This window comes from Cryptomeria japonica, chromosome 10, assembly GCF_030272615.1.
Source record: "Cryptomeria japonica chromosome 10, Sugi_1.0, whole genome shotgun sequence".
Classification (NCBI taxonomy): domain Eukaryota; kingdom Viridiplantae; phylum Streptophyta; class Pinopsida; order Cupressales; family Cupressaceae; genus Cryptomeria; species Cryptomeria japonica.
The window spans coordinates 602,891,114-603,035,292 of record NC_081414.1 but is presented as its reverse complement, the minus strand read 5'-3'; positions in this window follow the sequence as shown (position 1 = coordinate 603,035,292).

Below are 144,179 nucleotides of genomic sequence, written 5' to 3'. Positions count from 1 at the left end.
TAACGAAGAACCTTGTGAGACACCTTTTTTGTTATTTGATCTGTTCGATATCTACTGATATGACATTTAGGGCATTCTATTCCAAATTCATGTTGTTTATGATATATAATATGATCATTGGGATAGGCATCTATTGTTTGATACTCCATTCCAATATCTTTCATTATGGCAGATAATTCTTAGTATGAGTGAGGTAGAATATTTGATGGTGGTAAGAAAAACTCACCTATCAATCTACAGCAAAAAAATAATTTTTGAGGTGTTAATATAAAGAATATTAATGGTACATGATTCACCATTTATTAATTGTAATGACATGTATGACACACCTTAACATACGTGAGATTGTTATGTTGGATAAACCATTCATAACCTTCAAGTTCACCAACAACAATATAGCAGAGAGATGAGTTGTTTGGGAGCCTTTGTAAAGGGGCTCATATGCCTTCTCAAGAAGAGGTAAATCATGAACATCAAGGTCATCCTAATCATCATGATCAACTGTGCCAGTACTAAATGTGTCATGGATCAATGTATTTGTACCATCATCTTCAATTGTGTTTTCTGGTGCATGATTGTCATCTTCCATGGGATCATTATCTTCAGCTTCGATATTCACACCTCCATGTTCCTCCACTTCGAAAACCATATTCTTCGGGTTGTGTTGGTCCATATCATCTGCCCTGGGGTTCTCAACCTATATAAAAATGATCAACATAAATAAACTATGATCATGATCTCATTATCAAGTGATTTCTTATGTATATAAATTGTTAAAATGATATAATGAACAACTTACCAGTGGATGATAATCATGTCCCCCTTCAATGTGACCATGCTGCCTACAATGTTTCTTAGCTATTTTGATTAGAAGTCTTCTGGTCTTTAAGCCCTTACAAATCTTTCAGGGACAATAACATTTCCCATCACCTTTTCTTTTCAAGTTAGACCATAATCTAGCAATTGTCTCCTTATTTTGTTCTTTGCTGATATTATCTGACATGGTCTTTCTTCACAAGCAAAAAAATCAGGCTATGGAAACTTTAGTGCAAAAGCTTCACAAAAATTGAAAATCAAACCAAAACCATTTAACTCTTCTTTTTCATCTTAAAACATTGAACTTAATAGAGAACGTATTTAATGTAGTTGATTGTGTGAATTTCTGAGCATTGTGTCTACAAATTCTTACTAAAAGTTTGCCTATTGCAGACTTTTTGAGAGACATTTTTGAGTATTCTAAGCCTTGGTTCTTGTATTTTCACTAGTGATAAGTTGGAAACTTTATGCCAGACCTATAGCCAATCGATCTCATTTTGACAAGTTATACACCAAGCAAACAGACATCTAGAACTAGCATTGTTTGCAGGTCACCCCTACCCTATGCCATGGGTATATGACTACACAGAACTCTAGTTTAAGAATCAATCCTGGAAATGATCAGTATATGACTACCCAGAACTCCAGTTTAAGCATTAAGTTACATCATTATTAACCTTACTTTGGGATGTTATGTATGAGATTGGAACCTTTTGTAAGGTGTGATCAATGTGATATCATAAATGCAAAGCCAAAACCATTTTGATGAGATCATGATCCCACTAATACTATTTTGCCTTGTTAATTTTGCACCCACAAAAATGATAGAACCGGATATAAGATGCCATCAATGCCCATATACTGACAGTGCTCAAGATGAGCCACTTAGAGGTAGAGTTTAACCACTTTCCATATAGGTAGATTATCTCTAACCTTATTTTCCCTATAGGTAACTGATTAGGTTCATTTTAGAGTCTTATTTCCAAATATGTACCTCTATGTTAGCTTTTTGCTTTATTATTTACCTGTTTATGCTTAATCTTGTCAATTTTGCATAATTTTACTTAGTTCTTGCATCTTCAATGAAATTATATCTAATCATATCCAATCAAATCAAAATGGAACAATTAATCATATTGCTGGTCTCCTAGAGGAATTAAATTGAACCAAATTGACTATTCCCCAATAAAAATTTTTGAAATGGTGAATGTATAAGTTTGTAGTTTACTTTCCTAGACTAGGACCCCATTTCGTCAACATTTCACTATGAAAGCATAAATATTTTTTCTTGAAGAGAACATCTTACAGATTATGCTTCAATGTATAACACATTTTCATAATCAATAATTCAACTTCACATGGATAAAAGAATTCACATATTCTAAATCATGATCTGATGATGTGAACAACTCATATGCAACTATATGGCATGCAAAGCATTTATTTTAACATACACTTATTCATCCACATTGCAAGGATAACAATACAAGGCTCACATATTGGTCTAAGAGGATGCCATGGTCTCACAAAGTAACCAAGAACCATATGAAATGATGGTCTTGAATCCACATAAAACTAGGGAGGATCCATACAATTATGTATGACTTCCCCCTTGTTTTTTAATGGGATTAGCCTCCAAGACATAGCCGTCAATAATCACTAAGAATGTACAAGTGGATCGTAGCTACCCATACAACAAACACTTACCCCTATCCTCAAATTTTCCCAATGTTTGATTCCTTATATACACTCATCCAAGGTTATCTACATCGATCTTGGTGAGGAATCACATCACAACAAAGAAGGCAACATTTAAAAATAGCAAGAGTTTCACTAAACTACCAAAGATCATAAATATTGAAATAAAGAAAAAATAGTACCAATAATAGGTCAAATAAATGTGTTCAATTCCAATAGCAAATCAAACATAGCCACAATAACTACACAATAGAGACAACTCACAATAGTGATTAAACTAATTCAAACAAGATAAAATAAAATTGTTGGCCCATGCAACAAAGATGAGAGATCATCAATAATTGAAGGAAACTTCACAATCCTTAAAAGTGCACATTACATAACTATACGACTAGAAATTGTGGCTAAATAGAGTGAAGATTCATCATGACTCCAATAATAGTCCCTCATGTGTGCATTTGTGGCATGAACACAAAAACTCCCACATGGCATGGCCATGTACCTAATGGAGAAGACATGCCTGGGCTACATGCCCAAAAAACATGACTATAATAATAGTCCCTCATGCATGCATTTGTGGCCTGCACACTACAAATCCTAACATATCATGCAATACACCTCATAGAGAAGACACACCTAGGGCCACATTGTACATAGCAACGTGCCTCACAAAGAAGACATGCATAGGGCACATGCCACATAGCAATGTGTCTTATGGAAAAATGTGCATGCATGTCACACACCAAAGCTATATGTATACATTATGAGGCACATTCATATGTTATCAAACACAACCTATTGTATCTAACATGAGTTCCTCTCTACATGTGTGCAAATCTTCCAACACTAATTGCCACTAAGAAGGAATAATATAAAATGCATCTTCAAATATTTGTATGTGTGTGTGGAATTGTGTCTTTGAACCCAAATCGCTACCATCAACAACATGTAACCATCACCTGCACTATATAAAAACATAAGTATGGTGTGACATCATATCTATTTGCATAATGTCAAAACACATGCAAACATGAAAATCATCATAGCATGACAAAAATCAATCTCCACATGTTGGAACAAAGATATAAATAAGATAATAGGGTAAGAGGAAACCCATACCAAGAACCACATACCAACTATCAGCAATGCCATCAAGATAAATGTAGGATAGGATACCACTATGAGCCATCCAATGGTCCATTCTATGAGGAGAACTAGGGGATAATATCCTTGAAAGGTGTGGTCAATAGAGATAATCCCTACTAATGCCACAATATGTCACCATAGGTTCTTGAGTTTTCCATTCTTCTATTTAACACCACATTTATTGTGTTCCTCAATAGTGAGGTTGGTTCTCAATAGGATGCACAAACATGTAAACACACAAGCATGGTTTCATCATACTTGTACAACAATACAAATTCATTTTTCTAGTTAATTACTTAGTGTAAAAATAACTCCATTACATAACATAGGGCAATAATAACCATAAGTTTTCAAATAAACTACCCAAACATCAATTGGAGTTACCCTTTCTAAGGTACAAACATAATTTATTTATAACTTCAAAATTAAAATAATCACAATACATCCAAATAAGTTCAATAGTGCATGGAAATAGACAACATGATCCATAATTAAACCCATAAATTACCATAATTGGATATGCTAATAAAATGGTGTCTCAAATAATAGAGATTATGTTGGACCTATAATAGAGATCTGGACTTTGTTTCATCATACACAAGCATGGTTTCATCATACTTGTATCCAAATACACCATCCATAGATAGGTACTCAGTACCACAATCTCATGGGTACCCTTTTAGCTGAATTTACCCTATATTTAGGTGAATCTACCCTTGTATCATTCCTTGATCTAGTATGTCATTCCACCAATCAATAATTTTTCCATATTCTTGGGAGAATACACTATCCCTTAGGTGAATATGCCATATCCTTAAATGAATCCTCCTTGTCATCATCCTAAGTCCTCTTTTTGTTAAGTCTTATCCCTTCATCTTTAGGAAAATCCACCTATCCTTATGTGAATCTACTTTCTCTTAGGTGAATCTATTTCACATAAATCATTTATCTTATCCATCTTTCTTACGCAAATGGTGAATTTTTCCTATCCTTAGATGACTACACTCACAGACAAGAATAAGCTATATTTTATCAATGAATGCAAATAAAAATGAGATTACAAAGGAAACCCCTTGGTTATATAGGCCAAGATGAGGAGTGAGATATCATAAGATTATGACAAGTGTACTAATCTTATGATATGAGAAATAAAGTGATAAGATAAGATCACATGTAAAGTGATAAGTATCCCATGTGAAACCTAAGTAAACTTAAGTGATAAGGCATAAATAGGACCTAATCATCAAACTAGTTAGGTAATGGCCCCTATTAACTTGAATAGGAAGCCTAAATTTAGTATGATCACATTTGATAATTCTATAAAGTTGTTATAATTTCAAAAGACTATCTAGATTTTGTAATATGAGGAAGCTTGCAATATTAATCATTCATGATTGGCCTAGGATCAACCTTGAGAAGCTATGAAGGTTTAATTAAAAAATTAATTGCAATATATATTATTTAGAGAAAACAACATGTTGTCTACACCTTTTAGTTTTACTGTTTGGCCATATTAGTCATCCTTGTCTCCATTCATTCTACTGTATTTTCTTCTTTCTTTGTACAAGTGAAGTCTATTATAGCATCAAAAGCATGCAAGGGTAGATATCCTACTAAAAATTATAAAATTTAATTTATAATATTTTTACCATTATAAGGGCCATTTGAATTATATCCATGTCGAGGAATGAAATTTGTAGTTGAAGTAATTATATATGTGAAATAGATAATATTAATCAAAGAGATCACTGAGAAATATAAAAAGTTGTAGCATTGACTGTAAAGAATGTTGCTAAATCCAAAAAAATTGTAGCTCGATCACATAGATCGGTGGTAAATCTAAAAAAATATTGTGTTGGTTGTAGGGATCATTGTTAAATCTAAAAACTTGTAGCATTGATCATAAAGATTATTGTTAAATCTATGATTTTTTATTACACTAATCATTCCAAATGGTGAATAGTATATTGATTGTTATCACTACAAAGTTGATTGGTGGTGACAACTTTGAAGAAAGCCATCATTGGATGAAAAGTACTTTTCTCTTGTCAAATATCATGTCCTTTATTGATGAAACTATGAAAGACATATTTTTATGAATAATTGACAAAGAAAAAGAAAGGCTTTATAGTATTATAGTTATTTTAGTCATTTTGAAAGACAATGTTCTGAAAGGAAAGATATGAAAACACATAATCAAGGGTGTTAAAACAAGATTATGTTTGTATACTTTGGAGAAAGTTTTTTTTCTTAATTGTTCTCCATTTATACATGGGAATCTAATAAAACTATTTTTCATAGATGGCATCCATCATCTAGTTAAGTTGTGTAATAAAATAAAGTTTATGGGAGAGCGTTAACAAATGTAAACTACTTTTAATCACACACCCTAAATAATTTGTCATATAAAATCATGTCTCATATAAGAGACATGTTTGTCCATGCATACATTATTCATTTAAATATCTTTGGATCCATAAACTTGAAATAGAGAAAATCTATTCAATTAAGCTCTCCAATTTCAACAAATCTAAGCATGATCAATCTAAAATCTATTCAAGCTCTCCAATTTCAACAAATCTCTACCCTAAACCTCATACTACTAATCTCCCTCATTCCCCTCACATACACATCCTCTCCTCCCTCCTCAACCCTCACCCTAACTCTGAGGCACAGACCCAACTCAAACACCACACACAATCCCCACAACAACCAATTCCAATCCCAAATCCACTCCACCATCAAACGAGCCTGATATCTGGCCTCAACATCCACAGCCCAAACACCCATACACCTAGAATTCAATGACCTATCCTTCATAGAAGTCCAAGCATCAAAGCATAATCGAAGGGGGTTTTTTATGAGAGTTATCACAAGGACAAGACAACTCTTGGCTATTGCTTATCCTACTCTATTGGGAGGGAAAGGACCATTCATTATACTACTGTTACCATCCTCCTCTTCCCATGTGAAATGAAGGTAGGCTTCAGCCTCATTAATTAGGGGAGGGGATTTTATTGGACTCAAACCAAGGGTGCTCCATTGGGGTTAATTGCTTTCTTTCTCATTGAAACCCCATGAGCGAGAACATAAGCCCCTTCGGATGTGGCTGGAAACCCTCTATGAGTGAGAACAGAAGCCCTCCCTACTATCAACTATACTAGTCAGTGTGGGTCAATCCATCCCAACCACATTACTCCTTGATCGGTCATCCACGGGTGAGGACAGGTAATGTCAGGTGGGAGCAGACAAAACAATATACTGGGAAAGAAAGAAAATGAAATTGCAAAAAAATTAGTTAAGAATGAAATTGAAAAACAAAGAGTTCTTACCTTGCTTGTGCAGAGATCGCTCTGGTGGGGGGGGCAGGGAGGCAATATTTTCTTTCAAAATGAAAATGCATTGTTTTTTTTTTTTTTTTTAAATGCCCGAGATTGTCAGAATTTTGATGAACATGGGCATTTTTAAAAAAAAAAATCAAATTTTCACACAATGCTCCTTGTCCATCAAAAACCTCCATTGGAATTTGACCCCAAATGTATTAGTGGTAACACAACAAAAACCTAATTCTCATCATTGAGATTACAAACAAGTCAGTTCAATCTTGACTGTTAGAAATCATGACAATCTCTTCACATTCTTCAAGACAATTCTAACCACTCCATGATCACCGCTCCACTGGACTTTGTAACTCATCACACAATGTGCATTAAATGCAATCCACTTTGCTTCTTCCCTAGACAATAAGAAAATGTGCCAAACCAATTTAAATTTATCCTTATACAATGATCACATGTGTCTCCATCATTACCGCTCAACTGACAAACTTTACATACTAGTTACAACATCATCTACAACTCTCTTCTTACTGGTTACTAGCCAATATAAAAAACAACAATATCAACAATAACATGAATACCTTTCACCGGTTCAATTGACATCAATGGAAACATATCATTAATGCAGTCTCTATACAAAATGCCAATAAACTCAAAATGCCAACAAGAATTACAAAGGAGTCCTTATCTTGGAAGAACTGTAGGGAAAGCAAAGAGAAACACAGGATAAGTAGCGGTTGAAGGAAAGAAGCAGTAAAGTCTTATCTCATAGGATTTCCAATTTGCTAGAATTGCATTGTGAGGCAATGTAAGATAAGCTAACAAAGAAGCATGCAGTGCTTTTCTTATCCCACAAATCCCTGCAGGGATAAGAAAAGAGTCCCAGGATAAGAAAATACTTAAGCAAAAGGTAAAAGGGCTTATCCCGCAGGGCACCAAAGATCTAGAACAATGGTAAAACTCAAAGGTGTGTCACAGGATAATAATTGTGAAGGGGAAATAAGAGAAAGCCTTATCCCGTGAATCCCTGTGGGGATAAGAAAGATGCTCTGGAATAAGAATAGGTTAGTTAAAAAGCTTATCCCATAGATGATAAAAAAACAAAGAATGGGGCTTGTAGATGAAAGGCAAAAGGAAGGGTTAAGATGAACATCAAATAAGATCTCCAAAGAAAGCAAATAGAAGCTTATCTCACAAAGATAGAAGGAACGACTAGTGACACCACAGGATAAGTAAAACAAAGGAAAATTACAATAGAAGCTTATCTAGTAGGAAAGTTAAGATGGCTAATTTGACATGAGAAACTTTAAGAGAATGTCATGTCATTATTCAGGGAAGGCCAACGAGCAATCCTGATTGTCAACTACTAGATCAATGGATGAAATTCAAAGATGGTGCCAATGATTACCTCTGTCCAACATGAATGAATTAATGGCATCATAATAAATTTGAAATTCAGTGGCATTCTTTCTTACCTTGCATATAGAGAGATTTTAGAGTAGCATAGAGTGAGGAAAGGGCAAATTTCAGTATTCTAGCATGCTTCCCAATATTTTTCAGTTCAAGAGCAAACCGGTAAGTGTTTTTTTCTTGCTTGTGTACATTATGAGACTATTATAGTAATATATTGAGTTGCCTGCATGTGTGTCCTAGAAGTCAATAGATTTTACTCTTGCATTTTGTTTCCAAGTTTTTAATCAGTCCAAATTGTTAAGATGACATCCCCTGCTAAGCAATCTACTACCCCTAGTGCCAAGAAATCTCGTGTAACTGAGGCAAGCTCCTTAATTCCAATCACTGAGGATATACCTCTAGATATAGTTCCCTTGTGCAAGAAATTGTAGGTGCTCCTTCTGTGCAACCAAGCCCTAGAACCGCCCCACAAGTATCAGAGGAGGCTGAAGCTAGCTCCCCTCTGAAAGAGAAGGCCATAAAGAGAAAAATAAAAACCATCCAAAAGATCATCAATATCATTTTTGATAGTGAATCTTTAGATGAGCCCTCTCCTACTCCTAAAACAAGAAATCCCACTCCAAAGAAGATGAAGAGCACCAAGAAGGAAATAAGGAAGCCCACTCCAAAGAAGAGGAAGAGCACCAAGAAGTCTTCAACTAAAGCCACCTCTGCTAAAACCCCATCCCTTGCACATGATGCTCCTACTCTAGTTAATACATTTATTGAGGAAGCCCCAATTCCTCAAAACCCAACCCCACAAGGAGAAAACCCTTAGGAGCCAGCCAAAGAGGCTGCTCAAATAAAAGAAAAGACTCCCAAGCCTGCAAAGAGCTCTAGGAAGCCGTCCAAAGGGGAGTCATCAACTTAGTTGGAGTACCAAACAACACAAACTATTTCTTCTCTTACTCCTGCCATGACCCCTAAAGAGTTGCAACAAGAGGTTTAAAAGAGATTGGACGAAATTGCACAGAGAGAAACCGGACAGACTACGAGCCTATCCCAAGACCTACTGGAATTATTTGAGAGATCCACAATGCAGGATCATCTGAAGAATATTTTCAATGACAAAGAGGTAGGGTGTAGGGTTGCCTTCACCAAGAAAAGGGGTTGGGACATTTTTCATTCATTCTATGGAAACATAGATAAGGCCATCCCAATGTGCAACACCTCGACACTGAACCTTGGCAAATTGGTATTGCCCAATGTTTTTGTAGAGCCTATTCTCATAAGGGAGCTGGCAAAGGCATATGATGTTACAAGACAGATGGTTAGGACTACTGAATGATATGTCCTACTAGACATCTCTCTCAAGTCTATCATTAAATTTTTTGATTTAGATAAGACTACCCTCACAATTATAAACAGGGATATTTTTACGAGAAACTATGAGAACACAAATGATAGGTACAAGAAGGATCTTGTTCCTCATTTCAGGAGGAAACTTTACAAAGATTCACATAATTATGTAGTGCCATCTGAAAGGGAGCCCTTCAAGCTTGACTATTTTGAGCCCTATTTTTTTAAAACCTATTATGCACTAGGGTAGGTCTTTGGAGTTGATTGTGGGCTCACAAAATTTCCTATTGATTTTAAGGTGATGGCCATCAAAATTCAGCACCCCTTAATAACTAAATTGTATGATTTTGCAAGTGCTATTCATGAGAAGATTCATGAGGGATTGGTGAGAGCTGAAAATAAGGATAAAAAATTGAAATTCTTGCATTATTCTTTGGTATGCCACTTAATTATTTATCAAAATAGAGCATATTGGGGCCTAGAGTTGAGAATAAAGACAAATAATCCCTACACAGGTTTCCCTTGGCCAGTGCAAAGATGGACCCAAGTTTGGGACAAGGGATCTAATTTTGGTGATTTTTGTGTATTCTTCGACCATTTTGTGATGAACATTTTGTTGGTATTGTGTTGTCATTGATGTCAATTGGTATAAAAGGACAACTAGTATGGGAGCATTGTTGAAATGTAGTCATTGATGTCAACTAGTGTTGCAGGTCACCGGAAAGGAAGAGAATGTCATTCAGAGGAATGACCATTGGAGTCACTGGTAAGGAAAGGATGTCAACCGGTAAGAGTTGTGTTGATAGTGAATAGTTGCCAATCGAAAAGCATATGACCAATGTACAAGAAGGATGAGAGATGTGCTTGAGCTGTTGTTTGTGATGAAGACATGTAATATTACCTAAATCACATCAAAATTGGAGGAGAAGGATGTACAAGGCACTGGTATGTTGTGTGGATGCAAAATAGTAGGACTCCCAATGAATAAAGATGCAGTCACCATGTGAAGAGATGACTCACAATGAATGTGCCCACATTGGTTCACATATTCCTATTTGAAGATATGTTGCACAAACAGGGAAGCCACATGAGTGCATTGCAGGATGTAGATGACAAGGATCCACTCCCACTAGTAACTGGAGCTCATTTTCTATTATCCAAAGTATGCATCTTAGTTCTATGAGATAAGACAAAAGTACAAGGTAGGCGATTGAAGGATCACACTAGATCTACCGGTGAAACAAAATGATTCCTTAGGTGCATGTAATCAAAGATGTGCATCGAATTAAAAAGGGTTGGCATATTGTGCAACCGAGACATAAAAGGAAGAGTAAAGAAGTGATGGGTTTGTCACCTTGACAAACCAACTGAGATGATGTCTAGTCTGATAATGAAGAAGGTAAAGTGGAGAAGCTATAGATAAAGAGTGCAATCGGTATGCAGATGCCTTAGATGGAAACAGGTCAAGGTTGATGACATGATGCCATCAAGGCGCCTAGCGATAAGTATGAGAACTGGTAAGAGATCAAAGAGGCTAAGTAATATGCTCCTACCTGATGACAATGAGCATGCTATGGATAGGCATGTCTGGTGACCAGTTAAGGTGTTCCACTGGCAAATCAACAAAGTGCAAACATCATGGTTAACCAGTAAAGTGTAAGATACAGACAAGGTTAGAGAACCAACAGAAAAGAAGGACCAGTTGTGCATTGATTGTCAATGATCGAGTCTAGAAGACACAAAGATCTTTACTGAGGTAGATATTGAAAAGGATTCCATGTGGAGTTGAAGTGGAAAGATCACAAAGGTCGGTGAAATGTCATGTTAGGGTGATAGCTAGGGGTTGGTCAACATTGGGGTTGGTTGACATTGAATGTTGTCTGTGAGGCTTGAGGAAGAAAAGCAGAGGATTATGGCTCAAGATGAAGGAAACGATAGAGATCTAGAAATGACTAATCTTGTAGATCAAAGAGGATGAAGGTAACTACATCACTTAGGTGATTGATCAGACAAAAGGCCAAAAACATGCTACAGATGGATAAAGAGAGAAGACGTGTTTTGTAGAGTAGATAGATGGGCGATGCTCATTGATTGAGTGTTGAACATCGATAAAGGACATGATATCAAATTGGATTTGATATGTCACAATGAGCAAAGATCAAATTTAATGTAGATTCAGTGTATGGTAGAAATATTGAGTGGTCAAATTCAGACTCATGTCTTGGCAAGAAAATCTAGCTATAAGTATGTGAACTAGAGATATTGTTCGTGTTGTTGAATGATAGAGTGATGTTGTTGTATGGTCGAGAAAATCAATCAAGTACTTGACAAGAATCAGAAAGGAGACTAAGTGTGTGAGTGAAAAATGGGTTGAAGAGTTCAATCGGCAACAATGAGGCAACTGGTAGACAAGAGTTGTAAAAGATTGCAGAGAAGGCAAGTTGAGGACCAACAAGAATTAGATGGTAGACATTTGACTAAGTTACCAAGACCGGTGGTGGATAGAATCTATGTGGTAGAAAGAAAAGAGAACCAATAGAAAGAAGAACTGATAGAGAAGGAGAAGAGGGTGGATAGGCAAGAGTGTAACAGAAAGTAATATTTGAAGAAGTGTGTGGGCTAGCAGAGAACTGACAGTGAACTGGATAGAAGATCTAGTAGAGAGATTTGCAGAAGTGTTACAAAATTCATTTGTAACAAGGTTATTAATTTGTAAATGATTATGTTTTCTATTCACTGAGTTGTAGCTCAGTGCAGGGGTTGTAGCTCCTTGGGTTGGTGCCCTAAACATTGTAATCATATATTCATTGTGAGGTTAGATTGGAGCAGTAGACTCCAACAACATTTCTCACCAATGTTTTTCCCATCTTGGGTTTTCCTCATATATGCTGGTGTTATGTGATGTCTCCTTTGTGTGTGATTGCATTTATGTTGGTTTCCCCTCTAACCAGTAAGTCTTTATTGAGTTAGATCTGATAACCGATATACTCATATAGGATAGTCAAAGGAAAAAGTTTGAGAACCACTAATTCACCCCCATCTCAGTGGTACATTGTGTCTAACAATTGGTATCAAATCCCTAGGTTCCCAGATGATAAGCTTTCTTAAGTTTGGGTAGATTCTAGCTTAAGGATACAATGGTTTGTTTAGTGTCAATCTCTGCTCTAGTTTTTAATGGCTCAAACTATTCCATTTGGAGTTGTAGAATGGAAGTTTACCTATCCTCTCTAAGGTTTGATGTGTGGATGTCTGTTGTAAATGACTTCTCTAGTAAAGTCAGTCCTCCCATCAATTTTGATGTAGAAAGAAGAAACTAGTGCATTGATGTAGCAATGAAGGTTATACTCTATGGGTTATAAGATGATGTTTCCTCATAGGTGGATAGATGCAGATCGGCAAAAAGCTTATGGGACATATTAAGAAGCTCTATGGAAATGAACCTACCAATGCATAACAAATTTATGAAGATAGGATGAGAAATGTATCTCATGTATCTACAGATGATGAAGGAAGATATGCTAGCAGTCATAATATTGATGAAGAAGGAACCCACCTCTTCATGGCTCAAGAATCAAAAGATGAGAGGCACACATCTGAGAATGATCATGCGAACCACTCCTACTGGCAAGATGTGTTTGGTAGTGAGAGTGAAGGTGAAGAAGAAGAACAAGAAAAAGTTGATATTGAAGGAGAGCTTGTAAATGCTCTTGAAGAACTCAAAAGAGTAAGAAATGAATACAAGCTATTCAAGAATGTTTCTATTGTGGAGTAGAACTGGTTGATCATATGCCTTGAAGAATTTGATAAATGCATCTTGGAGTTGAAGACTCAATGCAAAGATACCAAGGAGTGCTAGTGTAATAGTCTAGCATCTAATCTTGAACCCAAGGATAAAGAATATTAGCAACTGGTAGGAGAAATGGAGATTCTCTAAAATGACCTTGAGAAATGTCAGGGTGAGCTCAAGGTAAGAATCCAGTTTGATGGAAACAATGATGCCTTGGACAAGATTTTGAAGAAGCAAAAGCATTACAAGGATACTAGAGGATTAAGAAGTTGTGTTGGTGAATGCTCCACCAGCAAGAATGTCCCTCACAATGACATCCTAGTTGTCTCCTCAAATGGAGATAACAAGGGACAAACCTTCACTATCTGGAATACTCCCTGGAAGAAGGTAGATCTAACCACAATAGGTGAAGAAATGTAGACAAGGATGAAGACTAGTGCTACAAGGAGGGACAATATAGATCCTAAAGAAAAAGGGAAGATGGGAGAAGGCAGCTTCACCAAATGCAAGAACCTAGGAAGACAATAAAGAGGACCTCCTACTGGTAGAGGACAAAGAAATGATACTGCCCAGATGTCAAGATAAGTGTGGAAGATGAAAGGACTAGATGAAGGAAATGCAAAGAATGGACAACCCAGGATCCATGCTAAGAGAAGGATAAATGGGGATGCTAGACCGGTAAGATCTCCCCATGCATGGAAAAATAAGTTTGTAAGTTATAAACCCTCCTTCTCCAGTTATTGCTTTGCATGTAATGGTCATGGCCATAGGGTAGAAGAATGTAGAAAGGGATCTATAAGGAACAATCTAGGATCTCATAGATATCAATAAAATGAGAAAAATGTATCAAGGAGTAGATACATGCATATCCCCTCTCCCTGTTATGCAAATAATATTTGTTATAACTATAATGAAATTGGCCATAGAAGTTATAAATGTAGGAAGAAGGACTTGCGATCACATGGAAGTCGGTATAATAGGGATTGTAAACTTAGAAATGGATATAGAGCATATGGAAGTCAAAGACTTGCATAGAATGAAAGGAGATATGTCCTTGCAAGATGAAGAGGCCCACTGGTTTTGGTTGCTAGTCACAACAACATGACCAGAAGAAGATGGCAAAACTGATATGTGAGAAGGTTCGCCAATCATGACATTGGGATGGATGTTATGTGCTACTATAGCACTGCTTCTGACCATGTGGCAGAATCCTGAAATACAAGGACTCATCAGTAGAAGAAGGAAAGACCTGCTCCCAAGACTGAAAATGGGAAGAAGGATGTGACCAAACAAGTATGGAGAAAGAAGCATGAAGATGCTACCATGGATTGAAACTATTCATTCAATGTACTGGTGATATCTCCTAAGGCCTAAAGAAGATGTAGGACCTAAGGGGGAGTAACATATTGATTAGATCATTCACCCCCTCAGTGGAAGAGAGCACATGGAAGAACAAGCTCCTCCCGATGTGAAGGAAGTAAATGAGATGATAAGTATGTGTAGTGGTGGCCTTGGTTACACATATATAGATTAGAGTTGGATCACTACTGCATGTGTCAATAGATGAAGTTTAACAATTGGAATCAAATACAAAGTGATACAAAATGTCAGGAGTTACAAGAAGGTACTCTGGTAGTGACGATGGACCAGTACAAGAAACCGGTATGTGCAAGATGTTATCGGTATGAATGAAATATGTACTTGCAGGTTATGTAAAACAACGAGGTTAGAGATCATTGCATTAGCCTCAGTAGCATGGAATGAGGAGTTGATGACTCAGGTTGTGTTGATGAAGACCTGAAAGACATATGTTGGTCTGATTGTTGATCATGCAGGCATGCATGTTTTTTGGGCTAATAGGTTTAATTTATGACATGATGATGACATTGTGTGGCATTGTGTATATTTAGGATCATGTCATAGGTTGTGGTGAATGTAATGAGGCTGAAAGATCATCAGATGATCACATATGCATAGCTCAACTGGTTTAAAAGGAAAGATGACCCTAGTATTGGACCTAACAAGCAATGAGGACCTAAGATGTATGGCTCAGGGGAGTTAAAGTGCTTATGAAGCAGAGCCAATATGCTTGAACTTGTAAGTGTACTGACTTCCTAAACTACAGATGATGGAAATGCCTATAGGAATACCCAAGAGAATTTCATGGTTAAGGGTATCTATGTTTCATTTGGTTGGTTGTATTCATAGTACAATCACACTTGATTCTAAAGAAATTTAGGATCAAATGAGAGATGATGTAGTCTAACCAATAGGTAAGTAGTGTTCACTGACACATCCTTCTACAATTGAGTGCTTTATCAATTAATATCAACTTTGCATACTTAATTGGTGTTAGTTGATGGTTGAGTCCTTCATCTCAAAAGTTGTAACTTGAGAAATTGTACCAATTGGTATCAAAAGAGGAGATGCATCCGATAAAGAGAAAAGGGGAGAAAAATATCTGATAGTGACCGGTAAATACAAGGAGGTGAGAGGTGATGAATAATGATGAATAGTAAATACCCAATACATACTGAGAGGGGGGGGTGAATTAGTATAGACAAAAACTTCTTTAACAATTTAAACTACAAAGACTGCACTAACTGGTAAACAACATCATTGATCTAAATCAAGACAATACCGGTAAAACATAGTGACTGTAAAATTCATAAACTAGTAACACCTAGATCTTCAAAAAATCTAATATAAACCATTTCCACTTCACCCATTTGCTTAAACAAGTAATACATCAAAAATATAATGACCACTAGATCAGCATACATTACCGCTTAACAGAAAACACTAAAACATCACATGAAAAAACATCACACATGACCACTGATTTTTCACGTGGAAACCCAACTCGAAAAAACCATGGTGGGGATGATTATCCACAAGTTATTCTTGAACTCTTTTGAAGTTTTCTATGTTAGGAGCCTATTTTGGTTAAATACTTTACAATAGGTTCTGCTAGGAACCAATCCTACTAGGGATCACCCAGTTAAGGGATGGCTAAATACCCAATTAGAGGTTAAAACCCTATTAAAGGTTACCTTGTCAAAGGATTTTTAGAACTCAATGATTTTGAATCACCCTGTTAAAGCTACTCAGTAAAGGGATTTTCCAAATACTGAAATGGTTAGAAGTCAAGAGGTAATACACTGATTTGATAACAACACTTAATGCCAAGGTAGATCCACTTTAGCTCCTTTACATCTTCAATTACACTCTGTAGGTATATAATCACTTCTCTGGTTTGGAAAGAATCACCTCACATACAATCATTTGCCAACAACTTGAAATGAGAATCATCATTGACCTTATAGACAACAATTAGGTAGGTGAAAAAAACCTAAAACCCAAAGCATCTAGGTTAACAATACAGTCGGTTCAATCCTGACCATTCAAACACATTACATAGAGTAAAACAATCTTGAACAAATCTCAAGACGTTCTCCATCATTCATTCTTCACCACTTCTAGAAGCTGATAACCCATCACATGCTCTCCACCGTTTACTAGGATTTTGCACATTCCCGAGGTAGATAGAATAAATCTTTGTCATGCAAGATTCTCAAGGAGGTTCTTCATGTGCATAAAGTTGATGTGGTAACATGATCTAATATTCATCTCAATGCTAACTCATCATAGGATGTCATCGGTTGAATCACACAGACCTAGAATGCATCAACCAGAAACCCTGAAGCTGGGACTACCAACCGATAGTCATATCAAATGAAACCTTGATACAAACTTTGCATATACTGGTTCACCTTTTCGCATATACTGTTTGAAATCATCATACTGGTTCACTTCATACCATCATACTAGTTGTCTTGCCAGTTTTCTTTCTTCAATATACCAGCTCATACTTCAACATATTGACATCAATAACGACATACACCATCATGTCATCAAACTCTACACATATGCCAACAATCCCTAACAGTGCACTTTGACATTGTTGTCAAAGGGGTAGAAAGATTATGTAGTATACCACATACTATATGTGTGATAATCCATGGATTATCCAAACGGGGAGAGTTGGACCACACAAAAGGGGAGAAAGATCATATAATATGCTAGATACTATATGTGTTGCCATCAATGCCAAAGGGGGAGATTGTTGGCATTGTGTTGTCATTCTTGTCAACCGATATAGAAGGACAACTGGTATGGGAGTATTGTTGACATGTAGTCATTAATGTCAACTAGTGTTGCAGGTCACCGGAAAGGAAGAGAATGTCATTTAAAGGAATGACCACTAGAGTCACCAGTAAGGAAAGGATATCAACTAGTAAGAGTTGTGTTGACAGTGAGTAGTTGCCAATTGGAAAGCATATGACCAGTGTACAAGTAGGATGAGCGAGGTGCTTAAGCTGTTGTTTGCGATGAAGAGGCAGAATGTTACCTAAATCACATCAACACTAGAGAAGAAGGATATACAGGTCACCAGTATGCTATGTGGATGCAAAATAACAGGACTCCCATCGGATAATGATGCAGTCACCATGTGAAGAGATGACTAACAATGAATGTTCCCACACTGGATCACATGTGCCTATTTGAAGATATGTTGAACAAATAGAGAAGCCACATGAGTACATTGCAAGATGTAGATGACAAGTATTGATTCCCACTGGTAAGTGGAGCTTATCTCCTATTATGCAAAGTATGCATCTTATTTCTATGAGATAAGACAAAAGTAGAAGGTAGGTGATTGAAGGTTGACACAAGATCTACCGATGAAACAAAAGGATGCCTCAAGTGCATGCAATTAGAGATATGCACTAGATCAGAAAGGGTTGGAATATTGTGCCACCAAGACAGAAAAGGAAGAGTAAAGAAGTCATGAGTTTTTCACCTTGACAAACTAGCTAAGATGATGTATGGTTTGATGATGAAGAAGGTAAAGTGGAGCAGTTGCAGGCATACAAATGCCTCAAATGGAAACAACTGAAGGGGTATGACATGGTGTCATCAAGGTGCCTACCAATAAGTATGAGAATTGGTAAGAGAGAAAAGAGGATAAGTGATATGATCCTATCTAATGAGAATGAGCATGATATGGATAGGCATGTCTGGTGATCGGTTAAGGTGTTCCAAGGGAAGATCAACAAAGTGCAGACATGATGGTTAATTGGTAAAGTGTAAGATACTGACAAGGTTAGAGAATTGACAGAAAAGAAGGAACGGTTGTGTGTTGATTGTCAATGATCAAGTCTAGTAGACACAAATATATTTGTTGAGGTGGATATTGACAACAATGCCATGTGGAGTTGAAGTGGCAAGCTTGCAGAGGTTGGTGAAGTGTCATGTTAGAGAGGTAGCTGGCAGTTGGTTGATATTAAATGTTGACTGCGAGACTTGAGGAAGAAAAGAAGAGGATTGTGGCTCAAGATGAAGGAAACAACAGAGATCCCAAAAGGACTAATCTTGCATATCAAAGAGGATGAAGGAATCCTCATCACTCACGTGTTCGACCAGACAAAAGGCCAAAAAACATGCTACAGATGTCTAAAGAGAGATGTGTTTTGCATGATAGATAGATTGGAGATGCTCATTGGTTGAGTATTGAACATCAATCAAGGACATGATATTAGATTGGATTTGATATGTCACAATGATCAGAGATCAGATCAGATGTAGATTCAGTGTATGGCAAAAACCCTAACCGTTCAAATGTTTAAACACATGTCTTGGTAGGGAAATATGGCTATAAGTATGTGAGCCAAAGATATTGTTTATATTGCTGAATGATAGAATGTTGTTGCTGCATGAGAGAGAAAATCAATCAAGTACTCAACAAGAATCAGAAAGGAGAGTGAGTGTGTGAGTAAAAAATGGGTTGAAGATTTCAACTGACAATAGTGAGGCAGTCGGTAGACAAGAGTTGCATAAGATTGCAAAGAAGGAAAGTTGAGGATCAACATGAATTAGATGGTAGACATCTGACTAAGTTAGCAAGATCGATGGTGGATAGAATCTATATGGCAGAAACAAAAGAGAACCGACAAATAGCATAACCAATAGAGAAGGAGAAGAGGGTGGACAGGAAAGAGTGTAGCAAAGAGTAATATTTGCAGAAGTGTGAGGTTAAGCAGACAATTGACAGTGAACTGGATAGAAGATCCAGTAGAGAGATTTGCAGAAGTGTTACAAAATCCATTTGTAACAAGGTTATTAATTAGTAAATGATTATGTTTTGTATTCACTAAGTTGTATCTTGGTGCAAGGGTTGTATCTCATTGGGTTGGTGCCCTAAAATCAAGGGTTGGTGCCCTAAACATTGTAATCAAAGATTCATTATGAGGCTGGATTGGAGAAGTAGACTCTAGCAACATTTCTCACTGAGGTTTTTCCCATCTTGGATTTTCCTCATATATGTTGGTGTTATGTGATGTCTCCTTTGTGTGTGATTACATTTGTGTTGGTCTCCACTCTAATCGGTAAGTCTACATTGTGTTAGATCTTATAACTGATATACTCACATAGGACAGTGAAAGGAAAAAGTTTCAGAACCACTTATTCACCCCCCTCTTAGTGGTACATTATGTCTAACACATTTTGACAAGACTTGGGGTAGTACTACCAAGGAGTCCTAAAGAGATAATCAAAATATTGAGAGTAAGGAGTTGTAGGGCTGATGGACATGTCCATCCCGAGGGTGCATTTACCCACAATTTTGGGGATTTCTTATTTTATGGAAATTGTACAATAATAAGAATTTATGCATGTGAGCAGGGGCCCCATGTATTGCCTAATATTTTCTCTCCAAGGTTACCACTCTTTGAATTCATCTGGCAAATGATGTGGATGGAGAGGGAATACATCAAATCTGATAGAAAGGGAAAATTTCTCCCAAGGGTAATAGTTTTTGATGAATCAGTGTGGGCTGTGAGACCTTAGAGAAGGTATAGAATTGTTTGGTGAAGAATTACAGGTTGAGGGTTGCCCTAGCTAGACATTTTGACCCTGCAGGATTCATAAATGATATTAGAGTGAACAAATTGAAGGATAAGGGATACTTTCATTTTTGTAGAAAGGGAGGACCTAATAAGAAATTCCCATCCATGTGAGGTAGAGAAAAGGAGGAATAAATGGGACCTCATGAATAAAATTTAAAGAGAAAGGAAGCAAGAGGATCCCAATTTTGTAGGTTCTTTCTGGCATTTCGGGAATGATTTTTCTAGAATGTCTTTCATTCTAAGAAAGGCAAATGATATAATCAAAGATGAGTTGAAAAGAAGAGAGGCTAGGGACAAAGGAGTTGAATACAAAGAAAAACCAACTGATCCATCTCCTAATTCTTAGACTAAGGAAGCATTTGTAGAGTCCTCCAAAGGGGGTATATAGAAGGATGAGGGGGTGATAGTAGAGTAGGTTAGGAAGATTGAAAGAGGAAAGGCTAAAATATCCAACTTTGTCAATATCGAGGAGGATTTTGATACTTCAGTGCCACCACCTTCTCCTCTAAGGGAAACATTCCAAGACAATGCAAATTCTAAAGTTTTCAATGATCTAGAAAGGACTCTCCTCCCAAGAACAATCCCTATAGAAGAAGCAAATGATGAGAGAATTATTACTTCAAAGAACTTTATGGCAGATGAAAATTTTATTAATACCCCCAAGTTTAGATCATTTTGGCAAGGCAGAAATTGAAGAACATGTCTAATGAAGAAATCAATAATTCTGACAAGAACAATTTTGATTGTGCTCCTTAAGAGGGCAAAGAAATGGTAGTGAAAAGTGGAGTGCTCTTTGTCCCAAGGTGGAATTTTCAGATAATTTTATTGTTAGATCAGATCATGCAACAGAAGGACCCCAATTTTGCTAGAGAGTTTGGAGATCATGGCTTCGGTGTAAATATAAGTTCAAAAGGTTTTTCTTTATGGTGAAAGGCCCCTAGCACTAAAAATCCCATAGTTTTGCAAGGGGTGGAACACAAAACTTGGGATGATGTTGTAAGGACCTTACATGACACTAATGCTTTAGAGGCTATAGAAATTTCCAAGCATACAATTCAATTTGCTTAGTTGACAGTAGAGGATTTAGAGAAAAAGCATATAAAGATAAAGGATATGCATGTTGTTCTGAATACCAAGTACAATGAATTATTTGTTGAGAACATTGCATTAAAAGAGAAAATAAAGAAGATGGCAACTGACTCTTCTAGAGGAATTAGACCCGAGGAGCTTGAGAAGATAAACAAAGAAATGCATCAAAGATGAAGCTGTAAGCAATTATTTTAAAATTAGGAAAGATTCAATTTTGAGAATTTTAAATAAAATCACTGATAAATTGGATGAATTCCACACTTCATATTCTTTGACATCCAGGCTCCTGAGTCAGCTTGATGAACTCATTGTATTTTTTCAACCAATCAGAGTTATGTGGCTGTCAAAGGGTGAAACCTTGAAGGAGGTTATGTTAGCATTGAAAAATGTGGCTCAACCACCTCACATTGTACAGGTAACTTGGAAAAAATATAATTTATTGAATAAAGAGTTACCCAGAATAGAGGAGGAAAGGAAAGCATTGATGGGAATGATTGATTCTTTCCATGGACTCAAAAAATGGCATGTCTATACAATTTTGACAAATGATGGAAAAATTAAGAGCTTAGAAGAATGGAAACATGATTTCTAGGAAACAATAAATGTCACCTTGACATCCTTGGAAGGTGATCCAAACCAAGGAGATACATTTCTTAATATTCTTGATAGCTTTTCCCAAGGAGTAGCAGTTGTGCTTTCCCAAAAACCAAAGGAAGTCATGAATAAATTGCATAACCTGAAGGGTTTTTCCTGGCCAATTGATGAAATTGAGGTGCTACATAAAAAGTACTGCTCCTTGGAAGAAGAGAATCCTGAAGAGAAGGACTAGTCACACTCTTTCCATTTTTATTATTCCTAAAATTATTGTGTAGGATGTTCATTTTGGGAAAATCATTAGAACACTCAACTGTCAAGGAGTAGTCTCCAAGACACCTACCACCGCATGCCAGATTGCATTTTTTGATCCTGATAGAAGCATATATGAACTAAAGATGTGAGAACATCTTTTGTGGACCCACAACTCGAGCTTCCAAGATGATTTCTTTCTAGCCACCATCATTCAATGCAGGTTGCACACAGAGGTCAAGGTCTTAGGCTTTAGGTCTTTTTTGTAATGCAATTAGATTTTGATATGTGTCTTCTTCAACCTAAGGATTTTTTTTCTCCCTTGTGTTATAAAAGGGAATTCATAGCTAAGAAGAATGATTCCAGAATCTTGATTTGTATGCATTAGAGAAACCTTAATATAACAACAACGTGTCTTCTAGTAGTTTTGGTGGCTTACTATAATATTTTCATGAATGTATCAATTTTATATCAAAAATCAATAAAGAGAACATTCATTTCTGGCTCATATCTTTTGTGATATGTTGTATGAATTGTTTTGTTAATGACATATGGAATTTTTCTTATTCAAGGGGGAATGTGTATTTTTGGATGGGTTTAATTTCAAGCTAAATGAACTAAATTTTGTCTTGAATACTGCAACAAATTCTGAGAGATTGTGAGGAGATTGTGAATGCATTCTCAATCTAAACATTTTAAGAAAGTCTTAACTATTTAGTATTGGAATTTAATGTTGATAATGTTACTCTATTTGTCACTAGGATTATGATTTGACTCTATTTTCCCTTAGAATAGGCACTAATCATACTTTCTTGAAGTCTGCGGGTCATCTTGAATACTGCAATAAATTCTATTTTCATTTCTAGCTAAATGAATTAAATTATGTCTTGAATAATGCAAAAAAATTTGTCTTGAATACTGCAATAAACTTAGTGGCATCCTTTAATGCAACACACAATCCATAAGGTATTATCTACAATAGCTCATTCAAATATCATAGACTTGTTAAAATATCAAGATTGGAAACCATCATCTTCTCAAATTAGATTAAGAGCATAGATACAAAATAGTATCAAGTGCATCTTACATCATACATCATAATAGGAATCATTGTGTTATTGCATAAAAAACCATTAAAATGATTCATCCATTAAATTTTCCATAAATATCTCAACAGGGAATACAACATGATGTAAATATTTGTAATGTAAAAGTATAAATGACTTGACATGCAAAGTTACATGTAAAGATAATCACAAAGTACAAGTCCTCCCACATAATCACAACATTTAGATTTCCCCAAAAAATATCAAGAAATCAATATCAAATAGATAATATACTAATCGCATACATCATACATTTAAATCATGTCATTGATCTTCTTCTTCATCCAAATCTTTGTCTGTATCTTCCAATGCAGAATCAACATTGTAAGGATCATCAGTCATATCATCATCATCATCATCATCATCATCATCATCATGAACATTAACACCTATATCATTATGATCTTGTTCTTCTTCTTCAACATCTTCATCGGGCACATCATCAACCAACTGTTGATATTGATCATCATGTACACCATCTTCTAGTTCTTCTGTATCTTCTTTTTCCATGACATTATACTTTACCGACCTTCCTCTAGGATCATGTCTAACAACAAATGACCAACCTAGTTTATGTGGAACCTCTGAGTAAAATACCTTTTCACATTACCTTGGAAGAACATAGGGCTCATTTCTAGCTCACTCAAATGACCTTGTATTGACCATTGTAAATCCATTATCATGTTCAATAACAGTTCTATCAGGATCATTTTCATTTAATCATAGCCTGTACCATTGGATGAGGAAAATAACTAATTTGAAGGACCCAAATTTACACTCAAGTATATCATCCAAAATCCCATAGTATCAATTTTCTAAGACTTCAGGATGTATGGCACTTCTAGATGAAACATTAGTCACATGAATTTACTACATCTATCCCAGAATCACAAGTTTTCTTCATCTCATCCAACTTTTTGGTGCAGAATTTATGACCATTGTACTACATAGCCTTGTGGTGTTTCACCTGCAATATGTCAAACATGTAAAAATTATTGCACCACGAGTTGATAAACATATTTATTCTTGGTCGAATGTATGCAAAAAACACCACACACACACACACACACACACACACACACACACACACATATACATCATTACAATTGAAAAATAAATAAATAATATGGGTGATTAATATGCTTATACATACCTGTAGACACCTAAAATTGTCTTATCTAATTAAATAGATATTTTTATTTATTTAATTAATTTATTTATCCTTTTCTAGCCTTATTTCTTATTTAAATAAATACTTTTATTTATTTAATTGATCTCAATCTTATCCCTCCATTTCTCACAGTGTCTTGATATCCCAATAATGTCTCTCTGGGGTCCCTCGCCCCTATATATGTCGATTGAGAGCGGCTATCTACTATCTATAGTTGGTCCTCAGCATAAAGCTCCTTAGAGTAGTTGGTCCTCAGCTTAGCATAAAGAATGTATAGGGGGAGGGGGTCCTCGGAGTGGTAGCAGCCTATCTATATACTCATTTGTCTCAGTCTAAGCTATTAGTATTAGGGTGTATAGCTTGAGTTATTGAGGAGAGCCTATCTCACTCTACTATAGGGTGGGGGGCACTCAATCGAGTTATCGAGGAGAGCCTATCTCTAATCTACTATGGGGTGGGGGCACTCAATTGAGTTATCGAGGAGAGCCTATCTCCCTATGGGGGGCCCTCTCCCTGAAGGCCAACCTCTCCCTTTCTAGAGTAGATTATGGACTGCATCACTACCAAGTATGGCATCATCAGCTACATATGGATGGGTGGATGCATCCATGTGTAGCTCGACCCCCTCTACTCTATATAAGAGGATGCTTATTTCATTATCAACCCTCCCAAGTGTTTTAATCAATATTATGCAATCAAGCCTTTTTGCGATCAAGATATCAACCACATTTCCATTCTTTGTTGAGATTTTGTCCACAAATAAAATCTGAGAGCAAATATATCAAGCAAGATCAATGAAGATAGGAAGAATGGAGATTCAAACCCTAGTGGACATGTGATGGTATAATCTTTGTGATTTTGTTGATTTGCATTGTCTTAGGTAATCTTCATATGTTATGGTGGATCCTTTTTGTTGTTGGGCTAGTGTTTTGTGGTTGAATTCATTTAGTCTTTCAATATTGTTGTTTCTATTATCCACTTTTCACCATTTACAGTACCCGTTTATCTCTTAAACCATATGCCAAATCATTTTCTCTTGTGTAACATTGGAATCTCCATTACGACGAGCTTCTTTAACCAATGAAGCCACACCTTCTCATGTTAATGTGCAACTAGATTGTTGACATCATTCAATTAATATTGTCATCCAATCAAGATTGTTTGCGACATACAAATGTAGTGCATCCCACTCTTGAGCAACTATAGAAAAATAACTAGAAATTTACAACTGATGTATATTGAAGATTAAGAATTAATTAACTACAATATATATATAAAAACCAAATGTAAAATGTATTCAGATTAATGTCCATGAAATTCCAGTAATTACCTCTCACTTTCCTCAATTTACCTTTCCCCATCTAGTACTCCCCTTCAAATTTGTTAATGGAGTTGGGATCCCAAATGCGATCTACATGGATCTTTACTGCAAACTTAGGAAGATATTCAGTAATGTACACCATAGTCTAGTATACCATATAACCCTCCACCATAGATCCCTCAGGATGTTCTCTTTGTCGAACCAAAGCCTTCAAAAATTTCAAGCACCTCTCAACCATCCACATTGACCTTGTGTGTATAGGTCCACACAATTCAATCTCCTCAATTTAGTGTATGAGGTAGTGTTCTTGTGCATTGAAAAATGTCAAAGGTAGACACTTTTGTATTTCACACATTAGACGAGGAATTTTTGTCTTCTAATATTTAATATCTTCTTTATGGATTTCTTTAGATGACAACCATCTACAAGTGATTCGAGCCACAAATATATTAACGAGAATTAACAAAATAATATACAATATATTACATAACAAGTAAAATAAATGGCAAATATAATACCTATAGGACAAATTAAACAAATAACACTACTTACCTCGCATATTTTCCATGATCATATATAACTTTCTTGACATTATTGTCAAAGTGGTCTGGGAGTGATAGAGGTAGAATATACTCCAACAATTATAAAATGACCCTTTCACTATTTTTCCAAACTAGTACTAAATATAATAAAATGAAAAGTACATACAACATACAAATATATAGAAAATATACAAGAAAATGAATTACCTTAATGAAGGTATGCCAATCATGTGTTTTCATCCCTGGCCAATTTCACTTTTCTTTGTTATGAGATTGTTTATATTCACAGCAAATCTTGTGGAAAAATGAATTTTTCATATGGCCTCTTTTATAGCATTTTTTTTCTTCTCCGTTAATAACCAAGGAAGGGCACTTATATTAATTTGATCTCCATCACTATTTAATTTAATGACATTTGTCATTGCATGATTAGATTCCTGAATATCACTACAAATTTTGATAATTTTTTCTGTCATGCCTTCCATCCAATATTTTCCATAATGTCTCTATTATATTCTTTCCAATATGCATAGTATCAAACAAATGAACAATTTGTAGCTTCTCATAGTAGGGAAACTTACTAAATTGTCTGGGATAACTTTTTAGTCCCTTTGGAAGGTGGTAATTAATGTATTGATGACATGAAGCATATAAGTTAAAAAGTTAATGATGACAGTCATCGTTGTTAGGCCCAATATGGAAAGCTAATGTGCTGAGAGGGGAGGGGCGAATCAGTACTTCAAAACTTTTCTTCAATAATAACTTTATTGTTAAGCATGAACTGAATAGTGCAGTAACATAATATAATGCTAAAACAAATAAATAACAATCATACATGATTCACTCCATAACACATATATTTTGGTTACGCAGAAACTCTTGGTTAGAGAGAAAAATTGTGGTGGGGATGACACCCACAACTTCACTAGTGCAATAATAAAGGTTGTTCAGTTAGAGCTACATGTTTAGCTATTTATGATAGCTTACCCTATTAGGAGTATCAAGATCTGTTAGATCTACCTTGCTAAAGAATTTTACAACACTTACTCTAAATGTTGCACCTGGTTAGAGGATTTACAATTTATAGACTTAGTTAGAGTCTTTTACCCTGTTAAAGGTTTCTCTTACAACTTCAAAATATTACAATAAATCATTACAAGTTATCTGCAACTTTACATTTGAAATATTATAGTAGATTCTATGTGCTCAAAATGAGATTACCTTGCTTTTAGCATACCTCGGTAATCTATATATTAACTCGGTAAACCCTTCTATTTACTTTGTTCTTTGACTATTCTCTGAAATCCTTCTCGGTGACCATTGTGTCTCTGTAACAGTCATAACACTTATTGCTTTTACATGTCTTGCTTCATACACCTATATATCTATCTCTCTATCACTATATATATTTATCTGATCTCAATCCATGTTGTATAAATAGATCTCTTATGTTGGTGATCCTGTCCATGCTTCGATCTTACAAACATGATTTATCGAATGAATAACCATACAAAATATTTCATTGGTTAGATGACCTCAAAATCACACACAATCCTTAAGTGCAATTTCCAATGTGATAAGGCTTCTATGTTCCTCGATCTTGTAACACATTTCCACGTGTGTGTCTAGGTTCAATGAATCTGGTAAAACATTTCAGTCGGTGAATATCAACTTGGTGTATCATTATTGCTACTCGGTAGACATGAAATGATACTCGGTAGACAGCTCGGTGTATACCGGGCTCTATGAATACTTTCTTCTTTAATCGACTTTACTGTGCATACCGACTGAATGTTTCGATAGAGGTAATCGACTAGAGTATATAGAATTACTTTGAACATAAGACTAATGGCAATCTTAGTAAGTACTAACAATCTCCCCTTTTCACATTAGTTGAGATGTTTGACAAAAACTACTTTCAAAGTTATAACTCAAAAAAATCTATATACTTACAAAATTTGACTAAACAAATAGTATATACATTAGTCAATGAACTAGTATATTCAAATATACTCCCCTTATCACTATACTCTACAAAACTTTTATTTTGCATGCTCGGTGATCAATGTTCTATGATAACTACTTGGTTCAGTACTTTGTTTGTTGTTCACTATCAAAATTGACTCTCCATTTGAATGAATACTCTATTTTTCTCAGTATATACTTCCCCTGTATACTACATTCCCTTGTATACTTTGATATGATACTCACTCCCCCTTTTTGACAAACATCAAGACTTAGTTACCATTCAGTGGTGGCAACTGGTCAAAAATGGATTTGTACTTTGTCTTTGCATTGGTAAGGGTGGCAGAGAGGGCATCCTTGACATTGTCCATAAGTGAATTATGCGTTGTAATGTCAACTAATAGTGAGATTAAGCCATCTAAGGTGCTTCCCTCTTGTTGAGTGGATAGAGAGGTAGATTTGTTGAGCTTCTCTTGAATGGATGAAAGATGAGGAAGGAATAATGTTTGAAGTGTCATTATGTCCATCCTTATCTTATGCTCTTCATTCCTTAGTTCCAATTGTTGAGCCATGAGTCGTTGAAGTTTCGTATAAAAATTTTGAGTGGAATGTGGCTCAGTGGTCAATTTATTAGAGAGATCAGTTATCTCTTTCTCAATCACTTTAGTTTTATTCTTAATGTCCTTAATGAATAGAGAAAATGTACAAAGTTAAATATAGAATGTGCTTGAGTTGAGGGGACAACTCAACAATAAATTTGACAAGTTTAACTTTGCCAATGAAAATAGCTTTTTGTAACTCTTTTATCATTTTAGCAGTGAGCTCGTTGTCTTTTCACTTGCTCAAATACTCGGATGCATCTACTCCAGATGTCTCTATCTTGGTTAGGAGTTCATCCAATTGAATGTGGATGGTTGCATCTTTGGTGACTATAGCTTCAGGTAGCATATCGGTTAAGAGTGCTTTCACCTTCTGAAGTACTTTATTTTTCTTTTGAATGGCTATTTGTTTTTCCTATTCAACTTTGGCTTTGCATAGTTCACCAAATTCAATGAGTGCTTTCCCTTTTAATTTTGATATGTCTACATTGGGCAACACTATTGGTTTCGATATATCTACCTTGAAACTATGCTTTTTCATCTTCTTTTCTTTAGATTTAGCTGGTTGAACCAATACAATAGCTTGGGAGGCTTGTGGATCCTTAGTAGGTTACTTGGTGGAGGCAACACTTTTGTCAGTTTCTTTAGCCTCTGTAGTGTCCTTTGGTGTCTCCTTTGGTGCTTCAGTGCTGGAAGGAGCTTGTGAAGATTGTTCCTCGGTGGCCTGAGAAGCAATTTCTCCTTCTATAGATTTGTGACCTCCTATCCCTTGTTTAGTATCCTTAGGGGCCTCGGTTGAAGTAGGCTGAATGACCAAAGGATAGGGCTAAACTTGCTCCAAAACTAATTCACTAGATACAAGCTAGACATAAGCATTCTCTTCTATCATTTCCTGTTCTGATCCCTCTGTATCCATGATATCCTCATCTACTTGTATGGTGTCAACAATGTCCTTCTCGGTGATATCAACTATTTCAACTTCACCTTGCTCACCATCATTCTTGATTTTAAAGATTTCCTGCCATTTTTACTTGGTCTCATTCTCTACATCCAAGTAAAGTCCATTCATCAATTTTAAAGCTCTTTGCTTGACTAGGAATTTTGTGTGGATTTTTTTTCAAATGTTCGGTGATCTCATCTACCGACATGTTTGGGAAAAGATGTACTAGACTTCTTTCTCTCATTTGTTTCTCCATGTCCATTGCATACTTCCACCTATTATCAATATGTAAATATAATTCATTTGGAAGTGACTTAGATAATTCCAATGGAGCCAATTGGAATTGTAATAGTGTGCAGATGAGAGCTTCTTCTATTTGTCTCTTTTCATCATCAGATCTGGTTTCATACTTAACATATCTAAATGGTCCAAATCCACCATATTGCTTCAGATTAGCACAAAAGTTTTCAACACTATGTACATTTACCTTTTTACTCTTGATAATCTAAAATTTACTTGCATCTTCAGATTCGGTGTCACTAGACTCTTTTGCCAAAATGAGTCTTCGAGTAGATTTCTTATAGGTCTTTGTTACCTTAGGTGTGACAACACTCTCTATTTTCTTACTCGGTGAAGCTGTAGATGCTCTTGTGTTAGGTCACTTTGCAAGAGGGATCGGTGATGCTTTTGATGTAACTTGTTTCTTTCTTTTCAACACTTTTCCCTTAGGCAATTTGGTGCTTAGTGTAATAGTAGCCTCTTGAGCTTCGGATCCCTCTTCGGTAATTACTATAGTGCCTTTCGTAGGTGTGGAGGAAGAGTCTTCTCCAAATTTCTCTGTTAATGCCTTTATTGTCGTTGTTGCCTTCCTTGTAGCCTTAGGTACTACAATGCTCATTTTTACTTTCTCTTTCACTTCCTCATATGTTCCATACCTTAGCTCGGTAGCATGCCTTGGTAGTGTAAGAAATGCATCTATTTGTTGTTGTGTGATGTCAAAGTCAACCTCATAACCCATAGGTGGCAAAGATTGAGTTCTTGGTTCCACAATATTCACATAATAGTAATCAGTGTCCACTTCAAAACATATGCATCTTCTCTTGAAACTTGCTGAAATAATCATCCATAATATCATTAAAATTATCACCTAGCTTCTTGATGAAGTCATTGATCTAATGGGTGATTGGTCAGTGTAGCTCCCAAACTACTTTACCAACTATTGGAAAGAATTTTTCAAAATAGAAAAACATGCATAATAATAGTGATCCAAACTTTAGTGTATTGGCCGAGTTGTTCTTCTTCAGCTTCCTGATGGTGTTCAGATTCTTAAACAAGTTTTTTAGCAATACTTCATAAAGATCAATTTTCATTCCCTTTTTCACAATTTTGTATGCTAAGTCTACTGCTATTTAGGATACATTGTTTTCCCTTGCTGATTGGAAGAAACAATAACCTATTACTCTAATGGCAAACTTTAGCTCTGCATCAATTACATTATTGAGTTTCAATCCTCTACAATCGGATTCCACTCTGGTTAAGGTGATCAATTCCTTTTGTGATATCATCTTTTGAGCTTGGGCATGATCATAAATAGGGTAACCGGTGATCAGATGAATGATTTCCTTGGTGATTTTGAATGGTTGCTCCTCTAACCATATGAAATCATCATGAACTCTACTCAGAACAAACTTGACCCACTGGGGTTTGAAGACACGGGGATAGGTTAGGGCTTCAGTCAATCCCTTGATCTTAATGTGCTCATGCTTGCTATCCAATTTCCCATCAGTGCATAATTCATCATAGTTGTCTTTGATTTCAACATGACCTAGTTCTTCAACTCGATAGTTGGTGAAGAATCTGACATCCTCAACTAGTAAAACTCTATTTGGGATGAGTGAAAATGCAGTTTTGTCATCCGGTTCTGATGCTACTTTGGGAGTTAGAGAGTATTTTAGTGAGGGCTTTTCAACATGCTTAACAACAATGGGTTCTTAGATCTTTGGTGCCATTGTAGATTTTAGATAGAAATTATCAGAAGATCCTTAGGGTTTGAAAACTTTCAAATGACAGACACTTTTCCTCTTAACAAACAAAAATATTCAATAGATATGATTGGTAAACCAGCTTAACAATGCATTGAGAGTGATGTAAATACCTTGAAATTTGCTCAGGAGGTGGTTTGATCACCTATGATTCGCTTTGCTCTGTTCTCTCAAAAACTTGGTAAGGAAAAATGACCGCGTAAATGCTTGAAGTACACAATATACCTTATTGGGCTTTGTGTAGGTTAGGTTAAAACATTAAATGCACTCAGTTCCACTAAACTGATTTACTCTCCTTTTCCCGCTTTAACTGAGTAGCTACATTTCCTTCATTTATCGACTTGACAGGTTTCCTGTAGTTACCGACTTGATAGGTTTCCTGTATTGTGCTTTTCAAAAGATTTTGATAGAATTTAAAACTTACTAATACATCTTTAACTATGTAGATTTCGACTTAAATACATAATAAAGTAGGAACTGTTTAAGATTTAACCTTGAGAGAATGCAATCCCTTCATACCTTTACCGATTAATTTGGAATAGGTGCACCTAACTCTGTAGGTAAGGTGCTTTCTTCGTTTGACACAATTTCCTTCTTTTTCCAAATCATCTGTAATTTTCCTTTTATTTCTTCAGTGTCTCTTCTAGGTTGATCTCTGCAATCTCCAGTCAAGTGTCCAACTTTGTGACAGTGAAAACATGCCATACTAGGATTTCTCCATGATCTTCGGTTGTTCATTCCAAACCTTATAAAGAAGTTGGCACTTATATGTCCATATCTTCCACAACATTCACACCATATCCTTGTATTGTAATCCCATGGTATTGCAGCATATGGTCGATTAAGTTCTCTATGAGTTTGGTAGCTTCTAGTATTTGCTCGGTGTGCAGACGACATATAGTTCTTTTTCTTAAACCAACACTTCTCGGTACTATGTCCATATCTATTGCAGTTTTTACAAAACCCTTTGAATTTTTCCTTCTTATAATTGCTAGCAGACTTTGTCCTACATTGGTTAAATGTGTGTCCTACATCGGTACTGTGTCCATATCTATTGCCATCGTTGGACTTAGTGACATTCAGTTGCTTACCTTTTCTGATTTGGCATATGTTGGCAGTATGACCTTGATTTCCACAGTAGTTGCAAATAGGCTTCTTTCTTTTGATGTTCTTCCTATTTCCAGCTTGCTTTGATGATTCTCCTCTCTCGATAGTATGAATTCCCTTCTTGGTAGAGTCTTTTCCTTTGTAACCAAGTCTTGAATCTTTGTTGGGTCTTCTTATATTCAGTTGCTCATCCAACATCTTTGATGCTTCATAACTCTTCTTCAGTGTTTCTTTGGATTTCTTCTCTATTTCAAGTTCATTAGTCAACCTTGATACTTCAAGTCTCAATGCTTCATTCTCATCATCTTTCATATTTGCTTCATGATGTACATAACCTATTTGATCTGATAGATTTTATTGAATCCTAGTCAATCTTATGATTTCATCATTTTTTTACAGATACTAATACTTCAAGTTGTTGTTTCTCTCTTTCTAGATCTCTTACGTTATCCTCAGCTGTCCTCAATGCATCAAGATTTTTCAGTCATCTATGTGCTAAAATGTTCATGTCCTCTTTTCATTGCTTTTAGCTAATCAGCCAGTGCTTTGTTCTTTTCTTTTAGTTGTCCAATCATTTCTTTAGTTTCTTCAGATATACTATTCTCACATGATGTCTCAATTTGTTTAACTAGCTCTTAAGAGTCCTATAAATCATTAGATAACCTTCTTCTAACTTTCAGAGACTTTTGTATTTGTCTTTGCATGTCTACAATCACTTGATTAGCATGATCTAGTTCTTCTTGCAGACATAGAATTCTCCGAGATTGTTTATAGCCTTCCATTGATAAGATCTTTCTCTTTAGACAGTTAAACCATTTTCCAAGATTCAAGCTCTGATACCAATTGTTAGGCCCAATATGGAAAGCTAATGTACTGAGAGGGGAGGGGTGAATCAGTACTTCAAAAAATTTCTTCAATAGTAACTTTATTGTTAAGCATAAACTAAATAGTGCAGTAACATAATATAATGCTAAAACAAATAAATAACAATCATACATGATTCACTCCATATCACATATATTTTGGTTATGTAGAAACTCTTGGTTAGAGAGAAAAACTGCAGTGGGGATGACACCCACAACTTCACTACTGTAATAATAAAGGTTGCTCAGTTAGAGCTACATGTTTAGCTATTTCTGATAGCTTACCCTGTTAGGAGTATCAAGATCTATTAGATCTACCTTGCTAAAGGATTTTACAACACTTATTCTAAATGTTGCAACTAGTTAGAGGCTTTACAATTTATAGACTTAGTTAGAGTCTTTTACCCTGTTAAAGGTTTCTCTTACAACTTCAAAATATTATAATAAATCATTACAATTTATCTATAACTTTACATCTGAAATGTTATAGTAGATTCCATGTGCTCAAAATGAGATCTCCTTGCTTTTAGCATACATCGGTAATCCATATATTAACTCGGTAAAACTTTCTATTTACTCTGTTCTCTAACTGTTCTCTGAAACCCTTCTCGGTGACCTCTATGTCTCTATAGTAGTCATAACACTTAGTGCTTTTACATGTCTTGCTTCATACACCTCTAAATCTCTCTCTCTGTCACTATATATATATTTATCTGATCTCAATCCATGCTATATAAATAGATCTCTTATGTCGGTGATCTAGTCCATGATTCGATCTTACAAACATGATTTATCGAATGAATAACCATACAAAATATTTCACTGGTTAGATGACCTCAAAATCATACACAATCCTTAAGTGCAATTTCCAATGTGATAACGGTTCTATGTTCCTCGATCTTGTAACACGTTTCCACATGTGTGTCTAGGTTCAATGAATCTAGTAAAATGTTTCACTCAGTGAATATCAACTCGGTGTATCATTATTGCTGCTCGATAGACATGAAATGATACTCGGTAGATAGCTCAGTGTATACTGGGCTTTGTGAATACTTTCTTCTTTAACCGACTTTACTGTGCATACTGACTAAATGTTTCGATAGAGGTAACCCACTAGAGTATATATAATGACTTTGAACATAAGACTAATGGCAATCTTAGTAAGTAGTAACAATCATCAGTTACAACATAAGTAAACAAAACACAATATAAAAATATAAATTCCAAACATATCATATATGATAGATAAACAATTAGATTGAATGACATTACCTTCATGATTAATTCTATTATATTTGAACTTCCATAGGCAAGGTGTCATTCTTCGTGGTTTTGATGTAGTCTCTTTTTTCCCATTGAAAAGATTTTTTTCAGTAGTTCGATATGATTTTTGTGGAGGAAGTGCCTATACTCATCAAACACCTTCTTTCCTAAACTTTTTGAATGGTGAGATTTCATCTTTGAACCACAAACTAGACATGCAAATTTTCCCTTTGTTTGAAGACCTACAAGATCATGTATAATTGGATTAAATATGTTAATTTTTATATTATATATATTGAATGGATTTTTTAAAAAAATCCATGATTTATACTTTAGAAGATTAAACATTAGTAAAGTGCACAAGTTGAACATTATTGACAAAAACAGGCCACACCGAGTAAATAGATCTTAGCTCTCCAAATGGTTTGATACCATCTGCTACCAATGAAAGCCTGAGATTACGAGGTTCTTCTTTAAAGTGTGGCCATTTTTCCTCCATGTCCATAAATGCAGAACCATCTGCAGGTATTCAAAGAATGTCATCTCGACTTCTATTGCATGCATGGTAATCCATAAATTGCGCCAAGTTTTCACACCTAAATAATCGTTGCGAATGTGGAATAATGGGAATATAACGAAGAATCTTGTGAGGCACCTTTTTTGTTAGTTGATTTGTTTGATATCTACTGATATGACATTCAGGGCATTTTGTTACAAATTCATGTTGTTTATAATATATAATATGATCATTGGGACATGCATCTATTGCTTGATACTCCATTCCAATATCTTTCATAATGGCAGATAATTCTTGATATGAGCAATGTGAAATATTTGATGATGGTAACAAAAAATCACCTATCAACCTAGAACAAAATAAATAATTTGTTAGTATAAAGAATATTAATGGTACATAATTTACCTTTTATTTACTAGTGATAAAATAACAACAAAAATAGATGAAAAAAGATGACATATATGACATACCTTAACATACATGAGATTGTTATGTTGGATAAACCATTCATAACCTTCAAGTTCACCAACAACAATACAACAGAGAGAAGAGTTGTTTGGGATCCTTCGTAAAGGGGCTCATATGCCTTCTCAAGTATAGGTAAATCATGAACAACTCAAAGTCATCTTGATCATCATGATCAGTTGTGCTAGTACTAAATGTGTCATGGATCAATGTATTTGTACCATCATCTTCAACTATGTTTTCTGGCACATGATCATCTTCTTCCATAGGATCATTATCTTCAACTTTCATATTCACACCTCCATGTTCCTCCACTTGGAAAACCATATTCTTCAGGTCATGGTAGTCCATATCATGTGCCCCACCTATATAAATATGATCAACATAAATAAACCATGATCATGATCGCTTTAACAAGTGATTTTTTATGTATATAAATTGTTAAAATGATATAAACATTTACAAATGCAATCAATATAAACACATATAATGAACAACTTACCAATGGACAATAATCATGCCCCCCTTCAATGTGACCATGTTGCCTACATTTTTTCTCAATTGTTGTGATTAAAAATCTTCTAGTCTTTAAGCCCTTACAATTTTTGTAGGGACAATAACATTTCCCATCACCTTTTCTTTTCAAGCTAGACGACAATCTAGCAATTGTCTCCTTATTTTGTTCTTCGTTGATATTATCTGACACTATTTTTCTTCATAGGCAAAAAATCAGGCTATGGAAAATACGGTCTATAACCTTCACAAACCAAGCAAAATGATGTCACAAGTGCAGAAAACACTGTTCACATAGTTTTTTTTTCACTTTTTCACTTTTCTATTTTTCGTCAAAATTTTGATGAACGTCGGGCATGATTCTGATGATAACTAGTTTTGTTGAAGTTCCAACGAATGTTGGGCAATATTTTAAAAAATAATAATTTGACACTAATTGCCTTGTAAGATCCGACAAAACAAAAGAAATCCCATAGTTTGTCAAAAAAATTTGTTGGAAAATGCACCTAAATGAGTTAGTTTTATATAGTGAAGATTACCCAAGAGTTAGAAGGAAGACCTAAAGAGGGTACCTAAATAAGTAAGAGAAGTACTTTAGTACTTTGGCAGATGGTAGATCTAGTTCCCTACATGGTCTTATCTGAGAGCACAGGGGTTTTCAAGACAACCTTTCAGGTTACCCAACTACCCTTTAGTTTGGGCATGGTTGACAAAATACTACAGGAAAAGGGTAGAATTTCATGACACCTACCTAAGTTCACATAGGAAATTGGGATTCAGGTCCTCAATGAAGATGGGAGACTTCGTATGCGCATCCTTTTAGAATGCTAAGAAAACAAAGGAAGATTTGTTAGGAAGGCATTTACAATAATTTTAGTATGCCAGAAAGAATTATGACCCCTTGGAGAAGATAGGAAACTACATAGCTAGGAAGGTGAAACATATTCCTGATTTAGAAGATTATTGGATGGATTATGAAAATGAGAAAGAAGTTATAAAAAGAAAATTCTATCAAAGACTGACATTAAGTCAACTGAGAAGGTTGGGATCTGATACAAAAATAATAGAAGTGCCTCAGGAAATCATAGATGATGATGAAGAAATCATGAGCCTTGATTATGTAACAAACAATGTAGAGCAGAGGCCAATAGTCAAGCCCAAGCATAATGAACCTGAGATGGTATCTTTGGAGCAGGTTAATTGATCAGTTCTCAACTCCATCAGGAGATGGTTAGAAAGATACAAAGTTAATATGGTCCAACAAGGTAACAAGCTTTCCATCTAAAGGAAAATGAAAGAGAAGGAAGTGGATGATAATGCACATTTATTAGTTCATAAAATAAGAATAGATATGACCAAAAAATTGAAACTTGGACTTGTGTCGATGGAAGAAATAAGTCAAGAAGGGATTGAGGTAGTAACTATTGATGTTGATCAAAACCAAATGGTGAGAAGCAATATGATGCAGCCATGAGATCAAACAACTTCGGGAGAGGTTGGTGAGAAAATAATGCCTTCTAATCAAATGTTGACAATTGTGCCAATAACTATTTCTCAGCCTATAGCTCAACTATTCACATCTCCACCTTTAGTGAGCAACATTCTAGGAACTGTAAGAGGAATGGCAAATCTGAGCAAATAAGACATAGACCAAGGATCTATGATTATTTGGAGTATGTATTAAAGAAACATCACAAAGGAGACTTAGAGGAATTGCAGAAAAAACTAGAGCATAAGAATGTCCCGCAAAAGTCAATAGTTGAAATTTCTTCCATGGAAAAGGAGACATGTCATAGTATGGTTGATAACATCATTACAATAGACTATCAGTCAATAGAATCTAAGGGAGGAAAGGAACAAGAACAATGTACAACATCCTTGAAGGAACAATCACCCATAAAAGAGAAAAGAGGAGAATAGGAAAAGCAAATAGAAGTCAGCGAAGAAGTGTTGGCTTCAGGAGAACAAAAGACAATGCAAAAAACAAATAAAGACCAAACAAAGGAAGCATCAAATGATCCACAACGGGAAATAGTAGAAATGCTACAAAATCCTTTGGGAGCTGAAGACCATGAAAGTATAAGAGCATCTGAAGTCTTACTAAATGTAGCAAACATCAGAGGGAATTACAATAATGGAAAATAAAATGCAGAAACAAAAACATCTCAACAAGCCACAAAAGATAAGACCACAATAGACAAAGGTAAACAAATGGCCCAAGAGAATCTTGTGGTAAGTTCATGGGTAATGTTTGAAAATGGAAAAATCCCAAACAAGAATAAGTTCATAATAAGTGCTAAAAGTGGGGATATCCTCAAATGGTTAAAACAAGAATTAAGGTACCTAAGGAACAAGTGAAGGCAATCCCTTTGAATTTAAATAGTTTGTTAGTAGAAACTCCAAACAATAAGAGAATAAGAAGATCCTGAGTGAGGTATGCCTCTCATTTGAATAAGGATGGTGAACATGAGTTACATATTATAGAACCCATAACAGATAAAGATGAAGATGATTTAACGACACAAAACTATCAAGTAACTACAATGCAGTTAGGCAAGCCGTCCAGATTTGAAAGCCCAAAAATCACTAAGGAAGGGATAGAAATTTGGGAAGATAGACTGTGAAGAGATAAAATAAAATTGAAATCTTGAAAGGCTCAAATACAATAGTTATTTCATCAGGGGCCTTATTCAGAAAGGAGATGAACCACAATAAAGTCTTGCTTATCCAGTGTTGATGTCATGAGAAGAAGCTAAAGCAGTAAGTACCCTAAAGTGCAAGGTAAAAATGGTAGATAGATGGGTTGGTGAAACATTAGCACATGCTAAAGCTTTGTTAGAATTGGCTCTGGTTCGATACTGTGCATGGGATAAGTGGATCAAGAAGACAACACTCATAGTAAGCATGTAGATTTATTGGAAGGAATACAAGTTGAAAAGGATGAATTATAGATAATTGGAAATATGACCCCAGGAGATGCGGTTGAGCAGGGAATAATAACATCAAAGAAAGTACCTAATATTAAAATATGGGTTGCATACAATGCATGGCAATCTAAAAGATTGTGGGATGCAATGGAAAAGTTATAAAAAATAAAATATTGGGTAGTGGATAGTTTGGATAAGAATGCAACATTGATACAAGTGTTGTTGGAAATGTTGGTTGAAGATATTGTTAAGTTGGGAGAAAATGAAATGCTTGAAACATTAGAGAACATATGGGATAAAAGAATGCCTCACCCAGATAGATATAATAGTCCACAGATTCTTAGAGACATGGGACATATTCAGAGCATAATAAGAGAATATGATGAAAAGGAAGTCTTGGATGATCAAAATGAAATTCCCTTGAGGATGGAACATCGCATCTTAGATCAAAACTTGTCCACTTTCAAGGATGCTAAAGATAACAAAATGACTCAAGTTTTATCGGGTCTCCAGAAGCATCTAGAAGCTAATAATATTCCTATGGACTAAGTTGACTAATGTTGAGATGTCACGGTTTTGTCTTTTACTAAAAAGTTCGTTATAAAAATTAACTATGCTCTCATTTTGTACAATTTTGAGAATTATAGATTTAGTCTGAGCTTTGTATAATCCAGAGGGTTTGATTCTTGATTCTCTTATGTCTTAGTTGTCATTGTGATGTCTTTTCTTTGTAAACTATCTTAGTAATGAAGTATGAAGGTTAATTGATGAAGCATATATAACTCCAATTCACTATTTTTGGTAAAGAAGTATATGCTTTTGCGTAGTCACTCTGGTGTGTCATGTTCTTTTCTATCAATTATAATTATTTAAATGATCACACAATATTATGAAAAATTATGAAATGTCTAGTTATTCATAAGGTTATTCTTCATTATTGCAATTTGTTTCAAAAGAACATTGTGTTGTGGAACTACCCGTAGATAAGAAATTTATTTTACTATAGTTGTTTAATGATTTTGTTCATTTTGTGAAAATTAACCTTATTAACTACTCCATATCATGAAATAATTCATTGATTTTGAAGGTGTTTATTTGGAATCCCCTCATATAACAATTGATGCATGTTTACCAAGTTAAAACCACAAGGGATAAAAAAGATGTCCTGAGCCTTGGGATAGATTTTCTCTATCTTTCAAGAAAATAAATTTGACCAAAAGGTGAAAGGTTATCATTGGCTAGTGAACTTGAAACTCACATCAACACTAGCCTTGGTTTAATTGCTATACGAATGCATAGAAAAACATATGCCCAAATCTAGAAGCCAAGTCTCCACCTCCATGCCACTTCTAGAACCATCGAAAGTAGGGGGATTGGATCTTGAAAGATCTCTCATATGACTAGCTAGGAACTGCATCCTAATCCACAACAACATATGCTCTCCTTCAAGGTTAACGTGATCGCTCTCTCTCCCGATGACTATAATGGTGAGACTCCTCTTATCAATATTCCTCCTATCTTGGTCCTAAGTGACCAAGAAGATCCTGAAGCACATTAACCAATTGCAGAATCACATCACCACATTGTTGATCTTACTACTCCTCCTCATGGTGTTACTCTTCAAAAAACTCAAGATGAGGATTCCATTGAGTACCCATATGACCACCACAACCATGACCTCTACCTCTAGTAGGCATCTTGTCTAACCAAGATGCAAAATAAACTATAAGATAAAACTAGGGAAACACATGCAAGAAAATAACAAGCATGAATAACAAGAAAATAACAAGCATGGATAACAAGAAAATAACAAGCATGGATAACAAGAAAATAACAAGCATGGATAACCACATGCTAAATGCTAACATGCATAATGGGCTCATGCAAAACCAGAGTACCTAGTGTATGAAAATGCGCTCTGATAAAAAATACAATGTCTGCCTAAATACCCTAGAGAAAATAACTAAAATAACTAACAAATAGAGAGAGTTTAAAAAAAAAAATGTTTACCAATGCAACATAGTGAACTATCCTAACTTCAATTCATAGAATAACATCATGAAAATGCATAAAAAATCATGAACATAAACCATAATTATAAACAACATTTAACGCAAGTGAAATTAATAACTTAACCATAAATATATGTCCATTCATTCTTTCCCTAGGGCATCTTAATGCCACTACTTACTAGCACATCACAATACACAACCATAACATGAAATCATTAACATTCATTCCATTAAAAATATTCTCAATAATTTTTCTATCATGAGATTATGAGTTATTAATACATATCATCATATCCCCATCAACTATCTAATTTAATTTTAAATCACCAATCAAATGTTCCTATTTCCCATCTTTATCCAATATTCACCTATCTCATCATGTAACTATATAAATAAATCATTTCCTACATATGGAACTAGATCATTTCCTTAAGAAAGACCATTTCACTTCTCATCAAGAATATTATTCATACACATGTAAGATTATAGCAACACGCACTTATCTACTTTCAATTAGGATTCCATGCTGCTAAACAAATTAAAGAATCATATGATATTACAAGAATAAACATAACCTAATCATTCAATTGCCTATTTCAATATAGGATCTCATTCCCAATATAATGAACATTTCTACAACATGAACCATATAATAATTTATTATCTTAATTCATTACAAAGTCATAGTCTCTACATCATCAAATCATATTACATAAGAATACATGGTACAAGTACATAGTCTCTTCTACCACATCTTATCTTAATGCATAATAATGCAAGTTACATAAGTACATATCCTTCTTCCATGTTTACAAGTCATCATGATACAATGTTATCTCTAATACATAGAAATCAGCTCCATAGATCATCTACATAAAGAAGAACCATAGAATCCACAACCACACACGCTAGCATCCAAAGAAGAATATCCCAATGGAGGAAGGCATCAAACTACCTGACCATGTGGAACCAAATAGGAACCACTATTGGCAATATGGAGGAATTGATTATGTGTTGCATTGATGTTTTGTCATTGATGTCAACACTAGCTGTTATGGTTGGGTATCGACAGACAGGTTTTAGTTACTAGTAGAAGAACTAGTGTTATCTGTAAGGGTTTAAGATTTTACCGATAGAGCTTTTAATGAGAATTTTTAACATGATGCATAAGTGGTCTTGGTGCGATTTCTAGATGGAATTCAAGATGCAGAAAGTGATCCTTGATTGTGCCTTGACTGATTGGCAACATTGCTTTGGCATGGCAAATCTATTTAGGTTTGGTACCTATCTAGGTTATAGATCGGTATCATGTTAACGTGTTCTCTACACATTACCAGGATGATTTATGGATTGGTTAATATTGTTCTGGTCTAAAGCCAACATGACATATCATTGTAATATGGATGTATGTAATGATCTTATTGCAATATCTTTTAGGTGGCTAACCTAATTGGTTTAGGCCTTAGGGTTTGTATAAATTGATGTAAGATCTTATTGTAGATCATGGAAATCTTTGTGGTCATGAAGTGAAATATCATATGCGAAGGAGATTTGGTCGATCATAGGTGATCAAATTGGGTTTATGTAAGAGGTCAAAGGCCTCTGATATTGGGATTAACCAGGACTGTAATCAAGCATGGTAGATGCTATCACTAGTAGTTCATTCTTCTGGATTATTGTCGAATTATCTTAAGGTGGTTATAACCTCTCTGTAGTCAGTGAGGCTCCTTTGTAATGAGAAGTATGCTCTAGGCTGTGTGCCTTCCTACATGTACAGGCCCCTTTTTGTATCACATACTTTCTATAAAAGTATCATCTGACTATGGGTAGGCTTCCCACCATGGTTTTTCCCTTTACTGAGTTTTCCACGTACAAATCATGGTGTTATGTGGTATTTTTGCATTGTGTTAATTCTCTATTTCATTCTTAAGTTTTATTGCTTATCGATATCTGTTTCTACTATTTTGTTATTCAATGTTTATGTGCTCTGATTAAAGGTTATAAAGTGGTTTGATTAATATAATCCGTTGACAGCTGATTCACGCCCCCCTCTTAGTTTTCCACTCATTATCCTAACAATTGGTATCAGAATATCCTCTAAACTACACATTCATGCATTTCTTTATCTACCATGGAAGTTGAATATGTTGTAACAACAACTAATTGCACTCAAGCCTTGTGGATGAAGCAAATGTTGAAGGATATCAAGGTAAATTATAGTGAACTAGTAGTTATCTATTGTGATAACTCTGTAGCTATTAACATATATAAGAATCCAGCATTTCACTCTAAGCCTAAGCACATTTCAATAAAATATAACTCTCTGAAGGAAAAGGTGGAAGAAAAGGAAATCAAATTGGTTTATGTGAACACCAAAGAGTAGATTGCAAATATATTCACTAAACCATTGTCTAAGGAATCATTTGAATATTTGAGAGACAAGTTAGGGGTATCTACACCTCTGGTAGAAACTTAACTGATGGAGCAATGCATCAATCTGGTATGCATCATTAGCTTTATCTTTTCTCCAGGTTGATGTAGTGGTTCTACTACTCTAGAGGGAGTAGTCAGCTTTGAGATTCACAGGATTTTGATATCTATGTCATATCTTTGGCATTGATGTCAAAAGGGGAGAGTTATATGTGAAAAATAATGTTTATGGGATTTAGATCAGTTTCAGATTGGACTGCACTCCTTAGAGGGAGTTGCTAGGATTTTTTTAGTTTTTCATTGTTATATCTTCTATGAGAAATGTTTGGCATTTCTTGGCACTTAGATGCTTTCTTTTTCATGTCTAGTGTTGCCATCAATACCAAAGGGGGAGATTGTTGGCAATATGGAGGAATTGATTATGTGTTGCATTGATGTTTTTTCATTGATGTCAACACTAGATGTTCTTGTTAGTTACCAGGAGATAGGTTTTGGTTACCAGGAGACAAGTTTTGGTTACCAGTAAGGGTTTAAGGTTTTACCAGTAGATCTTTTACTGAGAATCTTTGACACGATGCATAAGTGGTGTTGGTGCGGCTTCTAGATGGAATTTAGGATACAGAAGGCGATCCCTGATCGTACCTTGATTGATTGGCAACATCACTCTGGTGTGGTGAATCTATTTAGGTCTAGTACCTATCTAGGTTATGGATCAATATCATGTTAATGTGTTCTCTACACGTTACCGAGATGATTTATAGATTGGTTAATATTATTTTGGTCTAAAGCCGACATGGCATATCATTGTAATATGGATGTATGTAATGATCTTATTGTAACTTCTTTAAGGTGGCCAACCTAATTGGTTTAGGCCTTAGGATTTATATGAATTGATGTAAGATCTCATTGTAGACCATGGAAATATTCGTGGTCGTGGAATGAAATATCATATGCAAAGGAGATTTGGTCGATCATAGGTGATTGAATTGGGTTTATGTAAAAGGTCAAAGGCCTCCGATATTGAGCTTAACCGAGACTATAATTAGGAATGGTAGATGCTATCACTGATAGTTCATTCTTCTAGATTATTGTCCAGTTATCTTGAGGTGGTTATAACCTCTCTATAGTCAGCGAGAATCCTTTATAATGAGAAGTATGCTCTAGGCAGTGTGCCTTCCTACGTGTGCAGGCCCCTTTATGTATCACATACTTTCTTCACAAGTATCATCTGACTGTGGGTAGGCTTCCCACCATGTTTTTCCCTTTACTAAGTTTTCCAAGTATAAATCATGGTGTTATGTGGTATGGTTGCATTGTGTTAATTCTCTATTTCATTCTTAAGTTTTATTGCTTATCGGTATCTATTTCTGATATTCTTGTATTCAATGTTTATGTGCTCCGGTTAATGGGTATAAATTGGTTTGATTAATATATTCTCTTCACAACTAATTCACTCACCCCTCTTAGTTGTCCACTGGTTACTCTAACAACCACCCTCGATGCTAGGAGCTGACATGGGGTTCCAACTCACACTCAAGAACTAGGCTGACTCCTAACAACCTAGGGACTCATCATGACACACATAAAAAGAAAAGAACAATGAATCCAGTCACATCACAAGGCTAATCATAAATAAAGAAACTCTCAAAGGCATAATAAACATAAAGGCATAAGGATAATGGACACATGTGGGGGAGAGTGTCATCACATGCTATCCTAACACTTGCTAGACATGTGGGATCTCCACCTAACACTATGGGATCTCTACCTACACCCTTGATAGACATGTGGAGCCATCTCAGCCTATGCATAATCAAAGGAGTTTGGATTATTGTCTCCAAGGTCTTCCTAAGCTCATTCCAAGTCTCTAATCAAGAGCGATAAGGTGGGGCCATAAAAACCAATTATTATCTTAATTAAATGAATTCCTATTTACCCAAATCCACTATTTAATTATTAAGATTATCACTTTTAATTACAAGAAAAAATATCCATGTGGTTCCTTGGTTGGTCTAGACCCTAGCAGTCTATTGCTCACAACCTTGGTCTACACATGCAAGAGCCCACTCCCCCTAATCATGGACCAATAGGGTGAAACATACATCTAAACAACATCATAATATCATCATGAAGGCCCACAAATGACATAAACATAGTCACAACATCAACAAATAAAACTGAAGCATATCAAGATACATATACCCAAATACAAATAAGATCCTTTGCCAACATAATGCAACAATGAACCAAGGCATAAATATGAAATCAAAAGATAATCCAAAATCCATTCTAATCCTGTATAATGAGGAAAACTCATCCCACTGGAGCTTTCATAATCATTCCTCAACAATGATGCATTCTTCCTTGCTGGAGCATATCAACATATGAACAATATCCTCAATGGTAAGGCACAAATCCTCTTACCAAAGAACAAAACCAACATGTAATGATCAAGGTAACATCATAAACACCTAAAAGGAACTCAATGCAATCCCAAAATTCCCCTAGAAAATTTTTAAAATCAGACAAAGCAATCACAATGACCAAAATTGACAAAACCTACAACCTAAAGCAATTTAGCGTTTCTGGGAGCCAGAATAGCATTTTGGGTTCTTAGTTTAGCATTCTAGAGCCAAACAATAGTGTTTTGGGTCCAAAATGCATAAATCAACAAAAACAAACAAAATAGGTAATGAAACTTGCCGAAAACTTCATAAGGACTCTCAATCAATCAAAAGACACTACAAGAAGGTGTGAGAGGATGAAATAACACCGAGACACATAAATAAAATATTATGAACATACAAAGAGAAAATGACATCCCTTCCATGCATCTTCCTATGACAAACTCACTCAGAATTTCACAGAAGCATACCAAACTTACGGAGCAACTTAGAAATGTTGGAATCAAGGAACACTAAGAGGGGGCATGAACCAGTGATGAAATTATTAACATTCACAATCTATCTTTTAAACCACTTAGTGCAAATGAATAAAAGTAGAGTGTAGAAACACAAAGAAAATAACCACAACACCATAAGACTAGGATTTTAACATGAAAACCCAATTAAGGGAAAAACCAAGTGGGATTGAGACCTAAATTATTAATATACCTTGTTAGAATTATAATAATATTACATGAGGAGAATGCACATGCATTTAGGCACATTACCTAGAGCTCACTATTGAAATTACAAAAAGGGCTACAACCCTACAAGGATCACTTCCATACAAATGCTTACAGATAATAATTGGAAAGTTTGAATTGATAAACTACATCTCCAAATGCACACTACTGCTTTATTATGATATTTTGCTATATTTTGGAGCTCAAATCTCTCAATCGTGCACTTGAAACTACACACAATAACTCATACACACCACACACATATATCTTGATTACCAAAATGATCAAATCAATATCTCGTATATATCCACAACATCAAATTAGATCTATTACATGTCGACCAAAAATGCATAACACACAAATGAAATGTGTTATGCAAGTTGGTTCAATCTGATCCAAAAAAAATCATGTTAACCAAAATAAATTGTCCACACACTTCCCACATGCCAGCTCACTATCCTTGAATATGCAAACAATTGCCAAAATTGATCTGCAAGATCCGCACAATGAATATCTACAAAAACTATTGATGAAACACTATTCTAACCAAAAAACCTGTCTACTGGATCTTCCAACTCACTCCAAAATTAACAACAGAGGCCACAAAACTAGAATAAGGCATATTACACATCCATAATGCTTCTCCAAGATTTGCCACACCAGATACTCAACACAAATGATCTACCAACCAAAACATTATACATTACCAGATGTTCTATTCTATCTCGCTAGACCTCACTGGACCTCAGTCTCTCTTCTGGAATGAATGAATCATGAATTGTGGATGACATATATGATATTAGTTTCCATGAATGACAATATCTGAACACCAATGTAGTTTCTCTTGCCAACAATCTCCCCCTTTGGCATTGATGGCAACACTTAGTGAAAACTGACCAAAACCAAAATATATACACTACAACCAAAAATCAAGACTCCCCTTAAGATCAACATTTTTTCAGTTCTATACACTCCCCCTTTGTCATCAATAGAAAATGTAGGGTCTCAAAAACCAAACATTCAAACCAAAAATGCTATTTACATATGTACACATAGTCCTTACATACTCACAAAAAATTGAAAATGTTTGCAAGGGATTTCTTTAATCTGTCCAAGTGACTGTCCCAGCCATTCTTTAAGCTCTCCAAAATTGTTATCGAACCACTGAAAAGATAATCTTGGACTTCTTTTGTCTTAAGATATTCTACATCACAATTTTCCAGTGTTGGTATTTTGGTATGGTTTTGTCATTGATGTCAACACCTACTAAAACACTAGCACTTTGGAGATCCAACAATATTTACCGGCAAGCAAGTAACTATTGCACAGTTACTGGTATATGGCATACTTGCAAGGTATAATGATCACCGACACTTGGAATGGCATAGAAGACACATGATTATGTCAAAGACATCATTTCAACATCTTGTCCTAGAGTTTTGATCATTGGTATATTCATAGTTGCATATTTGTTGTTACCGGCAAATAGGTCTAGGGTTACACCAGCAGGTTTATCTTTTCCAGATCAACATGGCACGCTATGGAGATGATTAATTATTGTTGTAAATGCATTAACCCAACATGTTCAATCAGTTATTGCATCGGATATTATATTGTTTGTAAAATATTTTTATTGTAATAGCTTGTAGAGCCAACCTACTAAAATTGGTCTTAGGTTATGGTATAAATGTAAGATCTTATTTTAAGGTTAGATGTGGAATGCGAAGAAGGATTGTGTGAAGGTATATGCGAGTTTAAGAAGAGCTATACATGAAGACATCATTTGAAGGTGAAGCTAGTTTTTGTGAAAGCATATCAACATTACACTGGTATTGAATCCAGCATATGAAGATGCTACTCTGTGTACTACATTCTTATTGGATTTAACCATCCAACTGTAGTCAATGTGACTCCCATTTTGTGATTGAGGAGTGAGCTCTAGGCTGTTGGCCTTTCTACATGTGCAGACCCCATTTATGTACACTTACTATCTGCAGTAGTATCATCTGATTGTGGGTAAGGTTTCCCACTGTGGATTTTCCCCTTACAAGGTTTCCACATACAAATATTGGTGTTATGTGTTGTGGATGACTTTGTGTTTATGTTTCATACACTAATACTTACTGGTATACAAATTAACTGTTAAAACTATCTACCGGCATACTTAACTAGTTTACTGGTATTAAGCATTAAGTTAGTTAAGTTTTTTTTGGTTTGAAATTATTAGACAATTGATTCACCTCCCCCCTCTCAGTTGTCTTCAGGACCTAACAATTGGTATCAGAGCCTAGTCCTCTTTTGCGGAAGTTTAACAACTTGAGGAGATCCAATGTCTACTAATTATTTCAGGAAGGACAGTCCTGAACTTGATGGAACCAACTATGGCACATGGTAGATCAGAATGGACACACATCTAAATTGCATTGGAAAAGACATCTAGGAAGTTACAAAGAATGGTTATACTACTATTGTACGAGGTCAGCCCAATCCAGCTAACTTGACAAAAGATGAGGAAAATGATTGCAAAGCAAGAGAAGCACTTTTGAGCACATTATCAGATCAACAAATCATGAGACTATCAGATAGGTCTACTACTAAAGCTATTTGGGATCATTTGGAAACATTGAATGAAAGAGATTCCACAGTCAAAATTGAAAAACTTGAAATCTTTCGAGTTAGGTATGAACATCTGAAAATGGAAGAAGATGAAAGGATTTCTACTTTTATTGAAAGAGTAAATGAAATTGTTTTGGGTATTAAATGTTGTGGAGGAACCTTAAGTGAGGATGAAATTGTTTCAAAAGTGTTAAGAGGATTGCCACCAGCATATAAAATGAAAGTTACTACTATAAATGAGTTAAGAACAATGCCTAATACATCAGTTACTAGGGATACATTGATTGGGAAACTTTTAACTTTTGAAATTGAAGAATTTAGTCCCATTGCTACTATAAAGACAGATTTGGCCTTTAAAGCATCAACATCATCTGCTCCATCATTTGATAAATCTGATTGGAAAGCCTTTTATGCAAGAGAACTTGAAGAAAGTAGGAAATAAAATGAAGAACTTGAAGCACTTGAAGCACTATTTGCAAGGAAAATGCCTAAAGGTCTAGTTGGAAGTAAGTATTAAGGTAAATCACCCTTTAAATGTTTTAACTGCAATAAGATTGTTCATATGGCTTCGAGATGCCCTGATAGACATGCTAGACTAAGAGAAGAAGCTAGAAGAACATACAAGCCTAACCCTGAATATCAGAGATACAGATTTAAGAAGAATAAAGACAAATCTTGTTACATTGCTAATGAAGGTGTGACTGATGATTCTGATGAGGATCTGAGAGACAATAGATGGGTTTTTGTTGCTATAATAGAAGATCAACCAACACCTACTACCCAACTAGTAGTACAGGCTCTGGCAACTAAAGTTGAAGTAAAGGATGAATGGATCATTGATTCAGGATGCTCACATCATATGACAGGAGACAAAAGTAAATTCTTGAACTTTCAAGAATACAATGGAGGCTTAGTGAGATTTGGAGATGATAAAGCTTGTTCAATCAAAGATAAAGGTTCAATATCTCTTGATGGTAAGCATAACACTGACAATGTCTACTATGTTGAAGGATTAAAGCATAATCTTTTGAGTGTTGGTCAATTAGTTGAGAAAGGATTTTAGTTACAATTTAGAAATGGAAAAAGAAAAATCATGAATAGAACTGGTTTGGAAATTGCAACCAGTAATCAGACTAGAGGTAATATCTTTCATTTGAATAACAATGAAAAGACATGCTTAATTGCACATATAGATGAAAGTTGGTTATGGCATAAAAGACTCTGTCATGTAAACTTTGATTGCATGGTTAAGATCACTACTACTAAGGCAGTTAGAGATTTACCTAAAATTGTCAAACCTTAGAATACAGTATGCAAAGAATGTCAATTTGGAAAACAAGTTAGAGCTAGTTTTAAAAGTATTCTAGAAAAATCAAATAATGCTCTTGATTTGATTCACACTGATTTATGTGGTCCAGCTAGAACTAAAAGCTTACAAGGTGATAGGTATTTCATGCTAATCATTGATGACTATTCTAGAATGTGTTGGGTTACTTTTCTTAAAGAAAAATTAGAAGCACATGGAAAGTTCAAATTGTTCAAAGCAATGGTTGAAAATGAAACCGGTAAGAAAATTAAATGTTTAAGATCAGATCAAGGAGATGAATTTACATCTAAGGAATTTAATACACCCTGTGAAGTGAATGGAATCAGAAGACGACTATCAGCACCTCAGACACCATAGCAGAATGGAGTTCTTAAAAGGAAAAACAAAACTATCTTGGATGCAGCAAGAAGTATGTTATCAGAAGAAAATTTACCACATGTATTGGAGAGAAACAGTCAGCACAATGGTCTATACATTTAACAAAGTTCACATCAAAGTTGAAACTGGTAAGACCTCTCATGAACTATGGTTTGGTAATACTCCTACTCTTAAGTATTTCAAATTTTTTGGAAGTAAATGTTATATTAGAAGAGATGAGTATATTGGCAAATTTGATCCTAGAAGCGATGAAGGAATATTTCTTGGTTATTCATCTAAGAGAAAAGCATATAGATGTTTTAACAAGAGATTGCAGAAAATCGTTGAGAGTACAAATGTAAAGATTCATGAATAATTAAGAGGAACTTCAAGGTATATAGACTCTGAACCGACAACAGAAATTTTGACAAATGAACCTACTCTAAATCCACCAGTACATAATGAAGATCTAGTTACCCCGGTACCATTTGAGGATTCCATAGTAATTGAGGATCAACAACAAACTAAGACACCCCGGTATGTAAGATTGAATCATTCTGAAGATTAGATAATTGGAAACAAGTTTAAAGGAGTTATGACATGATGAAGATTGGAAAATGAAGAGGTATGTCTTATTTCTCAAATTGAACCATCATCTATTAATGAGGCATGTGAAGATAAATTTTGGATTAAAGCTATGGAAGAAGAATTAGAACAAATTGAGAAAAACAACACTTGGACATTAGTTCGCCAGCCTAAAGATAAAAATGTAATTGGAACCAAATGGGTATTTAGAAACAAACTTAATGAAGATGGTAAGGTTGTCAGAAATAAAGCAAGACTAGTGTGTAAGGGATATTCTCAAAAAGAAGGAGTTGATTACAATGAAACCTTTGCACCGATAGCTAGAATTGAGATAGTTAGATTATTTTTGGCTTTTACAACACACAAGAACTACAAAGTTTATCAAATGGATATTAAATGTGCATTTTTAAATGAAGATCTTGAAGAGGAAGTATACATTGAACAAACTGATGAATTTTCTTTGACAAATGACAATGATATGGTATGTAGGTTAAGAAAAGCTCTGTATGGACTAAAACAAGCCCCAAGAGCTTGGTATGCAAGATTGGATAAGTATCTTTTAAAGATTGGTTTTACTGAAGGAAATGCAAACAACAATTTATATTATAAAGTAACTAATGATGACATCTTGATTATAGAAGTATTTGTTGATGATATAATCTTTGGAGGAGAATATGGATTATGTAAGGAATTTTCTATTAAAATGCAGCAAGAATTTGAAATGTCTATGATAGGAGAAACCAAATTCTTTTTAGGATTGCAGATTTCACAAACTGATAAAAGTATATTCTTGAGTCAATCCAAATACTTAAAATAGTTACTAAAGAAATTTGGGATGGAGAACTCTAAACCGGTAAGCACACCTATGACAACAAATGACAAATTATCACAAAGGGATGAATCTACACCTATTAATCCAACTAGATATAAATCTATGATAGGAGGTGTATATGGTGGAAATGGATAACAATAATAACAATATTGAAAGGCTAAATGAATTCAACCACAAAACCCTAGCCTAACAATCAACAAAAATCCACCATAACATATGAAGATTACCTAAGACAATGCAAATCAAATGAAATCACAAAGATTATACAATCACATGTCCAATAGGGTTTTGATCTCCATTCTTCCTATCTCCATTGATCTTGCTTGATATATTTTTGCTCTCAGATTTTATGTGCACAAGAGCTCAACAAAGAACGGAATGTAGTTGAAAGTAGGATCGTAGTGTAGTCAAGTGCATAAAAGATGATTAGAATGCATAGAACAATTAGGGTTTGATAATTAAGGAAGCATCTCCTTATATAGAAGACACTATATGAAATGGAGGGATAAGATTGAGAGGTGTAAAAGGAGGTCGGCTATGATTAGAGGGTAGGTAAAAGAAATAATAAAATAATGAAAGGGGTAGGTAGTGTATGAATTAAGAGATGAATGACATGTGTCATAGGTAGAAAAGGCTAATGAATTAATTAAATAAATAAAGATTTATTTAATTAATAGAAGAAGCAGGATAATTAAATAAATAAAAATATTTATTTAATTTAGGACAAGGATAATTTAAATAAATAAATGTATTTATTTAAATGAGAAATAAGGCTAGAAGAGGATAAATGAATTAATTAAATAAATAAAGATTTATTTAATTAATAGAAGAATTAAGCTTAGATAATTAAATAAATAAAATATTTATTTAATTAGACTAGACAATTTTGGGTGTCTACATTTTGCCCCTCTTTGAGACAATGCGGCTTGTCGCATTGTTTCAAAGAAGATAAGATGAACTGATATAGAGTTGCCCCAAGATGGGAATGATATGCCCCCTTGAGAGACTGGATGAAAATGTCTGAAAAGATTGTAGACAATCTCTCGATAAGAAAGAAAGGCTAGAATGGATTGACCGGATAAAGTGACAAAGTCACGGGATAACAAAGACTGACTCGGGAAATGAAGGCGAGGGCTAGGGTAGGCTATAAGATAGACCACGGGGGAAAATACATCCTCATTGTCATCTACACATCCACAAGAGCATATTGCAGAGTGAAAATAGAGCAGGAGCAGTCAGCAACGATGGCTTTCACTCATAGATTCGACCGCGTTCACCGATTTCAGAGGCCAGCAGAGGCAGGAGAGCCGGTAAGTACCACCAAACCTCCTCGTACTTTGACACATTTAATTTTGTCATTAATGCATGTCGAATAGGGTAGTAAATGTGCTTAGACTAGGGTCCAAAAAGTGTCAAAAATATTTAGGCGCGTCTGCGTTGGTGCCAGGCGCGTCTGTGTTCTCTAGGCGCGTCTGTGTTTGTGCTAGGCGCGTCTATGTCTGGACCCGCGTCTGTGTCAAATGTGGCCATGTTTGTGCTGTTCAGGTGCGTTTGTGCCAAGAAGGCACATCTGTGTCAACTAGGCGCGTCTATGCAGAGCATAGGCACGTCTGTGTCTGGCAGGCGTGTCTGTGTCAGACAAGCGCGTCTGTGCAGTCTTTGAGCACGTTTATGTCATGTAAGTGTGTTTGCGTTAAAAAGTATGAATTTGCATCTTCTAGGTCAAATCGACAGTTCTATGATGAACATACGCTATCGATTGGATAAGCTGCTGAGAGGATACACTCAAGCAGGTCCTCTAGGAAGACTAGGATAGATCAAGGCACTTTGTGATGAACAGTGAGTACCAAGATAGAGTACTTTGTGATGAACAAGGAGTACTGAAATACGAGCAGCACTTTGTGATAAACAGGGAGTGCAAATGTGAGTAACACTTTGTGATGAATAGGGAGTGTCATACATGTAGTACTTTGTGATGAATAGGGAGTACCACTAGAATAAAAGCAACACTTTGTGATGAACAGTGAGTATCACTAGGATAGATAGCAATGCATTTAGATAGCGAGTAGCATTTTTTGATGAACAGTGAATGCCATGATGACTGACATGATTGATTTGCTTGACTGCAGGAGTATTTGCCTATGCTACAGTCACGAGAGAGATTCTCTTCGACACAGAGGTTGCGGCCTGAGCTATCGTTTGAGGATAGAGCTGCCATCGAGGAGATGGGTTTGAGACATGTACTATATGTGCCTGAGTTTCGGGCGAACATGGGACTACTGACTGCGCTGGCTTAGAGATGGCACTCTAAGACGTGCACATTCCATTTGCCTATGGGTGAGATGACTGTCACCCTAGAGGATGTATACAGGATTTTGTGGGTGCCGATCGATGGGGAGCTGATCCCATATGATCAAGATGGAGATAGAGAGGCATTGCGATGGGTATTTCAGGACCCTGGGTTGGAGATGAGGGCATGACATGTGGCCTGGGATACCATGACAACCACAGGGTTAGCATTACCGGCAGTGATCGTAGGAGCTATCAGTGGGTTCCTGTGTCTGGGCAGGGCGACACGGGGTTTAACTGTGGGCTGGGGGGAGCACTAGAGACGCTGATGACACAACATACTAGATATGCTTGGGGACCGTGTGTGCTGGCACACTTGTATCATGAGCTGCATCAGTTTGTTTATCATGGATCAGTGGGATTGGGCTACGGAGTTACATTGCTGCAGGTATGGGCTTACAAGCATCTGCCAGTGACGAAGCCGATACACTTCAGAGGTAGGGGACATGGACGCAGCTTCGTGCATTTATATGATATGATCACCTCACAGCCACGGATTGGCAGGCTAGAGTACTGGTGGTGAGTGATTGATGACATTGATGAGGTCATATGGTGACCTTATCTGGGCTGCGAGCAGTGGGATGATGATGCGGTTGAGCTACCGTACACCTTTCGGAGCAGGTACCTGATTGGGTGGACGCCCTATGTGCTAGAGAGGCAGCTGGTAGACAGGATTGGCCGACAGTTTGGCCGGATTCAGAGGATGCCCCGAGGATCAAGCATGTATGCCTGCACAGTCAGAGATCAGGCACAGTTTGGGCCATTAATATCGTATGATCAAGCAATGACTCAGCTGGTGGAGATGATACCTCTTCCATGGGACATGTGGCCTGAGATCGAGGACGCTGGGATGGATGCTGAGTATACAGCATATTGGGGAGAGCATCCATTCCCCTGATTGACAGATCGAGGAGAGGCACTAGAGAGAGATGGTGGTGGTGACGAGGATGATGGTGGAGGCGATGGGGGTAGAGGCTGACGAAGGAGGAGAGGAGCAGTTGGAGAGAGGCGAGTTGCACCTCGGAGGGAGGGTGGAGAGGAGAGGCAGGCTCGGGTGGTGAGGGGTCACTGTGGATTGCCTTTATAGGTGCCAGCAGCACAGGGTCCCAGGCAGGTGCAGATACAGGGACAGGGACAGAGATAGGTATCAGTATAGGCACAGGGGCAGGTACCCGTAGAGGATGAGCCACAGGCAGGGGCAGAGGCAGAGGGGGTTGACCTAGTGGAGGTTGAGCTACTGGTTCTGAGGGAGATCTGCTAGGGCCAGGTAGATGAGATTCAAGATCTGGAGAGGGAGAGGGATCAGCTCAGGACCAGGCTCAGGGATACTGAGCGAGAGCGGGATCAGGCTATCTAGTGTTACATAAAGGCTGAAATAGCACTAAGGGTTGGGAGGCAGGCAGCAGAGGACATAGGGGCCGAATATGCCTATGTCCTGCAGGCAGGAGAGAAGATAGCCTACTGGAGGGACCTCTACTATGGTGTAGTGCTAGCAGATCAGCGGGCGAGGAGCTTCCATAGACCGTCGCGTATAGCGACATCTACGAGGGGAGCCGGAGGAGACAGGCATTGAGTGGTGGGGTCATGGGTCCTCCACCACCACCAGATAGAGGGGATAAGCAGGATAATCCTGGGGCGGGTCCTTCAGGGGCTCAGATTTTGTTGAGGCCAGGCGGCTCCGAGGGAGGGAGTTCATCATAGCCTTAGAGGGCTCCCTATGTATCAGTATTGTACCATTTTTGTATTGTAGACATCTGCAGGTGCTTTTGTAGCCATATGATTTTGACATCATTGTATTATGACACTTTTGATTATATATATGAGATGATTCATCTTTGCAGCAGCTATATGCATGTGTACCTATGTGATGAGATGTTTCATGATGTATGTTGTATGCTATGGATGCAAATATGTACATGATGCAATGCAATATATATATTTTTTTCTTTTATGTTTTATATGTGTATGCATGATGCAAATGTGAATGTATGTAATGCAAATGAATATGATAATGCAAATGTAAATTGTGCTAACAGGTGTTGTGTGCAGGATGTGATGTAGTTGTGATATCTATATGTATGTATGAAATGCTTATATGTGGTAATGCAGGTGCAGCTACATGAAATGCAAATATTTTTGGTGTGTCATTATACTCAGTCATGTGATAGCAGGCTATGCGGACTCGAGAAGGACGATTGAAGTCAATCAAGAAAGGGGGATGAAAGACAGAAGATATGAAAGTGAAAGAGCTTCTTGTGCGTTATCATCATTGAGCTTTATTATGGCAAGTAGGTTATGACCATCGAGGCATATGTTCGGCCCAGAAAGTCATTGTACCTGTTTGCATGGAGATAAGACAGTCACAAACAAGGAATGCCCCAGTTCACACTAGACTCACAGTGTCCTCATGTCCTTGGACAAGTCATAGCATTACTAAGAGACAATCCACAAATAGCAAAAGAAAATAGGTGACGATACCCCATCCTCACCTTTCTAGTCAAAGACATCCTAGATAAGCTAAAAGACATGTCACCAGATAGATAAAATCAAAAGAAAATCAAGACTCGATACCAACATCCACTGTAGTCCTCAAGTTTAGTGTCTCTTGTCACTTGTATAAGTCTTATTGGATTGTGGTCACAATGTTTACTTTCATAAAAAGGATAGATAGCACTGAACCATATGTTGTCTGAGTCTATTGAAAGATTTGATTTGTTGAAGCCCATTGTTGCTGCTGTGTCTCATTTGAAACTGACTGAATCCATGAAACTGATACTTTATTGTGGAGAAGATGAAACTTTATTGCGGATCTGGTGATGCAAATGTTGCTTTATTGTGGATTGTGCGTTGATAGACTGAAGGAAGCTAGAAGAAATTGTACTCCTTGAAACATGTGATGTTCTCAATTCGACACCCATCACTAGACACAGGATTTTGTGTTAGCCACAGATAGGATCTGATTTATTATGGATGGAAAGGGAGGTGAAATTATGATGGGCTAACCAATCTTAGGTAGATCAATAACAAGCCATGATGGGAATGGGTACGTTTATTATGAATGAATAGGTTGTGAGTGTGTGCAAAGTGAAAGGATGAAAGTGAATCTTAAAGGAGGAAGGAGCAATGTCTCTACGCATGGCGCTGGTGACCCAGTTTTCACCATGGTACTTGCCTAAGGCACCACCGAAATGGTTTTCACCGTTGGACGAAATTATTTCTTTGTACTTTTTTGATTTTTTAAATTTTTTGTGTCACAAGGAACCTGTTTGCTAGGTTTTCACCAAGTAATGATTTTTTTGTTTTATAATTTTTTTTGTGTTTTTGAAATTTTTTGATTTTTTTGTATTTTTTGAATTTTTGATTTTTTTTGTATTTTTTGAATTTTTGATTTTTTTTGTATTTTTGAAATTAGGATACTCTGAAGAGCTTATGTGTAGAACCTACGAAGGTGCTTGCTATTGATAGGATCCTCCAAAGGTTCACCCTCTGTAGTTAAGAGCTGATATGCACTCGATCCATATGCTGCTGTAATAATGTAGGGACCAAGCCAGTTTGGTTCGAACTTGCCCTTCTTCTCTCTATCTTGTTGATTTTTAGGATTTTCCCTGAGAACTAAGTCACCCACCTCAAATGTGCGAGGCTTGACCTTGTGATTGTAGCTGTGACTCATTTGTTGTTGGTAAGCTTTGAGATGACTAAAAGCAATTTGTCTTCGTTCATCCAGTAGATCTAGTTCTTGTAAGCGAGAAACCCTGTAGTCTTCATCACTGATGATATTTTGCAAAGAGACCTGTAAAGAGGGTAGCTTGACTTCAATAGGCAAGATGGCTTCAGAACCATAGACTAGTGAATAGGGTGTAGCTCCTGTGGGTGTACGGACACTTGTACGGTAGGCCCAAAGTGTAGGATTAAGTTGAATATGCCAATTACGACTAGCATTGTCGACTGTCTTCTTTAGGATTTTAAGGATTGTTTTGTTAGACGCCTCATCTTGGCAATTACCTTGGGGGTAGTATGGTGTGGAGAAATGGTGGGTGATATGGAAGCAGTCACAGAGTTCATGAACATCCTGATTTTTGAAGGGATGCCCATTATCAGTGATAATAGAAACAGGAATACCGTATCGGCAAATGATATAGTTGAGGATGAATGTAGCAATCTATTTTCCAGTAACTTGTGTGAGAGGCATGACTTCAATCCATTTTGTAAAATACTCTGTGGCAGTGATAATGAATTTATGACCATTGGAAGAAGGAGGGTGAATCTTGCCTATGAGATCGAGTCCCCATTGACAAAAGGGCCAAGGAGATGCAAGTGGTTGAAGTTCTTGTGTTGGTGCATGTATGAGATCTCCATGAATTTGACATTGCTTACATTTCTTGACAAACTGATATGAGTCTTTCTCCATATTGGGCCAGTAATATCCAGTCCTGATGAGTTTCTTGGCCAAGGTAGGACCACTAGCATGTGGACCACATATACCTTCATGCACTTCCCATAACGCAATCTGAGCTTCATCACTTTCTAAACATCTAAGAAGAGTGCCATCTAGACCTTGTCAGTATAGGATATCAGCTAAAATGACATATCGAGAGGATTGGCGAATGAAAGTGTGACGTTGGCTATTTGATAGATCAGGAGGTAAAGTATTGTCACGTAGGTATGTTAAAATGGAACCATATAACTAGGATTCGAGACCGACAACGCATAATGTCTCAGTAGGCATGATCTCATATGAAGAGACCATAAAGCAGGATACACCATAAAACTCAATAGCGTGGCATATTTTGGTGAGGGTGTCGGACCTTCCAGTCGCAAAAATGTGAAAATAAGAACAAATCAAGGGTCTTATGGTGAAAACCACATTGTGGCGCTATCTGACTCCAAAAAAGTAAAAAGAAAGGATGTATCTGAGGGTGAAAACCTCTCTGAGGCACCTGAAGATGGAAGGCTCGACATTCTCCCAGCATCATATGAAGAAAAGTCATCCATGTTGGTAGAGGAGACTACCAAAACAAACATTGGTATAGAAGAGGTTCCACACAACATATTCCTAACTCAATCACTGACAGAGTCCAAAAGGTCAAAATTCATAAGTTTCTTCAAAGAACAACAAATCAACTTCGCCTGGTCATACGTTGATATGCCTGGATTGGATCCGGATTTGGTAATGCATCATCTGACAGTCAAACCGGGGGCAAAACCAGTGAAACATAAATTAAGAAAAATGCATCCACAAGTGGCATTACTAGTCAAAGCAGAACTTGAGAAGTTATTGGATGTCGGATTCATACGCCCAATTGATTACCCTAAATGGATCTCCAACTTGGTACCTGTCAGTAAACCAGATCGTAGCATCAGAATATGTACATATTTCAGAGACATCAACAAAGCTTGTCCAAAGGATGACTTCCCATTACCAAATATTGACTTGATTGTTGATCTCACAGCAGGTCATAAAATGCTATCATTAATGGATGGATTCTCTGGTTATAATCAGATAAGGATCGCACCTAAGGATCAACATAAAACATCATTTACTTGTCCATGGGGAACTTTCTACTGGAATGTCATGCCTTTCGGGCTAAAGAATGCAAGTGCTACATATCAAAGAGCCATGACTACTATCTTCCATGATCTCATGCATGTAACAGTGGAAGATTATGTTGACGACCTTTCGGTCAAATCAATAGACAGAAACACACATTTGGACATACTTTCAGTTGACTTTGATCGGTTGGAAAAATACAAAGTAAGATTAAACCCTAAGAAATGTGTCTTTGGAGTAACCTCTGGGAAGCTCCTAGGATTCATTGTATCCAAAAGAGGAATTGAAGCGGATCCAGCAAAAGTCAAAGCTATTTTGGAAATGCAACCACCAAGAAATATCAGTCAACTTCGATCCTTACAAGGCAGACTCTAGTCCATTCGAAGATTCATAGCACAACTGGCAAATAAGTGTAATCCTTTTCAACACCTGCTACATAAAAACATCAAATTTAAATGGGATGATAACTGTCAACAGGCTTTCCAGACACTCAAAGATTATCTTCTAAATCCGCTAGTTCTGATGCCACCAGTTCCAGATCAACCACTATTATTATACATTTCAGCTACTCCAACAGCATTGGGGGCACTCTTAGCGCAACAAATTGCTGAAGGCAAGGAAAAGGCAGTATATTATATCAGTCGTACATTGGTGGGATATGAGCTAAAATACACACCAATTGAGCGCGCATGCCTCGCTGTGGTCTTTGCGTCACAGAAATTATGACATTACATGCTTACTCATAAGACAAAGTTAGTTGCAAGGATAGACCCATTGAAATACCTTCTCAATAAGTTAGCACTTACTGGGTGACTGGCCAAATGGGTAATGATACTGAGTGAATTCGACATCGAGTATGTGGATAGAAAAGCAATAAAAGGACAAGCCATCGTAGATCAATTAGCAGATGCTCCCATGATAGATGATGTTCCTCTAAGTTTAGAATTTCCAGATGAATCCATTTTGACAATGTAAATGTATATGGTGAAAATGGATAACAATAATAACAATATTGAAAGGCTAAATGAATTCAACCACAAAACCCTAGCCTAACAATCAACAAAGATCCACCATAACATATGAAGATTACCTAAGACAATGCAAATCAAACGAAATCACAAAGATTATACCATCACATGTCCAATAGGGTTTTGATCTCCATTCTTCCTATCTCCATTGATTTTGCTTGATATATTTTTGATCTCAGATTTTATGTGCACAAGAGCTCAACAAAGAACGAAATGTGGTTGCAAGTAGGATCGTAGTGTAGTCAAGTGCATAAAAGATGATTAGCATGCATAAAAAGATTAGGGTTTGATAATGAAGGAAGCATCTCCTTATCTAGAAGACACTATATGAAATGGAGGGATAAGATTGGGAGGTGTAAAAGGAGGTCGGCTATGATTAGAGGGTAGGTAAAAATAATAATAAAATAATAAAAGGGGTAGGTAGTGTATGGATTAAGAGATGAATGACATGTGTCATAGGTAGAAAAGGCTAATGAATTAATTAAATAAATAAAGATTTATTTAATTAATAGAAGAATTAAGCTTGGATAATTAAATAAATAAAATATTTATTTAATTATACTGGACAATTTTGGGTGTATATAGGAGGTTTACTGTATTTGACACAAACCAAACCTAATATTATGAATGCAATATGTATTGTTTCAAGATTTCAAAGTAATCCTAGAGAAAATCATGAATCAACAGTAAAAAGGATTTTTTGGTACTTACAAGGCACTATAAATCTTGGATTATGGTATCCTAGAGATGAAAACTTTGAATTATGTGCATACACAGATGCAAATTGGGTAGGAGATGTGGATGATAGGAAAAGAACCATAGGTGGAACATTCTTTCTTGGAAACAAACTAGTTTCTTGGTTAAGAAATAGAGTTGTACATCTTTATCAACAATAGAATCAGAATATATTGCAGCAACAACTAACTGTACATAGGTACTATGGCTTAAGCAAATGTTAAAAGATATAAAGGTAAAATGCAAGGAACCTATTACTATTTGTTGTGATAACACTACAGCAATTGATATATCTAAGAATCTAGTATTACATTCTAAAACCAAACATGTTTCTATCAAACTAAATTTTCTAAGGGAGAAAGTTGAAGCTAAGGAGATAAAACTAGTTTATGTGAATACTAAAGAGCATATTGCAGATATTTTCACTAAACCTTTGCCTAAGGAGACTTTTGAATATCTTAGAGATCAACTTGGAGTCATACCACCACTGATAGAGACTTAGACAGTTGATTTTTGTCATCAACTGACAGAATTAACAGAGAAATCTTTTATTTCGATCTTTGATGAGGAAGCTACTTCTTAGGGGGAGTAGTTGGTATATTAAATTGGTTGGTATTTTGTATATGAACTTGGTTTTGTTATAACTTTGGCATTTGATGTCAAAGGGGGAGAGATATATATGGAAAAACACATGTTCTTTTGGAGATACTAGTATGGAAAACACATGTTGCTCCCAGGGGGAGAGATTATTGTTTAGGAGAGATTATTACTCTCTGATTTCTGGTTATGATCTATTTTTGGAGATTGTTGGTTTTTGATACTTGGAATTTCTATTTTGGCACTTTGATGGTTTTTCCATCTTATGTTGCCATCAATGCCAAAGGGGGAGATTGTTGGTATTTTGGTATGGTTTTGTCATTGATGTCAACACCTACTAAAACACTAGCACTTTGGAGATCCAACAACATTTACCGACAAACAAGTAACTATTCCATAGTTACTGGTATATGGCACATTGGCAAGATATAATGATCATTGGCACTTGGAATGGCATGGAAGACACATGATTATGTCAAAGACATTGTTTGGACATCTTGTCCTGGAGTTTTCATCATTGGTATATTCATAGTTGCATATTTGTTGTTACCGGCAAATAGGTCTAGGGTTACACCAACAAGTTTATCTTTTCCAGATCAACATGCAACACTATGGAGATGATTAATTATTGTTGTAAATGCATTAAGCTGACATGTTCAATTGGTTATTTCATTAGATATTATATTGTTTGTAAAATGTTTTTATTGTAATATCTTGTAGAGCCGACCTACTAAAATTGGTCTTAGGTTATCGTATAAATGTAAGATCTTATTTGTAAGATCAGAAGTGGAATGCAAGAAAGGATTGTATGAATGTATATGCGAGTTTAAGTAGAGTGGTACATGAAGACATCATTTGAAGGTGAAGCTAGTTTTTGTGAAAGCATATCAGCATTACACCGGTCCTGAATCCAGCATATGAAGATGCTACTCTGTGCAGTACATTCTTATTGGATTTAACCATCCAACTGTAGTCAGTGTGACTCCCATTTTGTGATTGAGCAGTGAGCTCTAGGCTATTGACCTTTCCACATGTGCAGACCCCATTTATGTACACTTACTATTTGCAGTAGTATCATTTGATTGTGGGTAAGGTTTCCCACTGTGGTTTTTCCCCTTATAGGGTTTCCACGTACAGATATTGGTGTTATGTGTTGTGGATGACTTTGCTTTTATGTTTCATACACTAATACTTACCGGTATAGTAATTAACTATTAAAACTGTCTACCAGCATACTTAACTGGTTTACCAGTATTAAGCATTAAGTTGGTTGAGTTGTTTTTGGTTTGAATTTATTAGACAACTGATTCACCCCCCCTCTCTGAGTTGTCTCCGAGACTTAACAAACAGATCATCTCAAGTATATTTAAGAGCACTCAACATTATATCAAACTTAGGAGTAATGTGACTCCTAAATTCTCCAATTCTACCAATTATTCTCTTCCAATCATGGCTCAGACTTTTGATTTTTTTAAGCAATGATATTACTTGATTTTCATGACTACTCAATGATACTGATAGAGGACCAATCGAGTGAGATATGAGTTCTAGCTCATCCTCATGTACCTTAGACTTCTTCTTAATGTCCATAGTGAACTTGGACTTTGATAAGCATGATTTGTATAAGTTACCACCTTCAGACAATGCATCTTGCATACTCTTTACACATGCATCTAAAGTGACTCCATCTTTGGTAATCATATTTTTCAAATTTCAGAGCCTCTTTGTATTGAATTCATTTTAGACCTTCTGACTTCTCAAAGGACTCAAAATGTGTATCTACAAAATTAATCAAACTTTTTAACTGCTTGGATGGAGTGTCTGAAGTATCCTTTTGAAATGAGGGCATTGATTAACTTTTCCAAAATGTCAGTTGTGAGGGCTAGCAACATACTATCCCTAGTATGAGACTTTAGAATATCCTCACCAACCTTTTCTTGAGCGAATGATACTAATTGAATCTTTTGAATCAGAGACAGAGAAGCGAGGTTAATCGGACCTTGCACAAATTTTGGATCATAAATTAATTGTTTTCCTTTCACTATCTTTGTAGTGTCTTTTGCCTCAGTCTCAATCTTAACCTTAACCTACACCTTCTCCTTTCCTGCATTCTTCTCAATATCTTCTTTCTTCTCAAGAATTGAAGGGTTAAATACATCAACCAGATGATTCTCAACCTTGTCCTTACCTTCATCTACTTTTCCCCCATCCTCTTCTTACTTATCAACTGTATCTTCAACTCTAACTTCTTCTTGCACATTATCCTCTACTAGCTCAACTGTCTGAACTTTTGGGACAAAAGTATCATCCATTGTCTGCTTGGCTTGTGATGACATGTTTTTCTTTTGGATGAGTATCTTCTTTCCCTTTTACCAGATTAAATTCATACTAGTTCTCTAACAAAATTTTTGTCAAAATTTTCTCAGTTTCTTTTGCAACCTCATCAATTTTTCCAAACATGATTTTACTTACTTTGTATTTACTCCTAAACTCATTCTTTGCTAACCTAAGTAATCTTTCTCTATCTTCCTTAGAAATAACTGAACATAAGTTTACTAATACATATACCTTCAATCTCTCATCTTCCTTATTTGTTGTTTGTCTCCTAGCATCCAATATTTCATACAAGCACTTGGGTATGACTGTTATTACTTCAACCAAAGCTTTACTAAATACATTCAAGTATTCTATAGTTGCTTCTTCTAAAGTTCATTTGTTGGATTCATCAAAATTTTCATACCATGCTAATAATGGCTTCAAGTTACCATTCTTCACAACCTCACTAATGATTTCATTCAAAGACATAGGAGGTTTAACTTCAAGTTTTCCTTTCTTTAATGCCTCATCAAGTTCAAATGTCTTAGATTTCTTACCTAATTTGGTTCCACCAGATGGTTTCTCTTTTGCAACTTTGGTTGCTTTAGTATTTTTAGTCTTCACCTCCTTTATAGCTTCATTTGACTCGGTTTCTTCGTCATCTATAGTCACAAATCTGACTTGTTTCGTCTTCTTTTCACTACAACTAGATGGCTTCACCGATGGTTTGGGATTTCATGCTGGCTTTGTACAACTAGAGGAGGGAGTTATGCTTCTTGTTTGCCTTGGCTTAGGCTTAGATGCTTCTAGTTTAGTCTCCCCACCTTAATGGTTTTCTCCTTAGAAAGGATATTCTCCTCTCTTGCTTTCTAGACTACTTCCTTTGTTATCCCCATTCTCTCTACAAGAGCCTCTACCTCCTTCCTCACCTTCTTTTGGATCACCAGTTTCTTGAACTGCTGATGCAGTTTTAAGCTCTTCCTTTGTATGTTTCAAACCTCTCCTCATTAGGATCCACTGGTTTACTCAATAGGTGTTGTGCATACTATTACCAAATTTAGTGCCCTAATGAAGCCTTACATTCATTCATTATGAAAAGGTCAAATCATGAACGAGAAATCAGAAATGCACTATTTTTGTCTAACTTGTTTCCATTATGTGCAGATAAAGGAAAAGTAATACAACATGTGGGTTAAAATGTGGCTCCCATGAGGATTGAGCTCAACATGTTGTAGATCAGAGAGATATTTATGCTCCATTGCAGATGAAATGGTGTGGCTTATCAAACTTTCAAACAAATGCATTATTGCCAGGCATGAAACCGACATAACTCTTGCCGAATCTTCCCTATCGCGAGATGAAATAGCGACAAAGAAAGGCTCAAGTGTAGAACACATGCAATAGCTAGGAATTTGTAAAGCATTTATCCCACATTGGTAGTGTAGAGGGAGTTTATCGCATTTAAATATAAGAACACATATAACTATAGTGTCAAATCTTAAGGGGATTTGGCAAGAAGTAGCTCAACGTAGGAGGGTGCTCCATGTGCATGTGCATCTCAAGGCTCCTAAATTTTGTAGTAGAAGGGAAAATTAACCAACGAACAAGTTGGGAAGATCAACAGTGATCAAGAAAGATCTGACAGTGGTCACTATACTATGATTGTAAGATGCCCATTGAATAGTCCCCATGACTTGGCAACAAAGCATGTGTTGAAAAGAGGTGGTTAAAGGGCATGCAGATCAAGAAAGATTGGACGGTGGAGTTAAATTCTGGAGCTATCCATTACTGTCACTGTATTGTGGTTGTGAAGTGCCTAGAATGAATACCCTAGCAAATAGAAAGGTGGTAGATAGGTAGTAGACAAGTGGTGCCTAGATGGTGGCTAGCTAGATGCATAGACAAACCAAAGAGCGACCTATCAAATAGACCTTGGCATCAATGGATCTCTAAAAGGATTCACCAAAAGCATCAGTTCCATTGATATCAAATACACCTTGGCATTGATGGATCTCTAAAAGGATTCACCAAAAGCATCAGTTCCATCGACATAAGGTACATCGAAGAAATCCGAATCAGTCTCGCTGATAAACTAAGGTATCAATGAAACTAAGGTATTGATGAGACATGTGAGCAGTTCATCGAGGGAGGAAAATTAGGCGAAAGAATAATATCGAGTGTGTTGTTCACCAAAAGTGATAACCCAAGAACACCTACAAATCTTTCTATGAAATGGCCAATTTCAGTCTACAAAACACATCAGGGCTTGGACAACATAACATAGGACCCTAATTGATCCTCCTACACTTCAGGTTCTGCTAGACCTATGGGGGGACACCCTTTTGATGCACTAAATACAACAATTACAGACACATAACTGCATCAACATTAAGCAAATAGATCATTTCACAAGCTCAACATAGTAGGAAACATTACAGATTGGCTACATCTGTATAGACAATAGGATGAAATAGAGCTTGGAAAGAATGGAACACACACCCCTAAACATAAAGGGAAATAGATTTATCTTTTAAAATGTTGATCTGAAACCATCCCCAAACTTGCAAGACCGATGCCTTGTTCATTGGGCAACAGAGTCACAGATAGAACTACAGATATGAATCATAGATGCAAATTTGTTTTCCTTAAACAAGATATTCATGCACCAATACCTGATATTAATGCACTATTTGATTCATTCACAAATTTATCAGATCTGGAAATGCATTTCATCATTTATGACTGACTATAGAATTTAAAACCTTCCTTGAAGGATACCTACAAACAGTCACACAATCTCCTTGAGGATTGAATTCGTAATAATGAAAAAAAAATATCTCAAAGACAATATCATGGGAAATTTACTCGTGCCTGACACAAGTAAGACCTGCAACTAGAAAACAATCTGTCATCCTGCAATGTAGCCTCTATACCCTGAATAGATCCATAGAACTTTACAAGTGTGGGTCAAGATTTTCAGAAAATAGAAGCCATGAAAACTGGAGCACTTCCTCACAAAATTCTGGAACCATTACAACTACGAAGAATGGGGAATAAAAAGAGGAAGGAAGAAAAACAAATCCACAACTAAAAACTGCCAAGTGTCTCTCCTCTCTAGCTGAATTTTGTTCCCGTGGAAACTGCTTCTAAAATATCCCACATTTGTCCAAATTAATATCATAATCAGATTCATTTCTCTGAGAGCTTTCCGAAAATATATAACACTTTATACCTTGGCCAAAAATTGAGTCCTGGGCGAATTAATTCCCCAATGTGCTCAAACATTTAAATTTTTCATTTATTAATATAGTCTAAACTATATAATAAACAATTTTAATTTTTAATTTTTCATCTCCAAATGTGCTCTGACGTCTTGCCATGTGGCGAGGTTTGATTGGCTGATTGGGTTTACTGGGCGCCACTTGGGATGACACCTCACCTTTTGCCACTTGTCGGCCACGTCACCACCATTGGGCTGCTTGCTTGTATGCCACGTCATCGCTACTGGGTGCCACCTCACTGCCACGTGGACGGCTCTCGTTCACTTTCGCTATTTCGTGGGGTTTAAACTTCGTGCATCTTCCTTCACAAAATAGCGCGAGCCGTTGATCTCTCTCGAACTTGCTCGCTCGTCAACCCAGCCTTTGTCTGCAAAATTTCGCCTCTTTGCCTCAAGAAGTGTGCCCACGTGGGGTCCACTTGGTTTCGTCCAGTCATTTCCTCCATCACCTCAGGAAGCATGCTCGTGTGTGGGCCCACCTTGGGTGCCCATTGGCACCTTGTGTCAAAAGCCTTTATGGCTTTGACATATTACTATTGTGGAGCTTTGCTTATAAAGATTAAAAAATACCACTTCCCAGGCAATGTGGGATAATTCATTTTTGCCTGTAGCTGCACTTTTAAGCTTTCTCCCTGAGTTTTAATGGCGATTTTGTGTGGTCTATTGACCTTGCTACATAGAGGATGTCAGCAAAGAACGATGGGGAGTGGGCTTTACAATAGCCAAGTGTATTTGCTTCAAGTTTTTGTTGTTTGCATTTTGCCTGAGAATGCATTTTTTGAAGCAATTTCTAAGAATTTTTCATGGCTGCCAATTTCATTTGCTGCAATCTCCTTGGAGTTTTAATTCCTTCTACCTATGCAACTCACCCACCATGTGGACTTTGCAATTTGGAGTTTTGAATAAATCTGAAAACCAATAAATTTATGCCAAAACCATGCTCCGCGTGAAAGAGGGGTTTACGATTTTATACCAGCCAATTGCATTTGTTTGGGAGTTTCATTGTCTTTTACCTCAGATCCACGTAGGGATGAGGATTAGTTTTGGCAATATAATTTGTCACTGGCATTCATTTGCCAAAAAATTTCTAAATGCTGCTCTTTGGCCATCCACATGAGAGATTAATTTTGAGTTGCATTTGACATTTGTTGAGAAGTTAAAACTGCACTTTTACCTGTCACATTGCAAATCTACATTAATTTAAAGTTTTAATGGGATTATTGATTTGCATTTGTTGAAAAATTTTCCAAAGCCACGTAGGGGAGGAGAGTTTGGCTGGAACTACACCTGTAGCTTGCATTTACTTGAATTAACAAAACCTTCACAACTCCACAGGCCCATACACCTTGGATTTTGCTTTGAACCAGCCATTTACATTTTCATGGATTTTTGTTTTGGCACCTAGCAATTTGTTTCTGTTTTAATATGTTTGAAAGTTTACAAAGCCCTTTTCAAACACCACTTCTAATTCCATGCATGGAGGAGTTGTGCTGGCAATTACTAGAAGTTTAATTGGTTCCAGCCAAACACATTGCTCAGAGAAGATTATTGGTATAACACCTGTCAGACTGCATTCCTCATGAACTCCTATAAAACATAAATCATATAACATATGATTTTTAAAAAAAAATTAAACCTTGCCTGAAAAGATGCATGAAATGGCCAGTCAGGTCGGGCCCCAAAGTGGGTCGGGCTAAATTTTTTTTATTTTCAGACAACTGACCTCTAAAACACCTCAGAAACCTCAAACACGCCTCTAGAAACGATCGGCATCATTTTTGGATCATTAATCCGCATTTTACAACCTTCAGGCAATTATGCCACAATTTTCGCATTTAATCGCGAAGACATAATTTTCAAACCTGTCAAAACACCTTTCTGGAGCTCGCCATCTGACAGGCATGTACTTTGATATACAAGGATGACATCTACCAAACAGTTTCTCAAGACGAGTCCCGAACGAAGAGATATTAATTTCCGAAAATGGCCAACTGGCTTTGTCGACACTGCGGACTTGATGAAGTCAATGTTCTGGCAACACATGATGCCTTTCTCAAAAATATCAAACGACCTCTGTAGGCCCTCAAATTTGGAACATAGGTACCTTTAAGTACATATTAAATCTTTGAATTCTCAGTTCGATCACCCGACTGACAGGATGCAAACGATGCGCTCACCAAAACGGCTACATTAATTGATCTAACACTGGAAGTGCGGATAACTGAATTTGATGGCAAAATGAGTCCTTTTGAAAACCGATCAAACGGATTGATAAAAGCTTGAAATTTGAAATGTAGCTCACCATTTATACCAACATTAGCCCGGAACAAACATTCTGACATGACGCTCACCGGGACATTTTTACACTTGTGCAAACATCACAAACTACAAACGGATTGAGCTTTGAAAACTGAGCAAATAGATTCATAAAGACTTCAAATTTTGTAGGGTGACTCACACTAATGCATACAATTGAATCCATTTTGAATTTTTTCATGACGATCAACAAAGAAAAGATGTAATCTCTCAAAGAAGGCTACTCCATAAAATTTGCATTTGTGCCTAAAACGCACTTCTAGCTCACCCCTCAAAATGGGTACCTCATAAACTTATCCAAATTGAATTCTGAAAGTTTCACATCACTAAATGGGCCAAATGAAAGGTGTGGGACATGAATCCCGAGCCTTACCCTCTAAAAATCAACTGGCTCCATTTTACCCCCTTGCTAACTAGGCCATTCAAACTGACTTATTTTAATCATTCGGAAATGTCAGGCAAATTTTTGAAATGGGCCTATAAGCTTGACTCGGTTTTAATTAGTCCCAACAGTGGCTCTGACTGAGGATGGTTGATTGCAAGATCAACACAAGAATCCAGATATCTATGGTTAGGCAGACCACCCAAAAGACGGGTCATTCTTCTCTCAATTCTTCTCTTCTCAAAACAAGGCTTCCTTATTCTACCGAAACAACAGGGCACCTTATTGAAAACCACACAACTAAAGCAAAGCGACTGTAAAAGATATACAAACATGCTAACAACTAATACAAGCTGCTCCACTTACACACATTTACCTTTGCCAAAAATCTGATTCTCATCACCTGACATATTGATCAAAAGAAAGGCACCTTCTAGTAACAACTGAGCATGATCATTATAATCAACCTCTTTTGTCTCATTACTAAAACAACTAGTGTGCTTACCCCTTATCTGATTCTAAACTTTGTAATCACACACTACTTCAACACAAGTAAAACCATGAGGCAACTCACCATAAGGGCTTTCCCTCAAGCTGCAATACACTTCACTATCCCAATCAATTCTACCATTTGCAAGGACATGATCATGCTGAACTTTAAAAGTAAAACATTCATTTTCAATACTGTAAAACTCATCAGCACATACCTTATTATCATTTAAATCAATAGAATGAGGGATACTACAAACCAACTGATGCAAACAAGGAACACGAATATTACAATCCGGATGTGATACTCCACTATGCTGATCACACCTCACACTATCCTTGCTTATCCAATTGAAAACCTCTGCATTCTCAACATCCCATTCATGAAAAAGAATGCATACCTCTGGCTGAAGCAAATCCTCAGCTAAATCTTCTTCATCTAGACTTATGTCTACCTGAAACACTTCCATTTGTGGTCTGAAAAAGTCATAACATAACCCATGCCTCTTGTCTTCATCATGAAGTAAATTCTTACAACCCATGCTACTGCTGTTCAGAACTACATCGGCATTACAAATTTGTTCTGCACAAGGGGAAACTTCATCATTCTCATCAATGAAATCAGCACCATGGATATTTGTATCAAAAGCAAAGAACTCCAAATCCGTTTCAAGCGTATTATCAACATTCACATCCTCATCATGGTACTTGAAATTCTGAAAGCATTCAAGTGTGGGTTCATTTAAATCTGAAAATAGAACATTACCAACACTATCACATACATCCTTATCTTCAAAAACACTTTCGTTTTCAGATTCATAACTAAGGTACATAATTTGGTTTTCTATTACATCATCTTCACAAGATGAATAATAAGAATTCTTATAACCACTTTCAGCTGAATAACTGGCATTCATTTGCTGATCAAAAGAAAGTGAAACACTTGTGCCAAGATCGTTCTCATCCTGAAATTGATCTTCATTGTTCACTTGCATACCTTCAGGGTGTTGGGAATAAAACTCATTATCCTCATAATCAGCAACACCACCCCACTCTGAAACACATTCATCACTGGGTATACTTGCACTGAACACATTATCAACATCATTCACAATTTCATTTTCAGATTTATCAGACTTAACCAAAATCTGATTTTCATCATATTTCACAACTTCACTTACATAATCAACAACATTTGGTAATCCTTCAGTATTTGGTATTTGAACATCAAATACATCTGCAACATTTAAAGATAGATGGTCATCATTACCATAATTTTCATTATTGTTAACCTTAGGAGATGCATGATTAACTTGATAATTTGCAGTCACATAGTCAGCATAACCGACATACAGATCAAATGGTACATATCCCTTGTATATATCAATCTTCGCATCAGCATTATCACAACATTGCACACTAATCATTCCATCATCACTGTGAGAAGAGACCGACATTAACAGTGGAGGATCTTGACTCTCATTCAAATTTGAAGCACACGCATCAACAAGACCATTCGGAATTGTGGAGCTGGATGTACCTAGACAAGGAATGATTGGTTGAGCTTCACATGGTATTTCACCATTGAAGGCATTTTGATAAGAAACTATAGTAGACACAGATCTCTTGGCTATCCCGAATTTCAAATTATTTTCAATGTCCCTAGCTGTGTTAAAAGCTTCATACAAAGTCTTAGGTTCTTTGTTTCTCAATAGGAAACCCATCTTCTTACCAAAAGCACTCATATAAATATCCAGACATACCATATCATCAAACTTATACTTTCTAGAAATTTTAGCCAATTCTTGTGAAAATATGATGTTAAATGTTGGTACCAATTCATCTTTCCTGATTTGTATATAAGTGAATTCTTTCAACGAGTCAGAATCACTCACCTTCTCATCAAATCGCTCCATGAAATCTGAAACCAATCCTTCCCATGAGGTAATAGAATTCACTGGCAAAAAAGAGAACCAATCCCTTGCATCCTCTTTTAATAACTGAATAAACAACTTCATGCATATATCTTCCTGGCAAATTTCAAACTCTCTTATCAAATCTGAAAATCTTTTAACATGTTGACATGCTGATTCTGATTTCTTCCCACTGAAAATTGGCAAATACTTTCTAATTTCTGTGGGTATGGGATTTGGGTAACCCGAAATATCTCTGAAATTTAGAGCAGCATAATGGTTCATGATGAAACTTCTCCTATTATATGGTTGTTCTGGTTTACTAGGCATGGCTTTATGTGGAAATACACAAGATTGAAAAACTTCACTATTTATTTTTCTTACTTCCACAAATGATTATAAAATCTTGGATAGAAAACTTCAAGCAAGTATCCTTATACTGATCTATTCATAATACTACTTGACATTACGTTCTTCCACATTTGCATACTACAACTGAAGAACATATACTCTGGACATTTCAGCAGAATAAATATGCAAATGGATTTTGAGACTCTCCTTTTCCCTCTAGACTAGTGTTGTTCACTGAGTGGGAAAACTATTTTAGTAATTCAAATTTTCAGAAGAAATTGTTTTGCATTTGAAACCTCTAAAAATACCTGGAGATTTTGTAGCTGTATAAAACTTGTAGATCTAGAGATTAACTTCCACTTTCAGCACGGTCTTTTACATCAGAGTTGCCACCTCTTGCATAGAGGATATTTTGAACAGCAAAACCATTCAATCACAAATTTAATTCTCTTTACTCCTTCGATCTCATTGCAACAAACACTCTTCCAGGTTGTTCAATACTAGTATGAACCACAGAGTTGCCACCCAATAAGGAATTGGGAGAAAATTTCACACACAACTGAGAGAACTTACAACTTTCAACCATGCATTCACTGTTACTCCTTCATAAACTATGATATGAAACACATATCATTCTGTAGATCTAGAACAAGGAGCATTTTCTTCACCATAAAACCAATTTACACTCTGTGCATACACAATGGACTGACTAACTAGATGAAATTAGGCAATTTCTATTTAGCTTCCCCAGCAGAGTCGCCATTTTTGTTGTTCACCAAAAGTGATAACCCAAGAACACCTGCAAATCTTTCTATGAAATGGCCAATTTTAGTCTACAAAACACATCAGGGCTTGGACAACATAACATAGGACCCTAATTGATCCTCCTGCACTTCAGGTTCTGCTAGACCTAGGGGGGGACACCCTTTTGATGCACTAAATACAACAATTACAGACACACAACTACATCAACATTAACCAGATAGATCATTTCACAAGCTCAACATATTAGGAAACATTACAGATTGGCTACATCTGTATAGACAATAGGATGAAACAGAGCTTGGAAAGAATGGAACACACACCCCTAAACATAAAGGGAAATAGATTTATCTTTTAAAATGTTGATCTGAAACCATCCCCAAACTTGCAAGACCAGTGCCTTGTTCATTGGGCAATAGAGTCATAGATAGAATTACAGATATGAATCATAGATGCAAATTTGTTTTCCTTAAACAAGATATTCATGCACCAATACCTGATATTAATGCACTATTTGATTCATTCACAAATTTATCAGATCTGAAAATGCATTTCATCATTTATGACTGACTATAGAATTTAAAACCTTCCTTGAAGGATACCTACAAACAGTCACACAATCTCCTTGAGATGACAAATTTCATCCTCCTTGAGGATTGAATTCGTAATAATGAAAAAAACATATCACAGAGACAATATCATGGGAAATTTACTCATGCCTGACACAAGTAAGACCTGCAACTAGAAAACAATCTGTCATCCTCCAATGTAGCCTCTATACCCTGAATAGATCCATAGAACTTTACAAGTGTGGGTCAAGATTTTCAGAAAATGGAAGCCATGAAAACTGGAGCACTTCCTCACAGAATTTTGGAACCATTACAACTGAGAAGAATGGGGAATAAAAAGAGGAAGGAAGAAAAACAAATCCACAACTGAAAACTGCCAAGTGTCTCTCCTCTTTGACTGAATTTTGTTCCTATGGAAACTGCTTCTAAAATATCCCACATTTGTCCAAATTAACTTCATAATCGGATTCCTTGCTCTAAGAGCTTTCTGAAAATATATAACACTTTATACCTTGGCCAAAAATTGAGTCCTGGGCGAATTAATTCCTCAATGTGCTCAAACATTTAAATTTTTCATTTATTAATATAGTCTAAACTATATAATAAACAATTTTAATTTTTAATTTTTCATCTCCAAATGTGCTCTGACGTCTTGCCACGTGGCAGGGTCTGATTGGCTGATGGGGTTTACTGGGCACCACCTGGGATGACACCTCACCTTTTGCCACTTGTCGGCCACGTCACCACCATTGGGCTGCTTGCTTGTATGCCACGTCATCGCTACTGGGTGCCACCTCACTGCCACATGGACGACTCTCGTTCACTTTCGCTATTTCGCGGGGTTTAAACTTCGTGCATCTTCCTTCGCGAAATAGTGCGAGCCGTTGATCTCTCTCAAACTTGCTCGCTCGTTAACCCGGCCTTCGTCTGCAAAATTTTGCCTCTTTGCCTCGAGAAGTGTGCCTGCATGGGATCCACTTGGTTTTCGTCCAGTCATTTCCTTCATCAACTCGAGAAGCATGCTCGTGTGTGGGCCCACCTTGGGCACCCATGGGCACCTTGTGTCAAAAGTCTTTATGGCTTTGACATATTACTACTGTGGAGCTTTGCTTATAAAGATTAAAAAATACCACTTCCCAGCCAATGTGGGATAATTCATTTTTGCCTGTAGCTGCACTTTTAAGGTTTCTCCCTGAGTTTTAATGGCGATTTTGTGTGGTCTATTGACCTTGCTACATAGAGGACGTTAGCAAAGAACGATGGGGAGTGGGCTTTACAACAACCAAGTGTATTTGCTTCAAGTTCTTGCTGTTTGCATTTTGCCTGAGAATGCATTTTTTGAAGCAATTTCTAAGAATTTTTCATGGCTGCCAATTTCGTTTGCTGCAATCTCCTTGGAGTTTTAATTCCTTCTACCTATGCAACTCACCCACCACATGGACTTTGCAATTTGGAGTTTTGAATAAATTTGAAAAGCAATAAATTTATGCCAAAACCATGCTCCGCGTGAAAGAGGGGTTTACGATTTTATACCAGCCAATTGCATTTGTTTGGGAGTTTCATTGTCTTTTACCTTAGATCCACGCAGGGATGAGGATTAGTTTTGGCAATATAATCTGTCAGTGGCATTCATTTGCCAAAAAGTTTCTGAATGCTGCTCTTTGGCCATCCACATGAGAGATTAATTCTGAGTTGCATTTGACATTTGTTGAGAAGTTAAAATTGCACTTTTACCTGTCACATTGCAAATCTACATTAATTTAAAGTTTTAATTGTCTTATTGATTTGCATTTGTTGAAAACTTTTCCAAAGCCACGTAGGGGAGGAGATTTTGGCTGGAACTACACCTGTAGCTTGCATTTACTAGAATTAACAAAACCTTCACAACTCCACAGGCCCATACACCTTGGATTTTGCTTTGAACCAGCCATTTACATTTGCATGGATTTTTGTTTTGGCACCTAGCAATTTGTTGCTGTTTTAATATGTTTGAAAGTTTACAAAGCCCTTTTCAAACACCACTTCTAATTCCATGCATGGAGGAGTTGTGCTGGCAATTACTAGAAGTTTAATTGGTTCTAGCCAAACACATTGCTCAGAGAAGATTATTGGTATAACACCTGTCAGACTGCATTCCTCATGAACTCCTATAAAACATAAATCATATAACATATGATTTTTTAAAAAAAATTAAACCTTGCCTGAAAAGATGCGTGAAATGGCCAGCCAGGTCGGGCCCCAAAGTGGGTCCGGCTAATTTTTTTTTATTTTCAGACAACTGACCTCTAAAACACCTCAGGAACCTCAAACACACCTCTAGAAATGATCGGCATCATTTTCGGATCATTAATCCACATTTTACAACCTTCAGGCAATTACGCCACAATTTTCGCATTTAATCGCAAAGACATAATTTTCAAACCCATCAAAACACCTTTCTGGAGCTCGCCATCTGACAGGAATGTACTTTGATATACAAGGATGACATCTACCAAACGGTTTCTCAAGATGAGTCCCGAGCGAAGAGATATTAATTTCCGAAAATGGCCAACTGGCTTTGTTGACACTGCGGACTTGATGAAGTCAATGTTCTGGCAACACATGATGCCTTTCTCAAAAATATCAAACGACCTCCATAGGCCCTCAAATTTGGAACATAGGTACCTTTAAGTACATATTAAATCTTTGAATTCTCAGTTCGATCACCTGACTGACAGGATGTAAACGGCGCGCTCACCAAAACGGCTACATTAACTGATCTAATACTGGAAGTGCGGATAACTGAATTTGATGGCAAAATGAGTCCTTTTGAAAACCGATCAAACAAATTGATAAAATCTTGAAATTTGAAATGTAGCTCACCATTTATACCAACATTAGCCCAGAACAAACATTCTGACATGACGCTCACCGGGACATGTTTACACTTGTGCAAACATCACAAACTACAAATGGATTGAGCTTTGAAAACTGAGCAAACAGATTCATAAAGACTTCAAATTTTGTAGGGTGACTCACACTAATGCATACAATTGAATCCATTTTGAATTTTTTCATTACGATCAACAGGGCAAAAGATGTAATTGCTCAAAGAAGGCTACTCCATAAAATTTGCATTTGTGCCTAAAACGCACTTCCAACTCACCCCTCAAAATGGGTACCTCATAAACTTATCCAAATTGAATTCTGAAAGTTTCACATCACTAAATAGGCCAAATGAAAGGTGTGGGACATGAATCCCGAGCCTTACCCTCTGAAAATCAACTGGCTCCATTTTACCCCCTTGCTAACTAGGCCATTCAAACTGACTTATTTTAATCATTCGGAAATGCCGGGTAAATTTTTGAAATAGGCCTATAAACTTGACTCAGTTTTAATTAGTCCCAACAAAGTGAACCAAGGCAAGCCCAAGTCTAGTAGAAAGTCCAAGTGGCACACCAAGGCGGATCTATAGGTGAACCAATGGCTGACACGTGGTGACACGCGACAGAAGGGAATAGATCAGCCAAGGTAAAGATCGAGCAATTGATCAGATCCATATAATAGGGGAAAAGATCTAACGATGGTCACTAAGGTGATCAAAATGGGTCCAGGTTCAATGGCAGGTTGAGATGGCAGTCAAAATGGCAGTCCAAATGGCAAACAAGGTGGACCCACGAGCAAACCATAGGCTAACACATGGCATAGATGAAGAGATCAACTCAGAAGAGATAAATGGTGTGCAAGTTTCTGAAGATCTAGCTACTGTCGCTATACTGTGATGAAAATTCATCTGAATTTTAAGGTTGTGGACTTAGCGACAAGGAAAGGCTAAGATCTAATGGTGGGTTTGGCCGTACTGAGGCACTGCGAAATGGAAGACAGGTGGCACCTTGGTGGTGACCATAGACAAACCAGGAAGTGACACATGACATAAAGAGAAGCTTAGGTGAGTTAAAGGTTGAGCGGGTCTGAGGAGGATCGAGCAAGTCCGAGATGATCCGATGGTTGTCGCTATGTCGCGATGGGAAGATGATCGTTGAATACTCCCTGTGACTTGGCGAAAAAGCACATGATGAAAAGAGATGGGTCTGGTCTAAAGTCTTGAGGATTTTAAGTGGAGCATAGGTGGACCTTGGATCCAATTAGGGGCTGCCACACGATAGAGCATAGAAAGAGATCAAGAAAGATTGGATGATCAGGATAGCTGTTTGATTGTCTTGTCGATGACCCGATGGAATTGCCTTCGGTGATTGGGGGTATTATCAGAGATCAAGAGAACTGGTTGTTTGCAAATGAGGAGTTTTTTTCTGTGTGAAAGATTGATGGCTGATTTCTGCATGAAAGATTAAGTGTTATATACCATTCAAAAGCTCACGAAATAGGGAGATCATTTCCATAATCAGTTTCAATAAAAGTTTCAACATGAAAAGAGATTCCAGAGTTTCATGCAGATTTTTAGGCAGTGGATTTTTCTTTTTCAGTGGAGCTATTTTGGGCATGACTGACAATTCTATATTTAGCAGTGAAGGTTTCTTTTCATACAGCATCAGCTGGAGTCCTATTTTTTGGGCATTAGATATTATTTTTACAGTATTATGCATGATTTTTTATGCCATTTTTGGGCAAATTCGCCCAAAATTTTTTCTCATGCAAATCTTTCTTTTTTTTAGGGTTTTTTGGAGGAGATATTCATTATGATATCTATATATTCTCTCTCTCTCCTTCTTTTTCCCTCTGGTTCTTTCTTTTTTGCATACACATTTTTGCAAAAAAATATTGTATCTCAGCACTTTAGTATTATAGTTTAATAGTAGATTTCCTTTGATATTTTAGAGTTTCATATATTTGTCTTGGTAATTGTGCATGTTCATTTGTAGATTTGAAAGAAATTTACTGTGTTTCAATTTAAAACCTTTGAGTTTGTCTCTTTTATGTGTATGTATCTTCTACTTTTTGTATAATCACAAGTTTTAGGTTGTGTAAAAGGGTATTTTGTCAATTTGGTTGTGAAAACTAGTTTTTCCTTCCAAGTTTACATTCTCCTTGGCCTTCCTAGGAAATATTTATGTGATTGGAGAGTAAAAATTACTTTGTGTGGGTGTAGTTCTGTCATATTTTTGTCAGTTTTAGGCTATTACCATTACAATTTCGGTGTATCACCTCCTAGTTTAATTGTTTTTTTTCTAGTATTTTCAGATTATTCTCTCACTCTTTTCCACATCAGTATTTAGTTTTAGGAGGGATTCAAGGGAATCCAACTCATAACCCAAAGATTCACCTTCAACTTGAGCAACCCACAGGCTCGAAAGTGTTTCCATGTTTCACAGGATTGCTTGGTTTCAAACTTAGCATCATGGGTGCAATCCTCCATAACAACAGTTTTTGGCACGCCCATTGGGACATGTTTGAGCTATTACAGCTCAAAGAAAATCCTTTTTTTTTTTGTTGTTTTGGTATTGACAGTAGTATTTCAGCCTATTGAGGTTATTTTTCTAAGTACCTGGAGACTCTATTTTTTTGGTTCTATGTGTAGAACAAGTCTTAATAGCATATGGAAAAGTATCAAACCAGACAGAGCGAGGATCTGGTTGAGCATATTGAGCTAACACCATCATAGAGAAGGTCAAGGACAACAAAATCGATAGAGAAAACAACAAATTCAACAGTTGAGTTTCCAAAAAGTTCATCAGTTGAAGTCTTTCCAGAAACTCTGGATTCTAATATCTTGTCTAATTCTTCTCCTCTACCTAATTCTCAGCCTAATTTTTCCACCCGCATAAATTCTCTTTTTGCAACTACTCCAAGTCAACCATCTATTACCAAGAATCCACTAGTAAATCCTGCAATATTTCCAATGGTTGTACCAAGAGCACATGCTTTTGTACCCTTCAATGGAGGCAGCCCTTTGAATTTGACCCAACATGATCCTATACTAGGAGAAGCTCTGAAAAGTCTGCCTATTTTCACTAGTGAAGACCATGTCACACCCATTAAACACATAAGAGATATAACATCTCTATGTGCAGTTCACATATAACCCAAGAGAATGTGGCGCTCAAGCTACTGGTAGCATCATTCAAATCCAAAGCTCTACAATGGTTCAGAGGATTGCAAATTAATTCAGTTACTAATTGGGATGATTTGGGTGATAAGCTAACAAAGCAGTTTGTAGATAAATCAGATCACCTATCATTGGTTGAGAAGATGACCACTATCAAGAGGGCACCACAAGAGCAGATGACTGATTTCAATTACCATTTTGAGCAAACCTAGAATAGAATTCCTATAATGGTAAAACCCTCTCCTAAACATGCATTTTTGTATTATTTGAGAGCTTTAAATAGCGATATTATTGTTATGATTCAATCTATGGGTGGGGTTACATTACCAGTAGCTTATGATATATCTATTAGAGCAAAAAACAACCTTATACAAGATGGTAAAATTGTCCCTAGACCTCCTATGCCTATTTTTCCTGATATACAGCCATTAATGCCTTTACAAGTACCCCCTTTAGCTGCAATACCTGTTGTTCTAGCACTAGGTTTTCAAAATTATGCTCAAAATAGTGTTGTAGCAGACTTGTCAAAGCAATTACAAGAGTTAAAAGAGATATTTATAAAGAATGTTGAAGAAACTCACCAATTCCTGTAGACTATGCAAAATTTTAGCAATAAATTGGTGAACCTCGAGAAAAATTAGAACCAAAATCAAAGGTATCAAGCCCCATATCAAGCTCCTTATCATCCTAATAGGCCTAACTACCAAGTTGATGCTCAGAATCAAAGGAGGAACTACAGTAATAGGCAAAACCAATAGTATAATTAGAATACTACTAACAATTCTAAAGAAATTTTTCCTGCTCAAAACAATATGGCATAAGAGTGATGTTTTCCGTGCCAACAACCTCATAATCAAGCATCATGTCAAAATGAAATGAATGCTCAATCACAAGAATTGATGGTACAAAATAACATGTCTTATCAAGATGTAGGTACAAATGAAGAACCAAAAGGTCCTGAGGTGGCTATGATGAATTGGCAGGGTGAGGAATTTTGTAGGGTTAATCATCTGCAAACACAAAAAAGACCTTTTTCACCTGTTGCAGCTAATACAAGGTCAAAGAAACGTACTATTGACAATGGACAACAAACTGTAAATCATCAACAACAAGCTATAATTAATGTTCAACAACAAAATAAGTCCGGACAACAGCCAGATAAAGGAAAGCAACAAGCTTCTACAAGTTAGCAATTTGTTAGTACACCTCCACCTATCCAAAATGTGCAGATTTTACCAAGAGGACAACTTGCAACACCTAAAGAACAACAAAAAGTTCAAACTCAGTCAAAACCAGCTCATCTAGAGCCTGTTGTTCCAAAAGTACAACATAAGGTTAGTGGTGTTTCATTTAATATTATTGAATCTATGGCAAAAACCATTGTTTCCATGACAATGATAGATGCATTGCAAATTCTTGGATAAAAGGAATCACTGAGAGACAAATTGGATAATCTTTCCTTGACTAATGAGCTTCAGAAAGATCAACCCAGAGTTGCATTAGCTAATGATATCCCAATTAAGAATAATCAGCCAATCCAAACATGAAAGCCTCCTCCATTTTTTGTAACATTGATAATTGGCAACCATCTAGTCCACAATTGCTTGATAGACTCAGAAGCCAGTAGTTCAATTATGCCAAAAGACCTTACAGATAAACTTGGTCTAATTTATGAGCCTATTTTTAGAGGAGTTGTACAATTAGATGGAACAACAATTAAGTCAGTTGGACTGGTCAAAGATCTTGGTTTGACCTTGCATGGTTGTCCTAATTTTGTAATACCTTAGGACATGTATATAGTTGACTTACCTCCACACTTTGTTATTTGCCTATCTAGAGATTACACAACAAAATTAGGAGGATACCTTTTTGTTGATTGGTCACACTTGTTTTTTAGAACCCGGTATGGTACTAAGGTTACCTTTAAGTCAGAACCCCAAGCCACTTGTCACTTAGAACAATATACCCCAAGTCCTATAAATGTAGATCTTTCCATCAGAAACCATGAGGAGTTACCACCTATCCAGGATCCAGATACACCTATTCAATGCATACCTGATGTGAATTTGGATGAGTGGGCATCCCAGAATACTATAGAAGATCCTTTAATCAGCATGGATGAAATAGGTCTTGGTGTTTATATGATTCATGAAGAGGATGTTGTAATTTTGAAGCTTGAAAAAGAGGATTTTCCACTCAACCAACAGCTAGAACAACAAAAAAATCAGGTTTGGCAGCTCTATTTTGATGGTTCAAGAGGTAAAAATAGCTCTAGAGGTGGTGTTATGTTGGTTTCACCCAAAGGTATGAAGCACTACATTGCTTTCAGATTTTCTTTTAACTGTACAAACAATACAATTGAATATGAGTCACTTGTACATGGATTAGAATGGGTTAGAAAAAGAAATGTAAGGTCTTTACAAGTTTTTGGTGATAGTGAACTAGTTGTGAACCAAGTAAGGAATATCCATGTCACCAAAAATGATGTTTTGAAGATGTACAAGCATAGAATTTGGGATTTAATTGAAGATTTTGATGCATTTAATCTGTTGTCCATACCTAGAAGTCAAAATAAAGAAGTAGATAGGCTTTTTGTTTTAGGAGCTCAGTTCAATATTCCAAAAGAACTATAAAATATTGATAGACAACAGTATGTTAAAGTTGTCATAAGGCCCTCAGTTCCAGATAACACTATTAATTGGAATTTTTTTGACTGAGATGAGCAGATTAATAATTTCCTAATTGAAGAAGCTGAGTTTTCTGCTGAAAATCAGCGTAAGTTCAATGAGAAATATGAAAATCAGTTTCTCCAATTGAAAACCAACAAGCTATCCAAGGGATTGGTAACCCTTGAATCCATTTTTAATACAAATGATTAGGTCAGGAAAGATAAAGGCAACATGTTTGTGAAGGAAGAATATTATGAACTTGTTGAAATATTCAAGGATAAACTACTGAAAGTTGGCAAGGTATGTACCCCTGAAGAAAAACATGCTTTTGTAAAACTCTGTCAAGAATTCAATGACATATTTGCATAGAGGTATGAAGTTTTGAAATTATTTGATCCTCATTTAGCCCAACATAACATAGAGCTAGTAGATAATGCAAAACTAGTAAGGCAGAAACAAAGGCCTCTTAATCCAAAATTAAAACATCTTATGAAGTCTGAGTTAAATAAGGTGATTGAAGGAAATATCATATTTCCAATCAAACACACATCTTGGGTATCCAATCTAGTTCCCATTAGGAAGAAGAATGGTGAACTTAGACCATTTGTTGATTTTAGAGACCAAAATAGAGCATCCCTGAAAGACCATTACCCGCTTCCCTTAATAGAGCAAATTTTGCAGGTTGTATCAGGATCTGAGAGATTCTCATTACTTGATGGTTATTCAGGATATAACCAAATTCTTGTCAAAGAAGAAGACTAGTACAAAACAACATTTACCACCAACTGGGGTACAATGGCTTATAATAAAATGCCATTCAGACTAACCAATGCATGGGCAACATTTCAGCGTGTGATGGATATGGAATTTCAAGGCCTGATTAACAAGTTTGTTTTAGTTTACCTAGATGATGTAACTAATTTTTCTAAAAAGGCTAATGAACATCTTGACCATCTTAGATAGGTATTTGAGAGATGCAGGGAATATGGAGTTTCATTAAATCTTAAGTAGAGCGTAATTGTCGTTCATGAAGGCAAGTTGCTAGGATATACTATTTCAAAGCATGGGATTTCAATAGATCTTGAAAGGATCACAACCATATTTGCATTGTCATTACCAACACATAAGAAGGGACTTTAGAGTTTCATAGGTAGGATTAACTTTATCAGAAGGTTTATTCCTAATATTGTAGCTTTGATGCAGCCACTTACAATCATGCTTAAGAAAAATATGCCTTTTCAGTGGACTAAGGAAGGTAAGAACAATTTTGAAGAAATTAAAGAGGCAATTGTAGTAGCTCCTACCCTCATTAATCCTAATTTTAAGAAATATTTTATTCTATATGCTTTTGGGAGTGAGGATACTATTTTTGCAATGTTGTGTCAGCAAAATGATGAAGGCTTAGAATAGCCAATTTCTTTCTATAGTTAGGTTTTACATGATTATGAGACTAGGTACTCATTTGTAGAAAAACATGTATTAGCAGTAATAAGAAGCCTTAAGAAATTTAGGCACATGCTTTTTAACAATAAGATTTAGCTTATGGTTGCTCATCCTACAATGAAAGAGTTTTTGCTCAGCAAAGACATAAATGACAAAAGGGCAGGTTGGATTACTAAGGCAATGGAATATGACATCTCTATCAAGGTAACCAAGCTAGTTAGAGGAAAGGGTTTATGTGAATAGCTTGCTGGAAGTACATAAAATAGTAAGCAAGAGGAGAAACAAGTTGAAACAATGCTTGATAATGAAGAACAACCTATTGTCACAACTTTACCAATCACTTGGAATCAACAAATTGAATGTCCATTATTTACAAACTGGTGATTGTCAGGAAGGCTTAGACTAGTCAAAACGAAGGTATTTTAGGCTACAAGTCATTCCTTATGCTTTAATAGATGGTATTTTGTTTAGAAAAGACTATAACAATGTTCTATTAAGATGCATTGAGCTAGATCATATTGAAATAGTTCTGAAAGAATTTCATGAAGGACCTGTAGGAGGTCACTTTGCGGCAAGAACAACAACTCTGAAAATTATGAGAGCTAGTTATTATTGGCCTAAATTGTTTCAAGATGCTCACTCTTGGGTAAGGAAATGTGAAAAATGTTCATTGTTTGTAGGCAAACAGAGGCTATCAGCCTTGCCTTTGCAACCAATTGAAGTAGAGCAGCCCTTTGCAAAGTGGGGGCTTTATTTTATAAGACCTATTAATCCAACTTCTAGTGCAGGTCACAAATGGATTCTTACAACAACTAATTATTTTACAAAATGGACAAAAGTAGTTCCATTGAAAGAAGCTAATGAAAGTTCTATCTTGAATTTATATCAAGACTTAGTGTCTAGGTTTGATACCCCAGAATCAATCATTTTTTATAATGCTTTAGCTTTTATTGGTCTTAGAGTTTCAGATTGGTTAGTTAAACATAATATATATTTGATTACTTTGTCCAATTATTACCCTCAAGGTAATGGACAAGCTGAATCAACTAATAAGAACTTGATCAACATCATTAAGAAGACCATTGTTGAGAATCAGAGAACTTGGCATGAAAAGCTCAAGTTAGCCCTTTGGGATAACAAAATTACACCAAAGAGATCAACAAGTAACTCTCCTTATGTTTTAACTTATGGCAACGAAACCAAGTTACCTATTTCAGTTGAATTGCCAACTTTAAATTATGTAAAAGAGCTTGAATTACTTGAAGAGCAGCCAATGCAGATTAGGCTTGCTCAGCTTATGGAGTTAGAAGAAACTCACAAGGAAGCATACAGAAAATTACAAATTCACCATGCTCAAATGAAGAAAACCTCTGATAGAAAAGTTGTACCACGCATATTTAATTAAGGTGATCTTATTTTCAAGTGGGATGATTAAAAAAATAGACTTGGTAGAAATACCAAGTTTGATGCCATGTGGGATGGCCCATATGTTATCACAGAATGAAAACAAAATAATGCATTCCATCTTGCTAAATTGAATGAAGAAATGTTGCCAATCCCTGTTAATGAGATTCTCCTCAAACTATGCTATTAAGTACTAACAATTTGCAAATGTACATAGTAGGATAGTTGCAGTTTAGTTTTCAGTAATTTTCAACTTAATAAGTGCTTCCAGCACATTGTTGTTTTTAGTTTAGATTAGTTTTGTTTCTGGTTTCCACAAGTGCAGATTGCACAGTATGCAGGCTCAGCTATATGTAGAACCTTTGTAGTTTCTTTTTCAAGTTTTGTTTAGAGAGATGAGATGGAGTTCCAGATTTTTGAGGAAGGCAAAATTGACTCAATGCCCAATGGATATGCTAGGCTACTGGATTCTACTATTTAGCAGGCAAACACCCTTGAGAGGTCACAAAAAATGTTACCAAATTTTGCACATGCCAAATTTAGTTCCCTAATTAAGAAATTAGAAATGCACTATTTTTGTCTAACTTATTTGCTTCATGTGTAGATACAGGAAAAGTAAGACAACATGTGGTTTAAAATATGGGTCCCACGAGGGTTGAGCTCAACATGTTGTAGATCATAAAGATATTTATACTCCATTGAAGATGAAATGGTGTGGCTTCTAGGCATGAAACCGACATAACTCTTTCCAAATCCTCCCTGCTGCGTGATGACATAGCAACAAAGAAAGGCTCAGAAGGTTTCAAGACAAAGGCTTAGGTGTAGAACATAGGGAATAGTTGGGAATGTGTAAAGCATTTATCCCACATTGGTAGTGCAGAGGAAGTTTATCGCATTTAAATATAAGAACACATATAACTATAGTGTCAAAGATTAAGGGCTTTTGGCAAAAAGTAGCTCAGCGTAGGTGGGTCCCCCATGTGCGTGTGCATCTCAAGGAACCTAAATTTTGTAGAAGAAGGGTAAATTAACCAACAAGCAAGTCAGGAAGATCAACAATAATTAGAAAAGATCCAACTGTGGTCGCTATACCGCTATAGTAAGATGCCCACCGAGTACTCCCCGCGACTTGGCAACAAAGCATGTACCAAAAAGAGGTGGTTAAAGGGCATGCAGATCAAGAAAGATCGGGCAGTGGAGTGAAATTCCAGGGCTATCCATGACTGTCATTGTACCATGGTTGTGAAGTGCCCAAAATGAATACCCTAGCGACAGGCAAGGTGGTAGACAGGTGGTGCCCAGATGGTGGCCAGCTGGATGCGCAGACAAACTACAAAGTGACTTATTGAATAGACCTTGGCATCGATGGATCTCTAAAAGGATTCACCAAAAGCATCGGTTCCATCGATATCCAAAAGACCTTGCCATCAATGGATCTCTAAAAGGATTCACCAAAAGCATCGGTTCCATCGACATAAGGTACATCGAAGAAATTAGAACCGGTGTCACCGATAAACTAAAGTATCGATGAAACTAAGGTATCGATGAGACATGTGAGTAGTTTGCTGCGAGAGGAAGTTTGGCCGAAATAATAATATCAAATGAACCAAGGCAGGACCAAGTCCAGTGGTAGGTCCAGGTGGTGAACCAAGGTGGATACGCAGGCGAACCAATGGCTGACACATGGTGACATGCGACAGAAGGGAGCAGATCAGCCAAGGTAAAGATCAAGCAGTTGATCAGATCCAACAGTCGGGCAAAAAGAGCTAACGGCAGTCACTAAGGCGCAAAGAAAAGTTGCATGCCCAGTTATCAGTGTGACTTAGCAACAAGGTGGGTCTAGGTCCAGTGGTAAGTTGAGATGGCGGTCAAGATGGTAGTCCAGATGGAAGACAAAGTGGTCCCGCGAGCGAACCAGAGGCTAACACATGACATAGATGAAGAGAGAAACTCAGAAGAGATAAAAGGTGTGCAAGTTTCTGAAGATCTAGTGGTTGTCGCTATACCATGATGAAAATTCATCTGAACATTAAGGTTGTGGACTTAGTGACAAGGAAAGGCTAAGGTCCGATGGTGGGTCTAGTCGTGCTAAGGCACCATGAGATGGCAGACAAGTGGTGCCTTGGTGGTGGCCATAGAAAAACCAGGAAGTGACATGCAGAGAAAAGAGTAGCTCAAGTGAGTTAAATGTTGAGTAGGTCCGAGGAGGATCGAGCAAGTCTGAGATGATCCAACGGCTGTCGCTATGTCGCAATGGAAAGATGATCACCAAATACTCCCCACAACTTGGCGACAAAGTATGTGCCGAAAAGAGGTGGGTCTGGTCTAAAGTCTTGAGGCTTTTAAGTGGAGCACAAGTGGACCTCAGAGCCAATCAAGGGGTGCCATGTGGCAGAGTGCAGAAAGAGATCAAGGAAGATCAGATGATCAGGATAGCTATTTATTGTCTTGCCAATGACCCGATGGAATGGCCTTTGGTGATTAGGGGTATTATCGGAGATCGGGAGAACTGGTTGTTTGCAAATGAGGAGTTGTTTTTTGTGTGAAATATTGATGGTTTATTTCTACATGAAAGATTAAGTGTTATATAGCATTAAAAGCTCACTAAATAGGGAGATCATTTCCACAATCAGTTTCAACACGAAAGGAGATTCTAGAGTTTCATGCAGATTTTTAGGGAGTGGGTTTTTCTTTTTTAGTGGAGCTATTTTGGGTGAGAATGGCATTTCCATATTTAGCAGTGATGGTTTCTTTTCATACAGCATCAACTGGAGTTCTATTTTTGGGGCATTAGATATTATTTTTATAGTATTATGCATGAGTTTTTATGCCATTTTTGGGCAAATTCGCCCAACGCTTTTTCTCATGCAAATCTTTCTTTTTTTTTATGGTTTTTTGGAGGAGATATTCATTGTGATATCTATATATTCTCTCTCTCCTTCTTTGTCCCACAAGTTCTTTCTTTTTTGCATACACATTTTTGCAAAAAAGCATTGTATCTCAGCACTTTAGTATTATAGTTTTATAGCAGATTTCCTTTGATATTTCAGAGTTTCATATATTTACCTTGGTAATTGTGCATGTTCATTTGCAGATTTCAAAGAAATTTATTGTGTTTTAATTTAAAACCTTTGAATTTCAGTCTCTTTTATGTGTAGGTATCTTCTGGTTTTTGTATAATCACAGGTTTTAGGTTGTGTAAAAGGAGTATTTTGTCAATTTGCTTGTGAAAACCGGTTTTTCCTTCCAATTTTACATTCTCCTTGGCCTTCTTAGGAAATATTTATGTGATTGGAGAGTAAAAATTACTTTGTGTGGGCGAAGTTCTATCATATTTTTGTGAGTTTTAAGCTACTACCATTACAATTTCGGTGTATCACCTCCTAGTTTAATTGCAGTTTTTCTAGTATTTTCAGATTATTCTCTCACTCTTTTTTTCACATGAATATTTATTTTTAGGAGGGATTCAAGGGAAGCCAACCCATAACCCGAAGATTCACCTTCAACTTGAGAAACCCACAGGCTTGAAGGTTTTTTTGTATTTCACAGGATTGCTTGGTTTCACACTTAGCATCATGGGTGCAATCCTCCATGACAACACATACAACACCAAAATATGTTTTTCAACCTCATAACCCATACGCATAATCCATATTGTCTAGGGCTCTAGCGCTTCTATCAAATACTGATCGATATCCACCATAAAATAAATTGTGTCTTGATATGCATCAAATTCTTATTTCAGACATTTAGAATTACCAGAATTGTATAGGTATTCCTAGTTTTGCACACCTACTAGTCTATTAAATCCCCACCGCACTTGCCCAACTCCCAAAATCTTATTCATAAAGTAGAAGAATATGCATAGAATCAGGGTTTTGTATTTGAACAGATGCTTCTTATTTTCCTTTATCTTCATCAAATTCTTAATAATCTCACTTTGGAGACAATAATCTTATTTCAGAGCAACTCACAAAGATTATATTTCTTATTTTCTCTCATAATTTCATAGGCAACATATATAGTAGTACTGAAGACAAAATTTTGTTTCCTGGAATAGTAAATTTTATAGCCAATTACAATTGATGCAAACCTGATGTCATGCTCTAGGATGTCATTAATTGTCATCGTCTGTTTGTCAAATTTTGAATTGCTTGCATTGGTCACAATATGATTCTTTATAGCCTTAAAAAATGCAAGCTCTCTAGATGCACATAATCTTGTTACAACTTGAATAATTATCTTGGTGATCTTCAAGAGCTTGTCCAACCATATGAATTCGTCATGTATTTTTCTTAATATGTACCGAATCCATTCCTATTCATAGAACATCAGAAACCTAATGAACTACACGAAACCCTTTTCTTCCAATCATTGAAATTTTGGTTTCAATATCAAATTCTTATCAGATAGATGATTATTGTAAAGATTAAGCATGTTAGAGCTTCCCAATTCCTTAATGGGACAATGCATGTAAACCCTAATATATTCAATGTGCAATAATCCATAGGGCACTAATGAAAATGCACTTTTTAGATCATCTTTCATAGAGATTAAGGGATGATTTTTGAAGTTTGGTCATGCACACTCAGTGATTTCAACAAGACAAGGAGTCACAGTACCATATGTAGCCATTTTAGCAATCTCAAATTTAAAAATTCAATCAAAGGGGTTTCACAAATAAATACCTTTATCACAAGATTCACTTTTTGCTTCAAAAGTCAGTTGAGCACTTTGATCTTGCCTAATAATCTTCCCATAGATCTCTTCAAACACTATCCCCTTAAATGCAAAGTGACAAATCAAGTGATTAAGTCACTTTTTATTCACCGCAAACTTAACTTTTCATTGTAATAAATTCTCTTTGCCCTAATACTTCTGGATACTCTACATTTTGTAAAAATCTTCTATGAACCTTCAAATCTACCTGAACTCTTCTAGAAATCTAAAAAACATCTGTGATCATCGCATATACCTCTGCAACATGTCAGAATCGGGCACAAATCATAAACAAGGAGTTTTTAAATATTTTCATGATTGCATCCACCAAGGTTGGATGCCCTAGCTTAGTTACTGGATGAGGTTCCAACACTAGAATAAGGTGCGAAGTCACTTCTAGCATCACCATTTCTCTTTTTAACCCAAGTCTTCTTCATTTGATCTCTAATCTCATCAACCTTTTCTTTTCCCATCTCATCTGACTTCACATTCTTATTCTTGTCTTTCACACATCTCCTATTCATATTTCTGCTTCTACAATACTTAGTAATGTGACCATTTTTTTTGCAAGCATAACAAACAACATTTTCTTTGCATAGGTCTGAAGTTCATCTGATTTCTTCTTGATTTGAACTGAATAGAAACATGTCCAACTATACCTTATGCATAACATCTATCATTTGTCCTATTTTGAAAGTTATTCATCGTACTTTTGTATTCACTTGACTTGTGACCATACTTATTGCATTTAAAACATTGACTGGTAAAAGATGGACCATTATTGATCATCCTATTTTTGCATTGACTAGCCATATTCAACCAAATTTATTGCAAACAAAATAGTTACAATTGAAATTATGAGCATTAGGTTTCCTTACTGTAGGCCTTCTTGAATTGTTCTTCTTTTGTGTTGATTTGGAGCTTTCACCTTTCTCAAATCCAAGACCTTGAGTATCATTTGGAATTTTCTAGCTTGCAAGCATTTCATCAAGCTTGGTTGAGCTAACCTGGAACTTCTCCTTGTACTCATTTCCAACATCAAGATTATATTTAAGAAGAATTCCCTACTTTCCAAGATCTTCCTCATGTTCTCTGGCTTCTTGCAATTCAATTTTCAATTGTCTGTTCTCATTCTCAAGTCTCCAACATTATTCAGATTTTCCTTTCAAGGATTGAGCAAGCTTCTCCTCATTCTTCTTCCTTTTTCATTCTCATAACAATGGATTCCATCTCATTATTCTAGACAAAATTATCTCTAACAAATCTCTCATATTCAATGATTCAATGAAGTTCTCAACATCCTTAAGGTTTTCTTTTACTTACTAGACCTCATCTTAGGCTTGATCAATATCCTCAAGTTCTACAACAAGTTGATGTCTAAGACTACCAAAATCCATTGATTTACTTTCCCGAATCCTCCTCAAGTTGTTAGGATTCTTTCGAGGAACTAGGCTTTCATACCAATTATTGGAATCAAGGAAAACTAAGAGGTGGGGGTGAATCAATGTTCTGCAATTTTTAATTTTCTTAATCTATCTTTTAAACCACTTAATGCAAATGAATAAAAGTAGAGTGTAGAAGCACAAAGAAAATAACCACAACACCATAACACCAATATTTTTACATGGAAACCAGGTTAAGGGGAAAACCATGGTGGGATTGAGACCCACAATATTAATATACCTTGTTAGAATTATAATAATATTACATGAGGGAAATGCACATGCATTCAGGCATACTGTCAAGAGCTCACTACTCAAATTACAAAAAGGGTTACAACCTCAGAAGGATGACTACCTTATAGATGATTGCAGATAATAATTGGAATGTCTGAACTAATAAACTACATCTGCAAATACCAAATCAGTTCCAATTAAGCATAAAATACTCTTCTCTGCAACACTTCTTTGTTATGATATTCTACTATATTCTGGAGCTCAAATCTCTCAATCACACACTTGAAACTACACACAATCACTCACACACACTACACACATATCTCTCGATTACCAAAATGATCAAATCAACTGCTCTTATATATCCGCAACATCAAATTAGATCAATTACATGTCAACCCAAAAATGCATAACATGCAAATGAAATGTGTTACCCAAGTCGGCTCAATCTAATCCAAAAAAAATCATGTGGACCAAAATAAATTGTCCATACTCTTCCCACATGTCGGCTCACTGTCCTCAAACACACAAACAACTGCCAAAATTGATTCGCAAGATCCGCACAATGAATATCCACACATTACTACTGATGAAACATTGTTCTAACCAAAATACCTATCTACCAGATCTTCCAACTTACTCCAAACTTAACATCGAAGGCCACAAACATGGAATAAGGAATATTACACATGCATAATGCTTCTTCAAGATATGCAACACTAGATACTTAACATAAATGATCCACCAACCAAAACATTGTACACTACCAGATGTTTTATTCTATCTCACCAGACCTCACCAGACCTCAATCACTCTTCTAGAATGAATTAATCATGAACTACAAATGGCATATCTGACATAAGTTTCCATCAATGACAACATCTGAACACCAATGTAGTGTCTCTTTCCAACAAGATAGATGTAAAAGATCAACATAAAGTATTAAACAACATTGCAAGGCATTATAAAGGCCATCAAGACCACAGGGAAGGGAAAGACTCAAGATCGGAAAGAATTATACAATGGAGAAAATTCTCGACAATGTCCAATTCTAGTTTCCTCTTATAAACTTATAAACATAAATTAATATTTTTCAAACTAAAATTGCAAACTAAAAACATAGAAAATATTTCCTTCAATCAATCATTAAGAAGTCACATTGAAGGAAATCTTTCCATGACAATCTTTCAGAATAAAATGCAGAAGAGTTACAGAAGCTCCAACATCGAAAATCACAATCCAAGGCAAGAATCAATGTGATGAATCTAGCAATCCAAAAATCCAGCGACTCCAATTCAAAATCTTCAATCCAACTTCCAATAATCCAATCCAAAATTCAATCAAATTTCAAGCTTCAATCCAAAAACTTGTAGAAAAGCCAACCCCGACAACGCACAAAAAATCCATTAAATAGAAAATTAAACTCAAACTATAGAAATCCACCTTCCAAACATTAAATTCCATAAAACTATATATTATACCTACCATGTGTGAATACGAGGTAGATAATATAAAACTATATTATTTACTTACCCTCATTGAAAACAACCAATTAGAATAGAGGGTAGGTAAAATTCATAATATTACCAATTATGCAAATAATAATTATAAGGTAGCAGTATAATCATAAATGGGATAATAACAAATCAAATCTTCATAATAAATAAATAAAAGCTTAGTAAATAGAAACTTATAATAAAATATAAAATCAAATCAACAATAAATAATAAACAATAAATAATTAATAAATCAATAAATAATAAATAAATAATTATTAAACAATAAATAAATAATTAGACAATCAATTAAGCAATAAATAAAATAAATCAATAAATTAATCTCAAATAAATAGTTATTAAATCTCAAGGTCAGAAGAGTTTGGCTTGTGGAAAATGCAAATTATTCCATGCGTGAGGTGGTATCTCATTTTCTCAATGTTTGTATGGATTTGCTTTTGGACTCTTCTATGGTGTGTATTATTGTAGACATGTTCCTCATGCCCTCATGTTTTAATTTGGCACTGATTTGGTTAATATTTTATCTTCTTACCATTTTGATTATGGCGATTTCCCTTATGGCGGTTTCTTGCCTCTTAATGAGTTATTGGCTAATGGATGGTGTGGAGAACTTCTTTTTGTGATCACATGTGGTCTTATTTGTGAAAATTATGATGATACTTTGCTGGCTATGGAAAGGTTGATTGATCATGTGCCTTTGTCTATCTTGGCTCTTGCCCTTGAGGTCTTCACAAGAATTCATTTTCTTCTTGATCTTCAGGCATCCATGTTGGCTACTCCCTAGGTTGCTGAATCTTTACATGTGGTTCCTTTGCCTCTGGTTGGTGCGGTCCCTCCTCTTTTTGGTTATCCTCCAAATGAGAGTACTAGCAATTGGTTTAGAGACTCATGAGTTGTGTGGATTTCTAATTGGGTTGGCTCTTTTTTGTAATGCTCTACTTATGTATTGGGGGTTCTTTTTTGGGTGATGGGTGTTTGGGTTTGGGTTCTTTTGATATCAAATGTAATGGGTTCTCTATTTTGGGTGCATGGGTGGATGTTGGGTAGTTTTTTTTAGGTATTTTTACGAGCTACAACCAAAGGTTTTCTTCTTCTAGTTCTTTCCTGTCGGTATGCCCCTTTTTGAACTAGGTTTGTAAATACTTATTATATTTAATAAAATAAAGTTCAGTGGCTATGCCACTTTTATCAAAAAAATTAAATATCAAATAATCAATTAGACACTAAATAAACCAAATAAATAAATAAATAGCCTTGCCATATAATAAATTAATAAATAATATTAATCCAATTATTAAATAATACCGCACAACCACATCACCTCAAGCAACCAGACAAAAGGATCAAACACCGATACAAGATGAATTATCAAATAGCATATGTCCACATAAGGTATCTAGCATCATTAATGTCATCAGAGATAGAAATAGAGTCATAAGTAATCATCAAAACATCAATCACCTACCTGAATAAGTTCATCGATGCATAAATCAAAATGCAAATCTAGGAAGGACACTACAAACACAATATTATTGTGTAAATAATTTGTACTTGGCTGACATATTATCTTGGTCTATGTGCTAACCAGTATATAAGAGAAGAGAGTGTGTGTGGTATGAGGTATAGCAAAGAGTATATTGTTAGGTCTTGGAGATAACTGAGAGGGGGGGTGAATCAGTTGTCAAATAAATTTAAACCAAAAACAACTTAACCAACCTTAATGCTTAATACCGGTAAACCAAACTTTATGTTGGTAGACAATTTATCAATTAATTGCAGTACCGGTAAACATTAATGCATGAAATAGAAAGAAAATATCATCCACAACACATAACACCAATATTTGTACATGGAAACCCTGTAAGGGGAAAAACCATGGTGAGAAACCTTACCCACAATTAGATGACACTACTACAGATAGTATGTGTATACAAATGGGGTCTACACATGTAGAAAGGCCAAGCGCCTAGAGCTCACTACTCAAACACAAATAGTAGTCACAATGACTACAATTGGATGGTTAAATCCAATAATGATGTACTACTCAAAATAGCATCTTCATATGTTGGATTCAGTGCCGGTTTAGTTCTGATATGCCTTCACAAAAACCTTCCTTCAACCTTCCAATGATGTCTGCATGTATAGCTTTGCTGATATTCACATATACCAAATTACAATCCTTTTCACATTCACATACCGATCTTACAAATAAGATCTTACATATATACTAGAACCTAAGACCAATTTTAGTAGGTCAGCTCTAAAAGATATTACAATAAAATCAATTTACAAGTAAAACAATAATCGATGCAATATCTGATTCAACATGTCAGCTTAATGCATTGACAATAACAATAAAATCATCTCCATAGCATGTTGTGCTGATTTGGAGTAGATAAGCCTATCGATGCTTAGCCTAGACCTATTTGCCAGTAACAACAAATATGCAAACACGAATATACCAATGAACAAATCTCCAAGACAAAGTTTCCAAATGATTTCTTTGACATAACCAAGTATTTTCCATGTCATTCCAAGTGTTGGTGAACAATATATCATGTCGTTGTACCAAAGACCAGTGACTGTGTATAAGTCACTTGCTTGCCGATGAGCATTGCCAATTCTCCATGTGCCAGAGTTGATAAGTGTTAATAGGTGTTGACATCAATGACAAAACCATATCAACATATCCAAAATACCAACAATCTCCCTCTTTGGCATTGATGGCAACACAAGATGGAAAAACCATCAAAGTACAAAAAAATAGAAAAGTCAAATACCAAAAACCAACAATCTTCAAAAGAGATCAAAACCAGAAACAAAAAATTTAGGTACAGAGAATAATCAATCTCTCCCTAAATAACAATAACTCCCCTTAGGAGTAACATGTGTTTTTCTATATCAATCTCTCTCCCTTTGACATCAAATGCCAAAGCAATACAAAAATAAAGTTCAAATACAAAATACCAACTTATTCAATATACCAACTACTCCCCTTGAGAAGTAGCTCTCCTCATCAAAGGTCGGAGTAAAAGATTTATTTGTTAGTTCTGTCGGTTGATGACAAACATCAACTATCTAAGTCTCTACCGATGGGGGTATGACCCCAAGCTGATCTCTGAGATATTCAAAAGTCTCCTTAGGTAGAGGTTTAGTGAAAATATCTGCAATCTGCTCTTTAGTATTCACATAAACCAACTTTACTTCTTTTGCTTCAACATTCTTTTTCAGAAAATTCAATTCGATAGAAACATGTTTAGTTTTAGAATGTAGTACTAGATTCTTAGATATATCAATTGTTGCAGTGTTATCACATTAGATAGTTATAGGTTCCTTTCATTTTACCTTTATGTCCTTCAACATTTTCTTAATCCATAATACCTGCGTACAGTTGGTTGTTGCCGCACCATATTCTGATTCTACTGTTGATAAAGATGTGCAACTTTGTTTCTTACTCAACCAAGAAATTAATCTACTTCCAAGAAAAAATTCTCCACCGATGGTTCTTTTTCTGTCATCTCTATCTCCTACCCAATTTGCATCTATGTATGCACATAATTCAAAGTTTTCATCTCTAGGATACCATAGGCCAATATTTGTAGTGCCTTGTAAGTACCAGAAAATCCGTTTTACTGTTGATTCATGATTTTCTTTAGGATTACTTTGAAATCTTGAAACAATACATATTGCATTTATAATATCAGGTCTTTTTTGTGTCAAATATAGTAAACCTCCTACCATAGATTTGTACTTGGTCGGATTAATAGGTGTAGATTCATCCCTTAGTGATAATTTGTCATTTGTAATCATAGGTGTGCTTATCGGTTTAGAGTTTCCCATCCCAAATTTCTTTAGTAACTCCTTCAATTACTTAGATTGACTCAAGAATATACCTTTATCAATCTGTGAAATTTGCAATCCTAAAAAGAATTTTATATCTAAAATCATAGACATTTCAAATTCTTGCTACATTTCAATAGAAAAGTCTTTACATAATCCATCTTCTCCTTCAAAGATTATATCATCAACAAAAACTTCTATAACCAAGATGTCATCATTAGTCACTTTATAGTATAAATTGTTGTCAGCATTACCTTTAGAAAAACCAATCTTCAAAAGATATTTATCCAATCTAGCATACCAAGCTCTTGGAGCTTACTTCAACCCATACAAATCTTTCCTTAACCTGCAAACCATATCTTTGTTATCTATTAAAGAAAATCCATCAGGTTGCTCAATGTAAACTTCTTCTTCAAGATCTCCATTCAGAAATGCACATTTAATATCCATTTGATATACTTTGTAGTTCTTGTATGTTGCAAAAGCTAAGAATAATCTGACTGCCTTAATTCTAGCTACCGGTGCAAAGGTTTCATTATAATCAATTCCTTCTTTCTGAGAATATCCCTTACACACTAGTCTTTCTTTATTTCTGATTACCTTACCATCTTCATTAAGTTTGTTTCTGAATACCCATTTTGTTCCAATTACATTTTTGTCTTTAGGCCGGGGAACTAATGTCAATGTGTTATTCTTTTCAATTTGTTCTAATTCTTCTTCCATAGCTTTAATCCAATGTTTATCTTCACATGCCTTAGTAATTGATAATGGTTCAATTTGAGAAATAAGACATACCTCTTCATTTGCCAGTCTTCTTCTTGTCATAACTCCTTGATACTTGTTCCCAATTATCTGATTTTCAGAGTGGTTCAATCTTACATACCGAGGTGTCTTTGTTTGTTGTTGTTCCTTAGTTACAGTGGAATTTTTAGATGATACCAATGTAACTAGATCTTCATTCTGTATTGGTGGGTTCAATGTAGGTTCATTTGTCAGTATCTCTGTTTCCGATTTAGAGTCTATATACCTTCAAGTTCCTCTAAACTGTTCATCAATTTTCACATTTGTACTCTCTAGAATTTTCTGCAATCTCTTGTTAAAACATCTATATGCCTTTCTCTTAGATGAATAACCAAGAAACATTCCTTCATCACTTCTAGGATCAAATTTGCCAATATACTCATCTTGTCTAATATAGCATTTACTTCCAGATATTCTGAAATATTTAAGAGTAGGAGTAATACCAAACCATAGTTCATGAGGGGTCTTACCAGTTTCACCTTTGATGTGAACTTTGTTGAATGTATAGACCGTTGCGCTTACTGTCTCTCTCCAATATACATGTGGTAGATTTTCTTCTGATAACATACTTCTAGTAGCATCCAAAATATTTTTATTTTTTCTCTATACAACTCCATTCTGTTGTGGTGTCTGAGGTGTTGATAACTATCTTCTGATTCCATTTACTTCACACAATGTATTAAATTCCTTAGATGTGAATTCACCTCCTTGATCTGATCTTAGACATTTGATTTTCTTACTGGTTTCATTTTCTACCATCACCTTGAATAGTTTGAATTTCCCAAGTTCTTTTGATTTTTATCTTAGAAAAGTAAGCCAACACATTCTAGAATAGTCATCAATGATTAGCATGAAATATCTATCACCTTGTAAGCTTTTAGTTTTAGTTCTAGTTGGACCACATAAAATATCTATCACCTTGTAACCTTTTAGTTCTAGCTAGACCACATAAATCAGTATGAATTAAGTCAAGAGCATTATTGGATTTTTCTAGAATACTTTTAAAAGATGCTCTAACTTGTTTTTCAAATTGACATTCCTTACATACCAGATTGTGAGGTTTAACAATCTTAGGTAAATCTCTAATTGCTTTAGTTGTACTGACTTTCACAATGCAATCAAAGTTTACATGATAGAGTCTCTTATGCCATAGCCAACTTTCATCAATATGTGCAATCAAGCATGTCTTTTCATTATTATTCAAATGAAAGATAGTATGTCTAGTTTGATTATCGGTTGCAATTTCCAAACCAGTTCTGTTCATTATTTTGTATTTTCCATTCTTGAATTGTAACTAAAATCATTTTTCAACTAATTGACCAACACTCAAAAGATTATGCTTTAAACCTTCAACATAGTAAACATTGTCAGTAATATGCTTACCATCAAGAGATATAGTACCTTTTCTTTTGATCAAACAAGCTTTATCATCTCCAAATCTTACTAGACCTCCATTATATTCATGAAAAATCAAGAATTTACCTTTATCACCAGTCATATGATGTGAACATCTTGAATCAATGATTCATTCATCCTTAACTTCAACTTTATCTGCCAAGGCCTACTCTACTGGTTGAACAGTAGGTGTCGATTGATCTTCTGTTATAGCAATAAAGACCCATCCATTGTCTGTCGAATCCTCATCAGAATCATTAGTGACTCCCTCATGAGCAAGATAACAAGATTTGTCTTTATTCTTCTTAAATCTGTATCTCTAATATTCAAGGTTAGGCTTGTATGTTCTTCTAGCTTCTTCTCTCAATCTTGCATGTCTATCAAGGCATCTTGAAGCCATATGACCAATCTTACTATAGTTAAAACATTTAAAGGGTGTTTTACCTTCATACTTACTTCCAACTGGACCTTTAGGCATTTTCCTTACAAATAGTGCTTGTAGTTTTTCATTTTCTCTCCTGCTTTCTTCAAGTTCTCTTGCATAAAAGGCTTTCCAATCAGATTTGTCAAATGATGGTGCAGATGATGTTGATTCTTTAAAAGCTAAATCTGTCTTTATAGTAGCAACAAGACCAAATTTCTCAATTTCAAAACCTGAAAGTTTTCCAATCAATGTGTCCCTAGTTACTGATGTATTAGGCATTGTTCTTAACTCATTTATAGTAGTAACTTTCATTTTGTATGCTAGTGGCAATCCTCTTAAAACTTTTGAAACAATTTCACCTTCACTTAAGGTTCCTCCACAACATTTAATACCCAAAACAATTCCATTTACTCTTTCCATAAAAGCAGAAATCCTTTCATCTTCTTCCATTTTCAGATTTTCATACCTGACCCAGAAGCTTTCAAGTTTTGCAATTTTGATTGTGGAATCTCCTTCATTCAATGTTTCCAAATGGTCCTAATAGTGGATCTATCTGATAATCCCATGATTTGTTGATCTGATAATATGCTCAAAGTGCTTCCCTTGCTTTGCAATCACTTTCCTCATCTTTAGCCAAGTTAGGTGGATTAGGTTGACTTTGAGTAGGACTAGTGTAGCCATTCTTTGTAACTTCCTAGATGTCCTTTCCAATGCAATTTAGATGTGTCTCCATCCTGATCTTCCATATGCCATAGTTGGTTCCATCAAGTTTAGGACTATCCTTCCTAAAATAGTTAGAAGACATTGTATCTCCTCAAGTTGTTAAACTTCTACAAAAAGAGGACTAAGCTCTGATACCAATTGTTAGGTCTTGGAGACAACTGAGAGGGGGGGTGAATCAATTGTCAAATAAATTTAAACCAAAAAAAACTTAACCAATCTTAATGCTTAATACCAGTAAACCAAACTTTATGCTAGTAGACAGTTTATAAGTTAATTGCAGTACCGGTAAAGATTAATGCATGAAACATAAAGACAATATCATTCACAATGCATAACACCAATATTTGTACATGGAAACCCTGTAAGGGGAAAAAACATAGTGGGAAAGCTTACCCACAATCAGATATTACTACTACAGATAGTATGTGTATACAAATGGGGTCTGCACATGCAGAAAGGCCAAGCACCTAGAGCTCACTGCTCAAACACAAATAGGAGTCACATTGACTACAATTGGATGGTTAAATCCAATAATGATGTACTACTCAAAATAGCATCTTCATATGCTGGATTCAATAATGGTTTAGTTTTGATATGCCTTCACAAAAACCTTCCTTCAAGCTTCAAATGATATCTACATGTATAGCTCTACTGATATTTGCATATACTGAATTACAATCCCTTTCACATTTGTATACCGATCTTACAAATAAGATCTTACATATATACCAAAACCTAAGACCAATTTTAGCAGATCGACTCTAAAAGATATTACAATAAAATCAATTTACAAGTAAAACAATAACCGATGCAATATATGATTCAACATGTCAGCTTAATGCATTTACAATAGCAACAAAGTCATCTCCATAGCATGTCATGCTGATCTAGAATAGATAAGCCTGTCACTGCTTATCCTGGACCTATTTGCCAATAACAACAAATATGCAAACACGAATATGCCAATGAACAAATCTCCAAGACAAAGTGTCCAAATGATGTCTTTGACATAACCAAGTATTTTCCATGTCATTCCAAGTGCCAGTGAACAATATATCCTGTAGGTGTACCAGATACTGGTGACTGTGCATAAGTCACTTGCTTGTCGGTGAACATTGCCAATTCTCCAAGTGCTAGAGTTGATAAGTGTTAATAGGTGTTGACATGAATAACAAAACCATATCAACATATCCAAAATACTAGCATATATGTGTGTGTGATAGTAGAGTAAGAAGTGTGTGAGTTGTGAACAAAAGAGAAGTTGCAGTAACAAAGTGATATACAGTGTGAGCAGTAGAATAAGATATATGAGAAAAGGTGTGTGACAGAGTGTAGACATTGTTGCAATAATCCTTTACTAGATCTGTTGGAAGGAATTGGTTTAGAAAATTACAGTCATAGTGGTGCAGTAATCCTTTACAAGATCTGTTGCAAGCAATTGTGGATAGGTTAGAGAGATCCCTTACCGGATCTACTGTGAGTTTTGTGAGTTAATATCTAAGTTTATCTTGGAACTGACTTGATGCATTTAAAGATACAATTTTCCTTACTTCATTCATTTCTATTGTAGTGAGAATTCTGACACTGATCCATCTGATAGCGAGCCACCCCTTTTTGTAAATACCATATAACTAGTTATATTATCTCAAGAGTTAATGTTCTTTGTGGTTTTTCCCATTTCGATTTTCCATGTATAAAAATCCGGTGTTCATTTTGTGGTTTGTAATACCCTCCAAAATACCATAGAGAAATACAACTATCTAACATGCAAATAGAGATGATTTCTTTTTTAAAACCCTTACTAATGCAACATTACAATTAACTACTCAAATGTATTAATATTCATTGACAAGATAAACCAATAATCATCATGAACATAGTTACAAGAGCACATAACACAAGCATAATTAATCACAATACATCAATTATATCATTCTCTAGGGTATCTCAATGCCATTACCTAATCCGAACATAACCTTATAAAAAATATATCATCATAGACATGATATTATAATTATTATCATAGTCCACTGCATACTATCTTACTAATGTTTGTTCTTTCATGAATCCTGTCATTAATAATGCAAGACCCATAAATGCCTAAGATTCATTCTAAAGCACCAATACCAGATATTCTTAATCCCAATACTACCATTCATTAATATTATCTATTTTTCATTATATCATTGTAAACCATGTTCTACTCCATTCCTTAAATTATATTAGAAATACATACAATACTAAATGCATAATCATAGAGCCAATTCTATTATATTAATTAATGAATCAATATCCAAGTTACACATGATACATTATTATGATCATTTAACATTTTATCTACCATATCTTATGAATACAATATCCATTTACATAAAGGAGAATAGCTCTCAACTATAAATACAACTACATCATGTGAATTCTACACATACATATGCCATAAAAATCATATACATCAATCTGCTACAAGTATCAATCCATAAGCTGAAGAAATGAGAGATCGTCATCCATGAAAGAGAATCCAACAAAGAACATCCCAATGGAAGAAGGCATCAAACCACCTGACCATATGGAACCATAAGGAACTAGCCCTCATGCTAGGAGATGACACAAGATCCCACTCACACTCTAAATCTATGCTGACACCTAAATACTAAAGAGATGAAACAACTCCAAGACCACAAGACATGACATAATCACCATACAAGACATCCATGGGCACCATAAAATAATGCATAAGGAACTAGGACCAACATGTAGGGAAGACTATCATCACATGCTATCACCAATAAGGATATCCTATAACTCAACCCAACATCTGTGATACACATGCATAACTATCTCAACCTTTGAGGAAAGCAAGGGAGTTTGGCTTATCTAGTTACCAAATCTACCACCTCACTCTAGCCTTCCAAGCCATGAGATGGGACACCACAAACAAATTTGTTATCTTACTTAGACGAGTTACTACTACCCAACCCACCTGAGATTAGTTATTATGTTATCACTTGATTATTACAATAAAACCTCCAATGAGCTATCCAAGCAGTCTAGACCCCGGCTCCAACCAATAAGGAATCCTAGCAGTCTATTCCTCATGACCTCAACAGACTCATGGAAGTCCACTCTCCCTAACCATGCACTTAGGCCTTAGGATAAACATACACAATATAATTAAAATAAGGTATCCCAATGCAACATCACCTGGATAGCCAAGGTTACCCAATCAATCGTAAACTCATGAGACATAAATAATTTTTTTTATCAGTCATATAAACAATATGGAATACACATCATGCACATAATATCAACCAAATGAGCCTAAAGAATAACAATAGCAAGGCATATCACATCTTGCTTAATTTTCCAAAAGGAGATAGTAAATTTTCATAAAAAATAAAAAGAAATAAATTTAAATCAACAATACAATCTCGGTATACCTCTAGACACTTTGAAAACCCCAACACAACCTCTGGACAGACAATAAGAATAGATTGGAAACCCAGAAATAGACATCCAAAACTAAGATAGAAGTCAAAATACACAGAATAATGCCTTTTAAAAATAGTTTAGCACCTATGACAATTGAAACAACACCTCTATCAATCAGAGTAGTGCATATAAAAAATAATTTTGTGCATTTACTTAATGAAACGATTCCTTTACAAGAAGCTTTTGTGCATACATACCATAACAACGCATCCATTAAATGAAATAGCAACTCCATAAAATAGATTATCACATATATTAAATAGAATGATGATTTCAATAAAATCATTAGCGCATACATTCAAATAACGCATTTGCTAAGAAGACTCTAGAAAATGAAACACGAAAAATACAACAAGGATAAATAAATCACAGAATATTAATCAAGTTCCAAAAACACAATCCGCAAGGATGCTATAATGAAAAGAAACTAAGGAGATAAACCAAATAACAAATTGTCATCAATATAATGAGATAACCAAAAAATTCCCAATAAAGACTTCCGGCAAAGTCAAATGAACTATTGATTCACAGGAAGAAATGTTGGAACCATACATGACCAACTACACACAACTCATAAGCAAATATTTTCCCACAAAACTATATATATTATAATAGTATCATTAATCTATTTTTAATATTTTTTCTTAGTATCTCTCGAATACAATCTTTCCACAGTCATAGAGAAAACAATCTTTCAAAATTGAAAATGCAAAAGACAGAGTTCTCCGACCTGGAAAATATAGAAAAGGTCTATGAAATCTGATGAAGAGTAATCCATAGGCAAAACCCAATCGAAGCTAGTATCCCAATCCAAATCCAAAATCCAAGCATCAACAATGCAAAATTTCTTCCTAGAATCCAACCCAGGCAAATGCACAGAAAAAACCAATAAATAGAAAACTAAAGGCAAACTATAGGAAAATGTTGGCCAATAGAAATAGTTGATTAAAATATATTTCTTACCAACCTTCTCAAAACCCAAGGTAAGAATAATAAAATATTATTTAATCAATTTACCCCAAACTCATAGCCAATAGTAAAATAGGGTAGGTGGAGAATATAATATTTAATTAACTCAATAGATAAAAAGAAAATAATAACAATATAAACAACCAATGATAATTTAAAGCATGAGTAGAATTAAATATAAAAGCTCCTTAATAAAATAACCAAAGGTATATAAATAAATACCTAAATTAATAAATAATAAATATCCAATAATCATTAAATCAATAATATAAAATCTCTTATTAAATATAAATCCCAATATTAATATCTTATTAATAGTAAATATTAATGTCAACTATTTATTTAATTTATTATTATAAACTATGTAAATCCATTAAATTGATTTAACATTATTAAACTATATAAATCAATTAATTAATTAATAATTAAATCAATCAATTATCATAATACTACAAACCAATCCAACATAGGATAATTGAAGTAATCACTTGACGCTAAACATCAACTCACACCAAGACTCTAAACTGACAAGGGTAATCAACTTAAACTTAGAGTGTAGAATGGATTTTCATGTCATCTCCGATCAACTTGCCATTGTGATAAGACATGCTTAGACCTGTGAAGCCAAGTGGAGTCAATGAATGGTACCTGCAAACCTCTCATCACCAACACAAGTGCAACAACATATACCATAACACATATCATAAAATAGGCAAACAAGTGAAGATAATTATAACATCATATCATGCTCGCAATGAGTGATATGATATCATCTCTATCACAAACACAGTAGAAGAGAACCACGACAACCAAACACTATCAAAATCATCATCATATCCACTATAATCATGAATTAAGGTTAGTACATGGTTAGATACCATCAAATCATCATAAAGTAGACTAAGTTATATCGATATGATCCCTAGGTGTACAAAAGGGCAAGATGAATCAGGGAGGGGCACTACATGGTTGTAGTATTTATTTATTTTACATTTGTTGTTTTATGTTGATGAGGATAATTGATAAAGTTAACATTTTAGTAAAAGCTTTAGAAGTGAGGGAATACTGATTCATCTCCCCTCTCAGTATTCTAGTCCATTCAACCATTCAACATAAGTTAACATCCAAGTAACGTGTAACTCTTTACTAATAGACCTAAAAATACACTTGCTAAGAGAAATTACACATTATGGTTCATCTAATGACTTAGCTAAACCCAAAATGATCTTGCCACATCCTCTAGAGCTAGTGCAAACACTTAGAAACATTGAGCACAAAACAAATCAATCTTTATTAGCTAAATAATCATAAATATCCTAAAATATTAACCTCAAACAACATGCGGATCCATAGAGAATATAATCTGATATGTAGACCACATAAAGACATTTCATGAATGTCCAACAACACTCCCATACACTCTTTCTATACCATAATTCTAAATTAGGCTAGTGAAAACAAGCAAATTTACAAAATATTTAATTCTCGATAAACTAGAAAACACAGTCTTGAGATAGAACATTAACAATCATACTTGTGGTACATTTCAACACTTGAAACTTGAGCTGAGTCATTGCATAAAAAATATAAGCACATCTACCAAACTATAGGAACAAACACGTAAATTAAGAGAAATGTAGAGCATTCTCTAAGATAGTCTTCAACACAACTACTTGTATTTGCACCCTTCACCAATATGCAGAGACCAAAACTTTATTATAACTTTATTTAATTAGTCACAAGAAAAAAAGAGTAATAATAAAATGGTATATGACATCCTCATGACCATCAACATTATAATACTTCTATTATCCTCATCTTAATACTTCTAATTCTCATCTTAATACTTTTGATCCTCATCTTAATACTTATAGTCCTCATGTTAATATTTTTTATCCTCATATTAATGCATCATCTTAACACTAACTTTTGTTGTCAAAAAATATACATATTGCCTTAGTTGACATTAATCAAGGCATGACATCCAACCATAAATTTCAGCATCATCATTGCACTTCAACATGGCACATGATCAATATACAACACATTGAGTATTGACATCAATGACAACACAATATATTGACACCATATTCACAACAAATTATACATGATGGAAGAATCTTTAAATGACTATGAAGTTTGGGGTTATTAATTTTATTTTATTTTATTATAGAAGACTTCTAAGTATCCTTATGTATAGGATATGAGTAAAAAACATTAGATTTTTTTTTTTATATAAATCAATAATGAGAATTGCTACCATGGTTTCATAATGATCACACATAATTGGATTGCTCCTACTTATATCTAACCTTTGAATTGTACATTAGAGAGTCATTGAGGGAACAACTAAATACATAGCACTTTACTTTCAACCATGTTGAAGTGTCCCACAATAATCTTTACAATGGAGGAGGCATTATCACCCATCCATTCCCATGTCAAGTCCCTTTCCTATGGACAATAAACTTGTTAAGTGTACTTGAAAAAGTCTCACTAGTAAGATCCAACTACCGTGAAAGTGACATGATCAAGAGTAAACATAGCTTCATTTATAAACAATATTTAGAGATAATTTGAGTGTGACTCCTTTTAGGAACACTGCATCAAGTTTCTATACAATCTAAAATTAGAGGGAAAATATAATCTAAAATGGAAAATAAGTATTTGTGAAAGCAATGTGGTAAAAATATTACTAAAGTGAAATTGTAGCTAAACTAATAAGATTTTGTATGTAAGTATAATCATTTTTCTTTGTAACACTTAAGAACAACTTTATATTTTGAGTTTTTTGTTAATGAATTAACACACTAGTCGTCTTTTAACATTCAAACATTCCTCATAATGAATGCATCGTCTATTCTTTGTATACCATTCATAAATTATCTCCTACAAATTCATATAATTTCAATAATGCTTAAAGCACATTTATAAAATTATAAATTATTTGAAATTTCATAGATTACACATAACGTTAGAAGCTTAAATCACTATTGTGTTTGAGGATTTTTTTTTTTTCAATAAAAGTGGATTATTCCACAATAGTTTTTTATTAATATTTTTTATTTTTTACACAGGATTCAAAGAGCATACCGGACGAAAGAACCCTAGGAAGAAAACCTCCGGTCACTATTGTGTTTGAGGATATTATTTTGATTGCATTTTTTGTTTTAAAAAGACTTTGGAGTATCCTTACTTAAAAGATATGGGTAAGAAACATTAGATTTTAAATGTGTCTATATAAATCAATAATGAAAATGACTATTGTGGTTTGACAAAGAACATCTTATATAATAAGACTTCTCCTACTTATAACCAGCCTTTGAATTAAACACTAAAGATTTACTAAGAAACAAGAAACAAACCAAATATTTTCAATGAAAAAAACTTTACCACATATGTATTGCCATGTTATGTCCCTACAATAAACTTCCTAAGTGAACATGAAAAATCCCTATTATATTAGTAAAATTCAACTATCATGAAATTGACATGGCTTCGTTTAAAAACAAGTTGTACAATTTGGAATTTGAGGAAAAAGATAATCCAATATAATAAGATATTACAAAACTAGTTGCTAGATGTAGTCCACAATGAAGCTTAAATTCCTCCTCGTGCATACACTCCCTTGCCGTGGTTTTGGCACAACCATTTAAGCCATTTAAGCCAGGCACCATCATGCACCCAATCTCATGCATTGTGTCTTTTGTTGTTTCATGTTTTATAATGCTCTCCCTTTGTGTTCTTAACCTATACTAAAATTAAAGAATGATAGCTAACAAACTTGCAACCTTTTTCAGAGCACAAGAGTCTCATTTTTTGTGATGTTGTGTCTGAAATTGATGACACAATCCTGATTAGCCGACATGCTTGCATGTGGCACATTTACCAAAAGGTCTTTGAGAGCATCATGAAAGAAAAAGAAGTGTACTACGTACAATTTCGTGACGCTGTAAAATGCAAGTGTAAGAGTCTCTGGGACAAACAAATATGGGCAGAGCAAATTTCACATGGTCGGGTCTATTCCACTGAGATAGAATATATGTATATATAACATTAGCTTTACCCCGATTCTGAAATATCCTGCCTTTATCCAGGCATGCAGTCCCCACCATGGACTCTTCAACCTCAAACGCCTACAACTACCATCTAAAGCAAACAAAAAGCTCTAAATTATTGCCAAGGAATAAGCTGAGTTTGCCCCCAAAACAAGAATACAGTACATTTTTTCGAAAATAAATGGCGATATACTTATGACACAGCAATTATTGCGAACAATGATATTGATTTTGATAAGGTGGTACTATGAAACCCTATTCACTGAAAGCAACTACCACGAGTGCAGGCTTTTGGTCTGATGAAGCAAGAAAGCGAAACTATTGTTTTCCTGCTTATACTCAGAAATATGGGGCATAGAAATAAACGACAACAGAAAAAAGTATTACTATCCAGAGAGCCCGAGACTGGAGGACCACTTAAATTAAAATGGGATATAAATATTTGAGTAGACAGCGTTGTCAGAATGTGGTGTTGGGCATCGTTTTTTAGGGCAATCAATTGTCTCCGACATTATATAGAACTGAAACTAATATCATCTATTGTTTACTTTAATGTTTCTTTGTTTCCAAAAAGAAAATTTCACTATCTAATGTTCTCAATGGCTGTTCTTTTCATACAGGTGTTACGGTCATTCTCCTTAGAAACCGAGATATTCTTAGTTTGGCAGCTTCTTGCATTGATACTTTTTGTAAGACCTACTGGTGGAGATCTCCATTCCCTCTGAACTGGAAGGCATTTTGTCAAGCTTCCTAAGCTTAATAATTATTTCCTTGGGAACCCTACGTAGTTTTTAAATAACGAACATTGAAGTGGATTCTTAATTTAGTTATTTCTCACTATATATCTTGTAAGATATTTCAATCCCTAGAATTCTATTCTTTTAATAATATTTAATTGTATAATACTTGATTAGCACCAGGGTTTTACTTAAAGTATTATATGTCTTAATTAAAAAAAATTGTCAATAGTAGGTTTATGGGCTGGCTTAAAGAACACACACTAAGGTTTGACTCCTTAAGTGTCTCTGGGCCCACTTCTCTGTTGTTCCGTTTCTGTTCTGTTTGTCGTGCTGCACTCATCTGACTCTCAAGAGTCACCGTCACTGCAACTGCAATTTCTGCTAGCACACCCATTCATAATAAAAGTCACGGTTAATTTTGAATCTAGTCTCCCGCCCAAGCCACTAAAAGCGGCAAAGAAGGATTTCTGGCACACAAGATATTTTTACTGGGCTCATTTCTATGAGATATTTGCTCCCAACTTGCATAGCCTGCTGAAACAGAAAGCTGATTTGATGTATTTTTTCAATGTTGCTGCTTTAGATGGAGGTACACAGATACAGATGTACCGAGGTTCAAAAATAATTTGACAAAAGATGGACAGAAGAAGAAGGCAAAGCTGAGATCTTTAGGCGTCTTGAGAGGGAATGATCCTACATGATTTTAGACGTTGTGCTTCCCAGCAAAACCGACTACTTGTTCTGAACACGATTTTAAGAATGTATTCCCATTCTGCAATAGGAAAGGTCAATTTAATAGCTGAGATCAAATGAGAAAGTGCAGATTTGAGGGAAATAAATTAGACATCATCACCAAAATTGCACACCCTTTGATCGACTATATGAATTAATCCAGATCTTATGCAGCCTTGCTTTATTGCTGCAAATAATAAACCAAGGCTGCATATGAGATTCTGTCATTTAGACTCATACGCACAGTAACAATGATATACAGGTCTATAACAATATCATAATGCAAGTCATACATATACAATAAAAATGACCTAGTCACCTACTCTAATAAGCCTACACTAATAAAGGAGGACTACATTAGGTTTGCGTGGACAAAAGTAATCATGTATTCACAAACACATAATGAAGTATTAAGACCATCGATAAGATCTAATAATAGGCCCATGCATGGAGGCTATTCTAATCATAAGTTCATAATGACTAAAAATTAGGTTGTGCAATAATTGATTATTAAGATTCAATTATCAAGATTGAATACATTGTTTTGTAATTTTTCTCATATCTAATCTTCTCTTCCAAATAACTCTCTAGATGTTGTATAAAGGTTATAATATTGTTAGAATTTCTCTCAATTTTTCTTGGAATGCATATCCTTATGTCCCCCATTAACTTTCTAGACCTTCTTTCCAATTCATCCCAAAGCCAAATCTCTATGGCATCTTCACCATTTGTCCTATAATTGTTTCAATCTAAGACAATCTCACCTTCTAAGTTAGGTTTATCATAGATAAATTTTGGAGGATTGTACCTAACTTGATTAATATCCAAAAATTCATGGATTGTAGGGTTGATCATAGATAAATTCATCTTTAGGTTCATCATAGATAATTAGATAAATTAGGTTCATCATAGATAATCATGGATAATTATCTATGATGAACCTAAAGATCATTTTTGGAGGGTTGATTTTATTATTGTATCTTATCTAAAGATGAATTGGGTAAGCTGGTAGATGGTTGAGGAATGCAAGAATGAAAACCTATACTCTTCATCCTTGATGAAATTATTCAAGGAGATACATAATGATGGGAGTTCGACTTTGATTGCCAAGATGAATTTAATGTAAAAGACAGGGAAATATGGAGTGGCACTAGTTGGTGTGTAAATTCTAGTGTGATAGGCTCAAAGAGTAGGATTGAGGTGGAGGTGCTAATCACAATTGATATAATTGAGAACTTTATTAAGGATTTTTAACAAGGTTTAATTAGTTGCATTAAAGCCTAGTTATATTACTTGAGAATAGTAGGGGTGAACTAGTGATGCTAAATTTTTGCTTGGAAAGGGTGTAGACTTCATTGTTTTTAAATGAATGTCATTATCAATTATGATGATGGATGGAATGCCATAACAACAATCGATATGGTAAAAGATGAATTTGGATATTTAGGCTCCAATGGTGAAGGTGAGGGGGGTGGATTCTACTCATTCATAAACTATTGTATGATAGTGATAATAAACTTATGGTCATGGGGGATGGATCTTTCCAACTAGGTTAAGGCTCTATTAGGAAAAAACCAAGGGTTGGTGATAAGTCAAAATCATTGATACAGTGCATGAGTGAGATTACAAATTATGTGTTATTGTATCAAACTTGATAACAATGACTAGCATCAACAACAACATTAATACTCTAAAATAAATTGTATGTAGGTACACATTAAGTTTTGAAACCTTAATATCACCATACATTTGAATCTCCAACCAATAGTCATATAAATGTTTCATGTTAATTGAACTTGGTCAAGTTTATTCTTTGGGATTGATTAATGATGAAATAATTTGATATTTTGGAAGAGGAAGTACTACGGTAATATATAGAAAAATTGGTTGGTAATACATATAAATTTTTAGCCCCTAGTCATCCTTTCATAAGTATCCCCTATTGAATGATATCTTGAAGAAGTACAAGATACATAAAAAATTTAGAGGTCAATGTTAAGATAAATTAGGTAAGGCATGTACTACACAAGGAATAAATATATATTTAGAAGTAGTAACATTCTATGTGGATCTATATGCAAAGATCCATGAACATTAAAATGGATACTCAAGAAAAAATCCTCTTACAAAAATGAAAGGACCTTTTAAGATATGGCCATGAGGAGAAAAAATCAATGAAAAATAATTGGACATTATTATAGGCTAGATGAGAAATGGTAGTAGTGTACCAACATATCATATTGTGATTGAGAATCATGTATGTGCAAATGCAAGATGATTCTCAAAGTATATTAATGCACAAAATTCGTAGAACATAGCTAAAATAAAATTAGAAGTCATATATGCATCATCAAAAATATGTATCTAAGAAGGAACCATACAAAAAATATCATTTAGGAAGCCAATATAGATTAACAAATGTGACATCATCATGAGATAAAATGGATTGATAGTTGGATCATGCATATAACTCTATAATGATGTTCAAATTTGATCTACAAAGCTTATAAAATAAAAAAATATGCAATTCATATGTTTGGAAAGAGAACATATTGTCTTCTTTACCATTTATTGATCCTAAATATATATTATACTATATATTTTTTATTTAATAATAAGTAAAATAAATAAATATATCAAAATATATTTAATATAATATCATATATTGTAATATATTTATATAATATATTAAATATAATTTGACTTATTTTATACTATATTGTAGATTAATTGAGTTAAATATACATTTAATTAAATGTACATTATAATTAAAATAATATATTAAAATTATAATTAAATCATATATATTTAATTTATTATATTATAGATTCAAATCACATTTGAATGTTATTGTGTTGTCGATGGGGTCTTTAGTTAATTATTTATCCCTTTAAAAAAATAGAATTAATTAAATTTAATATTACAATATCTATTATAATTATCCAAAAAGGACCCTACTTGTCAAAATATTTAATAGATAAATTTATAACATCTTAAAGAATATATTTATCACTTAAATACAATTAAAGCACCTTATTTTATTTTATATTATTAGATTTTTTATTCATAATTGAATTTTTATATCAAAAAATATAAAATAAATATTTATTTTATAATAAATTAATAAGTAATTATATAATATTATTTTATATCTAATTAATAATTTGATTTTAAATCGATACTTAATTGATAATTATTATCATATTAAATTTAATTTAATAATATTAATTATTGATCAATAATTGAAATATAACATAATTAAAAATAATTAATAATTACATTAACAATTGAAATATAACATAATTAAAAATAATTAATAATCACATTAACAACTTTTTAAATATAATACACAATAATTATTAAATTATTAAATTTCCTAATTTAGAAGTTAAAAAATTGAAAGATTAAAAAAGTTAATTAAATGCGTGCAAATTCAAAATGCAGCGCGTAAATTGTTTTACCTAAAGCATGGCCTATATGGACGTCAGTGATAAAAAAATAAGTGTTTCGCAAAGGCACAGGTGTATCAAACGGTTCATAAGGTTTTTTTGGGGCTCTAACACTTTTTGAGAAATACACCAAACGGAAAATGGAAATAGATGAAAAAAAAATGGAAAATAGTAATTGTCAGTGGGGCCCACATGACACAGCACACACTAGTCAAAGCTTAGTGCATGTTGTTTAAGGGTGGCCTAGGTTTATATCTTATCTCTATCAAAATATGGTTAATGTCAATGGGCCCTTGATCGATATTGAATGGTTCTAAATGAGCCCACCAAGGATCAAGTATTGATGATTGCCATGCTTGTAGGTGTAGACCTCAATTAGGAATATATATATATATATATATATATATATATATATATATATATATATATATATATATATATATATATATATATATATGTTAAATAGTTATCTTAATTTTTTTATCAAAATTTAACTTTGACCATTGTATAATGTGATGTTTAAGAATAGTGTTGAATTCATATTAAAATTATGTCTATTATGCTTTTTCTATATAATGGTGAAAATTATATACCCATATTTTTTTTCATTATGTTTTGAGCCTAGTTTGATTAGAATATCCTTGATGTAATGATTAGCTTCCAAGTTATATTGAATTCAACTCATGATGTCACTACATACCAATTTGATTATTACTCATCTCTATAGATTGATCTTGACCACTAGATTCCCTATTTTCTAGCATAGATTAAATCTAACTGAATTCCTCTCTTTAGCTAGCTTGAGTCAACTTAGCACATAATTGTATTAACTTAATTTCTATGTTGTTGAACTTAAGACATTCATTCATGTGTTTTGAATCATTATATAATTTTAGGATATTTGAGTGTTATCGAGGGGATGGTTGAAAATTTTTTATTGGAGCATTGTAGTGTGATTATTAGAGAATTATATCAACATGTACATCATATAAGACCTATTACTAACATTCTTGTTGTTCTTGATCCTTATTCCAAAGTCACTAAATAATATTTCCTAGATGCTTATGATAAATAGATGACATTTAAAATCTATAAAATTGTGCAAAGATGTTTGTTAAAGTTACTATAACAACCCAATTAAGCTATTTGTTACTTCTCAATAAAAATTATGTGTATTATTTTCAAATCATGATTTTATAGTTTATTTATTACAATTATTATTTTTTGAAAATTTTCAAAATTTATTGATTATCAAAGAAATAAGAATTTAATTAAGTATTTTCAACCATTAAGGTAAAAATCATTGTATTGTTCATCTAAAACAATGATTGCCTATTATTAAGATTTAAATGAGTCATCAAGTTCATTTGGAGCCAACCACTACTTCAAACTCTTATAATTGATCCAATGGTTTAGGTTACTTAATACCTAGGTAGGGTAATCGAGAGCCAATATTATAATTAAATAATTTGAAACAAAACCTCTCTTGTGTTACATTTTTTAGCCAAATTTAATTTCCATTCTACATATTTGGCCAAAATAACTTTGTCCCAACTCCATCCTTATGTCATGTTTAAGAATTCAAACTTATTTTCATGGTCCTACATGACAACCAATTCTAATTGACTCTTGAAACTTCTTGTTTAAGTGGTCAGATTCACTAAGACACATGGAATTCATTTCAACTAGTCTTACAATGGTCTTTATCATTTAGATTCTCTGACTTACTAGTTTAGAACTACACTAGGTCTAATAATTTATTCAACTGAGTGGGATTTTAGAGGTGGTATATTCTTCAAAGATCTATTTATCATGTGACTCAATAATAAATGCAAATATCTTATATGGAATATGATTATTTATATCCATGGCTAACATCAAGCTAATCTTTTCGAGTGTACTATGCTAGGTTTGAATTCTCTACAAATTTTTGGTTGGATATTTCATATGCAAATCATGGTGGTCCCTCTATAAGCTTTGTTCATTATAAATATTTTCTTTGAAGCATGTGTTATTTTTTCTTTCTATGATAAAATTACATTAGATGTTGTCCTTGGGGTTGTTATGTAGTTTGTGTCTCCCCTATCAATAATACTTTTGGGAGATATTTTTTAGGCTAAAAAATATTCTATTGGTCATATAGGTTAGGATAGTAAACCTTTTTCAATGGAGTGGGCCCTTACTCATGGGTTGATAACTCTATTGTTCTCCTTATATTATTCAGGTCCTTAAAGAAGGTATTGCAATTATTCCACTAGGTTCACTTATTGAGGAAGCTATTTTAGGAATGGAGAATTCCCTAGTTGGTAATTATTTTCTTTAAGATCCAATATTGGCTCAGTTCATCCTTGAACAATAAGGTGTGGAAATTGAAAGGAACTGTGTCTATTAATGTCATGGTTGATGGCATTTTCTCATTTAGTTTTTCTATTAAATAAGACTTTGTTAAGGTGTTGATGGAAGGACCTTGGTTTTTTAATAAGGTCCATAGAAAAAAAAAATCTCTCTATAAATGGAAACCTAAATTTTACCCCTTTGTTAATTTTTTTTCTATTTAGCCTACTTGTGCCCACCTTCCTGTACCACATCTTGAGTTTTGGAGCCCTATGATCGTCCATATTTTTAACTCACTTGGGAAAGTCTTAACTATTGTTAATATTATTTTACAAAAATAAATATTAGTGTTTATGGAATGTGTTTCAATGTTGAGATGCAAAACGTGCTACCTTTGTAAATAACCCTTAACTCAAACCACGGAAAATGGAATTAGTTGATTGTTTATTACAAAAAGTGTTTATTATTGGTAGAAATATAATACATAATATGATCTATATCAATTCTACTTTCCTATTTATAAGAAGGAAGAATAAAAAACAAGAAAGTTATAAAGGTTTTTTCTTTTTCACCCGTTGTAACTCAAAAAGTGGACATAGTGCATGATGAGATTGTTCTTTCTCTCACTAAAGACTTGCATGTGATGAATCTTACTTCCATTGAAAATTTTGAAAACATTTTCCAAAGGCAGCCTAACTGTGTATAAGAACAAAACTTTGAAAAATGGTACTTGAAGAAGATACTAATTTGAAAACCAAAGATAAATGATAACAAATTTAATTATTTTTCCAATTAATGGAAAATATGCTAGAATATAGTGAGCTCCTTGAGGTGGTTTAGAATTTTCAAGATATAAGTATTGAGGAAGTATTATATTTTTAGCCAAGAAATAGCACTATAATGCATAAAGTGGAAGAGTTGAAAAATGAGATTATTGGAGTCAACAAGCCCCTAAGTTATAAGAGACTTCTCAAGATGGACAATTGAGTATAGTCTATTGGGATGTGTTGAAATATTGCTCTAGCTTTGTGGTTCATGAATCTTTGTCTACTTTGTCTTTGGATCATAACACTTAGTTGAAATGGACTCCAATTGGTGGAAAAATTAAAAGAAAAATATCTAATAAAAAGCTAGATGTTGGGAGTGATTTATAACAAGGAAAGTCATCCCAAAGAGATACATGATCTAGAGTGGTTTCTAGATAAAATGTAATTGGGAATAAATGACCTTGGAAATTTTTTTAGGGCCGAAGATATAATAAATGAATTCTATTAATGAGAATGGGGAAGATTCCACAATTTGGATTCAATTGTTCCATATGAAAAAGGTTGTTAGTAACAAAATCTTGTTGATGTAGAGGGATCCCTTTCCTAATGTGAATATTAACATGGACTATTAGATGAATAAACACTCCTCACAAAAAAATAAATTCTTATTGACTTGTATAAGAGATAATAATAACGATGTGGACCTAATATGGGAAGTGAAAATGGTTGAATCAACTTCTTTTAAACTATTGGTAATATATGGCTCATTTCTACCTATAGTATTAGACCTATTGAAGGTGATTCAAAAGGTATCATTACTACATGAAATCCCTTATTCCTCTCAAGACTGAAAGTTAATCATTCTAAAAATATTAAATATTTCTTTTATAAATACTTCTTCTAATGAGAGTTGGAGGCTTATTAATTATGTTTATGTCCATATTTCTGAAATTTCCAGAAAGTTGTTATGGGATAAATCTTTAATTATGGATATAGTCAATATAAATGTAATTATATTTTTATGCAATACTTCAACTCTTCGCTTTACCCCTCTAAGAATATTAGTCATCCTTAAGATTACTCAAAATCAAAATGGCTTTTACTGACTTTTTGTCTAAATCCAATTTCCTAGACGCCGACCTCCAAGATTCTCAAGTTATTTTGTATAATTAAATAATGGGAAACAATATTAATCAAATTAAACTTGATAGATTTGTCACGTTTCATGATTAGAATATCCTCTCAAAATTAATTTTTAACCTAGATCACCTTCAAGTGGGTTCTTATCATAATCCACTTCTTCTAATGTAGGAATTCAATTGAGACAAAGATCTTTACCCTTGCTAGATAAGAAATCATGTTGTTTTCTCACCTATAACTCAAAATATTAGTATCTAATTGATAGAACTCTCTAATTAAATTTTATCTTATATATCTAGATACTTGATGCATGATTCATGAGGATAGTAGATATTGTACATATCTTTGGTTTAGCACAAAACCTAAATTTAGTTTAACAACACTTAAATATTCATGTTTTTGGCTTTTTTTTCTCTAATTCAAGGTGTAAAATTATTTGAGGAGGTAAAGTTTTTACCAAGAGTTCTCAAGTGGGTAGTTTTTTTTAGCTAGATGCATGCACTATCTAGCATGATAATTCTTCTATTACTATAATGAAGAGGCTTCCAAAATATACACCATCACCATTATAACTACTAAAAAGGATAATTATTTTTTCTACTTCTGAGAGATATACTCTTTACTATCTATGAGATTGTAAAGTGGAAAATTCGGGCTCAACAAATTCACCACATGGAAGGGGAAATCACTAAGCCAATTTTCACTTGGAGGACTTTACATTAAAAAGAGGAGATGAATCCACTAGATCCAATCCTAAATGATACAAAGACTAAATACTAAGTATATTGATTGCGTTTGGAATGTGTTTGACCCTCTTTTGTAAGTTGAATAACTAAAGTGCTGAAGTTGAAGACAAAATAAGAAGAAACTATGAGCTACAGATTCGGGGTTTCGTCGTGCACCTAGAGAAGAGAAGTGTGAAATTGTTCGGAGTTTCTTTGCAAAACCTCCTGAAAGTAGCAAGGACTATGTGTCCGGACCAGGACACACACCCTCTTGGCCTTCCAAACTTCTGTGTGTCAAAAAGGTTTTTCCGTCCTTGCAAATAAAGATTAATTCTAGGGGTAAAATTGCGCACCTGCTTCCTAAAAACATAAAGAAGGAGAAAGGGGTTGGGAGTAGGGGTTTGCCTAAGTGAAACCCCAGTTTTGAATCAACCTTGAATGAAATAATGCAAATGCTTGAAATAAATGATGGAAAGGTATACCTAAAGATTTACAATAGATAATGATGATGCTTCGCTTCTTAGATGTAATTAGATATGTTGTATGAAATTGCATGAACATGACAACACCCTAACACACACATACTTGCAAATGAATTATGTAATGTTGCTTTTAATGGATAGATGTGTTGGCATTTGCATCAAGATTGCATTAATGATAAGTTTGTTTTCATTAATGTCAATTAACCGATAATGATATTGTTGATATTGTTGTTATTGTTGATATTGTCTTCTAACCAGTAGGAAGAGGTTTGTGAAGGACATTGTAAACTAGTATGTAAGTTTGTGAGTTGAATAGGTAATCGGTGTAAAAGGCTAAACCCTATCTATGAATGTAACCGTTAAAGCCTACCAGTTGTTTTTGTTAAAACCTAACCGATTAAGGTTGTTGAATTGGTTATGTTGGTTTATGATCTGATGTTGAGCAGTAATGATGGTGACACGTATGGTCATTGTATGAAGACAAGTTCAAAATAATTTGGCATGTTTGTTTTTCTAGGGAATGTGATCGACTTGAAAAGCATTGAGAGGGTGGGTGAATCAGTGACACCAAAAATGAAACTACTTCAACCACTAACTGGTAGATGAACGTAACAAGACTTTTAACCACAATGCATGTAATCCAAAATGATATAACAACATCCACAATAAGTAAAACATCCACCATAACATAATTATTTATAAATGGAAAACCTAAATAGGTAAAAACCATGGTGAGATGGAACTCACAAGTTAACTATCAGCAATAATAGATAACTAACCAGTTAGGGTTTACAAAGTGCTCTACTAGGAGTGAATCTTGTTAGAGATCCCAAAGCTTGATTAGAAGTTTATACCCTGTAAAAGGTAGTACCCTATTAGGAGTAACCTCGGAGGAGGATTTTTGAATCCAAACTAATGGATCACCTTGTTAGAGGACTTGAATATTGAAGCTTGTTAGAGCTTACCTGGTTAGGGGATTCGAATTCTGTTGTGGTTGTTAGAAAACAACAAGATTGGTTTGATCTGTCTGAGTAGCACAATACTTGCTTGATCAGATCCTTCTAAGCATATTCAACACTGCTCTTCTGCATACTCTACAACTTAACTCTTTTTTCTTTCACACACAACATATCACTTTTACTCATATGTAATAATTCATTATGATATCAAAATATAGACATTTAGATTTCATGTCGGCCCAAAGAAGTCATGAAATGATTACCTAGGTGCAGTGTATCTCTTCAAGGGATCATAACTTATCATTAAATTGCCACCAAACATTGTCGGTGGGATAAATCATCATGATTTGTGATAGCTCATCACACCATCAACGAATACCGGTTGGAACAATCAATGCCGTTGGAGTTAAATATGTGAACCATTATCCTTGAATCTCCTAACATGATCTCTGCTTGATCTTCATCTTGATGTCGACTAATGTGTATCCACTGGTTTCCTTCTATACATATACCGGTTATCACAAAGTACCGGTTAGAGATAAACCTCTTAGTATAACCTATAGCATACTAGTTGTAGTATAAACAACTTGAAGTTATACCGGTAGACAATATAAACATATGTGTGTGTATGTGTTTCATCAGTGACAACATATGATGAATTCATTACAATCATCATCAAGCCAACAATTTCCCCCATTGGCATTAATGGCAACACTTAGAAAATTTTACAGTAATACTGCTAAGTGTGCATACAAAGCAAATTTACACATATACACATGCCCCCCCTTAATGCATACATTATACAAAATTTTCAAAAATACACATACATATTTATACTCCCCCTTTGACAACAATGCCAAATTGAAAAAGCAAAATATATAATATATATAGAAAGTTTGTATCAAAGTGTTCAACACGTACAACAATAACTTAAAAAAGAACTAAATCAAGATTCAGGCATAAGATAGTCTCATAAAAATAATATTGTATTTCCGCTTCAACTGTGATAAACCATTTGTCCATGTGTTCTATTGAATCCAGTGTACAGGTTTCTGGAGTTGCTAAGATAGCTTCTGCATTTGAGTAGGCTCTCTGTAGTATGTCCACTTGTGATGTGAGTAGACTCTTGAGCTCCTTTAGAGACCGGACGCTCTTTGCCTTCTCATGATCATAAATATCCAACCTTTTGTGCAAATCATCTATAGATTTGCTAGAAGAAAATATAGAGTCTTGAAGTGGGACATATGGATTCCATATCCTTTCTATCTCTTGCTCAGTTTCTGTTTGTCTTTTTGTAATATCAGAATATAAGAATGAAACATTAGAGGTAGAAGCTAGATATTTTCCTCCTGTTTCAATAGCTTTTCTCAAAAAATCTTTATTATGCGTTCTAGATTGCATGACATTAGCAATCTTTATCATTTCAGATGCGCTCATGTTGTCAACATTGATAGGCCCTAAAACGCTCAACGAATCATCATCATCCTCATCAAGTTGATGTTTCTTTGATGGTTCAGAGGATGCAACCTTAATGATCACTTTCTCTTGATTCTTCTCTGTTTCTTTTTTATAAGTCTATGTGACAACAATTTCCATAGACTCCTTTTGAGTTTCTTGAAAAACCGATGGAGATTGGGGTTTCTCTAGTTGTTGTGGTTCCGGTGGATTGACCACTTTTAGTTGAGTTGTCGATTTCTCAACTAATTTGACCTGTAAGTTAGTGATTTCAGGAGGCTCCATATTTGGTGCACTGTTGTCTCTAGATAGATCAACTGAATCCTCAACATCATCAACAACATGAATAATGGTGTCACCCTTCTTCTTGATAGTATAGATCTCATCATCTTATACAATCCCTTCTTCATCCATTTGCGGTCAATTAACGACATCTTCCTCATTCTTAGAGGATTGGATGAGCTCTTCCATCCATTTGGTTTCACAAGCTATTCGATGGGTCTCAGTTTCAATAATTGCCCTCTTTCCACTAAGTAGCTTCAATCTCCTTGCTTTGAAAGAAAATTGAATTTTGTACTTATCAACCAAAACACTTATTTCATCCTTGGACAAATTAGCAAAATATTGTACAAATATCTCATCAATAATTTCTTTTTCTTCCTTTACAGCTTCCTCCCATTTATTCAAAAGAATAGTGCACAAAGAATGTGAAATGTCCTTTTCAAGATCATGTGGAAATCTATTGTAATGACACAAATGAGTGATTACCTATTGAATGACTTGCTTCTTCTCATCTTCAGTGAAGGAATCAAAATGCTCTTTGACATTGTCAAATCTGTTCCTCCCTAATGTCTTCATTGTTATTTCAAAATGGGTATCAGGCTTGAAAGTTGATATATCAATAGGCACATTTTCCTTTGGCACTTCCTTTACTAACTTTGCTACTCTATCGGTAGCTTTCATCTTCTTAGGTTCTTCTTCAGTGTTGGTACCCTCAAATTCTTCTTGAAGAATTAACTTCTGACCTCTTTTCTTTGTCACATTCTCCTTCTTTGTATAGGCTTTAGGTGTTAGTTCCTTTTTGGTTTAGATACTCTGAGTCACCCTTGTATTCTTCATCACTGGAGGTGCTTCATCAATTTTCTTCTTCTTTCCTTTCCCACTCGTGGTAGGAGCAATACTGGTTTTGGCTTGAGCATCCTGGACTACCACAATATCTAGTTTTGCCTTCTTTTTATCTTTAGGAGATGCTAATAGGTTATTAGCATAACCAACCTGTAAGTCATGGTTCACCTCATAACTCATATCTTCCATTTCCTTTTTTCTCTACTCAATTGCTTGCATCAAACAAAAATCAATGCTAACTATGAAAACAATGTCTTTTGCAAAATGTCTTACCACAGGAAATCTCATTCTCATGCTCATCTTCTTTTGAAACTCATTGAAATACTTATTCATAGCAACAGGAAAAGTATTCTTTATAACCTTGATGTTGTTCTCAATCTATGCAGATACTGGTAGGTCCTTTTACCATTCAATATCTCCTATTCCCGATAGGAAATTTTGGAAATAAAAGAATAACCCAACCAATAGCTGACAATACTTGAACTCTAGACTGTTGTCCTTTTTGATAGATCGCAAATTTAGAAACAACTATCTCCTGATAGCCCCGCAAAGATCATAATCTGCATTTTCAACTATCATCCTATGAGCTGTATGAATTGCTGTAGATGGAACACTATTTAGTCTATTGGAGTAAAATACCTGGTAGCCTATCACCATTGCTTCCAATTTCACTCCAAGGTCTCTGATATTGTTAACAGAAAAAGAACATTTGTTAGATGTAGAACTGGTTAGAGAGTATACCATCTCTTTTGAAATTCGTCTCAGCTCAGGTACTTCACTGGTTGAATAATAACTAGTTACAACCCGAATGGCTTCCTTGGTAATTGTATGAGTTCTCTCTAAGTAAATGTTCTCACCATGAACCAGACTCAAAATAATTCTAATATGCTCTTCCTCAAAATCTTCTAGAAAATAAGTGACGTTGTGAAAACCTTTCTCGAAAACCCTAGCATACTGTGTTTGAATCTTTCCATTCTTACAATTTATAGTGATCCTAGATCCTCAATCTTACAATCAATATAGCTCAACAAATCTCCTTTTACTAAAACTCCACTAGGAACTTGTGATAATGCATTATATGACACAATTTGTTCCACCTCTACAACTTCCATTGGCTCAAATGTAATCATTAACCTTTCTACAGACTTTGAAGATGATGCCATTTCAGATAAAGAAGATTCAAAGAAGGAATTTAAAAGAAATACCTTTTCTTACGCATGTTGCCTCGTTTACCAGTTGAATGCCCAAGTGGACACTAGTTCGATCTTCTGCAACCTTCAAATCAGCTTGATTACAAATCACAATGCAACTTCGACAATTATCAACCAACAATCTTTCTTAGCTCAGCAAGCGCTCCAAATTTATTTCTTGAATGTGTTAGGGTAAAAATAACAAAGTAAAAACTCGCTTTTATCCTTTTTACCTAATGTATTAAATGCTCGCATGTTAGGGTTACAAACCCTAATTTCACCATTCAAGGAGAAAACCGGTTGATAACTGTAAAGCGGAAAAATCGAACCCTAGTTGCTCTCCCCTCTTCCAACTCCAAGGAGAGAGAAGGGAGGTTACTAGGATTGACGGTTTTCTCTTAGGGGAGACTTTACATTCAAAAGAGGGGTTGAAACCCACAAGATCCAATCCCACACAATGCAAGATTGGATTCTAAATGAGTTTCAAGGGTTAAGACAGCAAGGCTACCCTCTTTTGTAAAGAATGTAGATAGAAGAATTAAGCTAGGAATACATAGAAAGTGAGAAAGATTCGCTTATAAACAGAGATAGGGATATAGGATTAAGCTGTGGACCTGGAATTAGTAGTAAAATGTCAAGATGGCGCTGTCCTGCAAATTTGAGCAAAAGTTGACGGGACGATGGCGCCCGGCGTGCACACAGTCCTCCGAAAAATCCGCGAAACGAAGGGGGCTCTGTTCGTCTCTGCACAAGGATTCCAGATCTTCAATTTCAGCCGCGTACCTGCAACCTACACACAAAAAAGTGAAGACGATTGGGGGGTTAGGGATTAGGGGTTTGCCCTTAGGTCAAACCCCGGTTTTGGAATTAACCAAGAAATGAGAAATGTTGTAAATGTAAATGATTGTAATGTAAAACAAGTACTAGTACCTTGTTGTAAGGATATTTGTATCCTTATATGCGAAGGTATAGATGTTGTATGTATGTTGTATGTAGTATGTGATCTCCTCTTCAATGGTTGAATCCTTGTCTTGAATGCAACACTTAGCCTTGAATGGAGACTTAGAATGATCAATTGCTTGAAGGAATGCTTGAATGCTTGAATGTTTGAAGATCGTTTCCGTGCCTTTTCCATCTTACCATCTTCTTCCCAAAATGGGAGAGGAAATGTAGTTTATATACTTGTCAATTAGGGCTGATAGACTGATTTTTCCGACCTTGGGCCGACAAGGAAAGAGTATTTTCCAATTTGCAAACAAAAAGACCCAAAGCCCCAAAAGAGACCGGGCCCAAAATAGGGCCAGGGACCAGGGTGCTGGGCGCCCTGGTACCACCTCCAGGGACAACAGGGTGCAAGGAGGGATCAGGCAGGGTGCTGGAAAAATGCAGTTTTTGATGTCATGAAGAAGTTTCGGGGTCTCCATTCAGGTTCTGTGTTGCATCGCCATCGTGAAGACCGAAATGCAGTCAAAATTGCAAGTGTCGCAATTTTAGGATGCTACATTTAGCCCCCACTTTAGCGAGAGTATAAGCGTACGCTCATACTTCCAGTAAAGTACAAGGAAACAACATTGAAAGACTTTCACCACGTCAAGAAGGCAAGACGCACCAAGCCCCTAGTGGACTAAGGATCTTACGACTTCGATTGACAAAGTAAAAGGGAAGATCACGAGGGAGAACCATGACTGTCAGTAGTAAGGTTCCCTCACTATGAGTCATGCAAGAAAAATACCAAAAATTTTCAAGGCAAAGCTAAGTTCGCCAAGAAATTTTCAAGTATCCTGAAGGGATAGACAGGGTGTATGCCCCCCTACGTTAAAGCGATTGCACATGCCTCAACGGGGGTGATTGCTTTAAGGTAGTGATACACATAAGAAATGAGAAGGGAAAGGAGCACGTTATCACAAAGATTTAGCCCCCAAGTGTGAGATAAACCCAAGGATAATAGACACAAAACACAAAGCACGAGGTGACTTCGCTTTCCTCGGGGTCAGTATGTTGTATGATAATTCATGTATATCATATGTATGTATGCATAATTGTTCTTCATTACCCAATCAAGGAAGGTCACCTAGAAGAAGGGAACACATGTGTCTTTTGAGTCAACATGAGAGAGACCAAAAGAGATCTCAATGCTTTGCATCATCCTCAAGTAGACAACACTAAGGACAACAAATAGAAGAATGAGAATAACACATAGAAGAAGTAACGAAAGAAAGAGAGGAGGAGAGAATCTACTATGCTAATGAACTAGTCTAGCACGTCATCTACCCCCCGATCTTGCTGATCAATGTTTCGGGAAGGTAGGGAACACGCCAGAGGAAGAACATCCAACACAGCAGATGGAGCTATCACAAGATCCAAACAAGGGCTATGTTCATGTTCCAAGCCACATTGTTCTTGTCTAGGAGCTAGGATAAGTGCTTTAGAAAATTCGTTAGATAAATGGTTATCAATATCAACAAGTTCATATTCACTATCAGAAGCAAGAGAAGTAACATTTTCATCATGAATAACATTTTCATCTATATCATCATCAAGATTTATAAAAATAGGGTCTTTAACTCGCACAGGATCAAGACCATCATGCATCTTATGTTTAGGAGATTTTGGAGAAAATGGAATAATGCTTGTTGAAGATGTTTTTGGGGTTTGCAAAGTTTGAGAAGCAGCTGCTTGAGCTCTAAGATGATGCTTTCATCGGCGTTCACGTGCTGAATGATTTCATCTAGTCTTAGTAGGAAGTGGAGAAGATTGAGGAGGAGGGATGTTCTCATCCTTATCACTTGCGTGTTTAGGTTGTGGTCTCTTAGGCTGGATAATAGGAGAAGAGGAAGGTCTCTTCTCTCTATAAAAGGAAGGAGGAGGAACTGCTCCATATAAAGGAGGAATATTTGGTTTAGGAAGGAGACCAAGTCCATCATGACGAGGAGGTATAGGTCTACTTTTAGAAAGTTTTTTAGGCATAGACATAGTTACATCCATAGGGATGGGTTGGGAATCTTCTTGAGGAAAGACATTAGTTTTATCTTTCAAAGGAAGAACTTCCTTCTCAAGAATGATAGGAATATCAAGTTTGGGTGTTCTAGGTTCACTTAAAGATAGGATCATATCTGTTTTCCACTTTTGATAAGATTTGAAAAGATGATCACTTCGTGGAGGAAGAGATTGGAATTGTTTAGGCCAAAAATAATCAATAGGAACGCTAGAAGTTCTTTCAGCTGGTTTAAAGAGACTATGATTGATAGTAACAACTTCACCATTATGGGGAAATTTCAAACACTTGTGAATAGGAGAAGCAATAGCTTTCATGGAAGATAGCCAAGGATAGCCTAGCTTCACACGAAATTGTTCGGATGAAGGAATAATAGCAAAGTTCACATCAAGGGATTTGTTATGGACCTCAATAGGTAATATAATAGAACCAATTGCAGGAGAAGAAAATGCATCAAATAATTTCACAACCACATCTGTTTTGTCATAGATCACTTGATTCAATTGCAAAGTAAAAAGAAATTCTTCAGTAATAACATTAACCATGCATGAAGGATCAATAAGCACTCCACGGCAAGGTGTATTCTTGACTTTTGCAACTATGTATAAAGGACCATCGGGTGCCTTGATAGTTTCACTAGAATCAAATGTGATGGAAGGTTCTTTAGGGTTTTCTTGCTGCTCTACAAAGTTAATCACATTCGGAGTCATAGACACAAGACCATCAGATGAGAAAGAGGAATCATTAGCCTCAATCGCATTAGAGGTATGAGAAGGTAATGGATCAGTAAAAATCTGAAGATTTTGGTTAGGAGGAGCTACAGATGTGTTGCCTTTATCATTCACTCCAGAAACAGAGATAGAATTATTATCAATCAAATCTTGAATTTTACCCTTTAAAGCAAAACATTTTTCAGTATCATGCCTAGGTTGACGATGAAATTGACAAAAAGATTTGTTATCAAAATAGGGTGAATTAATCTTTGTAGGATCGATTTGCCTTATAGGAGGAAGAGTAAGAACATTTTGTTCCAATAACTTATTCATAATACTATGCAATGATTCATTCAAAGGAGTAAACTTTCTTTCTTTCTTGAAAAACATAGAAATAGAAGGCACACCTGATGCTGCATTCAGATTGTTGTTGATGATGTTTTCATTGAATTTAATGGAATCTCTGTTTGGTTTAAACTTTCCAAATGGTTGTTGACTGCTATCACCCTTATCACTCGGAGCCATAGGATTTGCTTGTTCCATTTGACTCACAGTTAGTTGATAATTATGAAGAGTTGCACACAACTATTGGAAAGAAGTAAACTCAAAAAACAGAAGTTTGTCTCCAATATCTTTTTGTAAATTAGAAATAAAGATTCTTTGAATATCATTGTCAGGTACTGGAAAAGAAATTTGAGCATACAAATGCTTATATCTACCAATGAAATCAGTCACTTTTTCTTTAACACCTTGTTTACAATGCATTAAATCAATCAAAGTAACTTTAGGACTTATATTGTTTTGAAATTGTTGAATAAAAGCATTTGCAAGTTGTTTGAAAGAAGTAATAGAATAAGAAGGCAACGAGCAATACCATTGTAGGGCTTTATCTCTTAATGTTCTAGTAAACAGTTTTGCAGGCAACCTTTGGTCATAAGCAAAATTGGTACATATTGTTTGAAAAGTCTTAACATGTGTTAGAGGATCACCTTTACCATTATAAAGCTCCAAATGCGGGATTTCAACATGTTTAGGAGGGATAGCTCGAACAATGTCAAGAGAAAGTGGGCTTGCAACATCAAATGTGGGCACACTAAACTTAGATTGATTCATAGAGGTAATTTGTTGTTGTAAAGAAGAGACAGTTTGTGCAAGATTATTAATGGTCGCTTCAGTCGAAGAATTCATATTAGACGTGTTAGATTGTGATGGAGGTATTATGTTATTGAAAGAAGGTATTGATTGAGAGTAAGGTGGTGGGACACTATGATAGTTAGTCATAGGAGATGATTGGAAAGGAGGAACACTACAAGGAGGAATGGAATGATTGAATGAATTGCCCCCTTGCATCATGTTCATTTGTGGAGATATAATAGGAACACTCATTGAAGGAATGAATGAAGAAGTCGGATTAAATGAAGGAAGAGGGTTAATTGAAGAAGAGGGATTGCCCCCATGACTGGTGATCATAGGCGGAATGTCTTGTATAGAAGTAGTCATTATGTTTGATGTAAAAGTAGGTATGCTAGCAATAGAAGTTGTCAAAGGAATAGAATGATTGACTTGAGTAGGAGGTTGTGTATAACCTAAAGTTTTGGCACAACTCTTCATAGGCATCACATTCAAATCCACAATGTGTGCAATACCACGCAAAATATCAATTCCATTCTTATCACTTTGAACCATACATTTTAGACCCTCAATTAATGAAAGAGCTTGACTATCGGGGTATTCTTGAGACATCCATTGCTGAAAATCACCAAATTGGTTATCCAATTTCGAAAGTTGTTCTATAGAAACCTCATGGAGAGCTTCTTCATCATTAGGAGGATTAGAGGAATTACCCGTGTCCTCGTTAAAAAGGTTATTCAAATTAGGTTCCATCTCCTCGGTAATTAAACCTTGGAAAGACTTAATTCTACGGCTTCGTCTAACGGGAATAGTGTAAGTAGGGCTTATTGTTGTAAAACTCATGCACTAGAGAGAGAGAGAAAATTTTGAATTTAGAGGTAGAAAATTTCAGTAAAATCAGCCAATCTCCTAGATTTAGGCTGTTAAATGCAATCATAACAATCTCCCGAAATTTCGAAAAAAATGTCAGGGACTGTGGCGCTCGGAGTGCACACGGTCCTCGCAACATTTTAAAAAATTTTCAGAGATGAAAGTTATGATGATTTTAAAGCTAATCTGAAAAAATTGAGTGATTTTACGATCTGTAGATAGGCCAAATTAAAGTTGCAATCTCAAAATTGAACCCTACCAAGATTGTTGGAAAATGCAAAATTTGAATTTTGAAAAAGAGAGGGAAACTAAAATTTTGAATTTTATGATTTTAGAGGGAATACCAAAAGCAATGCAAGCTTTGAAATTCAAAAGTTGACTCAATTTCATGCAAAATTCAATTTTGAAAGCGGAAATCAAAGTTGTTGCAAGTAAACACTTAATTTCAAAAGTCACAAATTGCAAGAATTTGAATAAAGCACTAAAATTTTGAATGAATGCAAACACACTTTTCAGATTTAGGATAGTAAGAACACAATTTCGACACAAAATTTCAATTTCAACAATTTTTGAATGATTAGGAGCCTTAATCCAAGCAATCACTAGACCAACTTTGACTGTAATTTTGAAAGTGTTATAATTGATAAAATCAGCCAAAATTCTGGATTTTAGCAGAAAAATACAGTAAGATCTAGCTCCCAAAATTTCGAAAAAAATGTCGGGGACGATGGCGCTCGGAGTTCACATGGTCCTCGCAACTTTTTTCCAAATTTTCAGGGATGAAAGATATTATGATTTTATTGCGGAATCCAAAGTTACAGCTAATTTGGAGATGTTTTGATCAGTGAAATTGTCGGACAAAGGTTGAATCAAGAGGGTTTCAAAAATTAGGGTTTTGACACTTAACCACTTAATTTTCAGAATTAAAGCACAAATATGAATTGATAATTTGCAATAGAAGGGTAGATCTGAAACAAGCATTAACAATTACATATTTCGCAAGCCCAATTACTAAAAAGAAAATTTAGGGTTTTTATGCAATTAACCTCTAAAATTTGCAAAAGATCAAACATGGAAATGTAATCAAGGAATCTAATTTTCAGATTTGACCATGAAAAATCAGAAAGGATGTTCACGTCGGGTTCACCAAAATGTAAAGCGGAAAAATCGAACCCTAGTTGCGCTCCCCTCTTCCAACTCCAAGGAGAGAGAAGGGAGGTTACTAGGATTGACGGTTTTCTCTTAGGGGAGACTTTACATTCAAAAGAGGGGTTGAAACCCACAAGATCCAATCCCACACAATGCAAGATTGGATTCTAAATGAGTTTCAAGGGTTAAGACAGCAAGGCTACCCTCTTTTGTAAAGAATGTAGATAGAAGAATTAAGCTAGGAATACATAGAAAGTGAGAAAGATTCGCTTATAAACAGAGATAGGGATATAGGATGAAGCTGCGGACCTGGAATTAGCAGTAAAATGTCGAGACGATGCTGTCCTGCAAATTTGAGCAAAAGTTGACAGGACGATGGCACCCGGCATGCACACGGTCCTCCGAAAAATCCGCGAAACGAAGGGGGATCTGTTCGTCTCTACACAAGGATTCTAGATCTTCAATTTCAGCTGCGTACCTGCAACCTACACACAGAAAAGTGAAGATGATTGGGGGGTTAGGGATTAGGGGTTTGCCCTTAGGTCAAACCCTGGTTTTGGAATTAACCAAGAAATGAGAAATGCTGTAAATGTAAATGATTGTAATGTAAAACAAGTACTAGTACCTTGTTGTAAGGATGTTTGTATCCTTATATGCGAAGGTATAGATGTTGTATGTATGTTGTATGTAGTATGTGATCTCCTCTTCAATGGTTGAATCCTTGTCTTGAATGCAACACTTAGCCTTGAATGGAGACTTAGAATGACATTTGTTACCTTTTCTATTCCAAAGGGACTAAACTAGTTGTCGTAGGGTCTTTGCCAGTTCATTTTGACCCAGTTGTCAAAATTCCTCATCCAATTTCCATTTGGTATTGGATGCATATGTGGTATAGGATTATTTGCTCCATATATGCACTCAACAGATCTATGTCCATACATTCTTCATGTGAAGCAATGACCTTCAAATTTCTTGGACACATACCTAGCATTAGTATTGTAGCTTGGATTTCTGTTAGGTTTGTCTTTACAAACATTTGTAGTGTGACTAGGTTTATGGAAAAAATAGCAAACAATTTTAAAGACCTTCTTACTGATAGGCTTCTTGATCTTAGGAGTAGATTTGTTCTTAAGAGTGTTGCTCTTGTTACCAAAGGATTCACCTTTCTCAGATGTATGAAAACCAAGTCCATAGGTATCACCTTTCATCCTTTGTGATTGAATTTGTTCTTCAAGCAAGGTAGAACTCTTGTTGAACTTGTCCAATTTCCCATTAGCTTCGGTAAGCTGTTTGGTGAGATCTTCATTATGCTTTGACAGGTTCTCTCTTAGAGATGATGCTAATTCAAGATCTAGCTATAAGTTCACCTTCTCTTATCTTTCAGCATTCAAATGCTCATGCAAGGTATCATTTTCTCGCTTGATCTTTGGAATCTCTTGATCTCTTTCCTTGATAACATCTTCAGTAGCTCTTCTAGCTTCCAATTCCTGACTCATGTGCATAGTAGGACCTTCTAGCTCTCTCCTCAAATTTATCTTTTCACCATTTAACTTTTCAACTTCCTCAGCTAAAGCATCAATATTGGTCTCATCTAAAGAACTATTGTTAGATATCTCCAATAGTTGTTCAATAAGCTCTCTCCTTTTGAGTTGTGAAGCTTTTAGTTTGACCCTAAGGGTTTCAAGCTCATTTCTGCTAGCTTCTAGCTCTCTAGCCATCTCAAAGTAGCTCATGTCCCCCATGGTGGTTTTAAGGCTCCCTTCTACGCGATTAGGCTTCAAATAAGTTTGGCTCTGATACCAATTGATGGACTTGAAAATAACTAAGAGGTGGGGGTGAATCAGTGACACCAAAAATGAAACTACTTCAATCACTAACCGGTAGATGAACTTAACAAGAATTTTAATCACAATGCATGTTATCCAAAATGATATAACAACATCCACAATAAGTAAAACATCCACCATAACACAAGTATTTATACATGGAAAACCAAAATAGGTAAAAACCACGGTGAGATGGAATTCACAAGTTAACTATCTGCAGTAATAGATAACTGATCAGTTACGGTCTACAAAGTGCTCTGATAGGGGAGAATCTAGTTAGAGATCCCAAATCTTGATGAGAATCTTATACCCTATAAAAGGTAGTACACTGTTAGGAGTAAGCTCGATGTAGGATTTTTGAATCCAAACTAATAGATCACCTTGTTAGAGGATTTGAACATTGAAGCTTGTTAGAGCTTACCCCGTTGGGGGATTTGAATTGTGTTGTGATTGTTAGAAAATAATAGGATTGGTTTGATCTGTCTGAGTAGCACAATACTTGCTTGATAAGATCCTTCTAAGGATATTCAACACTACTCTTCGGCATACTCTGCAACTTAACTCTTTTTTCTTTCATAAACAACATATCACTTTCACTCATATGAAATAATTCATTGTGATGTCAATATATAGACATTTAGATTTCATGTCGGCCCAAATAAATCATAAAATAATTACCTAGCTGCAGTGTATCTCGTCAAGTGATCATAACTCATCACAAAAATACTGCCAAAAATTGTTGGTGGGATAACTCATCACATAATCAAGGAATATCGATTGGAACAATCAATACTGGTTGGAGTCAAATATATGAACCATTATCCTTGAATCTCCTGACATAATCTCCACTTGATCTTCATCTTGATGCCGACTAATGTGTATCCACTGATTGTCTTCTATGCATATACCAGTTATCACAAAGTATGAGTTAGAGATAAACCTCTTAGTATAACCTCTAGCATACCGATTGTAGTATAAACAACTTGAAGTTATACTGGTAGACAATATAAACATATGTGTGTTTATGTGTTTCATCAATGATAACATATGATGAATTCATTACAATCATCATGAAGCCAATAGAATGAGCAAAGTGTATTGCATCTAATGTAAAGTATGTCATGAGTTACTGAGCTTGATAAAGCAGTAATCAAGGAGCGGTTGAGGTTTTATTGATTGATGTGTAGAGATTGCTATGTTATCCAACAGTCATACTTGAACTGACTTATTTGTAATCTCTATGAGATAATTAGGTATTTGTTGTGTTACCAACCTAATTGATTTATTTGTAAGGTCAATGATGTTGTCTGGTTGAAAGAGTTGGCAGAGATCAGTTGAGTGTGTGGTTGTCGAACTAGATGATGAGTCTGCACTTTGAGTAAAGGAAGATAGGAGCTTAAAAGGATCTGATCAAGCAAGTGTAATGCTATTTAGACAGATCAAGCAAACTCCTTTTGTTTTGTAAAATAATACAACAAAATTGAGATCCCCTAACTGGGTAAGCTCTAACAAGCTTGGTTACTTATTAAATCCTCTAACATGGTGATCCATTAGATTGGATTTTCAAATCCTTTACTATGGTTACTCCTTATAGGGTAGTTGCTTCTAACAAGGCATTTGTAGTCAATCCCTTAATCGAGTGATTTCTAATAGGATTAGTTCTTAATATGATATTTGTAAAAGCTTTAACAAGCTCGACTCCTAACAGGGAAAAATTTAGAAGAGTTCAGATATTATTTTGTGAGACCCATCTCACCGTGGTTTTTTACATACTTGGGTTTCCATGTCAAAAATACTTGTCTCATGTGGTGAATGTTTTTATGGTTATGATCTTATGGTTGATTTGATTAACTACTTAACTATTTTAGATAAGGCATGATAACCAAACACATTGAGAAATGAAGTATGTTGACATATGACAAAGCATTTGGATGTTTACAAGTTTAATGTTGTTTATTGTTAAGTTGTTGTAAAAGTCAGCCAATTTTCTTATGAGTATTTATCTTGACAGTGGTATTTCATTGATAAGTTTACTTTCTGTGATTGAGATTAAGATTGGGAAAGTTTGTATCTATTTTTTTTAAAGTGATTCACCCCCTTCTCTTAGTAATCTATTAGATACTTATTCTTTCATCATACCATCAATTGGTATTAGAGCATCTCAGATCCTCTAAGGTCTAAGCCTAACAATTTGAGGTAAAGATCTGCTAGATCATGATGAAGAAGGAAGGCCTGAAGTTCAATAGAGAAAACTATAGGATATGGAGCGACAGAATGAAAATTTACATCAAGAGTCTAGGAAGTCAGTATTGGGATCATGTAGATACTAAGTATATTGCACCCACTGGGATTCTGACTAATGATCAGAAAAAAAGAACAACAAAAAAATCATCAAGCATTTGAGGCTATTATTAGTTCCTCGTCTAATGCTGAATATGTAGATGTTCATGGTCTTGAAACTGCATATGAGGTATGGAAAAAACTTGAAGAGATTTTTAGCAGTGATGAACATGTTAATATTTCTAAAGAGGAGAGTCTAAGATGAAAGTTTGATGACATGAGGATGGCTGAACGTGATAATATCCAAGAGTATGGTCAAAGGATAAAAGAGATAGTTGGTGAAATTAAGAGTGTAGGAGGGAAAGTGGAAGATGCCACAATGATTAGTAAGGTATTGAGAACCCTGCTACCGGTCTACGCTATCCGAGTTGCAGCTATTCAGGAGGTGAAGTCCATTGACAAAACTAAGGTAAGGTAACTCTTGAATCCATCATTGGCAAGCTTACTACTTTTGAATTAAATGGTTATGATGGTAGTGTATAGAAATCTGAGTCTGCATTTAGAGCTTCAGTTTTAAACCCATCCATGAGAAAAAGTAGAGATACCAGTTATGGTTATGAATCTAGATCCAGCAGAGATGTCGATGATGAAGATAGTCTAGTGGATCTTGAAGCATTGTTGGCAAAGCGGTTTCCTAGAGGGACTAGTAAATATAGAGGTAAATTACCTTTAAAATGTTTTGCATGCAACAAGATTGGACACATTGCTGCTAATTGTCCTAATGGTGAAAATGAACAAAAGAGAGATAAATTAAAGAAGTATAAGGGTAAAGGAAGGAGAGATTGTCTTATTGTTGTTAATAGTGGTATCTCTCATGAAGAATTTGATGGTGATACTATTGAAGATATTGTGTTTGTAGCTATTAAGGAAGAGATATCAGACTAGAAGGCATTAGTATCCAGGATGGATAATTATGATGATTGGATCATTGATAGTGGTTGTTCACATCATATGACTGATGATCGGAGCAAATTTCTTTCCTTGAAAGAATTTGATGGCGGTGTTGTTAGATTTGGCAATGACTCACCTTGCATGGTTAAAGGTAAGGGAGTTATTTCTCTTGATGGGAAGAGCAGTGTAGATGATGTCTATTGGGTTGAAGGACTAAAGCACAATCTTTAGAGTCTGGCACAACTAAATGACAAAGGATACCCACTGGAGTTTAAAAATGGTATGTGCAAAATCTTTGACAACAAAGGTGAATTGATTGCAATAGGGAAACAACCTAAAGGTAACTTGTTTCACCTTAATTCTAAAGTTAGCAACTATTTTATTACAAAAAATAGATGATAGTTGGCTTTGGCATGGGAGATTTTGTCATATAAACTTTGAGAACATTATTAAAGTGAGTAAGTCCAAGACAGTGAGAGGTCTGCCTTAGTTAGAAAAACCAGTTAATGCTCTTAGCAAAGAATGTCAATTAGGAAATATGACTTCTTCAACTTTAAAAAGCAAATCCTTTTCAATGGAGTACTTGTTAGATTTGGTTCATATAGATCTTTGTGGACCAATAAGAACAAAAAGCATTCAAGGTGATAGATATTTCATGATTCTCATTGATGATTGCTCAAGGATGATGTGGGTCACATTATTGAAAGATAAGACTAAAGCTTTTGGTAAGTTCAAGGCATTCAGGGCCTTAGCTGAGAAAGAGAGCGGTAAAAAGATAAAATGTCTAAGGACAGATCAATGTGGTGAATTTACTTTAGAGGAATTCACTAGGTATTGTGAAGAGAATGGTATCAAACGGCAGCTTTCTACACCGAGTACACTGCAACAGAATGGTATCGCAAAGAGAAACAATTGGTCAATTGTTGAAGCTGCTAGGATAGTGTTTATGCAAGGAGGTGTAGTGAAAACCTTTTGGAGAGAAGCTGTCAGCACAACTGTCTACACAATGAACTGAGTTCTGGTAAAGAGAGTTAAGGAAAAGACTCCTTATGAATATTTGTATGAAAGATCACCTGATGTTAGCTATTTTAAGATATTTGGAAGAAAATGTTTTATTAAGAGAGGTGATTACATTAGAAAATTTGAGGCTAAGAGTGATGAAGGTATATTTAATGGCTATTCCACCAAGAGTAAGGGCTACAAATGTTTTAACAACTGGATATAAAAAATTGTTGAGAGTGTTGATGTTCGAGTGGATGAATTTCGTGAAGTCTCAAAAGGACCCAATTCAGAGAAAAAGGATGAAGATCCTTGCATTTTGTTTTTGGAACCAGAAACTGTGAAATATGAAATCGGCAAAGCAAATTTTGATGCACTTGTTCAACCGGAATAGATAAATTCAAAAGAAGATGTTGATAATGAAGAAGTTGAACCTGAAGATAATGATAATGTTATTCCTAGATATGTGAGACTAAATCACAATTCTAAGCAGATTATTGGAGATAAGGATGATGGAGTACTAACCAAAAGAAGAATTAGAAAGAATTCTTGCATGATCACCACCATTGAACCAAGAACTTCTAAGGAAGCATTTGGTGATGATCATTGGGTTAAAGCTATGGAGGAGGAAATTGGATCAAATTGAGAAGAGCAAAACTTGGACCCTAGTACCCCGACTAGTAAATAAGAATATTATATGTAGTAAATGGGTATACAGGAACAAGTTGAATGAAGACAGTGTTGTAGTTTGCAACAAGGAAAGATTCGTTTGCAAGGGTTATGTGCAAGAAGAAGCAGAAGATTATGACGAAACTTTTGCACTAATAGAAAGACTGGAAGGTGTTAGAACTCTACTTGCATTTGTAGCCCATAAGAAGTTCAAGGTATATCAAATGGATGTTAAGTCTGCATTTTTGAATGGGATATTGGAAGAAGAAGTATACATAGAGCAACCAGATGGTTATGTTTTGACTAATGAGAAAGATATGGTATATAGATTGCATAAGGCTTTATATGGACTAAAGAAGGCACCCATAGCATGGTATGAAATGCTTCATACACATCTGATGAAGATAGGATTTCTGAGAACTAGTGATGATAGTAACATATATCTCAAGTCTGAAGGAGAAGAAATACTGGTTGCTGAAGTATTTGTTGATGATATCATATTTGGAGGTAATGATGTCATGAGCAACAATTTTGTAGATGAAATGAAAAATGAGTTTGAAATATCTTTAGTAGGGGAAATAAAAAATTTCATAGGCTTGCAGATACAACAAATGAAGAATGGTATTTTCATTACACAGTCTAAGTATGTGAAAGAGGTCTTGAAGACATTTGGCATAAGTGACTGTAAGCTAGTTGGGACACTAATGGTTATAGGTTGCAAGTTGTCTAAGGAAGATGAATCTAATTCTGTTGATGAGAAGGAATACAAGTCAATGATTGGCAAATTGCACTATGTTTTTCACAGCAAACCAAACATAGCTCATGTGGTTGGCAAAGTTGCTAGATTCTAGAAGAATCCTAAGAAAACACATCTAATAACAACCAAGAGTTTTTTCACATACGTGAAAGTTACTGTTGACTATGGATTATGGTATCCATATGGAGGAAACTTTGATTTGAACGTATACATAGATGTTGATTGGGTAGGAAAAGTTGATGACTAGATAAGCACAACCGGTGGAGCATTTTTTATTGGAGGAAGGCTTGTTTCATGAAGTAGTAAAAAGTAGAGTTGTACTTCACAATCTATTGTTGAAACTGAGTATGTTGCAACTTATATGAATTGCACACAGGATGTTTGGATGAGGCACACTTTGGAAGGTTCTAAGATGAAGATTTGAGAACCTATAAAATTTTATGTGATAATACAAGTGCCCTAAATAATTACAAGAGTCTTGTTTTTCACACACAAACCAAGCACATTGAATTGAAGTATCATTTCTTGAGGGAAAAAGTGCAGAGAAAAGATGTTATCTTTGAGCAAGTTTCTACCAGGGAGCAACTTGTAGTTATTTTTACCAAACCTCTACCTAAGACTACATTTGAGTATCTTAGAAGTCAACTAGGGGTTGTACCCCCTCACGAGGTTAGTTGGGCATGATGTTGATTGTGTTAGTCCCTAAATCACTTGCATATTTTTACAAGGATTGGTGTAGAACTGGATGTATTCCACAGGGGGAGCATCAAGTTGCAATATGTTGTTGATGCATAGTGAAAATTTGACATTACATGTTTTACTTTCAATTTGGCATTGTTGAAGACACAGAGAGAGAATGTGAATACTTGGTAATGTAAACCAACATTCCTATTCACAATCTCAACAACAATCAATGGTGTTGATATTTGTATTGTCATCAATACCAAAAGGGGAGATTAATGGAATTTGCATGAAGATTGCATTAATGATATGTTATGTTGTCATTGATGTCAATTAACCGATAATGATATTATTGATATTATTGTTATTGTTGATAGTGTCTTGTAACCAGTAGGAAGAGCTTTTTGAAGGACATTGTGAACCGGTAATCGATGTAAAAGGTTAAACCCTATCGATGAATATAACTAGTAAACCCTACCAGTTGTTTTTGTTAAACCCAAACTGATTAAGGTTGTTGAATTGGTTATGTTGGTTTATGATCTGATGTTGAGCGGTAATGATTGTGACACATATGGTCATTAGATGAAGACAAGTTCAAAATGTGTCATGCCCAAACTTTTTGGCAAAAAACACAGCAACAGATTATTTTTTGAACACTTAATTACTTGCGACCTATGCTTAATTAGATGTGATAACTTAACACGTTGTTCCAAATGAAATCTTAATTGATATTAAAATGGGATTCTAAAGTGAGCGATGGATTAAAATTTAAATAGAAGTCTTAGGTTTCAATTTAACTCCTAAGCGACAGGATTAGATTTTTACTTACTTAACCATTATGATAACTCCTATTATCAAAACATAATAAATTAATTTTATAAGGACAAAATCCTTTTTGATATTAAATAAATTTTCTTAATGCCCCTTTAATTTTAGTTACATTTTATAATATTTAGATAGCCCAATTTCAAATAAATTGACACTAATACAATTTCATGAATCAATATCAATTATTTATCTAAGATCAAGTTTCCCCAAACATTGATATTATAATCTCTTCATTTATAACTTAATTAATTCTTAAATCTATTAACTCAATATTAACACGACTTCAATATATCAATATTAAATAATTGAACAAATAAAATCAAAGTGCCAAACGTTATTATAATAATTAAATTATTAAATAAAAAGTTCCACTTGGGTTAAATAAGTTTGCAAGATCAAGTCCATTAAATTATTTTAGAACAATATATTATTCCACTACATTACCCTCTTACAAATAAACATTTAATAATTTATATTAAATTATTCCATTTAATTATAAATACCATTAAAATCTCTAAAGTGTATTTATATAACTTAAATCAAGTTGTTATATATTACTCCTCCAAACACTAAATATTTAATATTTAATATTCAACATTTACATTACCTCTTGGTTTAAATTTAATTGTTAACCTATATGAAATTCTCATTAATAAACCTTGTTAATAAAATTTAACCAAATATGAGAACAATATTGCTATATAAAAATTAATTCCCAATTTCAATTATAAACCCTAAAAAGTCTATATTAAGAACCAATTTTATCCTAGTCAATATTAGAGGTTAATTACTCCTACATATTGACTATAGATAAATGGGGGGGGGGGGGAATTCTTTTTCAAATTTTAAAATGAATTCCCCCTCCTTTCATTTTATTATTATTTTATTACAAACCCTATCTAGGGTTGATTTGTTTTTTTCTTAATACACTAACCCTATTCTTTTCATTTCCTTATTATCAAGCTAACCCTAACTTGAAATTGGGTTAGGGTTGCTTGTTTATCTTTTTTTTTCTGTGTGTGTGTGCAGGTGGTGGTCATGGCGGCCGAGCAAAGAAGGGAGCCAAGTGTTTAACCACGGGGCCATATTTACCAGGGAGGCCAAGGTTTCATTAGGGTGGCAAAGGGTTTAAAAGGGTTGCAGTCCACAAAAGGGAGGTGATGGCCGCTACAGGTGGCCACCCATAGTGGCAGACGAGACCACCACTATGGGTTGCGACCCACAGTGGTGACCGAGACCACCATTGTGGGTTGTGGCCTGTAGTGGTGGTCATGGGCGCCCTTGTGGGTTGTGGCCCACAGTGGCGGTTGGGGGTGCCCTTGTGGGTTGCGGCCCATAGTGGTGGCTGAGACCACCACTATGGGTTGCGGCCCATAGTGGCGTCCTCGGGCTCCCCTATGCATTTTTATTAAAATAGGTTGGATGTTTAGATTACAACATTAGGCATAAACTTTACAATACAATTATATTTTTTTTTCTTATGACTAAATCTGTTTCTTCCAAGGCATTATGGCAGGTTATTGTTAAATAACAGAATAGAGTAAAAATAGCATACCGTTAAACTTTTTGATTTCAAATAATAGAATATAGGTAATTTTTATTTTTATTCATTAACATGAAATTTTCTTTTGATATGAAATAAAAATATCTAGATTAGACTATTTTCTACTTCACATGCTTTTTTCCAGATTTAAAGAAAAATATATAACAACAATAAATGTATTTACAGAATAGTAACTATAGCAGAAATGATTTTATTTACAGCTGCAATTTACCTCTTCTAAAATCCATTTGTTTATTAATAGCAAGATGCATTGTAAGATTAAATACCATTTCTAAGTTGCCTAATAATTTTTTATGTTTAACTATAGATAGAAATAAATATTTCTCCTCTTTTAATAAAAACTGCACTACTAACAGTTGGCATTTTTTATCATGTTGTGATTGTCATTGATGGACACACACTTGTTTTGTGATCACTTTCTTTATGTATGAGTTATGCTCAACTGATAATTGTTCCAACTGGCATTATGTCAACTATCAGTGTTTTGCAGAAGGTGTTTACCGGTCACAAACTGACTGAAGACCCAAAGCAGTATGAAGACCTCAAGCGGTTCGAGGAACCCAAAGCGGTATGAAGGAACAAAGCGGTAGTTAACATTTTTCCAGTCTTCATTTTAACAAACGATAATTGGTAAAATGTATGAATTGTTAATCAGTAATGAACCGGTATTACTCTGTGATGAGTTACCAACCAGTATTTCTATGATGAGTTATCATCCACTGACACTTTGACGGTGATTATGTGTCTTGTTACCAAATGTGTCTAAATGCACTAAACCTAGGAACTTGTAATGTAAT